A 144,179-nucleotide genomic window follows, 5' to 3' on the forward strand; every position below is an offset into this window, starting at 1 on the left:
TGCACTACAAAGACAAGATATTTGATGTTCAAACTCATACATTTTTTTTGTTTTTTTGTAAATAATAATGAACTTAGAATTTCATGGCTGCAACACGTGCCAAAGTAGTTGGGAAAGGGCATGTTCACCACTGTGTTACATGGCCTTTCCTTTTAACAACGCTCAGTAAACGTTTGGGAACTGAGGAGACACATTTTTTAAGCTTCTCAGGTGGAATTCTTTCCCATTCTTGCTTGATGTGCAGCTTAAGTTGTTCAACAGTCCGGGGGTCTCCGTTGTGGTATTTTAGGCTTCATAATGCGTAAAGTACCTCTAATTTTTGTATTTTTAGGGACCGCAATGTCCCTTTGGGACAGAGGACCCTATTGTATTTTGAGCGTTTTATTATTATTATTATTCCGCCGCCTCTTTGAGCTGTAATTTGACCCCCTTAACATGCTTCAAAATTCACCATCACACATTCACACATCGGGACTGGCGGAAATTGCCATTTAATAAAAAAAATAAATAAATAAACTCAAAATTGCGCTCTAGCGCCCCCTAGGAAAAAACACAGACAAAACTGCTTGCAACTTCCGGTAGAAATGTCATAGAGACATGAATCAAAAACCTCTATGTAGGTCTGACTTAGACCTAGATTTCATACATTGACATCCTTAGGTAAAAATCAACAGAAAGTTGGCAATTCCCCCTTCAAAACAAAAGTTTAGTAAAAGCCATCACTTTTGCCTCTTTGAGCTGTAATTTGACCCCCTGAACATGCTTCAAAACTCACCAAACTGGACACACAAATCAGGATTGGCAAAAATTGCCATTTAATAAAAAAACAACCCAAAACTCAAAATTGCGCTCTAGCGCCCCCTAGGAAAAAACACAGACAAAACTGCTTGCAACTTCCGGTAGAAATGTCGTAGAGACATGAATCAAAAACCTCTATGTAGGTCTGACTTAGACCTCTATGTAGGTCTGACTTAGACCTAGATTTCATACATTGACATCCTTAGGTAAAAATCAACAGAAAGTTGGCAATTCCCCCTTCAAAACAAAAGTTTAGTAAAAACCGTCACTTTTGCCTCTTTGAGCTGTAATTTGACCCCCTTAACATGCTTCAAAACTCACCAAACTGGACACACACATCTGGATTGGCAAAAATTGCCATTTAATAAAAAAACAACAACAACCCAAAACTCAAAATTGCGCTCTAGCGCCCCCTAGGAAAAAACACAGACAAAACTGCTTGCAACTTCCGGTAGAAATGTCATAGAGACATGAATCAAAAACCTCTATGTAGGTCTGACTTAGACCTAGATTTCATACATTGACATCCTTAGGTAAAAATCAACAGAAAGTTGGCAATTCCCCCTTCAAAACAAAAGTTTAGTAAAAGCCATCACTTTTGCCTCTTTGAGCTGTAATTTGACCCCCTGAACATGCTTCAAAACTCACCAAACTGGACACACAAATCAGGATTGGCAAAAATTGCCATTTAATAAAAAAACAACCCAAAACTCAAAATTGCGCTCTAGCGCCCCCTAGGAAAAAACACAGACAAAACTGCTTGCAACTTCCGGTAGAAATGTCGTAGAGACATGAATCAAAAACCTCTATGTAGGTCTGACTTAGACCTCTATGTAGGTCTGACTTAGACCTAGATTTCATACATTGACATCCTTAGGTAAAAATCAACAGAAAGTTGGCAATTCCCCCTTCAAAACAAAAGTTTAGTAAAAACCGTCACGTTTGCCTCTTTGAGCTGTAATTTGACCCCCTGAACATGCTTCAAAACTCACCAAACTGGACACACACATCAGGATTGGCAAAAATTGCCATTTAATAAAAAAACAACCCAAAACTCAAAATTGCGCTCTAGCGCCCCCTAGGAAAAAACACAGACAAAACTGCTTGCAACTTCCGGTAGAAATGTCGTAGAGACATGAATCAAAAACCTCTATGTAGGTCTGACTTAGACCTAGATTTCATACATTGACATCCTTAGGTGAAAATCAACAGAAAGTTGGCAATTCCCCCTTCAAAACAAAAGTTTAGTAAAAACCGTCACTTTTGCCTCTTTGAGCTGTAATTTGACCCCCTTAACATGCTTCAAAACTCACCAAACTGGACACACACATCTGGATTGTCAAAAATTGCGATCTAATAAAAAACCCAACCCCAAAACTCAAATTTGCGCTCTAGCGCCCCCTAGGAAGAAAACACAGACACAACTGCTCCTAGGAAGAAAACTCAGACAAAACTGCCTGTAACTTCCAGTAGGAATGTCTTAGAGACATGAAACAAAAACCTCTATGTAGGTCTCACTTAGACATACATTTCATTTATTGACCCCCAGCAAAAATCAACAGGAAGTTTGCAATTCCCCCTTCAAAACAAAAGTTTTGTAAAAACCGGTCACCTTTATTCAAACATTATCTCCTCTGAGCGCGTTTGTCGTGTCGGCTTCAAACTAGCACAGGAGAGAGATTGAACCCTTCTGATTAAAAGTTGACCAAAGAGTTTTAATTACTGCTCTGGTTTGGATTTTATGTGCGTCAAAGTCGGTCCCGTCCATCGCTGCTTGCAGCTTTAATTGTCCTTGTTTTTGAACACTGACTTTTTGCAGTGTAGTTTTTATTTGTATTTATTTTTTTATTATCTTTTTATTTGTATTTATTTTGTAATACACTGTAGCACTTTGAGGTGGTTTACTCAATGTAAAGTGCTTTTTACAAATAAAATCTATTATTATTGTTATTATAATTATTATTTGTAGCCACATAAAAATACAAATAAACATTGTTTCTTCGATATTTCAGCTGTAATGGCCTGCAGCGTTGCCGCCTGCCAAAGCCAAATCCAATAATGTTCGTATGCGACGAAAATGACAACTTTATCCAGGTCAGATATTACTGCAGGAAGCAAAGACCTGGTGAGCTTTCTATTGAACTTCAACACAAATGTGTTTTGTGTGATTATTTTTTCTCCCCCAAAATTGTAAGATCTGTTGTCACATTCTTCTTCAACAGCTGAGCGCACAGTTGTTGCCTGCGAAGGAAAAACGGCAGCTCTCATATGCGGTAAGGTGACAATTTACGTGGTACTTTTGACAATGCAATGAGTAGTCAAAACACTTAATGGCAATTGTGAGTCGCCCTTAGGCGGTGGTAAATCCATCAGGGTCCTGAAGGCCAGCTATGGACGCTTTGATGAGACATTCTGCAGTAAAACCCCCTCCATCATGACTTTCTGCGCCAGCCCCTCAGCCCATAGGATCGTTGCAGATAAGTAAGTGTTAGTTTGCTCGTCATCTTAATTTAATCCCACTAGCAAATAGGGAAGTGTCTTTGTTTGTTCTTTTTGAAATAGTTTGGAGGGCATGTGAAATTGCCATCTTCCATACCCAAGTCTGTGCTCTACTCAGCGGCATTTTTAGTCATTTGGGAGCGAAAGCAACGTGGTAATTTACTACTTTTACCATACGAGCTGCATCTGAAAGCTTGGCAAACCGCAATGGTCGTGCAAAACGCTTTTACTGTCGTTGATAATAACATTAATCATCATTCAATAGGGATTTTAACGGTATTGTTGTTTCAAAATTCTCGCTATAATTTCCCAACAAGAATTTAGAGAACTCCTTCCAATGTTGTTTTTATTCTGGCACTATTAAATGGGCAAACTACATCTCTAGGGGTGTAACGGTACGTGTATTTGTATTGAACCGTTTCGGTACGGGGGTTTTGGTTCGGTTCGGAGGTGTACCGAACGAGTTTCTACACGGACATATAAAGTAGCCACCTCCGCTTCCTTCTGCCTCTGTTTCTGTCAGTACTCTACACAGAACCCAGCATTGTCCCACCCACACAACCATCTGATTGGTCACAAACAGAGCGGTAACAGCCAATCAGCAGTGCGTATTCAGAGCGCATGTAGTCAGTGCTTAGCGTTTAGCAGGTAATCATCAGGCTGCGGATTCTCCCTAAATTATAATAAACACCTCTCAGTCAACTACTAGTAACATCACTATGAGCCCGTTGACCTTCTAGAAATATAAAAGGCAGCTCAGCCTACTCGCAGTCCTGCCTTGAGGTGAAGGCTAATTCACTTTTAACGTAACGTTAGCTCATTTTGCGGTGTGTGTGTGTTATGGACAGCAAAGCCCTGTCTGTCTGTTATTTCACTTTACATTTTTCTGTGTTGATTGAGCTGTGTTGAAGCAGCAAAAAAAGGACATTATGTTAAATAAAGAGTTTCTGTCTCTGATAGTTGATATAATAATGTAACTGCATCATTAAGCCTACATGAACTCCATGCTGTTCAGGGATGAATAGTCTCTCCTATTGCTATTGTACCATTTTTTCAGCTATAGTTACATTAATCATTAGTAATGCAGCAGCCTAGTTTTGAATGGCAGGGTCCCTGCTACCACATGTTGATAAAAATATAACATTTACATAATAAATCAACTACAGGCTTCCCAAATGCTGTAATAAATTAAGCATGATGAGTTGACTTGAAACCGTTTAATGTTGCACTTTTTATATGTAGAAGAACAGTTTTGTCATTTTATTTAATCTGAGCTGGACATCGGGGGCGGTACCTCTGGATTGGCAGACCGGGGTGGTGGTTCCTCTCTTTAAGAAGGGGAACCGGAGGGTGTGTTCTAACTATCATGGGATCACACTCCTCAGCCTTCCCGGTAAGGTCTATTCGGGTGTACTGGAGAGGAGGCTACGCCGGATAGTCGAACCTCGGATTCAGGAGGAACAGTGTGGTTTTCGTCCTGGTCGTGGAACTGTGGACCAGCTCTATACTCTCGGCAGGGTCCTTGAGGGTGCATGGGAGTTTGCCCAACCAGTCTACATGTGTTTTGTGGACTTGGAGAAGGCATTCGACCGTGTCCCTCGGAAAGTCCTGTGGGGAGTGCTCAGAGAGTATGGGGTATCGGACTGTCTGATTGTGGCAGTCCGCTCCCTGTATGCTCAGTGCCAGAGCTTGGTCCGCATTGCCGGCAGTAAGTCGGACACGTTTCCAGTGAGGGTTGGACTCCACCAAGGCTGCCCTTTGTCACCGATTCTGTTCATAACTTTTATGGACAGAATTTCTAGGCGCAGTCAAGGCGTTGAGGGGATCTGGTTTGGTGGCTGCAGGATTAGGTCTCTGCTTTTTGCAGATGATGTGGTCCTGATGGCTTCATCTGGCCAGGATCTTCAGCTCTCGCTGGATCGGTTGGCAGCCGAGTGTGAAGCGACTGGGATGAGAATCAGCACCTCCAAGTCCGAGTCCATGGTTCTCGCCCGGAAAAGGGTGGAGTGCCATCTCCAGGTTGGGGAGGAGATCTTGCCCCAAGTGGAGGAGTTCAAGTACCTCGGAGTCTTGTTCACGAGTGAGGGAAGAGTGGATCGTGAGATTGACCGGCGGATCGGTGCGGCGTCTTCAGTAATGCGGACGCTGTATCAATCCGTTGTGGTGAAGAAGGAGCTGAGCCGGAAGGCAAAGCTCTCAATTTACCGGTCGATCTACGTTCCCATCCTCACCTATGGTCATGAGCTTTGGGTTATGACCGAAAAGATCAAGATCACGGGTACAAGCAGCCGAAATAAGTTTCCTCCGCCGGGTGGCGGGGCTCTCCCTTAGAGATAGGGTGAGAAGCTCTGCCATCCGGGGGGAGCTCAAAGTAAAGCCGCTGCTCCTCCACATCGAGAGGAGCCAGATGAGGTGGTTCGGGCATCTGGTCAGGATGCCACCCGAGCGCCTCCCTAGGGAGGTGTTTAGGGCACGTCCGACCGGTAGGAGGCCGCGGGGAAGACCTAGGACACGTTGGGAAGACTATGTCTCCCGGCTGGCCTGGGAACGCCTCGGGGTCCCAAAGGAAGAGCTGGACGAAGTGGCTGGGGAGAGGGAAGTCTGGGCTACCCTGCTTAGGCTGCTGCCCCCGCGACCCGACCTCGGATAAGCGGAAGAAGATGGATGGATGGATGGATAATCTGAGCAACAACTTGAGGCAGTTTAATGTTGATTAACGTGGGCAGAATTATTATAGTGTTCCCAATGTTAAAAGGATAAAGCCATTGTTTACAAATTTGGTAAATAAATAACCAAAAAAAATGTATATTTTGTTGTTTTCTTACTGTACCGAAAATGAACCGAACCGTGACCTCTAAACCGAGGTATGTACCGTACTGTTTACTGTCCATGGAACCCTGACTGCAAATCTTTTTACACGAGCCCGTCAAAACCGCGCCGACATCTTCCTGAATCCAGTCTGCCCATGTGCAGTAACATGTAATCGTCCGTCGTGAGACAAGGGGAGGAGAAGCGATCACAACAATCATAGTTGATTAAACATTTTGATGTATTTTTAAGTGCACGACTTGAGACAAAAATGGTTTAAAATGGAAGAAAATTAGGGATGTCCGATAATGGCTTTTTGCCGATATCCGATACTCCGATATTGTCCAACTCTTTAATTACCGATACCGATATCAACCGATATATGCAGTCGTGGAATTAACACATTATTATGCCTAATTGGGACAACCAGGTATGGTGAAGATACGGTCCTTTTTAAAAATAATAATAATAAAATAAGATACATGAATTAAAAACATTTTCTTGAATAAAAAAGAAAGTAAAACAATATAAAAACAGTTACATAGAAACTAGTAATTAATGAAAATGAGTAAAATTAACTGTTAAAGGTTAGTACTATTAGTGGACCAGCAGCACGCACAATCATGTGTGCTTACGGACTGTATCCCTTGCAGACTGTATTGATATATAATGTAGGAACCACAATATTAATAACAGAAAGAAACAACCCTTTGGCATACTTGCCAACCCTCCCGGATTTTCCGGGAGACTCCCGAAATTCAGCGCCTCTCCCGAAAACCTCCCGGGACAAATTTTCTCCCGAAAATCTCCCGAAATTCAGGCGGAGCTGGAGGCCACGCCCCCTCCAGCTCCATGCAGACCTGAGTCCGCTTTCCCACAATATAAAGAACGTCTACAGTAAAGCAGTCCGTCTGCCGTAAACAGCAATGTTGTGACACTCTTAAACAGGACAATACTGCCATCTAGTGCATTTGATGAAAGCACTTTTGTGCGTGCCACACAGCAATGCATCATCAGAGAGGGTGTTCAGCATGGTTGGAAAGATAGTGACAGAGAATAGAACAAGGATGGACAATTCAACCCTTAACTCAACAATGAGTAGATGAGTGTTATGTGTGTGTATATGTGTGTGTATATGTGTAAATAAATGAACACTGAAATTCAAGTATTTCTTTTATTTATATATATATATATATATATATATATATATATATATATATATATATATATATATATACACACACACAGGTAAAAGCCAGTAAATTAGAATATTTTGAAAAACTTGATTTATTTCAGTAATTGCATTCAAAAGGTGTAACTTGTACATTATATTTATTCATTGCACACAGACTGATGCATTCAAATGTTTATTTCATTTAATTTTGATGATTTGAAGTGGCAACAAATGAAAATCCAAAATTCCGTGTGTCACAAAATTAGAATATTACTTAAGGCTAATACAAAAAAGGGATTTTTAGAAATGTTGGCCAACTGAAAAGTATGAAAATGAAAAATATGAGCATGTACAATACTCAATACTTGGTTGGCGCTCCTTTTGCCTCAATTACTGCGTTAATGCGGCGTGGCATGGAGTCGATGAGTTTCTGGCACTGCTCAGGTGTTATGAGAGCCCAGGTTGCTCTGATAGTGGCCTTCAACTCTTCTGCGTTTTTGGGTCTGGCATTCTGCATCTTCCTTTTCACAATACCCCACAGATTTTCTATGGGGCTAAGGTCAGGGGAGTTGGCGGGCCAATTTAGAACAGAAATACCATGGTCCGTAAACCAGGCACGGGTAGATTTTGCGCTGTGTGCAGGCGCCAAGTCCTGTTGGAACTTGAAATCTCCATCTCCATAGAGCAGGTCAGCAGCAGGAAGCATGAAGTGCTCTAAAACTTGCTGGTAGACGGCTGCGTTGACCCTGGATCTCAGGAAACAGAGTGGACCGACACCAGCAGATGACATGGCACCCCAAATCATCACCCAACCATGCAAATTTTGCATTTCCTTTGGAAATCGAGGTCCCAGAGTCTGGAGGAAGACAGGAGAGGCACAGGATCCACGTTGCCTGAAGTCTAGTGTAAAGTTTCCACCATCAGTGATGGTTTGGGGTGCCATGTCATCTGCTGGTGTCGGTCCACTCTGTTTCCTGAGATCCAGGGTCAACGCAGCCGTCTACCAGCAAGTTTTAGAGCACTTCATGCTTCCTGCTGCTGACCTGCTCTATGGAGATGGAGATTTCAAGTTCCAACAGGACTTGGCGCCTGCACACAGCGCAAAATCTACCCGTGCCTGGTTTACGGACCATGGTATTTCTGTTCTAAATTGGCCCGCCAACTCCCCTGACCTTAGCCCCATAGAAAATCTGTGGGGTATTGTGAAAAGGAAGATGCAGAATGCCAGACCCAAAAACGCAGAAGAGTTGAAGGCCACTATCAGAGCAACCTGGGCTCTCATAACACCTGAGCAGTGCCAGAAACTCATCGACTCCATGCCACGCCGCATTAACGCAGTAATTGAGGCAAAAGGAGCTCCAACCAAGTATTGAGTATTGTACATGCTCATATTTTTCATTTTCATACTTTTCAGTTGGCCAACATTTCTAAAAAATCCCTTTTTTGTATTAGCCTTAAGTAATATTCTAATTTTGTGACACACGGAATTTTGGATTTTCATTTGTTGCCACTTCAAATCATCAAAATTAAATGAAATAAACATTTGAATGCATCAGTCTGTGTGCAATGAATAAATATAATGTACAAGTTACACCTTTTGAATGCAATTACTGAAATAAATCAAGTTTTTCAAAATATTCTAATTTACTGGCTTTTACCTGTATATATATATATATATCCATCCATCCATTTTCTACCGCTTATTCCCTTCGGGGTCGCAGGGATATATATATATATATATATATATATATATATATATATATATATATATATATGAAAATACTTGACTTGGTGAATTCTAGCTGTAAATATACTCCTCCCCTCTTAACTACGCCCCCAACCACGCCCCCGCCCCAACCACGCCCCCTGCACCCACCCCCCGAAATTGGAGGTCTCAAGGTTGGCAAGTATGCCCTTTGGTGTGAATGAGTGTAAATGGGGGAGGGAAGTTTTTTGGGTTGGTGCACTAATTGTAAGTGTATCTTGTGTTTTTTATGTTGATTTAATAAAAAAATAAAAAAATAAAAAAAAACTAATAAAAAAAACCCGATACCGATAATAAAAAAAACGATGCCGATAATTTCCAATACTACATTTTAACGCATTTATCTCTAAAGAAAATGTTATTAATCATTTGGTATGAGACCTCTGCAGGCCAATGGAAATCCCAACTGCCTGTGTTCTTTGTTGCGTAACTCTTTTTCCTTGGACTGACCTACAGGTGCCGAAATCAAAAGTCCTGCAAAGTCCTTGTCGGCAAGAACTTGGGGACTGGGTCTAGATGTGATAGAAATCCCAAGTACCTAACTGTGAACTACCTCTGCGTGTGATTGGTGAGTGCCACAAACACGCCTGCAAACAAGCACCCACCTGCACATGCAATTATGTTGTTTTTTTTGCTCCTACGTTCATGTTTTACAGGACTTCTTGTTTGTTTCAACCTGAGACTGCCGGAGGAGAAGCATCTCCACATAGTCCAGTCTCTCGTGTTGACAATCACATTACTCATTAAAAATCTTGCATCGACTTGACTTGCGTAATGTGTCTTCTTTGAGGTATGCCTCACATAGTTTGCGTCTTCACTGAAAAACTGAAATCTAAGTGAGTTTAAATATCTCAAATAAGGCTGATATTTGCTTATTTTCTGTCTGATAAGATAATTCTTCTCACTAAGCAGATTTTATGTTGGAGTGTTTTACTTATTTTAAGTGTTTTGGTCCTAAATGATCTCAGTAAGATATTACAGCTTGTTGCTGAGATTTGATGACCTATATTGAGTAAAACATGCTTGAAACTAGAAAATCAACTGTTGCAAAGCTGTGTCATCAACACTCACAAGTATAAAACTACTTTTTTAAAGTAATCATTTGCATGAAAAAAAAAAAATCATGATCGCATATCATTATGTCAAGATAATGCCACTAGCATTTACTTATTTAAGAATATTTTTCAACATATTGAGCAAAAAGGTCTAATTTCTTTTTCTACTAAGAAAAGTGCACTTGTTATTAGTGAGAATATACTTATTTTAAGGTATTTTTGGGTTAATTGAGGTTAGCTAATTTTACTTGTTTTGGAAAGTCTTGACAAGACAAATTTTCTTGTTCTATCGGCAGATAATTTTGCTTAATTCAAATAAAATACCCCTCGTTTTTGTATGTTTTTTCTTGTTTTTGAACACTGACTTTTTGCAGTGTCGGAACTGAAAGTACTGACAGCCTACAGAACCAGGCCAGACACTACAAAGTTCTACAGGAGCTTAATTTAAGAATATTTTTCAACATATTGAGAAAAAAGATCTAATTTTTTTTTTCTGTTAAGAAAAGTGCACTTGTTATTAGTGAGAATATACTTATTTTAAGGTATTTTTAGGTTCATTGAGGTTAGCTAATTTTACTTGTTTTGGAAAGTCTTGACAAGACACATTTTCTTGTTCTATTGGCAGATAATTTTGCTTAGTTCAAATAAAATACCCCTCATTTTTGTATGTTTTTTCTTGTTTTTGAACACTGACTTTTTGCAGAATATACTTATTTTAAAGGTATTTTTGGGTTCATTGAGGTTAGTTAATTTTACTTGTTTTGGAAAGTCTTGACAAGCTGAATTTTCTTGTTCTATTGGCAGATCATTTTGCTTAGTTCAAGTACAATACCCCTCATTTTTGTATTTTTTGTTTTTGAACACTGACTTTTTGCAGTCTTCTTGGGCTGCATCCCCATAATTTATGGTTTAAGTTTATTTTGAATATGATACAACAAATATGTCCAAGTTTCTCATTACAACGTAAAGGAGTAGGACGAACCAGAACTAATTTAATCCTACCCCTATACCCCATTATTAGCACATTTTCACTTCCTGTTCTCAATTCGTACACAATCTATATCCCCAAATAATAATGAGTTAAGTGCATAATAGTTAAATGAGCTGTTATTCACATAATGAGATGAGTAAGATTAACACATTTTTGAAGGCGCGTCGTCACGTCGTGTCATTGCCGGTTTTGCGAGCGGACGAGCATGTTCGGCAGCGCACAATCACAGAGTACTTACAAGCAGACACAGTGTGTAGACAGAAAAGGGAGAACGGACGCATTTTGGCCTGAAAACTAACGATAAAGATGAAGTTATACCACTGAAACACCCTCAGGAAGAGGTGTTTTAAGACATGGCTAGCTAGCTAGCGGCTAACGTCCGTCCGCCGTCGGCAGTGTTTTAGCTACTTCTAAATCATGGCAACAAAAAAAGTAAGTTTCTTGCGTCCCTGCAGGACGAAGAATATCTAAAAATGCTTCACTACACACCATAGGAGGATACACTAGCTAACCGCTAACAGCAAGCTAGCACCCTGAAGGTAAACAAATGCCATGGGTGGATCTACACCGAACATCCACTGTAATGATACCAAGTACAATAGCGTATTTAGTCGGTACTACTATGATTACATCGGTATTTTTTATCGTCACAAAATCTTTTTTCCCGTTTTTAATTCATATTATGTTTATAAAGTCAGTAAATATGTCCTTGGACACATGACGACTTTGAATATGACCAATGTATGATCATCTAACTACTTGGTATCGGATCGATACCTAAATTTGTAGTATCATCCAAAACTAATGTAAAGTATCAAAGAAGAGAAGAATAAATGATTATTACATTTGAACAGAAGTGTAGATAGAACATGTTAAAAGAGAAAGTAAGCAGATATTAGCAGTAAATGAACAAGCAGATTAATAATCAGTTTTTACAGCCTGTGCCTCATAATTTTGACAAAATATAATGATTAATGACACAATATGTTACTGCATATGTCAGCAGACTAATTAGGAGCCTTTGTTTGTTTACTTACTAATAAAAGACAAGTTGTCTTGTGTGTTCACTATTTTATTTAAGGACAAACTTGTTCTTCGATTGCAATAAGAAACATATGTTTAATATAACGTAAGATTTTTTGTTAAAATAAAGCCAATAATGCCATTTTTTTGTGGTCCCCTTTATTTCGAAAAGTACCGAAAAGTATCGAAATACATTTTGGTACCGGTAGACTGTAAAAAAATAAATCCTACTTTTATGGTCAATTTACTTTAAATTTCTACTGTAATTTTTCTTTTCTTTTTTAAAATAGTTTATAAAACTGTAGAATTGAAAACATTATCTGTAAATAAACAATCCGCCTGTTATTTTAAGTAATATGCCAGTAATGACAAACTATGTATTTTTCTATTATTTTTAAAGAAAAATACCAAATTAATTATACATAGCATTTTCTGTTTTCTTAAATTACTTTCAAATTCATGTAACATTAAAGCTGCAAGCAGCGATGGACGGGATCGACTTTGACGGCACATAAAATCCAAACCGAAACAGTAATTAAAACTCTTTGGTCAACTTTTAATCAGAAGGGTTCAATCTCTCTCCTATGCCAGTTTGAAGCCGACACGACAAACGCGCTCAGAGGAGATAATGTTTGAAAATAGGTGACCGGTTTTTACAAAACTTTTGTTTTGAAGGGGGAATTGCAAACTTCCTGTTGATTTTTGCTGGGGGTTGTCAGTACATGAAATGTAGGTCTAAGTGAGACCTACATAGAGGTTTTTGTTTTATGTCTCTAAGACATTCCTACTGGAAGTTACAGGCTGTTTTGTCTGAGTTTTCCTCCTAGGAGCAGTTGTGTCTGTGTTTTCTTCCTAGGGGGCGCTAGAGCACAATTTTGAGTTTTGGGGTTGGTTTTTTTTATTAGATCGCAATTTTTGCCAGTCCTGATGTGGCAGGCATGCAGGCAAAAGTGACTGTTTTTACTAAAAATTTGTTTTGAAGGGGGAATTGCCAACTTCCTGTTGATTTTTGCTGAAGGATGTCAATGTATGAAATGTAAGTCTAAGTCAGACCTACATAGAGGTTTTTGTTTCATGTTTCTAAGACAGTCCTACTGGAAGTTACAGGCAGTTTTGTCTGAATTTTCCTCCTAGGAGCAGTTGTGTCTGTGTTTTCTTCCTAGGGGGCGCTAGAGGGCAATTTTGAGTTTTGGGTTTTTTTTTTTTTATTAGATCGCAATTTTTGCCAGTCCTGATGTGGCAGGCATGCAGGCAAAAGTGACTGTTTTTACTAAAAATGTGTTTTGAAGGGGGAATTGCCAACTTCCTGTTGATTTTTGCTGAAGGATGTCAATGTATGAAATCTAGGTCTAAGTCAGACCTACATACAGGTTTTTGTTTCATGTCTCTACGACATTCCTACCGGAAGTTACAAGCAGTTTTGTCTGTATTTTTTCCTAAGGGGCGCGAGAGCGTAATTTTGAGTTTTGGGGTTGTTTTTTTTATTAGATGGCAATTTTTGCCAGTCCTGATGTGTGTGTCAAATATGGTGAGTTTTGATGCATGTTAAGGGGGTCAAATTAGAGCTCAGAGGCGGCGGAATAATAATAATAATAATAAAACACACAAAATACAAAAGGGTCCTCTGTCCCAAAGGGACATTGCGGTCCCTAATTACAGTAATTATCTTTTATTAAATATGTAGCATGTTATATAAAAGTCTATGTCCATACTATCAATCAAAGGTATTTTTCTGCAGAACTGTTTGCATCGTCACTTTATTAAAGGGGGTTGATCTTAATAATTTAGTAAAAAACTGTAAAATTACGATATTTTTCCGCAAAACGTTTCATGAAAATTTCTGTAAATATGTTTTTGATCATTATTTGGTTTACAGTGTTTTAATTTAATTTTAGGGTTTTCGTTTGGCAGCCGTAGCTGCCAGTAGATGAACGCTTTTTTTTACAGTGTAGTAAAATATTGGTATCAGGACACTAGTGCAGAGGTGGGTAGAGTAGCCAGAAATTGTACTCAAGTAAGAGTACTGTTACTTTAGAGATTTATTACTCAAGTAAAAGTAATGAGTAGTCACCCAAATATTTACTTGAGTAAAAGTAAAAAGTATGTTGTGAAAAAACTACTCAAGTACTGAGTAACTGATGAGTAACATACACACACATATCTATATATATATATATATATATATATATATATATATATATATATATATATATATGTATGTATTTATATATATATATGTACGTATATATGTATATATATATATATATACACATAAATTGATATATACAGTATATCATTTATATTTATTTAGTTTGCCGTTTTTGTTTACATGTTAAAGGTGTTTTAATGAATATACATGCATGTTTAACATACGGATTCCTTTCTTTCATGAAGACAAGAATATAAGTTGGTGTATTACCTGAATCTGATGACTTGCATTGATTGTAATCAGACAGTAGTGCTGGTAATGTCCACGTTTTCAAATGGAGGAGAAGAAAAGTTCCTCCTTTCTGTCTAATACCCCATGAAAGTGGTTGGTTTTTGGCATTTTATTTGTCCAGCTTCCATATTCGTTTTCACACAGTTTACAAGAAATACATTGGCGGCAAATTCCGTAGCTTGCTAGCTTGTTTGCGCTGGCTTTCGGAGACTCTTATTTTGTAAGTGCAAGCGCGATGGAGCGGCACTTTTATTGTGAAGACAGGAACTGTGCAGTCAGTCTTTAGGCTTTTGACGGGATGTACGGTTAAAATAAAAACGTGTCTTTTTTCCTTCACACTTTTGATTGATTGATTGAAACTTGTATTAGTAGATTGCACAGTACAGTACATATTCCGTACAATTGACCACTAAATGGTAACACCCCAATAAGTTTTTTAACTTGTTTAAGTCAGGTCATGTGACCGCCTGGCTCTGTTTGATTGGTCCAACGTCACCAGTGACTGCATTTGATTGGTGGAACGGAGTCAAACGTCACTAGTGACTGCATTTTATTGGTGGAACGGAGTGAAACGTCACCAGTAAGGCAGGCACTTTGAAGGTCTGTCTGACAGACCAAAACAAACAAAGCGTGCATTAACAGATCAATAAAAATTAGTAGCGAGTAGCGAGCTGAATGTAGATAAAAGTAGCGGAGTAAAAGTAGCGTTTCTTCTCTATAAGTATACTCAAGTAAAAGTAAGTTGCATTAAAACTACTCTTAGAAGTACAATTTATCCCAAAAGTTACTCAAGTAGATGTAACGGAGTAAATGTAGCGCGTTACTACCCACCTCTGCACTAGTGTAGACACAATATTCAAAGTCAGGTGCAATCCAAGCACATCAGTCAGGCTTCTATTGTTTTGGACTATTTCCTCACATGTTATACATGTGAATCCATAATGGTGGATATATACTGTATAAAAAAAACAATGTTTTGTTGGTTTCCCTTCAAAAGACTGCAAAGTATTCTTCTATCACAAAACTATTTCGACGTGAATAGAAAACAAAGTTACCTTTGTTAACCGGTCTGCTGTACTGTAGTCACAATCTGTGCAGAAAGCTGTCAAGGTCAAACAGGAGGCTTCCATGGGGACTTCCAGTGGGAAAATGATTGTTTGGTATGAGAAACAATCTTGCTGTAGTGTTACGTCAGAGTGTGCGATCCAACATTTTGCCTGCAAGTGAGAAACCCACCAGGAGTTGCTTGTTGCCCGTACACTTGAATAGAAGGTTGGATTCTGCTGAAGCCATGTGGTTCTGGCTGGTCGTCGTCTGCTGGGTTCATTGCCGAGGGCAGGAACTTTCCAGAGAAGAAGTTTTATCGTGGTTCCGAGGCCGCGTTCTGGACAGTCTGGGACTGCGGGGGGCACCCCGTGTGGATGGAGGCAAGGTGCAGGCAATACCTCGGAGGGTTCTAGGAATCAGTCAAAGACAGCTGGCGGACGACCGCAGCCAATCGAGCCTGGAGATTATTCTTTTTCCCGTTTCTGGTGAGAAGTTGTACTTTAAATATGTTAAAAATCAACCACATTGCAAAAACTGAAATCCAAGTAAGAATAAATATCTCAAATAAGGGTGATATTAGCTTATTTTCTGTCTGATAAGATAATTCTTCTCACTAAGCAGATTTTATGTTAGAGTGTTTTACTTGTTTTGGTCCTAAATGATCTCAGTAAGATATTACAGCTTGTTGCTGAGATTTGATGACCTATATTGAGTAAAACATGCTTGAAACTAGAATATCAACTGTTGCAAAGCTGTGTCATCAACACTCACAAGTATAAAACTACTTTTTTAAAGTAGTTTTAATTTCTTATTTCAAGCATGAAAAACAAAAATCATGACTTTGACACAATTGTGTCTCATAATTAAAACGGATGACAGCCAAATGGACTTTGCTGTTTTATTTTCAATGAAACAATAGAAAATACGTACTCATATAGTAGTACAGTTGGCACAGTACAGTAAACTGACAGTTAATAGCTAAACATTTAACATTTCAAACAATTTTGAACAGAAATAGTTCATGCACATTCAGATAAATTCTTCAAAATTACAAATACATTTTTTTTGTCCAGGAGCCAGGCTGTATATACAGGTAAAAGCCAGTAAATTAGAATATTTTGAAAAACTTGATTTATTTCAGTAATTGCATTCAAAAGGTGTAACTTGTACATTATATTTATTCATTGCACACAGACTGATGCATTCAAATGTTTATTTCATTTAATTTTGATGATTTGAAGTGGCAACAAATGAAAATCCAAAATTCCGTGTGTCACAAAATTAGAATATTACTTAAGGCTAATACAAAAAAGGGATTTTTAGAAATGTTGGCCAACTGAAAAGTATGAAAATGAAAAATATGAGCATGTACAATACTCAATATTTGGTTGGAGCTCCTTTTGCCTCAATTACTGCGTTAATGCGGCGTGGCATGGCGTCGATGAGTTTCTGGCACTGCTCAGGTGTTATGAAAGCCCAGGTTGCTCTGATAGTGGCCTTCAACTCTTCTGCGTTTTTGGGTCTGGCATTCTGCATCTTCCTTTTAACAATACCCCACAGATTTTCTATGGGGCTAAGGTCAGGGGAGTTGGCGGGCCAATTTAGAACAGAAATACCATGGTCCGTTAACCAGGCACGGGTAGATTTTGCGCTGTGTGCAGGCGCCAAGTCCTGTTGGAACTTGAAATCTCCATCTCCATAGAGCAGGTCAGCAGCAGGAAGCATGAAGTGCTCTAAAACTTGCTGGTAGACGGCTGCGTTGACCCTGGATCTCAGGAAACAGAGTGGACCGACACCAGCAGATGACATGGCACCCCAAACCATCACTGATGGTGGAAACTTTACACTAGACTTCAGGCAACGTGGATCCTGTGCCTCTCCTGTCTTCCTCCAGACTCTGGGACCTCGATTTCCAAAGGAAATGCAAAATTTGCATGGTTGGGTGATGGTTTGGGGTGCCATGTCATCTGCTGGTGTCGGTCCACTCTGTTTCCTGAGATCCAGGGTCAACGCAGCCGTCTACCAGCAAGTTTTAGAGCACTTCATGCTTCCTGCTGCTGACCTGCTCTATGGAGATGGAGATTTCAAGTTCCAACAGGACTTGGCACCTGCACACAGCGCAAAATCTACCCGTGCCTGGTTTACGGACCATGGTATTTCTGTTCTAAATTGGCCCGCCAACTCCCCTGACCTTAGCCCCATAGAAAATCTGTGGGGTATTGTGAAAAGGAAGATGCAGAATGCCAGACCCAAAAACGCAGAAGAGTTGAAGGCCACTATCAGAGCAACCTGGGCTCTCATAACACCTGAGCAGTGCCAGAAACTCATCGACTCCATGCCACGCCGCATTAACGCAGTAATTGAGGCAAAAGGAGCTCCAACCAAGTATTGAGTATTGTACATGCTCATATTTTTCATTTTCATACTTTTCAGTTGGCCAACATTTCTAAAAATCCCTTTTTTGTATTAGCCTTAAGTAATATTCTAATTTTGTGACACACGGAATTTTGGATTTTCATTTGTTGCCACTTCAAATCATCAAAATTAAATGAAATAAACATTTGAATGCATCAGTCTGTGTGCAATGAATAAATATAATGTACAAGTTACACCTTTTGAATGCAATTACTGAAATAAATCAAGTTTTTCAAAATATTCTAATTTATTGGCTTTTACCTGTATGCGCACTAATTGACTGAAAGAGCACGCACTTGGCGCGATGATGTCATGTTATCCATGGAAAATTGCATTTTTAGATAATATGATTTGCCTGAGCGGCTAGTAGACCCCGAGAGTAACAAGCGGTTGCCTTGTTGCCTTTCCATTAAGAACAATAAATTAGTCTTTAGTATGCTGGTTTCAAGAAATGTAATGCCGAGCGCATATCATTATGTCAAGATAATGGCACTAGCATTTACTTCATTTAAGAATATTTTTCAACATATTGAGCAAAAATTTCTCTTTTTTTTTTTTACTACCAAGAAAAGTGCACTTGTTATTAGTGAGAATATTCTTTTTTTAAGGTATGTTTGGGTTAATTGAAGTTAACTAATTGTACTTGTTTTGGAAAGTCTTGACAAGCCAAATGTTCTTGTTCTATTGGCAGATAATTTTGCTTAGTTCAGGGGTCGGCAACCCAAAATGTTGAAAGAGCCATATTGGACCAAAAATACAAACACAAATCTGTCTGGAGCCGCAAAAAATTAAAAGCCATATTACATACAGATAGTGTGTCATGAGATATAAATTGAATTAAGAGGACTTAAAGGAAACTAAATGACCTCGAATATAGCTACAAATGAGGCATAATGATGCAATATGTACATATAGCTAGCCTAAATAGCATGTTAGCATCGATTAGCTTGCAGTCATGCAGTGACCAAATATGTCTGATTAGCACTCCACACAAGTCAATAACATCAACAAAACTCACCTTTCATGCACAACGTTAAAAATGTTGTGGACAAAATGAGACAGAAAAAGAAGTGGCATAAAATACGTCCTAGGAAGTCGGAGAAAGTTATACATGTAAACAAACTAAGGTGAGTTCAAAGACCGCCAAAATTAGTAGGACAAAACGGCGCTCGCCAAATACTCGAATCAGTGAAGCCTGTTTAATATAAACAGTGTGCTTTGTAACAATTAGGGAGGCTTGTGTCATGATTGTCCTCCTACAGAAACCATATTAAAACAAAAAATAGATTTTTTTCCCCCCCTCATCTTTTTCCATTTTTCATACGTTTTAAAAAACTCCAGAGAGCCACTAGGGCGGCGCTAAAGAGCCACGCGTTGCCGACCCCTGGCTTAGTTCAAGTAAAATACCCCTCATTTTTGTATTTATTTTTCTTGTTTTTGAACACTGACTTTTTGCAGTGCATGAATAAACTTGTTTTTTATTCTTACCCCTGGCAGACTCATGTGACCAGAATCACCTCACATATCACTTCCAGCCGTCTGACCGATACCAGCTCGTCTGGTCGGCCCACTTCTGGTTCTATGGAGGCACAGTCAACTCTTCGGCTTCGCTCTTTATCCTCACGTCTGATGGGAAGCTTCTTCAGGGTTTAAATCCTCCGTCAAAAAGCAGCCCAGATGGATGGATGATCTTCGACGTCAATCAGAGCCTGCGGACACCCTTGGTTTCGGGTCCTTTCCTTCTCCGAGTGCTTTGTTCAAATTGTCATTGTCACACCGAGGGGGCTGACAATATGCCCTTTCTCCACCTGCATGCTCGACCAGGTTCGGCCCGTACCCCCAGAAGCGTGCCGGGCCCCATCCCATGGTCCCCCTCAGCCGTTGACCTACTCCAGCGGCCCTCACAGGAGAGGCTGCAGGACTGCGGGCGAGCTGAAGTGCAGATCAGCTTCCAGGAGCTGGGCTGGGATAATTGGATCGTGGACCCCGAGGTGCTGACATTCTACTACTGCCACGGAAACTGTTCTGCCCCCGATCGAACCAGCACTGTTCTTGGGATCAGGCAGTGTTGCGCCCCAGTGCCCGAAACTATGAGGTCCCTGCGCATCATCACGACATCTGATGGTGGCTACTCATACAAGCATGAGACATTGCCGAACATTATCCCTGAAGAATGTACCTGCGTCTGAAGGGCAAGACTCATAACAAAGAAGACCATGTTGGCTATCTCTTGGTATTAAACTGAAACTTTGGTTACAAATGTGAATGGTTGTCTGTCTGTGTTGGCCCCTGTGATGAGGTGGTGACTTGTCCAGGGTGAACCCTGCCTTGTGCCCCAGTGCAGTGGAAATAGGCTCAATAACCTCAGAATTATTGCTTATTAGTAACCCTAACCCTTATATGTTCCCCTGGTGTCCAAATAACACTAAATTAAGTTATTCTAATAAGCAACTAATTAATGGTGAATATGTTCCCCATACTAAAGTGTTTGCGGGCCACCTTGAATGACAAGGCGGGACACATTGGATGAAGGTGTGGTTCACTTTAAATGATGTGGTGTGCTAGATTTGTTGCTATCCAGGTAAAACAAACCATTTCTCATTTTTGATTGGGGGTGTGGGCTGTCTTGATTTGATACAAACAACCTTAATACATTTTCACAGCTATATTAAATTTATATCAACAATTAAGTTTTGTATAACTTTCATTCCAGAAAAAGAAAATATGATTTCAACTTTACACAAACCCTGTGCTTGGCGACCAGGTACAACTCATTCACACTTATCGCCACTAGAGGGCAGTGTAGGGTAATTCATACCTGTTCATTTCAGTCAGCTCTTATAGGGACTAGTTTTTGTGGTAACACTTAAGCATGGGGGAACATATTTTAAGTAACAAAGACTTCATTTAGAGTTATTTGGACACTAGAGGAACATATAAGGGTTAGGGTTACTAATAAGCAATAGTTCTGAGGTTATTGAGGGAAGACGCTTAGTTAATGGCTTACTGGTTGTATAATAAGGCCATGCAGAATAAGGCATTAATAAGTACTTAATGACTACTTAAGAGCCAATGTGTTACTAATTTGCATGTTAAAAAGCAAGTAATTATTGGTGAATATATTCCCCATGCTAAAGTGTTACCATAAGGCATTAACAAGTACTTAATGACTAATTAAGAGCCAAAATGTTACTAATTTGCATGTTAATAAGCAACTAATTAATGGTGAATATATTCCACATACTAAAGTGTTACCATAAGGCATTAATAAGCACTTAATGACTAATTAAGAGCCAATGTTACTAAATTGCATGTTAAAAAGAAAGTAATTATTGGTGAATATATTCCCCATAATAAAGTGTTACCATAAGGCATTAGTACCGGTAAGTACTTAATGACTAAGAGTCAATATGTTATTAATTTGCATGTTAATAAGCAACTAATTAATGGTGAACATGTTACCCATGCTTAAGTGTTACCATAAGACATTAACAAGTACTTAATGACTAATTAAGAGCCAATATGTTACTAATTTGCATGTTAATAAGCAATTAATTAATGGTGAATATATTCCCCATAATAAAGTGTTACCACAAGGCATTAATATGAATTAATGACTAATTAAGAGCCAATATGTTACTCATTTGCATGTTAATAAGAAACTAATTAATGGTGAATATGTTCTCCATACTAAGGTGTTACCATAAGGCATTGATAAGTACTTAATGACTAAGAGCCAATACGTTACTAATTTGCATGTTAATAAACAACTAATTAATGGTTAATATGTTTCCCATACTAAAGTGTTACCATAAGGCATTAGTACCGGTAAGTACTTAATGACTAATTAAGAGCCAATATGTTACTAAATTGCATGTTAATGAGCAACTAATTAATGGTGAATATATTCCCCATACTAAAGTGTTACCATAAGGCATTAATAAGTACTGAATGACTAATTAAGACCCAAAATGTAACTCATTTGCATGTTAATAAGCAACTAATTAATGGTGAATATGTGTTCCCCATTCTCAAGTGTTACCATAAGGCATTAATAAGTACTTAATGACTAATTAAGAGCCAAAATGTTACTCATTTGCATGTTAATAAGCAACTAATTAATGGTGAATATGTTCCCCATAATAAAGTGTTACCATGAGGCATTAATAGGAATTAATGACTAATTAAGAGCCAATGTTACTAATTTGCATTTTAATAAGCAACTAATTAATGGTGAATATTTTCCCCATACTAAAATGTTACCATAAGGCATTAATAAGTACTTAATAATGACTAATTAAGAGTCGATATGTTACTAATTTGCATGTTTATAAGCAACTAATTAATGGTGAATATATTCCCCATACTAAAGTGTTACCATAAGGCATTAATAAGCACTTAATGGCTAAGAGCCAATGTTACTAAATTGCATGTTAAAAAGCAACTAATTAATGGTGAATATGTTCCCCATACTAAAGTGTCACCATAAGGCATTAATAAGTACTTAATAATGACTAAGAGCTAAAATGTTACTAATTTCCATGTTAATAAGCAACTAATTAATGGTGAATATATTCCCCATAATAAAGTGTTACCATAAGGCATTAATAGGAATTAATGACTAAATAAGAGCCAATATGTTACTAATTTTCATGTTCATAAGCAACTAATTAATGGTGAATATGTTCTCCATACTAAGGTGTTAACATAAGGCATTAATAAGTACTTAATGACTAATTAAGAGCCAATATGTTACTAAATTGCATGTTAATAAGCAACTAATTAATGGTGAATATATTCCCCATACTAAAGTGTTACCATAAGGCATTAATAAGTACTGAATGACTAATTAAGAGCCAAAATGTAACTCATTTGCATGTTAATAAGCAACTAATTAATGGTGAATATGTGTTCCCCATTCTCAAGTGTTACCATAAGGCATTAATAAGTACTTAATGACTAATTAAGAGCCAAAATGTTACTCATTTGCATGTTAATAAGCAACTAATTAATGGTGAATATGTTCCCCATAATAAAGTGTTACCATGAGGCATTAATAGGAATTAATGACTAATTAAGAGCCAATATGTTACTAATTTGCATTTTAATAAGAAACTAATTAATGGTGAATATTTCCCCATACTAAAATGTTACCATAAGGCATTAATAAGTACTTAATGACTAATTAAGAGTCGATATGTTACTAATTTGCATGTTTATAAGCAACTAATTAATGGTGAATATATTCCCCATACTAAAGTGTTACCATAAGGCATTAATAAGCACTTAATGACTAAGAGCCAATGTTACTAAATTGCATGTTTATAAGCAACTAATTAATGGTGAATATGTTCCCCATACTAAAGTGTCACCATAAGGCATTAATAAGTACTTAATAATGACTAAGAGCTAAAATGTTACTAATTTCCAAGTTAATAAGCAACTAATTAATGGTGAATATATTCCCCATAATAAAGTGTTACCATAAGGCATTAATAGGAATTAATGACTAATTAAGAGCCAATATGTTACTAATTTTCATGTTCATAAGCAACTAATTAATGGTGAATATGTTCTCCATACTAAGGTGTTAACATAAGGCATTAGTAAGTACTTAATGACTAATTAAGAGCCAATATGTTACTAAATTGCATGTTAATAAGCAACTAATTAATGGTGAATATATTCCCCATACTAAAGTGTTACCATAAGGCATTAATAAGTACTGAATGACTAATTAAGAGCCAAAATGTAACTCATTTGCATGTTAATAAGCAACTAATTAATGGTGAATATGTGTTCCCCATACTCAAGTGTTACCATAAGGCATTAATAAGTACTTAATAATGACTAAGAGCTAATTTGTTACTAATTTCCATGTTAATAAGCAACTAATTAATGGTGGATATATTCCCCATAATAAAGTGTTACCATAAGGCATTAATAGGTATTAATGACTAATTAAGAGCCAATATGTTACTAATTTTCATGTTCATAAGCAACTAATTAATGGTGAATATGTTCCCCATAGTAAAGTGTCACCATAAGGCATTAATAAGTACTTAATAATGACTAAGAGCTAATTTTTTTACTAATTTCCATGTTAATAAGCAACTAATTAATGGTGAATATATTCCCCATAATAAAGTGTTACCATAAGGCATTAATAGGAATTAATGACTAATTAAGAGCCAATGTTACTAATTTTCATGTTCATAAGCAACTAATTAATGGTGAATATGTTCCCCATAGTAAAGTGTCACCATAAGGCATTAATAAGTACTTAATAATGACTAAGAGCTAATTTTCTTACTAATTTCCATGTTAATAAGCAACTAATTAATGGTGAATATATTCCCCATAATAAAGTGTTACCATAAGGCATTAATAGGAATTAATGACTAATTAAGAGCCAATATGTTACTAATTTTCATGTTCATAAGCAACTAATCAATGGTGAACATGTGTTCCCCATAGTAAAGTGTTACCGTTTTTGTTCAAAGCCCACATTATGGAGAGTTTAGTCAAGTGTCGATTCAAGACCACAAACAAAATCTAACTCTTTTCAAATATATTTATTAACTCTCAAGAAAAAAAATAATCTCTACATTTTAACACTACAAAAATTGCCTGTTATTTTTTTTTTCTTTCCAAAACTGAGTTGTATTATAAAACTGAAATACCAAAAAAAAGAGAGAAGTGAGATGATTAACAATGTAGCAGGCTCCGTCTTCCAGTCCAAACATCTATAAAGTGACGGAGAAGGCGGCATAAAGCGTCAGCTCACCTGATCAAACGGTCAGTTCTGTCACTCGGGAGACGAAGCGTCCGTGTTGGAGCATGAAGGCAGACCACGCGTGCCAGTGATGGAAAATGATGTGTCATCAAAGAGGAATGTGTTAGAGCAGGATGCAGTTGTCACCCAGATGAGCAGGATTAGCAGCTGCTTAGAGAAAACCACTTTTCCAGACTGGAGATGATGAATCATTTATAGGAGCGTCCTTCTGGCGGGGGGAAAGCTCCCACTTAAAGCAAAAGGAGAAGTGTTGTAATTGAAAACAACAAAATTGGGGGGAATTTCTGCACCGTAAAAAATTCAAGCATTTCCCAGGTAAACATTGTGGCCTTTTGGGAGAAACATGGAGGAATGAAGAGAGAAACAGCTTGATGAGCCTCAACAAACCTCGTCTGGTAAAAAAAAGGAAGGTGATCAGAGGAGGTGGCAGCTCAGACAACACCACGAGGAATCAACTGGGATGTGTGGGCCAAATAAACAACAACTGGCGAGCGCGACCACGTTCTGCCTTGGGTGCGCTCAGTTAGTTTGGAGTCACCTTTCAAGATGAACCATATTCTTCTCAACAGACATCACAATACTGAAAGGCACATTTCTTTCTCTTTTTTTTTTTGTTTTCCCCTCAGACACGCACTTTGTTTCTCTCTCTGTGGTCAGACTGCATTCCCAGATGTTCCCCAATCTAGTGTGATAAAGGCCAGTGGGAATGGCGGCACAGAAGTTTGGGTCAGGAAGCAGCTTCAGGTATGTGTTTCTGGAAAGAAGACAAAAATCATTTAAAAAACAAAAACAAGGTTGGTTTCTCTAACACACACACACACAAACACACATTTTTTTGGGGTGAATTTTTTGTTTGTAATTGGTTTTTAATCTTCATTATTTACTTCAAGTTATTACAGTATGTCTCTATACACACACACACACACACACACACACACACACACACACACACACACACATATATATATATATATATATATATATATATATATATATATATATATATATATATATATGTGTGTGTGTGTGTATATATTTTTATATATATAGGTGTGTATATAAATATATATATATATATACACACATATATATATATATATACACACACACACACACACACACACACATACATACACACACACACATATATATATATATATATATATTATATACACACACACACACACAAATACATACATATATATGTCTTAATAAGGTTATCCAAAAAATAGTGCTCGATACCGTAGTAGAGCGCAATATATGTATGTGTGGGAAAAAAATCACAAGACTACTTCATCTCTACAGGCCTGTTTCATGAGGGGTTCCCTCAATCAAAATCTCCTGATGATTGAGGGAACCCCTCATGAAACAGGCCTGTAGAGATGAAGTAGTCTTGTGATTTTTTTCCCACACACATATATATATATATATATATATATACATATACACACACACACACACACACACACACACACATATATATATATATATATATAAATATATATATATATATATATATATATATATATAAATAAATATGTATATATATATCTATATATATATATTTTTTATTATTTTTTTATTTTATTTTATTTTTATTTTTTTTATTAATCGTGGCTAAAGGGGGCGCATTTCAATTTTTTTTACACACACTTATTACAGATGTTGACCAGAGGGGGAGCACTTCAAATTTTTACACACACTTGTTATTTCATATGTTGACCAGAGGGGGGAGCACTTTTAAAACACACACACACACACACACACACACACACACACACACACACACACACACGTATTTGTTACCTTCTTGAGACCTCCAAAAAATGCCTTTCTAGACCACCCTTTCTGGATATATAAAGTTTTTTTTAATTTACAACATTATATATATATATACATATATATATATACATATATATATATATATATATATATATATATATATATATATATATATATATATATATATATATAAACAAGGTAAGCTTTTAGTTAATTTTTTGGTGAATTTTTTATTTGTAATTGGTTTTTAATCTTCATTATTTACTTCAAGTTATTACAGCATGTTATAGTTATTTGAATGACTCTTACCATAATATGTTACGTTAACATACCAGGCACGTTCTCAGTTGGTTATTTATGCCTCATATAACGTACACTTATTCAGCCTGATGTTCACTATTCTTTATTTATTTTAAATTGCCTTTCATATGTCTATTCTTGGTGTTGGGTTTTATCAAATGAATTTCCCCAAAAATGCGACTAATATGTTTTCTTCCTTCTTTATTATGCATTTTCGGCCGGAGCGACTTATACTCCGGAGCGACTTATACTCAGAAAAATACGGTATTACCTTCCTTCTTCATTTGTATTACTTTTTACTCTTTCATTAAATGTTTCATATTAAGTCACGTTTATTTTTTTGTCTTGTTCACAATTTCACACATGCAGCAACCATGGAATTTCGCCAATGTGGGATAGATAAAGTCTGTTATCGCGTTCTTATTGCGGGAACCCACTTAAAGGGGAACATTATCACAATTTCAGAAGGGTTAAAACCATTAAAAATCAGTTCCCAGTGGCTTATTATATTTTTCGAAGTTTTTTTCAAAATTTTACCCATCACGCAATATCCCTAAAAAATGCTTCAAAGTGCCTGATTTTAACCATCGTTATATACACCCGTCCATTTTCCTGTGACGTCACATAGTGAAGCCAACACAAACAAACATGGCGGAAAGAACAGCAAGCTATAGCGATATTAGCTCGGATTTAGACTCGGATTTCAGCGGCTTAAGCGATTCAACAGATTACGAATGTATTGAAACGGATGGTTGTAGTGTGGAGGCAGGTAGCGAAAATGAAATTGAAGAAGAAACTGAAGTTATTGAGCCATATCGGTTTGAACCGTATGCAAGCGAAACCGACGAAAACGACACGACAGCCAGCGACACGGGAGAAAGCGAGGACGAATTCGGCGATCGCCTTCTAACCAACGATTGGTATGTGTTTGTTTGGCATTAAAGGAAACTAACAACTATGAACTAGGTTTACAGCATATGAAATACATTTGGCAACAACATGCACTTTGAGAGTGCAGACAGCCCAATTTTCATCAATTAAATTATTCTGTAGACATACCCTCATCCGCGCTCTTTTCCTGAAAGCTGATCTGTCCAGTTTTGGAGTTGATGTCAGCAGGCCAGGGAAGCTAGGGTCGATAGGGGGTTTAGCTCGCTCGTCTGCGGGAACAAACTGCCACCATTGCTTGCCGTGCTACCGAGGTCCTTTGTCCCTGAATTGCTCACACACTCCGGCAGATTCAATGGGGGTCTGGCGGCAGATTTCTTTGACTTTATCGTTGGAAATGCATCTGCTTTGAGTGTCGCAGGATATCCACACATTCTTGCCATCTCTGTCGTAGCATAGCTTTCGTCGGTAAAGTGTGCGGAACAACAAATTTCTTGCCACTTTCGCATCTTTGGGCCACTGGTGCAACTTGAATCCGTCCCTGTTGGTGTTGTTACACCCTCTGACAACACACCGACGAGGCATGATGTCTCCAAGGTACGGAAAACAGTCGAAAAAACGGAAAATAACAGAGCTGATTTGACTCGGTGTTTGAGAAAATGGCGCATTGCTTCCCGATGTGACGTCACGTCATCGCTCCGAGAGCGAATATTAGAAAGGCGTTTAATTCGCCAAAATTCACCCATTTAGAGTTCGGAAATCGGTTAAAAAAATATATGGTCTTTTTTTTCTGCAACATCAAGGTATATATTGACGCTTACATAGGTCTGGTGATAATGTTCCCCTTTAATTTACTGTTGGAGAAAAGGCCTAACAAGTGTTGAAAAGAAGTTTCAGATAGCCAGACAAACCCACTCTTTGGTGTACAGAAGGTGATTACCTTTTTCGCTCGCCTCTTGGTGCTTTTCTTGGGCAAAATTGAGGCGGTTCTGCTCAGCCGGCGTTTGTGCTGCAGTGTGGACCTCCGGACTGCTGCTGCGTGAGGGGTTTCCCTCCTCCGTGTGGTAGGCCTGGTCCAGGTGCTGCTGTGCCAGCTTCAAGTGCCTGCGCAACCGCTCCAGGTCCCGGGATGAGTTGGCCTCGTCACCGAAACTGTCCATACCAGAATCGCCCGCTGGCGAGTTCCTCAGCCCGACTTTTTCTCCCTTTTTCATGGCGGCGTGATATCCGGGCGGCGCTGAGGCTAAGGCATGCGAGGAGGAGAGCGCGACTGACCGGAGGGCGCTGCGCCTGCGGAAGTTGTCGCGGACGCCGCCGATGCCCAAGTGGACGATTTCAAAAACGGTCAGGACCAGGCAGAGGAAGGACACCACGTACATGACCAGCAGGAAGATGGTTTTCTCCGTGGGCCGAGACACGAAGCAGTCCACGGTGTGCGGGCAGGGCGAGCGGGTGCACACATACGAGGGGATCACCTCGAAGCCGTACAGGACGTACTGGCCACAGAGGAAGCTCACTTCGAATATGGAGCGCCACACCAGCTGGCATATGTAGACTTTCATGAGGCCGTCTCGCAAGATGCGACGCCGTCCGTCGTGCTTCTTCTCTCCCGAAGCTTGAAAGTGGAAAGACAAATTGTTGTTTTTAGACTCCAAAATGGAATTTACACACTTGCCAAGGTAAAATACAGACGTTATCATTGCAGTAGAGCCCCGCCTAGTCGCAGTTTTGCATTCCCCCGCATATCAAGACACATTTTTTTCTGCTTCAAAAAGTACATCTTTAGAGATTTTTGTCTCTAACTGCAGGCCAAAGAAGTGCTGCAGCTGTGAATCCAGCAGAATGTACTCTAACAGGTATACTGTAACTTACAAGAATGTGAGTACAATTGCAAAAAGGAAACATGTATCAGCACAAAGTGCTGCCCCCCAGCATACACAAGACATTAAAACAACATTTAAAACTTGTTGTATTAGGTCCTGACGACGAGCGACTCAAACCTAACATTGGAACATTCTTTTTGACGACATTTAATCAATGTTGAGTTCTGACCATTGAATTTTGGTCATTTTCCAACCAATATTCTACAACAAATATGTTAAAACAACATGCTTTTTGACAACGCTTATTCAACGTCAGGTTGTGCACTGCAAAAACTGAAATCTAAGTAAGATTAAATATCTCAAACAAGGGTGATATTTGCTTATTTTCTGTCTGATAAGATCATTCTTCTCACTAAGCAGATTTTATGTTAGAGTGTTTTACTTGTTTTAAGGGTTTTGGTCCTAAATGATCTCAGTAAGATATTACATATTTGATGACCTATATTGAGTAAAACATGCTTGAATCTAGAATATCAACTGTAGCAAAGCTGTGTCATCAACACTCACAAGTATAAAACTACTTTAGTAATCATTTATTACTTCAAGCATGAAAAAAAAATCATGATGCCGAGTCAAGATAATGGCACTAGCATTTACTTATTTAAGAATATTTTTCAACATATTGAGCAAAAAGGTCAATTTTTTTTTTCTACCAAGAAAAGTGCACATGTTATTTTTGAAAATATACTTATTTTAAAGTATTTTTGGGTTCATTGAGGTTAGCTAATTTTACTTGTTTTGGAAAGTCTTGACAAGCCGAATTTTCTTGTTCTATTGGCAGATAATGTTGCTTAGTTCAAGTAAAATAACCCTAATTTTTGTATTATTATTTTTTCTTGTTTTTGAACACTGACTTTTTGCAGTGTGACGTTGATTTGATTATTGAAATTTGGTCATTTCCCAACCAACAACGTGGAACCAATGTTAACGTTATGTGTCAATTTACAAATTAAACTATTTTGCATCGTTGTTTCAAAGTCAGTACATGTACGTATAATCAACATTGTGTCGATGTCTTGTGCACACAAACCCCGAAAGAAAATGTTGAAAATCGAGACTACATTTCCTGCCATTGCATTTATACACTATACTTTAACTTTAGATTTACCGTATTTTTCGGAGTATAAATCGCTTCGGAGTATAAGTCGCACCGGCCAAAAATGCATAATAAAGAAGGGAAAAAAGTATAAGTCGCATTTTTTGGGGAAATGTATTTGATAAAAGCCAACACCAAGAATAGACATTTGAAAGGCAATTTAAAACAAATAAAGAATAGTGAACAACAGGCTGAATAAGTGTACGTTATATGAGGCATAAATAACCAACTGGTATGTTAACGTAACATATTATGGTAAGAGTCATTCAAATAACTATAACATATAGAACAGGGGTCTCAGACACGTGGCCCGCGAGACTTTATTTTGCGGCCCCCACCTTGATATGAAAGTTTGATGTTAGTGCGGCCCGCGAGTTTTAAATGAATGGCGCTTGACAGCGTTGTGTGCAGAGCTGAAGGAATCTACCAATCACGGTGTGGTATATGGCTCTCGACAATATTGAGGGCGTGCCGTGATGGCACTGCCTTTAGCGTCCTCTACAGCCCGTAAGTGACTGCAAGACATACTTGATCAACAGCCATACAGGTCACACTGAGGGTGGCCGTACAAACAACTTTAACACTGTTACAAATATGCGCCACACCGTGAACCCACACCAAACAAGAATGACAAACACATTTCGGGAGAACATCCGCACCGTAACACAACATAAACATAACAGAACAAATACCCAGAATCCTTTGTAGCCCTAACTCTTCCGGGCTACAATATACACCCCCGCTACCTCCAAACCCCGCCTAATTTGCACATTCTAAAACCAGTCTACTGAGGCAACAACATTTCTTCAAGAAAGCAACCGAAAAGAGCGATGCAGCAGTCAAAGCTAGCTACATGGTTGCTAGGGCGGGAAAGCCATTCAAAGAAATGGAATTCATTAAAAAGTGCATGCTAGATTTTTTTAAAGAAATCTTTTCTTGCGGCCGAGCCTCACCCAGTTTCTGCATCCAGTGACCCCCAGGTAAATTGAGTTTGAGACCCCAGATATAGAACATGCTATACGTTTACCAAACAATCGGTCACTCCTAATCGCTAAATCCCATGAAATCTTAAACGTCTAGTCTCTTACGTGAATGAGCTAAAGAATATTATTTGATATTTTACAGTAATGTGTTAATAATTTCACACATAAGACGCTCCTGAGTATAAGTCGCACCCCCGGCCAAACTATGAAAAAAACTACGACTTATAGTCCGAAAAATACGGTATTTTTTATCTACCAACCTCTTTTGCTGTCTTTTAGACACTTACGTGTTCCATGGTCATGCACGACAGAATTAATTTTTTTTGTCGATAATTTACTAACGTTATTAGACTGTTAACGGACAGAGAAGGCTGTACTTCCTGAGGAGGCTGCGCTCCTTCAACATCTGTAAAAAAAACTCTTGTGGATGTACTACCAGTCTGTGGTTGCCAGTGTTCTGTACTACATCTAAGAAGGACAGCTCCAGACTGGAGAAACTGATCAGGCGGGCCGGTTCTACGATGGGAATAAAACTGGACTCACTGGTGACGGTGGCAGAGAAGAGGACTGTGGAAAAACTAGTGAGCATCCTGGATGATGCCAGTCACCCTCTGCATACTGTTATCAGTAGCCAGAGGAGCCTGTTCAGTTCTAGACTGCTTCATCCCAAGTGCAGGACTAATAGACTCAAAAACTCCTTTGTCCCACACGCCATTAGACTGTACAACTCCTCTCTGAGGGGGGAGAGGGGTACTAGGATGACAGGGGATGCAAAACAATAACAGTGCAATACTTTTTCATAACATGGTCACTACTGCCTAGTTTCTCTTGTTATATTCTTATTTTACTGTTATATTTTTATTCTCATTGTTGTTTTTTATTTTTATTGTAATATTTTTCTATTTTGTTTCCATTTATACCCCTATTATTTACTTTTTAAATTTTAAATGCTGCTGGAATTTTAATTTTCCTGAGGGAACTCTCCTGGAGGAATCAATAAAGTACTATCCGTCTATCATTGAAAATGTAATGTCAACTTCTACAACATGCATGCAAAGAACTCAGAAAAACATTTCCCATTTGGCAACGATCTTGTAGCCACGCCCCCTCGGGTAATACACTTCTGGTGTTGTTAACCTTTGTTTACAATATGTCACATCGCTGGCTACGAATAAATACTATAGACCTACAAGTGGTTCAGAACTAAGAGTTTGGATTGTAAATATGATTAGCAACAAAGTAAACAGCCGTCAACGTTGTGGCTCAGAGCGAACGGAGGCGACAAGTAAGCCAGCTCGATGGTTGATTAACGAGCGGTCTCAAGGTTGGCAAGTATGCTCAATCAATCAATCAATCAATCAATCTTTATTTATATAGCCCTAAATCACAAGTGTCTCAAAGGGCTGCACAAGCCACAACGACATCCTCGGTACAAAGCCCACATACGGGCAAGGAAAAACTCACCCCAGTGGGACGTCGATGTGAATGACTATGAGAAACCTTGGAGAGGACCGCATATGTGGGTAACCCCCCCCCCTCTAGGGGAGGGGGGTTACCCACATATGCTCTAGTATACTCTGGACTGAAGCTGTGTGCCTTCATTGTTTTTGTAGCTGTTGTTTTGAAGTATGTTTAAAAAAATAAAATAAAATAATGCACTTTGTGAAAGTCAAAGTATAGTATTTCCCATAGTTGTACTGAGTATCAGGATTATCTCAGGGAAAGCATGTCCCAAATTCCAAGCTGCTGTTTTGAGGCATGTTAAAAAAAATAATGCACTTTGTGACTTCAATAATAAATATGGCAGTGCCATGTTGGCACTTTTTTCCATAACTGGAGTTGAAGTTGTTCTCTTATTTTGGAAAACCTTGTTTTTGATTGACTGATGGAAACTTGTATTAGTAGATTGCACAGTACAGTACATATTCCGTACAATTGACCACTAAATGGTAACACCCGAATGAGTTTTTCAACTTGTTTAAGTCGGGGTCCACGTAAATCAATTCATGGTAAAGTTACATTGTTTAATGCATCCAGCGGGGAATCACAACAAAATTAGGCATAATAATGTGTTAATTCCACGACCGTATATATCGGTATCGGTTGATATCGGAATCGGTAATTAAGAGTTGGACAATATCGGCAAAAAAGCCATTATCGGACATCTCTACTTTTAGGTGATAGGTCCTGGCAGAGAAGCTTTTCTCGTCATGTGTGCGTCAATTATTTTGCAAGGAGGCCTTGGAATGCAAGCCAGGATCTACTACATAATATCACAGCAAATATTCATCTGATGCAATCCTTGTTCATTTGACCAAACACAGTGTAGAAGTGCTTCTCTTCCATAGCTTAAGTTTTTAAACCCTTACCTTTACAATCCAACGTTAAAATGCAATCATTTTATAGAATAAGAATGCTGAAAATGAAAACAATGGCAAACTACTTTTCTCTGCTTTGTCTGGCTTCTCCAATTCGATCTCTTCTGCGACCATGGGGTCTTCCTCGCCATTGTCCTCCGCCTCCTCGTAGTCCCGAACCGCCCCACGGTTGATGATGGGCATTTTCTTCTTGCGGTTACGTAGCGGTCGGTAGTCAGAGTCTTCCATGCGGGCAATCTTGTGCATGGCGAAGCCCAGGTACATGATCGTGGGAGTAGTGATCATGATCACCTGCGGCAGACATGCTTTATTAGTGGCACGCTTCATTTAAGCTCCTAAACATGTCACCCGACGCTCACCTGAAAGATCCAGAATCGGACGTGTGAGAGCGGCGCAAAGGCATCGTAACAAACATTCTCACACCCCGGCTGCTGCGTGTTGCAGACAAACTTGCTCTGCTCGTCGTAGTAGATAGTTTCCCCGCCCACTGCTGTCAGCACGATGCGGAAGATGATGAGCACCGTCAGCCAGATCTTCCCCACAAAGGTAGAGTGGTTGGAGATCTCATCCAGCAGACGAGTCAGAAAGCTCCAACTCATGGTGCCAAGGTGACCGGGGAGCTAAACAGACTTTTGCAGAGAGAAGACGTCAATTAGAACGTTGTGATGCAAAGTGTGACTGAAGTTGCTCTTCTGAAAGGCGCCACCTCATGGTCAGGACATGTTTAAAAAAACAATGTTGACTGTCAACTGTTTAAAGGGGAACATTATCACCAGACCTATGTAAGCGTCAATATATACCTTGATGTTGCAGAAAAAAGACCATATATTTTTTTAACCGATTTCCGAACTCCAAATGGGTGAATTTTGGCGAATTAAACGCCTTTCTAATATTCACTCTCGGAGCGATGACGTCACAACGTGACGTCGCATCGGGAAGCAATCCGCCATTTTCTCAAACACCGAGTCAAATCAGCTCTGTTATTTTCCGTTTTTTCGACTGTTTTCCGTACCTTGGAGACATCATGCCTCGTCGGTGTGTTGTCGGAGGGTGTAACAACACGAACAGGGACGGATTCAAGTTGCACCAGTGGCCCAAAGATGCGAAAGTGGCAAGAAATTGGACGTTTGTTCCGCACACTTTACCGACGAAAGCTATGCTACGACAGAGATGGCAAGAATGTGTGGATATCCTGCGACACTCAAAGCAGATGCATTTCCAACGATAAAGTCAAAGAAATCTGCCGCCAGACCCCCATTGAATCTGCCGGAGTGTGTGAGCAATTCAGGGACAAAGGGCCTCGGTAGCACGGCAAGCAATGGCGGCAGTTTGTTCCCGCAGACGAGCGAGCTAAACCCCCCTGGATGTCTTGGCTCACACCGTCCCGAAGATGATCAAGAGAAGAATATCGACCCTAGCTTCCCTGGCCTGCTGACATGAGGGTATGTCTACAGAATATATTAATTGATGAAAATTGGGCTGTCTGCACTCTCAAAGTGCATGTTGTTGCCAAATGTATTTCATATGCTTTAAACCTAGTTCATAGTTGTTAGTTTCCTTTAATGCCAAACAAACACATACCAATCTTTGGTTAGAAGGCGATCGCCGAATTCGTCCTCACTTTCTCCCGTGTCGCTGGCTGTCGTGTCGTTTTCGTCGGTTTCGCTTGCATACGGTTCAAACCGATATGGCTCAATAGCTTCAGTTTCTTCTTCAATTTCGTTTTCGCTACCTGCCTCCACACTACAACCATCCGTTTCAATACATTCGTAATCTGTTGAATCGCTTAAGCCGCTGAAATCCGAGTCTGAATCCGAGCTAATGTCGCTATAGCTTGCTGTTCTTTCCGCCATGTTTGTTTGTGTTGGCATCACTATGTGACGTCACAGGAAAATGGACGGGTGGTTAAAATCAGGCACTTTGAAGCTTTTTTTAGGGATATTGCGTGATGGGTAAAATTTTGAAAAAAACTTCGAAAAATATAATAAGCCACTGGGAACTGATTTTTAATGGTTTTAACAATTCTGAAATTGTGATAATGTTCCCCTTTAAAGCACTCTAGAATGTTTGTCCTTAAAATAAATTTAAAAAAAAACTTAGGATGTTGAGTATTCCGTTTGAGCATGGCAAGGCAACTTTATTTATATAGCACGGTTACAACAATTTTTAAATTGGACCAAAGTGCTTTACGAGTTAAAAAGCATAGAGCAAAAAAAAACAAAAACAATGAATGAGCTAAACAAGATAGTGCAAAAGCAATACGGTAAAAGGGTTTGAATAAAAAGTAAAAATTGCAAAATAAAAATAAGAAAAAGTGCGACAAATTGAAAAAAAAAAAAAAAAGTAAAACGAAGAGGGTGGGGACTAGAAATGGTGGCCTAGTGGGCGGACTCAGCTCAGGTCAAAGGCCAGCGAGAAGAGGTAGGTTTTAAGAAGGGTTTTGAAGACCCCCAGGCTCTGGGCTGACCTAATGTGGAGGGAAAGGCTGTTCCAGAGCTTAGGGGCGGCAACGGAAAAGGCTCTGTCCCCTCTGGTCTTTAGCTTGGCACTGGGGACCGCCAACAGCGGTTGGTCAGCTGACCTTAGGGCTCTAGACGAGGTATGATGATGCAGAAGCTCGGTCAGGTATTGTGGGGCCAGACCATTTAGGGATTTAAAAACAATTAAAAGTAATTTAAAATCAATGCGGTGACGGACAGGGAGCCAGTAAAGTGAGGCCAGGACTGGGGTGATGTGCTCGCGTTTTTTGGTGCTGGTGAGGAGACGGGCAGCCGCGTTTTGCACAAGCTGCAAACGGCAGAATGATGCCTGATCAATGCCAGCGTACAGTGAGTTGTTGTCTAGCCAGTGTGTGATGAAGGCGTTTCATCAGACAACACATGGACAAAGATACAACCTTCTGGAGGAAAGTTCTGTGGTCAGATGAAACAAAAATTGAGCTGTTCGGCCACAATACCCAGCAAAATATTTGGAGAAGAAAAGGTTAGGCCTTTAATTCCAGGAACACCAGCCTACCGTCAAGCATGGTGGTGGTATTAATATGCTCTGGGCCTGTTTTGCTGCCAATGGAACTGGTGCTTTACAGAGAGTAAATGGGACAATGAAAAAGGAGGATTACCTCCAAATTCTTCAGGACAACCTAAAATCATCAACCCAAAGGTTGGGTGCTGGGCGCAGTTGGGTGTTCCAACAGGACAATGACCCCAAACACACATCAAAAGTGGTAAAGGAATGGCTAAATCAGGCTAGAATTAAGGTTTTAGAATGGCCTTCCCAAAGTCCTGACTTGAACGTGTGGACAATGCTGAAGAAACAAGTCCATGTCAGAAAACCAACTAATTTAGCTGAACTGAACCAATTTTGTCAAGAGGAGTGGTCAAATATTCAACCAGATGCTTGCCAGACGTTTGTGGATGGCTACCAAAAACACCTTATTGCAGTGAAACTTGCCAAGGGACATGTAAGCAAATATTAACATTGCTGTATGTATACTTTTGACCCAGCAGATTTGCTCACATTTTCAGTAGACTCATAATAAATTCATAAAATAACCAAACTTCATGAATGTTTTTTGTAACAAACAAGTATGTGCTCCAATCACTCTATCACAAAAAAATAAAAGTTGTAGAAATTATTGGAAACTCAAGACAGCCATGACATTATGCTCTTTACAAGCGTATGTACACTTTTGATTGCAACTGTATATGTATAGCTAGTTATGTAAAGCTAACAATCTTTATTTTGCTCTTTGAGATGAAAATAATCCTTTTAGAAGGGTGGAACTGGACTCTGAAAGACGTCAAAAAACTTGATTAGTGTCGCTCTCGACAATCTCTGACCAACTAAACGAATGCCCGAGGTGGGCCACTTTTCGCATGATTCAGTTTTTGTCAAATAATTTTGCCAAAATTGTGCCCTCGTTTTTGTATGCTGTTTGTTATCGTGAGGCCAAACAATTCGCTCAACAATCTAATCTATTTACCCGCGTGTCATCTCGTTTTTGCTTATTTTATCAAGTATGCCTGCAAAATATGCCACCATAGAGCAAAATAAAGTTGCACATTATAGAATATGAAAAACGCTTGAATTCAAGAAATATGCCATAGTATTAAAACAAAACTGCCGTCTGTGTGGTTCTCCCCTTCTCTCTCTGCACTCATTGACAACAAGAAGTTTCAATCAAAAGGTAAATGTGATGTTAAATGTTTATTCATCCTTAACATTCAGCACTTATTTATATTTCCAATAATGTTCTGCTTGTGAAACTAATTATTTTCTATACATTTGTGGTAATGTTTAGGATTTAGGCTTTAGATTGTTTCTTATGGGAAACATTGCTTCGGTTTCTGTATGATTTCGTCTGACCGTTTGGAATGTATTACTAACAGAAATCCATGTTCAAAGGATTTTGAGGTTTCCAAAAATCTTCCAGGAGGAGAGACAAAGAAGAAGGTAGGACAAAAATAAATGAAGGAACAGCCATGAGGACCTTAACCACACTGCTATTTCCTGTTTCGGACAGAATTCTTTGTCCCCAGAGTGAGTCTGCTTTTTAAATACAGTGGAACGTAGAACTGCATTTGGTTGTACAATTAGTATGATAACCGCTGACAGTCGTGCCTTTGGGAATACAATTTGGGAGGGGATCAAATTCTAAACAAATCCAGGATTCTGGAGCTCGATGTGTTTTAGACCTATTGCTCCAAATCCTGTAATACATCATGCAGGTTTAACTAATGTACTGCATTTTTGCCAAGAACACTTCTCAGTTGTAAAAAAAAACATGAACCAATCTAATCCGTCCGGTAAATTACTCTGGCTCTCGGAGGTCACTTTCAAAAGTTTTAAATAAAGCATCCTGGTCCTGGTCTTTGGAAAAAACATGTGTTTGGGAAAACATCACTTTGACCATTATAGGAGACAGTAGCAAATACAGCTGCAGAGTGACATCTGTTTTCACCCTACAATTATGCCCTTTAAAAAACCAGCACAGCTGAGATAAAACACTGTCAGCAGTTTTAGAACTTGAACATCTGCAGGGGTCTGTGATCAACATGCTCCAACCAGCATCACATTAGCAGACATGCAACGAGGCGACTACCCCTTTAAACACCACTTGCACCGTTTCATTACTCAACTCTGTTATGGGATTCTCAGGCCGGGCAGGAAGTCAAATTAAAAGGTTGCAGAGGCCGCAGCCTTTGTTTGACCGCTAATTCTCACAAAAATAAGCACTTTTGGAAGTGGAGGGCAAACGTTTCTCCTTGAAAAAGCTACATGGACCAAAGCATCGCGACACGTGGCAGTGGAAATAGAACACAATATGGAGTCTGTGCCCTCTTTGCAGTTAACTCGGCTGTCTCAAGTTGGAAGACTTTTTCCAAGCTTTTGGAGTTTTACAGTGGAAGATTGTTTTCATTCTTCCACAGTAACATTAGTCACCATTAATTGAAAAGTGTAGAAGTGCTTTTCTCAGCTAGAAACTTTGAGTCGACTTCCGTGCAAGCATCACATGTTCCTACTGCCGAGGTGGATTCTTTGCGCTTGGGAGCTTCTCTCTGCAGCCACAAACAAAGCTCACCGAGGTGAAACATTTGCGCCCATCCTTGTTAACAAACTGTTAAATATCTGCTTCCCCCTCAAGTTAACCCCCTGAGACCACCTGGTACATATAATTTGCATTAAGTTCTTATCTTGGGTGAAAGAAAATGGTCAGAATGTGTTTTTTAATGCATCGGCGTCTACAGTACCAATTAAATTATATATAAAATTTGGGATTTTTCCCTGTCAAAAAGTCGGGATTTTTTTTCTGTCAAAAAATCGGGATTTTTTTTCTGTCAAAAAGTCTCGCTTTTTTTGTCAAAAAGTCAAATTTTTTTTTGTCAAAGGCACATTTTTTTTGTCAAAAAGTCACATTTTTTTTGTCAAAAAGTCACGTTTTTTTTGTCAAAAAGTCACGTTTTTTTTGTCAAAAAGTCACGGTTTTTTTGTCAAAAAGTCACGTTTTTTTCTGTCACAAAGTCACGTTTTTTTCTGTCAAAAAGTCACGTTTTTTTCTGTCAAAAAGTCACGTTTTTTTTGTCAAAAAGTCACGTTTTTTTTGTCAAAAAGTCACGTTTTTTTTTGTCAAAAAGTCACGTTTTTTTCCTGTCAAACGGTCGGGATTTTTTCTGTCAAACGGTCAGGATTTTTTCTGTCAAACGGTCAGGATTTTTTCTGTCAAACGGTCAGGATTTTTTCTGTCAAACGGTCAGGATTTTTTCTGTCAAACGGTCAGGATTTTTCTCTTTCATAGGGTCGGGATTTTTTCAGTCAAAACGTCGGGATTTTTTCAGTCAAAACGTCGGGATTTTTTCAGTCAAAACGTCGGGATTTTTCTCTTTCATAGGGTCGGGACTGTTTCTGTCAAAACGTCGGGACTGTTTCTGTCAAAACGTCGGGACTGTTTCTGTCAAAACGTCGGGACTGTTTCTGTCAAAACGTCGGGACTGTTTCTGTCAAAACGTCGGGTCTGTTTCTGTCAAAACGTCGGGTCTGTTTCTGTCAAAACGTCGGGATTGTTTCTGTCAAAACGTCGGGTCTGTTTCTGTCAAAACGTCTGGATTGTTTCTGTCAAAACGTCGGGATTGTTTCTGTCAAAACGTCGGGATTGTTTCTGTCAAAACGTCGGGATTGTTTCTGTCAAAACGTCGGGATTGTTTCTGTCAAAACGTCGGGTCTGTTTCTGTCAAACGTCAGAATTTTTTCTGTCAAAACGTCAGAATTTTTTCTGTCAAAACGTCAGAATTTTTTCTGTCAAAACGTCAGAATTTTTTCTGTCAAAACGTCTGATTTTCTTCTGTCAAAACGTCTGATTATTTTCTGTCAAAACGTCTGAATTTTTTCTGTCAAAACGTCTGAATTTTTTCTGTCAAAACTTCTGAATTTTTTCTGTTTAAGAAAGGAAGTGATCACTGATCAGTGGAAGTGACACGCGAACCGCCAATCAGGTAATAGCATCAACTATCATGTTTGGTTGCGCCATCTTTTCGTCTCACGGTTGATTCTTTGCATGGAGTGGGAAGAGAAACTAAAAATGTTTCTGACGACTACTCATCCCACACTTTTCAACCGTTCCACCGTCAACAATTCTTCTTAATTAGGACAAAAAACTAAGTTGTTTTTTGAACTGGAAAAATTCCTGGTTTTCCCGAAATTCCATAATACAATTTCTCACTTCTGGAATTTTTTTCTGTCAAAAAGTCGGGATATTTTTCTGTCAAAAAAATCGGGATTTTTTTTTCTGTCAAAAGTCAAATTTTTTTCTGTCAAACGGTCGGGATTTTTTCTGTCAAACGGTCGGGATTTTTTCTGTCAAACGGTCGCGATTTTTTCAGTCAAAACGGTCGCGATTTTTTCAGTCGAACCGTCGCGATTTTTTCAGTCGAACCGTCGCGATTTTTTCAGTCGAACCGTCGCGATTTTTTCAGTCAAAATGTCGCGATTTTTTCAGTCAAAACGTCGCGATTTTTTTCAGTCAAAACGTCGCGATTTTTTCAGTCAAAACGTCGCGATTTTTTCAGTCAAAACGTGGAACAATTCCCGGTTTTCCCGAAATTCCGTAATACAATTTCTCAATTCAACATGTTACAACTTCAACATTTCTTGACCGATTTAAACAATTACCGCACCAACCAATTCATCTCATTCAGGACATTCATGCGCCAAAATCATTTTCAAAAAAATCCCGCTTTTCCCAAAATTCTGAAATTTCCAGGAAGTCCCCATTGGGACATTCCAAGTTGCACAATTCCCACATTTTTCAACCTATTCAAAACATTAACACATTCCACTCATCCAGGACATTCAAACTAACACTTTCCCAAGTTCCAAACCAAATTCAGATTTTCCTGGAAATTCAAACTCTTCAACATTCAAACCATTCCAACATTCAAACTATTCTTACATTCATTCTACATTCTGTCAGCATTTCAGTTCAACTTTAGCATTGGAGCATTCACACGCAATTCCTTCAGGAATTGCCTCATCTAGTTACAGGTTAGATCAGTGTTTTGCAACCTTTTTTGAGCCAAGGCACATTTTATTCATTGAAAAAGTCCCGAGGCACACCTCGAGCAGAAAACGTTACAAAATGAAACTCAGCAGCCGATATTGACAGTAAAAAGTTGTTCTCGCAATTGTTGGATATGAATTCAAACCACAACCAACCATGCATCACTATAGCTCTTGTCTCAAAGTAGGTGTACCGTCACGACCTGTCACATCACGCCGTGACTTATTTTGAGGTGTTTGGTGTTTTCCTGTGTGTAGTGTTTTAGTTCTTGACTTGCGCTCCTATTTTGGTGGCTTTTCGTGCATCAGTTCCGTGTCTTCCTTGACCGCTTTTCCTCGCACCTGCTTTGTTTTAGCAATCAAGACTATTTAAGTTGTTTTTATCCTTCTTTGTGTGGACATTGTTAATTGTCATATACGGATGTACTTTGTGGACGTCGTCTGCTCCACATGCTGTAAGTCTTTGCTGTCGTCCAGCATTCTGTTTTTGTTTACTTTGCAGCCAGTTCAATTTTAGTTTCGTTCGGCATAGCCAACCCTAAGCTTCGATGCGTTTTCTTAGGGGCACTCACCTTTTGTTTATTTTTGGTTTAAGCGTTAGATACCTTTTTACCTGCACGCTGCCGTCTGCATATTGTGATCACGACAAACCATGTTCCCGACATCTACAAAGCAATTAGCTACCTGCTGCCACCTACTGATATGGAAGAGTATTACACCATTACTCTGCCTATGGTCTTAAGGATTTTAAATGATAGGCAAACAAAACAAAAAAAGTGCAGTTCCTTTATAACAGGCCTGGGCAATTATTTTGACTCGGGGGCCAAATTTAGAGAAACAAATGTGTCTGGGGGCCGGTATATCTATTTTTAGGAAAACTAATACAAAACCTCACACTAAAGTCTGTTTTATGCTAAAAATATTGTGACAGACCGCCTTAAAAGCGGAATGGAATTTTTAAAAATTCTATGAACGATAAAACCCTGAATATTGAGAACATATGAACGTCACACCCCCTCTCAATCGACATATTTTACAGTCAAGCCAAATGCAACAAAAATGCAACAAACATAGCGAAATATGCACGTGAAGGGTAAAAAAAACAAAAAACCTACAATCTGATACATGTGATATCACTAAGCTTTAGAACTTTCTTGTAAAAATCTCCTTCCACGGCAGAACGGTCCCTGACACCCACATTTCAGGCTGGCTGCTCTGGAAACACTCTGTGGAAACGCTCCCCACCCACACTGCTTGGTGCCTCATTTGACCTGCTGTGACGTAGATTACCATAATAATAACTAGTAGGGTTGTACGGTATACGGGTATTAGTATAGTACCGCGATACTAATTAATCATATTCGGTACCATACCGCCTCTGAAAAGTACCGGTCCGCCACACCCTAAGATTTTTTGTTAAAATAAAGCCAATAATGCAATTTTTTCTGGTCCCCTTTATTTAGAAAAGTATCGAAAAGTATCAAAATAATATTGGTATCAGGACAACACTAGTCACTAAAATATCATGCAAAAGTGCAAATTCCAACCATTGAAATACTTTGTATAGTTCAAGACTTATGGTAATTTGAAAACATGAGTGCACATCATAATGGCAGATACACTTTCCATCTTAAAGATCTAAAAAAAATATTCGGGAATGTCCGGCGGGCCAGATTGAAAAGCTTAACGGGCCGCATGTGGCCCCCGGGCCTTAATTTGCCCAGGTGTGGTTTAAAGTCATATCCAACAATTGCAACAACGACTTTTTACGGTCAACTGGCTTTCGTTTCTTAATGATTTCTGCTAGTGGCGTGCCTCCGGATTTTTTCAATGCAAAAAATGTGCCTTGGCTCAAAAAAAAGGTTGAAAAACACTGATCTAGTTGTGTACAGCTCCACTAATGGACATTGGAGTGTTACTTTCAAAGGCAAAATTAAAATATTGCTAGAAACATAATTTTATATGGGACTTTATTGTATTGTATGTATAATACATGTTCCAAAAAGAAAAAAGCATCAACCACCACTAGAATTAGAGATATTAAAAGTCAAAGTGATGAAGCTTAGTGTTACGCTCATGACTTGGTGTAACTAAACATTACGCTATAAGATGAAAGCAATTGCATTTTATTGATATTTGAAATGTATTCAATGTTTATAAATGAATATTTAAATATACTAAATGTAAAAAACAGAATAAATATTCAAAATAAGATCATCAAATGAAATCTAGTTTGGTTACGCCATCATGAGCGCAACACAAGGTTGTAAAAGTATCAACTACAATTCTAAATTAAAGCTGCAAGCAGCGATAGACGGGACCGACTTTGACGGCACATAAAATCCAAACCGGAGCAGTAATTAAAACTCTTTGGTCAACTTTTAATCAGAAGGGTTCAATCTCTCTCCTGTGCTAGTTTGATGCCGACACGACAAACGCGCTCAGAGGAGATCATGTTTGAAAAAAGGTGACTGGTTTTTACAAAACTTTTGTTTTGAAGGGGGAATTGCAAACTTCCTGTTGATTTTTGCTGGGGGTTGTCAATATATGAAATGTAGGTCTAAGTGAGACCTACATAGAGGTTTTTGTTTCATGTCTCTAAGACATTCCTACTGGAAGTTACATGCAGTTTTGTCTGAGTTTTCTTCCTAGAAGCAGTTGTGTCTGTGTTTTCTTCCTAGGGGGCGCTAGAGCGCAATTTTGAGTTTTGGGGTTGGGTTTTTTATTAGATCGCAATTTTTGCCAGTCCTGATGTGTGTGTCCAGTTTTGAAGCATGTTAGGGGGTCAAATTACAGCTCAAAGAGGCAAAAAAAGACTGTTTTTAGTCAACTTCTGTTTTGAAGGGGGAATTGCCAACTTCCTGTTTATTTTTGCTGAAGGATGTCAATGTATGAAATCTAGGTCTAAATCAGACCTACATAGAGGTTTTTGTTTCATGTCTCTACGACATTCCTACCGGAAGTTACAAGCAGTTTTGTCTGTGTTTTTTCCTAGGGGGCGCTAGAGCGCAATTTTGAGTTTTGGGGTTTGGTTTTTTGATAAGATTGCAATTTTCGCCAGTCCTGATGTGTGTGTCAAATATGGTGAGTTTTGAAGCATGTTAAGGGGGTCAAATTACAGCTCAAAGAGGCGGCGGAATAATAATAATAAAACCTTACAAAAACAATAGGGTCCTCTGTCCCAAAGGGACATTGTGGTCCCTAATAAGATGTCAAAAGCAAACTGAAATCAAATACACACAGCTTGAAGATTTATCAATGCCTATTTAAATTTAGTAATGCATAAATATGATGATTAATCAAAATATAAAAGAAATATACACCAAAAAGTAAGGCTATGAATCGCGTTTTTCCAAGTTTTTGGGGCATTTTTATGCTAATTCCAAGCATCTCCTTGTTATTATCGTTGATTTTAAATGGTCAAACTAATGCATATTATATATGCATGCCCTAGTAAACAAAAAAAAAAGTCATATTTATTTTGATTCTTACATTTTGAAGTACAAACCCCGTTTCCATATGAGTTGGGAAATTGTGTTAGATGTAAATATAAACGGAATACAATGATTTGCAAATTATTTTCAACCCAAATTCAGTTGAATATGCTACAAAGACAACATATTTGATGTGCAAACTGATAAACATTTTTTTTTTCCAAATAATCATTAACTTTAGAATTTTATGCCAGCAACACGTGACAAAAAAGTTGGTAAAGGTGGCAATAAATACTGATAAAGTTGAGGAATGCTCATCAAACACTTATTTGGAACATCCCACAGGTGAACAGGCAAATTGGGAACAGGTGGGTGCCATGATTGGGTATAAAAGTAGATTCCATGAAATGCTTAGTCATTCACAAACAAGGATGGGGCGAGGGTCACCACTTTGTCAACAAATGCGTGAGCAAATTGTTGAACAGTTTAAGAAAAACCTTTCTCAACCAGCTATTACAAGGAATTTAGGGATTTCACCATCTACGGTCCGTAATATCATCAAAGGGTTCAGAGAATCTGGAGAAATCACTGCACGTAAGCAGCTAAGCCCGTGACCTTCGATCCCTCAGGCGGTACTGCAACAACAAGCGACATCAGTGTGTAAAGGATATCACCACATGGGCTCAGGAACACTTCAGAAACTCACTGTCAGTAACTACAGTTGGTCACTACATCTGTAAGTGCAAGTTAAAACTCTATTATACAAAGCCATTTATCAACAACACCCAGAAACGCCGTCGGCTTCGCTGGGCCTGAGCTCATCTAAGATGGACTGATACAAAGTGGAAAAGTGTTCTGTGGTCTGATGAGTCCACATTTCAAATTGTTTTTGGAAACTGTGGACGTCGTGTTCTCCGGACCAAAAAGGAAAAGAACCATCCGGATTGTTATAGGCGCAAAGTGTAAAAGCCAGCATCTGTGATGGTATGGGGGTGTATTAGTGCCCAAGACATGGGTAACTTACACATCTGTGAAGGCGCCATTAATGCTGAAAGGTACATACAGGTTTTGGAGCAACATATGTTGCCATCCAAGCAACGTTACCATGGACGCCCCTGCTTATTTCAGCAAGACAATGCCAAGCCACGTGTTACATCAACGTGGCTTCATAGTAAAAGAGTGTGGGTACTAGACTGGCCTGCCTGTAGTCCAGACCTGTCTCCCATTGAAAATGTGTGGCGCATGATGAAGCCTAAAATACCACAACGGAGACCCCCGGACTGTTGAACAACTTAAGCTGTACATCAAGCAAGAATGGGAAATAATTCCACCTGAGAAGCTTAAAAAATGTGTCTCCTCAGTTCCCAAACGTTTACTGAGTGTTGTTAAAAGGAAAGGCCATGTAACACAGTGGTGAACATGCCCTTTCCCAACTACTTTGGCACGTGTTGCAGCCATGAAATTCTAAGTTCATTATTATTCGCAAAAAAAAAAATAAAGTTTATGAGTTTGAACATCAAATATCTTGTCTTTGTAGTGCATTCAACTGAATATGGGTTGAAAAGGATTTGCAAATCATTGTATTTTGTTTATATTTACATCTAACACAATTTCCCAACTCATATGGAAACGGGGTTTGTACATTTGTGCAGGTGGGTGCGAATGTACCCATTACCAGAGCTGTACACAGTTACAAGTTAGAATGCAAAAAAGAAACAAAAATTGCACGCTGGTCTTAAGGATTTTAAATGATAGGCAAACAAAACAAAAAAGTGCAGTTGCACTAAAAAGGTCTTGCCTAGGGTGCTATTTAAAGCTAGGAATGGCACTACCAAAACCACTCAGACTATTCATGGTCACCTGCCAGCAGTTAACAATAATGCAGATCTGCATCACACTGCAAAAACTGAAATCTAAGTAAGATTAAATATCTCAAATAAGGGTGATATTTGCTTATTTTATGTCTGATAAGATAATTCTTCTCACTAAGCAGATTTTATGTTAGAGTGTTTTACTTGTTTTAAGTGTTTTGGTCCTAAATGATGTCAGTAAGATATTACAGCTTGTTGCTGAGATTTGATGACCTATATTGAGTGAAACATGCTTGAAACTAGAATATCAACTGTTGCAAAGCTGTGTCATCAACACTCACAAGTATAAAACTACTTTTTTAAAGTAATAATTTCTTATTTTAAGCATGAAAAAAAAAAATCATGACTTTGACACAATTGTGTCTCATAATTAAAACAGATGACAGCCAAATGGACTTTGCTGTTTTATTTTCAATGAAACAATAAAACATATGTACTCATATAGTAGTACAGTTGGCACAGTACAGTAAACTGACAGTTAATATTTAAACATTTAACATGTGACATTTCAAACAATTTTGAACAGAAAAATAAATTCTGCAAAATTACAATTAAACATTTTTTGGCCGGGGGCCGTATATATGCGCACTAATTGACTAAAAGAGCACGCACTTGGCGCGATGATGTCATGTTATCCATGGAAAAATGCATTTTAAGACAATATGATTTGCCTGAGCAGCTCGTAGACCCCGAGAGTAACAAGCGGTTGCCTTGTTGCCTTTCCATTAAGATTAATAAACTAGTTTTTAGCATAAATTTGCTGGCTTAAAGAAATGTAATGCCGAGCGCATATCATTATGTTAAGATAATGGCACTAGCATTTACTTCATTTAAGAATATTTTTCAACATATTGAGCAAAAAGGTCTCTTTTTTTTTTTCTACCAAGAAAAGTGCACTTGTTATTAGTGAAAATATACTTATTTTAAGGTATTTTTGGGTTCATTGAGGTTAGATAATTAGGGACCGCAATGTCCCTTTGGGACAGAGGACCCTATTGAAATTGTAAGGTTTTATTATTATTATACCGGCCGCCTATTTGAGCTGTAATTTGACCTCCTTAACATGCTTCAAAACTCACCATATTTGACACACACATCAGGACTAGCGAAAATTGCCATTTAATAATAAAACCAAACCCCAAAACTCAAAATTGCGCTCTAGCGCCCCCTAGGAAAAAACAGACAAAACTGCTTGTAACGTCCGGTAGGAATGTCGTAGAGACATGAAACAAAAACCTCTATGTAGGTCTGACTTAGACCTAGATTTCATTTTTTTGACATCCTTCAGCAAAAATCAACAGGCAGTTGGCAATTCCCCCTTCAGAACAAAAGTTTACAGCTTGAGCTGTAATTTGACCCCCTTAACATGCTTCAAAACTCACCAAACTGAACACACACATCAGGACTGGCAAAAATTGCGATCTAATAAAAAAAAAAACCCCCAAAACTCAAAATTGCGCTCTAGCGCTCCCTAGGAAGAAAACAGACAAAACTGCCTGTAACTTCCAGTAGGAATGTCTTAGAAACATGAAACAAAAACCTCTATGTAGGTCTCACTTAAACCTACATTTCATATATTGACAACCCCCAGCAAAAATCAACAGGAAATTTGCAATTCCCCCTTTAAAACAAAAGTTTTGTAAAAACCGGTCACCTTTTTTCAAACTATCTCCTCTGAGCGCGTTTGTTGTGTCGGCTTCAAATTAGCACAGGAGAGAGATTGAACCCTTCTGATTAAAAGTTGACGAAAGAGTTTTAATTACTGCTCCGGTTTGGATTGTATGTGCCGTCAAAGTCAGTCCCGTCCATCGCTGCTTGCAGCTTTAATTAGGGCCCGCAAGGCCCATTGTAAAAGGACTCCCAACGGGAGTCCTTTTACAATGAGACAGAGGACCCTATTGAATCTGTAATGTTTTATTCTTTATTATTATTATTATTCTTTATTATTCTTCCGCCACCACTTTGAGCTGTAATTTGACCCACTTAACATGCTTCAAAACTCACTATATTTGACCCACACATCAGGACTGGCGAAAATTGCCTTTTAATAAAAAAAACAAATCTCAAAACTCAAAATTGCGCTCTAGCGCCCCCTAGGGAAAAAAAACTTAACTGCCTGTAACTCCCACTAGGAAGGTCGGAGAGACATGAAACAAAAACCTCTATGTAGGTCTGACTTAGACCTAGATTTCATTATTTTGCATCCTCGGGCAAAAATCAACAGGAAGTTGCCAATTCCCCCTTCAAGACAAAAATTTACTAAAAACAGTCACTTTTGCCTTTTTGAGCTGTACAGGCATGTGATTTGACCACAATGAAAAAGACTGAAAAAATTTCCGGGGGTCTGGGGGAGAAGGCCCCCAGCCAGGTCCAGGCAACGCCCCCCGAAGCTCCTGGTTTTTCACCAATTTAACATGCTAAAATTAACAAAGACAGCACCATTTGAAGACAATATTTTAGTGTTTAAAGACATGAAAACATAAATAGAACATACCTTGCTTCAAGTTGTTTCATATGTTTTTGGCGTTTCGCATGTACTTCCAAATCCTTGAAACCTCGTGATCCATAGTCAATATTATCATGACACCACGTGCACAAAACCTTTCCGGGACGATCAATTTTCCGAATAAAATTACCGAACAAAGTCGTAACTTCCTTCTTCTCAACAGTATCAGTGATTTCCCTTTCCATCCAGTCCCATCCATCCATCGATCCATCTTCTTGCACTTATCCGAGGTCGGGTCGCGGGGGCAGCAGCCTAAGCAGGGAAGCCCAGACTTTCCTCTCCCCAGCCACTTTGTCCAGCTCCTCCCGGGGGATCCCGAGGCGTTCCCAGGCCAGCCGGGAGACATAGTCTTCCCAACGTGTCCTGGGTCTTCCCCGTGGCCTCCTACCGGTTGGACGTGCCCTAAACACCTCCCGTGGGAGGCGTTCGGGTGGCATCCTGACCAGATGCCCGAACCCCCTCATCTGGCTCCTCTCGATGTGGAGGAGCAGTGGCTTGACTTTGAGCTCCCCCCGGATGGCAGAGCTTCTCACCCTATCTCTAAGGGAGAGCCCTGCCACCCGGCGGAGGAAACTCATTTCGGCCGCCTGTACCCGTGATCTTGTCCTTTCGGTCATAACCCAAAGCTCATGACCATAAGTAAGTATGGGAACGTAGATCGACCGGTAAATTGAGAGCTTTGCCTTCCGGCTCAGCTCCTTCTTCACCACAACGGAACGATACAGCGTCCGCATTACTGAAGACGCCGCACCGATCCGCCAAGCGATCTCACGATCCACTCTTCCCTCACTCGTGAACAAGACTCCGAGGTACTTGAACTCCTCCACTTGGGGCAGGGTCTCCTCCCCAACCCGGAGATGGCACTCCACCCTTTTCCGGGCGAGAACCATGGACTCGGACTTGGAGGTGCTGATTCTCATCCCAGTCGCTTCACACTCGGCTCCGTCCAGTCCCATCGAAACTTATTTTTGACATGTTTATCAATTTATTTTACTCGTAAAGCGTCCTTTCTGTCGAGAACCGACATCGTTTACATATGGAAAATGGCGGTAATAACCATTATGAATGATGACGTTATTAACGTCATCATTCATAACAGATGTCCTGATTGGTCACAAGGAACATATCGACCAATCGACTACGGCGTAATATAAACTACGTCTCGAATCTTGATTTAGGGTCGGAAAAAAAAAAACGGAAAAACGGGAGATCTTTTTTTTTTCTTCCCCCAAGATTAAAAAAGACGGAATTCCGACTTTGGAAGGAAAAATCACATGCCTGGCTGTAATTTGACCCCCTTAACATGCTTCAAAACCAGAGGTGGGTAGTAACGCGCTACATTTACTCCGTTACATCTACTTGAGTAACTTTTGGGATAAATTGTACTTCTAAGAGTAGTTTTAATGCAACTTACTTTTACTTTTACTTGAGTATATTTATAGGGAAGAAACGCTACTTTTACTCCGCTACTTTTATCTACATTCAGCTCGCTACTCGCTACTAATTTTTATCGATCTGTTAATGCACGCTTTGTTTGTTTTGGTCTGTCAGACAGACCTTCAAAGTGCCTGCCTTACTGGTGACGTTTCACTCCGTTCCACCAATAAAATGCAGTCACTGGTGACGTTTGACTCCGTTCCACCAATCAGATGCAGTCACTGGTGACATTGGACCAATCAAACAGAGCCAGGCGGTCACATGACCTGACTTAAACAAGTTGAAAAACTTATTGGGGTGTTACCATTTAGTGGTCAATTGTACGGAATATGTACTGTACTGTGCAATCTACTAATACAAGTTTCAATCAATCAATCAAAAGTGTGAAGGAAAAAAGACACTTTTTTATTTCAAACGTACATCCCGTCACAAGCCTAAAGACTGACTGCACAGTTCCTGTCTTCACAATAAAAGTGCAGCTCCATCGCGCCTGCGCTTTCAAAATAAGAGTCTCCGAAAGCCAGCGCAAACAAGCTAGCAAGCTACGGAATTTGCCGCTAATGTATTTCTTGTAAAGTGTGTGAAAACGAATATGGAAGCTGGACGAATAAGATACCAAAAACCAACCACTTTCATGTGGTATTAGACAGAAAGGAGGAACTTTTTTTCTCCTGCATTTGAAAACGTGGACGTTACCAGCACTACTGTCTGATTACAATCAATGCAAGTCATCAGAATCAGGTAATACACCAACTTATATTCTTGTCTTCATGAAAGAAAGGAATCTATATGTGTTAAACATGCATGTATATTCATTAAAACACCTTTAACATGTAAACAAAAACGGCAAAATAAATAAATATAAATTATATACTGTATATATCAATGTATGTGTATATATATATATATATATATACCCACCACCACGAAAAGAATACCTACCGGAATCAATAAAAGGCTATCGATGCTGTCATCTAGCAAAGCCGAATTTGACCAAGCAACCCCCCCGTACCAAAAAGCCCTTGATGAAAGCGGATACAATTTCACCCTCACCTATGAACCCACGCCAGGAAACCAGCCAAAAAAGAACAGAAAACGAAACGGCATCATCTGGTACAACCCCCCATACAGCAAAAACGTCTCAACGAACATTGGACACAAATTCCTCAACCTGATTGACAAACACTTTCCCAAAGACAACAACCTAAGAAAAGTATTCAACAAGAACAACATCAAATTGAGCTACAGCTGCATGAACAATATACGACAAATCATCTCAAACCACAACAAAACAATTGCAAATGAGCCGTCGACCCCCAGTCAGAACGACTCCAAAACCAACAAAGCATGTAACTGTCGAAAGAAACCTGATTGCCCCCTCAACGGGGGATGCTTACAAACATCAGTTGTCTACCAATCTAAGGTAATACGCAAGGACATTAACACATCCAACACATATGTAGGATTAACCGAGGGTGAATTCAAAACCAGATGGAACAACCACAAGGCTTCTTTCAGGAACAAAAACCTGCGAAATACCACAGAACTCAGCAAACACATTTGGGACCTCAAAGACAATAATGTTGAATATTCAATAACATGGCAAATTCTTGCATCCAGCACACCTTACAATAGTGGTAATAAAAGATGCAACCTATGCTTGAAAGAGAAACTGTTTATTATCTACCGTCCAGACCTGTCATCCCTCAACAAGCGCAGCGAAATTGTAACAACATGCCGCCATAGACGGAAACACCTCCTAGGTAACACATGAACCAATCACCACGCCCCTAGGCCAGCCTGTACCCACCCACTCTGTGCCCTATATAAACCATGGTATGCGAATGCTCCCATTAAAATCTCCTGACGATTGAGGGTACCCCCCTCATGAAACAGGCCTGTAGAGATGAAATAGTCTTGTGATTTTTTTTCCCCACACATACATATATATATATATATATATATATATATATATATATATATATATATATATATATATATATATATATATATATATATATATATATATATATATATATATATATATATATATATATATATATATATTAGAGACGCGCGGTTTGCGGACACAACCGCGGAGTCCGCGGATTATCCGCGGATCGGGCGGATGAAATTAAAAAAAATAAGATTTTATCCGCTCGCGGGTCGGGTCGGGCGGATTAATTAGATATTTTTTTTTTTTTTTTTTTTTTTTTTGCGGGTGGCAGTTAAACCAATTGGGAAATATATATACATAGTTAAATGTTGTTACCCACATACGAAAAACGAGCAGGCACCTGCTGCATATGCCACAACAGAAGAAAAAAAAAGAAAAGAGATGGACACTTTTACGGAGCGGAGAAGGGACGCCTCGCCGGGGTCCGGGACCGAGGCCCCTTCCCCCGAGAGGGCCCCACCGGGAGCCGTAGCTGAGGCGATCCGCGAGAAGGGCCCGACGCACGTCCAGGGTCACTACCGCGCCCACCGCACCGACACCCCGCCTCGTCCGCTTTCGCCGCGGCCGGCGTCACGCGCAGCAGGTAAGCAGCTTACCTGCCCGCCTCCCCCGTGGCCGGGGGCTCGTAACATGGGTCACTCCGCGCGCGCAGCTTACCTGCTTGCCACCCCTGTTGCCGGGGGCGCGTAAAAGGGGTCACTCCGCGCTCAGTGCGCTCACGAAAGGGGTGGGGCTCACCCTGGTTGATATAGAGAGCAGGACAGTGGCCATGGAATTTCATTTAAGGTTTGTGATAAACCATCAAACTCATTCGTTAAAAGGACTCTATAGTAATATAAAGCGAATTTTTCTCGACATTATCATGCAAGAAAAGTTTATTTTTGGGATCGCGATCACCGCGTAATGATTTTTAAAGGTTGCATTACATTATTAACTGTCCCATGTGATCAGCCAGTGCGATTGGAAGTCCATGCTCAATTATTGCCTCCGTAAATAAAACTTCGGCATTTATCACATCCAAAGAATCTGTTTGGGCGACGAAAAACGTTGAAAGTTTTCCACTTGTATCGCTAGCAACGGCATTAGACTTGTGTTTTTTTGTCCCAACGTGGTCTTTTACATCGCTAATTCCTCCGTGTCCGATCGAAAAATTTTGTCTGCACAAGGTGCAATTCGCGTAGTTTTCACCCTTTTTTTAATTTTTTTATTAATATTAGATATATAACAACGGGCGGATGGCGGGCGGGTGCAGTTCTGATCAAACGTTACATCGGGTGGATGGCGGATGGTTGACGATTTTCTGACGCGGTTGCGGATGAGATAAATTGCCTATCCGCGCATCTCTAATATATATATATATATATATATATATATATATATATATGATATGTGTGTGTATGTTACTCATCAGTTACTCAGTACTTGAGTAGTTTTTTCACAACATACTTTTTACTTTTACTCAAGTAAATATTTGGGTGACTACTCCTTACTTTTACTTGAGTAATAAATCTCTAAAGTAACAGTACTCTTGAGTACAATTTCTGGCTACTCTACCCACCTCTGTTCAAAACTCACCAAACTGAACACACACATCAGGACTGGCAAAAATTGCGATCTAATAAAAAAACCTAACCCCAAATCTCAAAATTGCGCTCTAGTTTTACTTGTTTTGGAAAGTCTTGACAAGCCAAATGTTCTTGTTCTATTGGCAGATAATTTTCCTTAGTTCAAATAAAATACCCCTCATTTTTGTATTTTTTTCCCCCTTGTTTTTGAACACTGACTTTTTGCAGTGCACCCACTGTGGTGAATCAAGTGGAGCAAGCTTTGAGGGGGGGAGTCTGTGCAAAAAAAGCATCCAGACACAGTGGAGTCCTTCTAACATTCTTGGCTAACCCGAAGCAGAAAGTTAGTATTTTAGGGTTCAAGGAGCAGACATGGAGGCCACATTGTGTCCGCGCCGTGCGCCACAACGTCGGCCAAGCCAGCGTCCAGTGGGCACTCTGGAGGAGGCTTGAGCGGAGCGAACTAAACCAAAGACTGATGAGCATTGCCGGGCCAACACTTTGGTGGTTAAACCAAAAAAACAAACAAAAAAAAAACAGGCGCATTCCACAATGAAGTGAAGGCAAAGATGACTTACGAAAGAAACGACTGCTAGCTTGAAACCTCCAACATTGGCCACTTACCAAGCTCCACTCGACACACTCATACCCGACAACTTTCTTCCCCCCCCCGATAAAAAAGCTTCAATACTCAACTAAAAGGCAAAAAAAGTGTACGTCGCGCCACAAAACACCCACCTTGTGCGCTCCCGACCGCGCGCCTCGGCTCCGAACACTTAATTGCTCCACCAGGTTGTCCTAATTAGCGCCGCAGGCTTGCCTTCAGTCCCGAGTCCATGCAGTCCGTCGCGGCCCCCCTTGTGCCGGGCTCTGCTGCTCCAGAGGAGTCCTTGTGGCTCCCGCGGGCTCCTGGCTCAGTCGTGGGTCGTTCGCGAACGACACCACCCTTGAAAACCGCTCTTGAATGTGAACGAGCCGTTTCTTTTCTTTACCGATGTCCCGAGTCGCACTTATTGGTCAACATGTGTGCTGCCTTGGAGAAAATGAAAAGTAGAAAATAAATACCAAAAATATACATTTTACACGTATTTTGGTTGAAATCTGATGAGTCATGAAAGCCGGACTTTTTTTTTCCTGGAGCCGAGTCAAAAGAGCCTACTCCCTTAAAAGAGCCGACATTGCAACCACTACTGTGTAAGCTCACCCTCTCTTGGGTGAAACCTGAGAGCAGCCTCTTTTTTTTTTTTTTTACCCCAACACAAAAGTTGTTTTTAAAAATGACAAAGTTGTGCAAGTGTCCCCAGTTTCCATAAATAGACTTTGGAGGATTTTTTTTTAGGGATGTCCGATAATGGCTTTTTGCCGATATTCCGATATTGTCCAACTATTTAATTACCGATACCGATATCAGCCGATACCGATATCAACCAATATACCGTATTTTCCGCACCATAAGGCGCCCTGGGTTATAAGCCGCGCCTTCAATGAACGGCATATTTCAAAACTTTGTCCACCTATAAGCCGCCCCGTGTTGTAAGCCGCATCTAACTGCGCTAAAGGAATGTCAAAAAAACAGTCAGATAGGTCAGTCAAACTTTAATAATATATTAAAAACCAGCGTGATGTGGGCGCGCATGGAGTCGTATATCAACATGGACGGAGCTGCGTGAAAAAAGCCACCCGGCCTCTTCGCGTAAACTTCCCTTAACCACTCGCTCATCTTTTCTTCATCCATCCATCCCTTCGAGTTAGCTTTTATGATGACGCCGGCTGGAAAGGTCTCTTTTGGCAAGGTCTTCCTTTTGAATATCACCATGGGTGGAAGTTTCTGGCCATTAGCATGGCAAGCTAGAACCACAGTGAAGGATGACTTCTCATTCCCTGTGGTGCGAATATTCACCGTACGTGCTCCCGTTGTATCCACAGTGCGGTTCACAGGAATATCAAAAGTCAGTGGAACCTCGTCCATGTTGATAATGTTCTCTGGCCGGATCTTTTTTTCAGCTATCTTGTTTTTACAATATGCACGGAAAGTAGCCAGCTTTTCTTGAAAGTCTTTAGGCAGTTGCTGTGAAATAGTAGTCCGTGTGCGGATGGAGAGATTGCGTCTTTTCATGAACCGGAAACCTGTCGCCATTTTGTGGTCTTTACAGATGTAAACACACAAAGGAAATGAAACGTAATATCCGCGCCCTTCTTCTTCTTCTACGCGGGCGGGTGGTTGCTTACAGTAGAAGAAGAAGCGCTTCCTGTTCTATGGGGGCGGGTGCTTACCTTGGCGGTTGCTTGCGTAGAAGAAGAAGCACTTCCTCTTCTACGGGGAAAAAAGATGGCGGCTGTTTACCGTAGTTGCGAGACCGAAACTTTATGAAAATGAATCTTAATATTAATCCATATATAAAGCGCATCGGGTTATAAGCCGCACTGTCAGCTTTTGAGTAAATTTGTGGTTTTTAGGTGCGGCTAATAGTGCGGAAAATACGGTATGCAATCGTGGAATTAACACATTATTATGCCTAATTTGGACAACCAGGTATGGTGAAGATAAGGTTATTAAAAGATTACAGTTGGTACAAAATGCGGCTGCCAGACTTTTGACAAGAACAAGAAAGTTTGATCATATTACGCCTATACTGGCTCACCTGCACTGGCTTCCTGTGCACTTAAGATGTGACTTTAAGGTTTTACTACTTACGTATAAAATACTACAATTTCTAGCTCCGTCCTATCTTGTCGATTGCATTGTACCATATGTCCCGGCAAGAAATCTGCGTTCAAAGAACTCCGGCTTATTAGTGATTCCCAGAGCCCAAAAAAAGTCTGCGGGCTATAGAGCGTTTTCTATTGGGGCTCCAGTACTATGGAATGCCCTCCCGGTAACAATTAGAGATGCTACCTCAGTAGAAGCATTTAAGTCCCATCTTAAAACTCATTTGTATACTCTAGCCTTTAAATAGACCCGCCTTTAGACCAGTTGATCTGCCGTTTCTTTTCTTTTCTCCTCTGCTCCCCTCTTCCTTGTGGAGGGCGGGGGGCACAGGTCCGGTGGCCATGGATGAAGGGCTGGCTGTCCAGAGCCGGGACCCGGGGTGGACCGCTCGCCTGTGCATCGGCTGGGAACATCTCTGCGCTGCTGACCCGTCTCCGCTCGGGATGGTGTCCTGCTGGCCCCACTATGGACTGGACTCTTACTATTATGTTGGATCCACTATGGACTAGACTCTCACAATATTATGTCAGACCCACTCGACATTCATTGCATTTGGTCTCCCCTAGGGGCGGGGGAGGGGGTTACACACATATGCGGTCCTCTCCAAGGTTTCTCATAGTCATTCACATCGACGTCCCACTGGGGTGAGTTTTTCCTTGCCCTTATGTGGGCTTTGTACCGAGGATGTCGTTGTGGCTTGTGCAGCCCTTTGAGACACTTGTGATTTAGGGCTATATAAATAAACATTGATTGATTGAGTGAAGGTAATTTAAAAAAAAGTTAATAAAATAAGAAATAAATTAAAACCATTTTCTTGAATAAAAAAGAAAGTAAAACAATATAAAAACAGTTACATAAAAACTAGTAATTAATGAAAGTGAGTAAAATTAACTGTTAAAGGTTAGTACTATTAGTGGACCAGCAGCACGCACAATCATGTGTGCTTACGGACTGTATCCCTTGCAGACTGTATTGATATATATTGATATATAATGTAGGAACCAGAATATTAATAACAGAAAGAAACAACTTTTTTATGCGAATGAGTGTGAATGGGGGAGGAAGGTTTTTTGGGTTGGTGCACTAATTGTAAGTGTATGGCCGAAAGCCTTTTTTTTGGGGGGGCGGGGGTGAGTGGTATGGGTGGGATATAAACAAAAATATGACACTTAGGGCAGACAATAGATATATGATTGATGTGAATATGATGTAATGGATAGGAATGTCTGATGCTGGATGTCAATAAAAATAAAATGAAAAAGAAATAAATAATAATTGTAAGTGTATCTTGTGTTTTTTATGTTGATTACCGTATTTTCCGCACTATAAGGCGCACCTAAAAACCACAAATTTTCTCAAAAGCTGACAGTGCGCCTTATAACCCGGTGCGCTTTATATATGGATTAATATTACGATTCATTTTCATAAAGTTTCGATCTCGCAACTACGGTAAACAGCCGCCATCTTTTTTCCCGGTAGAACAGGAAGCGCTTCTTCTTCTACGCAAGCAACCGCCAAGGTAAGCACCCGCCCCCATAGAACAGGAAGCGCTTCTTCTTCTACTGTAAGCAACCACCCACCCGCGTAGAAGAAGAAAAAGCGCGCGGATATTACCGTACGTTTCATTTCCTTTGTGTGTTTACATCTGTAAAGACCACAAAATGGCTCCTACTAAACGACAGGGATCCGGTTCATGAAAAGACGCAATCTCTCCATCCGCACACGGATTACTATTTCACAGCAACTGATATTCCTGTGAACCGCACTGTGGATACAACGGGAGCACGTACGGTGAATATTCGCACCACAGGGAATGAGAAGTCATCCTTCACTGTGGTTCTAGCTTGCCATGCTAATGGCCAGAAACTTCCACCCATGGTGATATTCAAAAGGAAGACCTTGCCAAAAGAGACCTTTCCAGCCGGCGTCATCATAAAAGCTAACTCGAAGGGATGGATGAAGAAAAGATGAGCGAGTGGTTAAGGTAAGTTTAAGTTTACGCGAAGAGGCCGGGTGGCTTTTTTCACGCAGCTCTGTCCATGTTGATATACGACTCCATGCGCGCCCACATCACGCTGGTTTTAATATATTATTAAAGTTTGACTGACCTATTTGACTGTCTTTTTGACATTCCTTTAGCGCAGTTAGATGCGGCTTACAACACGGCTTATAGGTGGACAAAGTTTTGAAATATGCCGTTCATTGAAGGCGCGGCTTATAACCCAGGGCGCGGAAAATACAGTAAATAAAAAAACAAAAAACAAACGAAAAAAAACAAAACGATATCAATAATAAAAAAACCGATACCGATAATTTCCGATACAACATTTTAACGCATTTATCGGCAGGCCGATATTATCGGACATCTCTATTTTTTTTTGATAGACCCAACCTGTTTTCTTTTGTTGTTTATGCTTGATGCAATCGTATGTGGGCAATTTGATTTATTTATGGTACACTTTGAGTTTTTTAGTTGTGTTTTACTTTTAAAGTTAAAAAGTTAAAAGTCAATCAATCAATCAATGTTTATCTTTATAGCCCTAAATGACAAGTGTCTCAAAGGACTGCACAAGCAACAACGACATCCGCGGCACAGAGCCCACATAAGGGCGAGGAAAAACTCACAACCCCAATGGGACGTCGATGTGAATGACTATGAAACCTTGGAGAGGACCGCAGATGTGGGTGACCCCCCTCCCTCTAGGGGAGACCGGATGCAATGGACGTCGAGTGGGTCTGACATAATATTGTGAAAGTTGAGTCCATAGTAGATCTAACATAATAGTGAGAGTCCAGTCCATAGTGGGGCCAGCAGGGGACCATCTCGAGCGGAGACGGATCAGTCTCAATGATTGACACACACACTAGGTGCGGTGAAATTAACCTCTGCATTTGACCCATGGGAGGTGAGGGGAGCAGTGAGCAGCAGCGGCGGCCGCACCCTGGGAATCATTTTGGTGATTTATCCCCCAATTCCAACTCTTGATGCTGAGTGCCAAGCAGGGAGGTAACGGGCCCCATTTTTATAGTCTTTGGTATGACTCGGCCGGGGTTTGAACTCACCACCTACCGATCTCAGGGCGGACACTCTAACCCAAGCCTGGGCAATTATTTTGACTCGGGGGCCACATTTAGAGAAAAAATGTGTCTGGGGGCCGGTATATCTATTTTTAGAAGCACTAATACAAAACCTCATAATAATGTCTGATTGAATGCTAAAAACGTTATGACAGACCACCTTAAAAAAACCTAATGGAATTTTACATGTTTCTATAAACGATAAAACACTGAATATTGACAAAATACCCCTTTTCGATCGACATATTTTACAATCGACATATTTTACAATCAAAAATGCAACAATGAGTGAAATATGAACGCAAAGGGTACAAAATAAACCCACCTACAATCTGATACATCACTAAGCTTTAGAACTTTGTTGTGAAAATCTCCTTCCGCGTCTGTGGAAACGCTTCCCGCCCACACTGCTTGGTGCCTCATCTGAGCTGCTGTGACGTAGATTACCATAGTAACTCATTAGACAACCGTAGTAACTAATTTGATTACCATATAACTGAGATAGGCTCCAGCGCCCCCCGCGACCCCAAAGGGAATAAGCGGTAGAAAATGGATGGATGGATGGAAGTAACTAATTCGATTACCATAGTAACTGGTATAACATCCAAAAGTGCAGATTCTAACCATTGAAATACTTTGTATAGTTGAAGACTTACGGTCATTAGAAAACATCACCGCACATCATAATGGCAGCTACACTTTACATCTTAAAGGGGAACATTATCACAATTTCAGAATTGTTAAAACCATTAAAAATCAGTTCCCAGTGGCTTATTATATTTTTCAAATTTTTTTTCAAAATTTTACCCATCACGCAATATCCCTAAAAAAAGCTTCAAAGTGCCTGATTTTAACCATCGTTATAAACACCCGTCCATTTTCCTGTGACATCACATAGTGATGCCAACACAAACAAACATGGCGCATAGAACAGCAAGGTATAGCGACATTAGCTCGGATTCAGACTCGGATTTCAGCGGTTTAAGCGATTCAACAGATTACGCATGTATTGAAACGGATGGTTGTAGTGTGGAGGCAGGTAGCGAAAACGAAATTGAAGAAGAAACTGAAGCTATTGAGCCATATCGGTTTGAACCGTATGCAAGCGAAACCGATGAAAACGACACGACAGCCAGCGACACGGGAGAAAGCGAGGACGAATTCGGCGATCGCCTTCTAACCAACGATTGGTATGTGTTTGTTTGGCATTAAAGGAAACTAACAACTATGAACTAGGTTTACAGCATATGAAATACATTTGGCAACAACATGCACTTTGAGAGTGCAGACAGCCCAATTTTCATCAATTAATATATTCTGTAGACATACCCTCATGTCAGCAGACCAGGGAAGCTAGGGTCGATATTCTTCTCTTGATCATCTTCGGGACGGTGTGAGCCAAGACATCCAGGGGGGTTTATCTCGCTCGTCTGCGGGAACAAACTGCCGCCATTGCTTGCCGTGCTGCCGAGGTCCTTTGTCCCTGAATTGCTCACACACTCCGGCAGATTCAATGGGGGTCTGGCGGCAGATTTCTTTGACTTTATCGTTGGAAATGCATCTGCTTTGAGTGTCGCAGGATATCCACACATTCTTGCCATCTCTGTCGTAGCATAGCTTTCGTCGGTAAAGTGTGCGGAACAAACGTCCAATTTCTTGCCACTTTCGCATCTTTGGGCCACTGGTGCAACTTGAATCTGTCCCTGTTCGTGTTGTTACACCCTCCGAAAACACACCGACGAGGCATGATGTCTCCAAGGTACGGAAGACAGTCGAAAGAACGGAAAATAACAGAGCTGATTTGACTCGGTGTTTGAGAAAATGGCGGATTGCTTCCCGATGTGACGCCACGTTGTGACGTCATCGCTCCGAGAGCGAATATTAGAAAGGCGTTTAATTCGCCAAAATTCACCCATTTAGAGTTCGGAAATCGGTTAAAAAAATATATGGTCTTTTTTCTGCCACATCAAGGTATATATTGACGCTTACATAGGTCTGGTGATAATGTTCCCCTTTAAAGATCTCAAAAAATTATTTGGGAATGTCCGGCGGGCCGCGTGTGGCCCCCGGGCCTTAATTTGCCCAGGTCTGCTCTAACCACAAGGCCACTGAGCAGCTAGATATGCAGAAATGACAGCTGATTGCATCAGCTTTTTGCTCCTTTTTAATGTCTTTTATGTTATTTGTGTCCTTTGGTGATGTTGTAACCTTATTTGTGTGGACTCTTTGTATCTGCACTGCAACCACATCACTTCCCCATCGTGGGATTAATAAAGCATATCATGTTGGCCCTGCCTTCCGCCCGAATGCAGCTGAGATAGGCTCGAGCACCCCCCGCGACCCTGAACGGGACAAACGGTAGAAAATGGATGGATATCCTATAAACCATGGTGAAGCAGTGGCCCTTTGATGTTTCTGTCCCTAAGGGGGGAGGCGTGACAGAAACTAGAACTGCTGATAAATGCTAAAGTATCTGAACAAAAAAACGCCAACATCTTAGCTTTGTGTTATATTAGACCAGAGGTTGGCGACCTTTACCAGTCAAAGAGCCATTTTGACCAGTTTCACAAATTAAAGATAACAATGGGAGCCACAAAAAAATTTTGAAATTTAAAATGAAACAACACTGCATAATAAGTTTTTTTTTTTGCTTTGTGCTATGTATAAACCAGGGGTCTCATACACGCTGCCCATATCCTAATATGGAATTTGAATGCTGGTGCGGCACGCGGATTTATGAATGGCGCTTGTCAGCGTCATGCGTGCCGTGATGGTACAGCATATAGCACCCACTACAACCAGCGTGCTTTAACGGTCACACGTTGTATGGGACTTCCACTTCCCCACGTAGGTGACAGCAAGGCATACTTGGTCAACAACCACACAGGTTACACTGACGGTGTCGGTAAAAAAAAACAACCTTAACCTTCTTACTAATAATGCGCCACACTGTGAACCCACACCAAACAAGAATGACAAACACATTTCGGGAGAACATCTGCACCGTAACACAACATAAACACAACAGGACAAATACCCAGAAACCCCGCCCACCTCAACCGACGTAGGGGGGGTTGATGTGTGAGGTAGCAGGGTTCGGGTGGGGGCGGGGTTTGGTGGTAGCAGGGGTGTATAATGTAGCCCAGAAGAGTTAGGGCTGCATGGGATTCTGGGTATTTGTTCTGTTGTGTTTATGTTGTGTTAAGGTGCAGATGTTCTCCCGAAATGTGTTTGTCATTCTTGTTTGGTTTTGGTTCAAAGTGTGGCGCATTATTAGTAAGAGTGTTAAAGTTGTTTTATATGGTCACCGTCAGTGTAACCTGAGTGGCTGTTGACCAAGTATGCCTTGCTGTCACTTGCGTGTGCAAGTAGAAGATGCATATAACAAGAGGCTGGGCTGGCACGCTGTTAATACAAATTGTAGAGGGTGGTAAATGTTGTACCATCATAGTACACCCTTATTATTATTGTAAGGGTGAAAATCGGAGAATATTAATCCCGAGAGTTTTCTGCTAGAGGCACTGAAATCCGGAAGTCTCCCGAGAAAATCGGGGGGTCGGCAAGTAAGCTGCTGAGCCGCAACAGATTGATCAAAGAGCCGCATGCGGCTCCGGAGCCGCGGGTTGCCGACCCCTGTATTAGACAAAGGTAATTAGTGCAACAGGCAATAGTTTAGCTCGTAAATAAGGAATCTTCATACGGGAGCTATTTCTTCAAGAAGCAATGTAAACAACATGCATGCAACAGAGCGTGCTCGCTAGATTTGGAGTAGGCTGCCCGGGTTCAGCGGAAGGTGATCCGGGTCTCCAAAAAAATCATGTGCACAACACATGTTGAGCGCTGGTGGCAAGGAGAAATATTTACACTCTGGAGACGGTTAACGCGGCGTTCACGTGATTCGGACACACGGCTTCACTAAGCTCGTGAGCAAAATAGCAAAACAAGAAGGAGTAAAAGCAGAACACGGAATCTGATTTCTCTCAGTCTTGTATTTGCTTGAATACCCGCGTTAAGAAAGGAAATTGAAAGACGGCCGTCCACTCTACTCTACGATGCTGGAGAATAATTTCGCTGGTTGGAAATAGGGCCGAAAAAGTTGACGATTCCCTTAGCAAAATAAAAGAACATTTGGAATTCCACGAGTACAAGAAAACAAAAACACACTTCATAGTTCCAGCGTCCCAAGCCTCCATCTGGGTGCCAGAATGCCTGAAGGATAGAAGGCCTGCTTCATTTGAACGGATTTTTTTTCTGTGCATAGAGCAAATACAGATGACATTTCCTGCCACTTATTAGGTCTCTTTTTCGTGTTCGCTGGTGAGCAGCCGGACACCAAACATATCCTCCCACTGTGTTCTGACCCATGCCAGCAGAGACTGCAGGAGCTCCAAGCTTCCAGAGCGCACGCGCCAGGTCTTCTCCTCTTTCTGCGTCTTGAAGATGGAAAGCAAGAGCCGTCAATCAAGTGGATTCTCGCTAACATTTACAAACCCTGTTTCCATATGAGTTGGGAAATTGTGTTAGATGTAAATATAAACAAAATACAATGATTTGCAAATCCTTTTGAACCCATATTCAATTGAATATGCTACAAAGACAAGATATTTGATGTTCAAACTCATAAACTTTATTTATTTTTTGCAAATAATAATTAACTTAGAATTTCATGGCTGCAACATGTGCCAAAGTAGTTGGGAAAGGGCATGTTCACCACTGTGTTACATGGCCTTTCCTTTTAACAACACTCAGTAAACATTTGGGAACTGAGGAGACACATTTTTTAAGCTTCTCAGGTGGAATTCTTTCCCATTCTTGCTTGATGTACAGCTTAAGTTGTTCAACAGTCCGGGGGTCTCCGTTGTGGTATTTTAGGCTTCATAATGCGCCACACATTTTCAATGGGAGACAGGTCTGGACTACAGGCAGGCCAGTCTAGTACCCGCACTCTTTTACTATGAAGCCACGTTGATGTAACACGTGGCTTGGCATTGTCTTGCTGAAATAAGCAGGGGCGTCCATGGTAACGTTACTTGGATGGCAACATATGTTGCTCCAAAACCTGTATGTACCTTTCAGCATTAATGGCGCCTTCACAGATGTGTAAGTTACCCATGTCTTGGGCACTAATACACCCCCATACCATCACAGATGCTGGCTTTTACACTTTGCGCCTATAACAATCCGGATGGTTCTTTTCCTTTTTGGACCGGAGGACATGACGTCCACAGTTTTCAAAAACAATTTGAAATGTGGACTCGTCAGACCACAGAACACTTTTCCACTTTGTATCAGTCCATCTTAGATGAGCTCAAGCCCAGCGAAGCCGGCGGCGTTTCTGGGTGTTGTTGATAAACGGTTTTCGCCTTGCATAGGAGAGTTTTAACTTGCACTTACAGATGTAGCGACCAACTGTAGTTACTGACGGTGAGTTTCTGAAGTGTTCCTGAGCCCATGTGGTGATATCCTTTACACACTGATGTCGCTTGTTGATGCAGTACAGCCTGAGGGATCGAAGGTCACGGGCTTAGCTGCTTACGTGCAGTGATTTCTCCAGATTCTCTGAACCCTTTGATGATATTACGGACCGGAGATGGTGAAATCCCTAAATTCCTTGCAATAGCTGGTTGAGAAAGGTTTTTCTTAAACTGTTCAACAATTTGCTCACGCATTTGTTGACAAAGTGGTGACCCTCGCCCCATCCTTGTTTGTGAATGACTGAGCATTTCATGGAATCTACTTTTATACCCAATCATGGCACCCACCTGTTCCCAATTTGCCTGTTCACCTGTGGGATGTTCCAAATAAGTGTTTGATGAGCATTCCTCAACTTTATCAGTATTTATTGCCACCTTTCCCAACTTCTTTGTCACGTGTTGCTGGCATCAAATTCTAAAGTTAATTGATTATTTGGAAAAAAAAAAAGTTTATCAGTTTGAACATCAAATATGTTGTCTTTGTAGCATATTCAACTGAATATGGGTTGAAAATGATTTGCAAATCATTGTATTCCGTTTATATTTACATCTAACACAATTTCCCAACTAATGGAAACAGGGTTTGTATTACAATTTCAAGAATGGCTCACCTCGTCGTACAACTTGACGTCCATCTGACGCTGCTCACTAGGCCACATGTGGACCGAGCTCACACAGCTGATAGGCAGTGTTTCCAGAACGGAGAAGGTCCCGCTGCTCGGCTCCTGCTTGCCGTTGACCGTCGTCGGGTTTGTGCTCTTCCTCCACTGGTGATCCTCCCTCAGCAAGTACAGAGTCTCTCGAGTCGCTAGCACAGTCGTTGGCAACCACATGTCGCCTGGAATAACACATAAAGTCATTTAATTCAATAAGCCATTGTTTAATTAGTGGGGACTTTCGAATTGGGTGATGTTAAAGTAAGAAAAACAAATGTGTTTGACTGTTCCACTTTCTGTTTGCAAACAAGGTGTTGGTGTAGAGTGACATGTCAGATACATTTGGTATCACACAAGCAAAGCAGATCCAGACATGCTCAAATGGCAGAACTCCAAATTCCACCCATGTATGTTTGAAGCTGCTTACAGGGTGCGGTGTTTTGCACTCCCTACACAGGTAAACGACACGCCATTCACATATGACTCAATATTAGTGGTGATACGATTGGGGATTTTTGCTGCAGATTCTGATAATCCATGGGTGAGATTGGCTGATAACTATGCTAATCACAAATTTCAAATTTTTGTAATTATGCTATTGGCAGTTTCACAATTTCAGCCCAATGTGTTAATCAGTTCCTTATATGCTTTTATTACATACAATTGTGGAAGCACGGTGGAACAGGGGTTAGTGCATGTGGCTCACAATTAATCCCCGGGCTTGGGGTCTTTCTGTGTGGAGTTTGCATGTTCTCCCCGTGACTGCCTGGGTTCCCTACGGGGAGTGATGGGTCTGGCAACACCGATGCATCGGCGCATGCGTGGAGCTCAAAGAGCAAAACCCTGTGTCGGTGCACGTACCGCTTTTAGAAAGCCACGTGACCGATCATGAGCTGTTTCGGTCACGTGACCGATACGCGAACTGCGTCGCACTGACGCCTCCTCTGTGCCCTGTGAGCGGGTCTTTTCTACAGCCGGAGAAATAATAACTAAGAAGAGAAATCATCTAAAATGTAATACGTTGGAAAAACTGTTTTTTTTTAAATAAAAATGTGTAAAAAAAATGATTAAAAAAATTCCCAGTCCACAAGCATCCTCATTCACAACACGTTCTCTTAGATTTCCATGTTATGATACCTGTTCACATTATTTATTGACTGTATCTAAAAAAGATAAAAATATATTTTATTTAAATGAGGATATGAAATAATCCTAAATGAAATACAATGACTTGGTTTATATTATTGTATATACTAGGTCATAAAATCAGTGTCAGTTGAGTCGGTCCATAAGTTGCCTGTAGGGATTTTTAATGTCCAGCAGATGTCATTATTTAGTGACACAGTATCGACACAGTATCAATACAGATTTGCAATGAGTCGAAACGCTTCATGACGCCTCATCAACCCATCACTACCTACGGGTACTCCGGCTTCCTCCCACCTCCAAAGACACGCACCTGGGGATAGGCTGATTGGCAACACTAAATTGGCACTAGTGTGTGAGTGTGAATGTTGTCTATCTGTGTTGGCCCTTCTACTCAATACTGAGAAAAGGGTCTTGAACACTTATGAACATGTGATATTTCTGTTTTTCATTTTAATAAATTTGCAAAAATGTCTACATTTTTCTGTCAAGATGGGGTGCTGAGTGTACATTGAGAAATATAATGATTTTTTATTTTACTTTAGCAGTTAAGCTACAATGAATCAAAGAGAAAAAACTTTAAAATACTCAGTATATATTCCGTATATATACACAGTATGACTAACTATATATATACAGTTTATATATATATATATATATATATATATATACATACCCCAAAAAGGATAAGCGGTAGAAAATGGATGGATGGATAAATATACATATATAAAAATATACATTTATATATATATATATATATGTAAAAATATATAAATAAATATATAAAAAAATATATACATAGATATAAATATATATATATATATATACATATATAAATATAGATATAAATATACATATATATGTATATGTATACATACATATATATATATATATATAAATATATATATATATACATATATAAATATAGATATAAATATACATATATATACACACATATGTATACATATATATGTATACATACATATATATATATATATATATATATATATATATATATGTACATATATATATATATATATATATATATATATATATATATATATATATATATATATATATATATATACCCCAAAAAGGATAAGCGGTAGAAAATGGATGGATGGATAAATATACATATATAAAAATATACATTTATATATATATAAATATATATATATATATATAAATATATATATATATATGTAAAAATATATAAATAAATATATAAAAAAATATATACATGGATATAAAAATATACATATACATATATAAATATAGATATAAATATACATATATATGTATACATATATTTATATATATATATAAATATATATACATATATAAATATAGATATAAATATACATATATATACACACATATGTATACATATATATACACATATATATGTATACATATATACATACATATATATACACATACATATACTGTATATACATACATACATATATATATGTGTGTGTGTGTATATATATATATATATGTATATATATGTATACATATATACAGTATATGTATATATATATATATATATATATACACATACACACATTTATATACACATACATATATATATATATATATACACATATATGTATATGCATATGTATATATATATATATACACACACACACACACACTCACACATATATATACATATATAGAGTATATATATATATACACACACATACATGTATGTATGTATGTATGTATGTATGTATGTATGTATGTATGTATGCATATATATATATATATATATATACTGCGATGAGGTGGCGACTTGTCCAGGGTGTACCCCGCCTTCCGCCCGATTGTAGCTGAGATAGGCTCCAGCGCCCCCCGCGACCCCGAAGGGAATAAGCGATAGAAAATGGATGGATGGATATGTATATATATATATATATATATATATATATATATATATATATATATATATATATATATATATATATATATATATATATAACGATGAAGCAATACAGGTGGCTAGCTAACCTTGCAGCAAAAACGCCAGAATGTAGCAAAATTGCAGCTGGCCGTCCTCTACGTCTGCCTGGATGTCTTCACACACGAGAGGCCTGGCAGAGGAAAAGAACACAGGAACATGAGTGACGCACATGCGATGTTGGCTGCTGCTTGGGTAAATAACCAGAGATGTTACATGATGGTGCCTTAGGCAATACAGGAGTTGGGATTCTACCTATGCTATCGCGTTATCATATCTTGTTACATTTCCATTTTCTTATTTCATTTAATTCATTAAAATACAAAAGTCATCAACATAACATTCAACTAAATTATGAATGAAAAGTAGCAGAAAGAAGTATAAACTGATCACATCTGCCCCCTATTCACACAACTACAGCATTTGTTGTTCAACCTACGAAATTACAAGGCAATGTTTCATACAATCTTTTACAATTGTTAGGCTATTGTATTTAAAGGGGAACATTATCACAATTTCAGAAGGGTTTAAACCATTAAAAATCAGTTTCCAGTGGCTTATTTTATTTTTCTAAGTTTTTTTCAAAATTTTACCCATCACGCAATATCCCTAAAAAAAGCTTCAAAGTGCCTGATTTTAACCATCGTTATATACACCCGTCCATTTTCCTGTGACGTCACATAGTGATGCCCATACAAACAAACATGGCGGAAATAACAGCAAGCTATAGCGACATTAGCTCGGATTCAGACTCGGATTTCAGCGGTTTAAGCGATTCAACAGATTACACATGTATTGAAACGGATGGTTGTAGTGTGGAGGCAGGTAGCAAAAACAAAATTGAAGAAGAAACTGAAGCTATTGAGCCATATCGGTTTGAACCGTATGCAAGCGAAACCGACGAAAACGACACGACAGCCAGCGACACGGGAGAAAGCGAGGACGAATTTGGCGATCGCCTTCTAACCAACGATTGGTATGTGTTTGTTTGGCATTAAAGGAAACTAACAACTATGAACTAGGTTTACAGCATATGAAATACATTTGGCAACAACATGCACTTTGAGAGTGCAGACAGCCCAGTTTTCATCAATTAATATATTCTGTAGACATACCCTCATCCGCTCTCTTTTCCTGGGGATCTGGCGGCAGATTTCTTTGACTTTATCGTTGGAAATGCATCTACTTTGAGTGTCGCAGGATATCCACACATTCTTGCCATCTCTGTCGTAGCATAGCTTTCGTCGGTAAAGTGTGCGGAACAAACGTCCAATTTCTTGCCACTTTCGCATCTTTGGGCCACTGGTGCAACTTGAATCCGTCCCTGTTCGTGTTGTTACACCCTCCGACAACACACCGACGAGGCATGATGTCTCCAAGGTACGGAAAACAGTCGAAAAAACGGAAAATAACAGAGCTGATTTGACTCGGTGTTTGAGAAAATGGCGGATTGCTTCCCGATGTGACGTCACAACGTGACGTCATCGCTCCGAGAGCGAATAATAGAAAGGCGTTTAATTCGTCAAAATTCACCCATTTAGAGTTCGGAAATCGGTTAAAAAAATATATGGTCTTTTTTCTGCAACATCAAGGTATATATTGACGCTTACATAGGTCTGGTGATAATGTTCCCCTTTAAAGAGGTTTAGCTTTTTGAATATTGGGTTTGTAGGTTCCATGTATGCATTTGTATTCATGACTCTTACAGCTCTCTTCTGTAAAAATAAGATTATATTTAAGTATGTTTTACAGGCATTACCCAGCACTTCAATAAAGTATGTCAAATATACAGTAAAACAATCAGTGAATTATAAAAAATATACAATGCTTTTTTTTTTTTTTTAATTTGAGCAATTCCTTCACCTTGTGTAAAATATAAATAGTTTGAGATATTTTAACCTTTGTATAATTTATATGATTTCCATGACACATTTTTGTCACTCGTAACACCCAAAAACTAATCTTTTTTATTCTTTTATTCCCAAGTCTTTTGACATAAAATGAGGCATCCACACTTTTCCTACTTCAACAACAAATCATAAACGTTGTATTACCAGTATTAAATGATAGCCTAATAATATCAAATCATTTTGATAAATTTCAACTACCTTTATCATATCTTCAATATTTTGTCCTGAATTAAACAAGGTTGTGTCGTCTCCACATAAAATACACTTAAACAGTTTGGAAACCATAGTAAATCATTAACATACATAACAAACGGTATAGGTTGTATACACCTGATGTCACGTCCGGCTCTTTAACTATCAAGGCTTGAAGTAGTGGGGAAGTGTCATAGCGTTCTGGGTGGCATTATGCCTTTCTTGACGAAAAATGCCCTATGCTTGTTGTGCTTTAGGCTGTTAGAACTGTTCAAATCGCGGAAAGGATACAGGTTTCTTCACAGTTCTTCTGGAGGTAATCAAGAAGGACGAAAGATGTCAAGAGTTTACGAGAGATGACGAGAAAAGTGGCACCCCAGCCAAAAAAGGCAGAGTCAAAGAACGCACAAGTTTGCAGCGATCACTTCGTAAAGGTCTGTCTGATATACCATATTTTTCGGACTATAAGTCGCAGTTTTTTTCATAGTTTGGCCGGGGGTGCGACTTATACTCAGGAGCGACTTATGTGTGAAATTATTAACACATTACCGTAAAATATCAAATAATATTATTTAGCTCATTCACGTAAGAGACTAGACGTATAAGATTTCATGGGGTTTAACAATTAGGAGGGACAGATTGTTTGGTAAACGTATAGCATGTTCTATATGTTATAGTTATTTGAATGACTCTTACCATAATATGTTACGTTAACATACCAGGCACGTTCTCAGTTGGTTATTTATGCCTCATATAATGTACACTTATTCAGCCTGTTGTTCACTATTCTTTATTTATTTTAAATTGCCTTTGAAATGTCTATTCTTGGTGTTGGCTTTTATCAAATACATTTCCCCAAAAAATGCGACTTATACTCCAGTGCGACTTATATATGTTTTTTTCCTTCTTTATTATGCATTTTCGGCCGGTGCGACTTATACTACGAAAAATACATTAATCTCTAGCTGGGTATTTTTCCGCGAATGTTGTGCGTTTGTTCTGGAAATGTCTTTCAACATTTGATTTTTTGTTGTTTGCTATTTACTCCCCAATATATTAAGCACACAGGTAAACCAACCTCACTAACAGTGAAAGCAAATTATTTCTGTCCATGATGCGTTAAATGTTACTTTTTTTTAATTTGTCTATTGCTATCTTTCCCGGGGGGTTGACCAAAAATAATACAATTGCTAGTCAGCAAAAGATGAAGTAGAGGGGTGTGATGTACATTTTGTTCGAAAAAATACTCCCCAACATAACAACTGGTACAATAAAATCAACTAAATAAATACAATAAAATACATTAAAATTAAAAAGCCACTATGTATTGATATGTAACGTCAAGGCCAATGGGAGTTAAGACAAAGGCATGAAAGAGCCGCGGGTTGCAGACCCTTGGTTAAGCTAAAGTAGGGCTGATCATAGGGCTCATCCATTGTCTAGACGTGTCCCTCTCGGGGTCGCAGGGGTGGCTGGAGCCTATCCCAGTGGCATTCGGGCAGAAGGCGGGGTACACCCTGGACAAGTCGTCATCGCAGGGCCAACACAGATAGACAGACAACATTCACACTCACATTCACACACTAGGGCCAATTTAGTGTTGCCAATCAACCTATCCCCAGGTGCATGTCTCTGGAGGTGAGAGGAAGCCCGAGTACGAGGAGGGAACCCAGGCAGTCACGGGGAGAACATGCAAACTTCACACAGAAAGACCCCGAGCCTACACTGCAAAAACTGAAATCTAAATAAGATTAAATATCTCAAATAAGGATGATATTTGCTTATTTTCTGTCTGATAAGATAATTATTCTCACTAAGCAGATCTTATGTTAGAGTGTTTTACTTGTTTTAAGGGTTTTGGTCCCAAATGATCTCAGTAAGATATTACAGCTTGTTGATGAGATTTGATGACCTATATTGAGTAAAACATCCTTGAAACTAGAATATCAACTGTTGCAAAGCTGTGTCATCAACACTCACAAGTATAAAACTACTTTTTCAAAGTAATAATTTCTTACTTCAAGCATGAAAAAAAAAATCATGATGCCGAGCGCATATCATTATGTCAAGATAATGGTACTAGCATTTACTTAATTTAAGAATATTTTTCAACATATTGAGCAAAAAGGTCTCTTTTTTTTCTACCAAGAAAAGTGCACTTGTTATTAGTGAGAATATACCGTATTTTTCGGACTATAAGTCGCAGTTTTTTTCATAGTTTGGCCAGGCTACAGTGCAACTCATATATGTTTTTTTTCCTTATTATGCATTTTCGGCAGGTGCGACTTATACTCCGGTGCGACTTATACTCCGAAAAATACGGTACTTATTTTAAGGTATTTTTGGGTTAATTGAGGTTAGCTAATTTTACTTGTTTTGGAAAGTCTTGACAAGCCAAATTTTCTTGTTCTTTTGGCAGATAATTTTGCTTAGTTCAAATAAAATACCCCTAATTTAAAAAAAAAAAATTCTTGTTTTTGAACACTGACTTTTTGCAGTGTGGGTATTGTAATTTCTCAGTTTTGTCGCAAACATCTTTATTATCTTTGTTGAAATAGCCTGGAAGTTTAGGTTGTGCTTTGAATTTTTTTGGAACCCTGTTAGTTATTGCCCAAGTATCTTTTGTATTATCTTTATTTCTGTCAAATGACTATAGTATGACTTTTTTTGTTTTCTAAGCGCAAATTATTATGGATAGTTATGAATATTCTTTGTGTTGCAAACAAGAGTCTGTGTGAAATGTTAATAATCTTTTTGTAAGAACAACCGTTCATGTTCCTCTCCAGCGGAGAGAAAGGACTGCTGATGCATGTTTGAACCGACGAAAACATCCAATAAAAGGTGGCTAACAACAAACAGCACAACAGCACACGCAGGTCTAGCTGCGCAACACATGGTTCAAATTAAACTGTGGTTTACCAGCTAATTTAGCAGGGTTATGCTACAAGATGAAGTCTAAAAAAGCTGCATGTAATGGAGAAAAGATGTGTTCTTGCATGTGCATACAAATTAGCTCATTAGCACATGGGGGAACGGAAGTTACCAGAGATGGTGCTGAGGGTTGAGCCTGGTGGTCGAGATGGACTTCAGTTTGCTGTTGGACTTGTGTGCCATCTCACGCACGATTCCTATCAGGAAATACCACATTTGGAGTAAGTGTCAGAAAAAGTACAAACAAAACTGGAGGTTGCAGTACAAGAGAAGAACTTCACTTGAGCAGGACCCAAACTCACTTGACCTCACGTAACAAATCTATTCATCTCAAAGAATAAAAGCAAATACACAAAACCATGATAATAAGTCTGTACACACCCAAACCTTCAAGAAAAAGAGGTGAGAAGACTATTGTTGCTACTGTGTGTCTCTGGTTGCAGGTGTACTATTGCAGCACAATAGAGGCAACAGGTGAGAAAATGTCCACAGCACAATACGGAGTCATGCTCACTTTCAAGAACAGTAGGGTGTCATCGGATTTGACAACTACAACAAGGTGGGGTGGATTTCTGCAGCAAAGTTTCACAGTACAATTTGAATGCATACACCTCACAAAAGGATTTTTAAAAAGGTCATTATGCTGAAGAAAGAAAAAAAAATACAGGTTTTCAGATTATCTCGGTTAAAGTAATAGAACCTCAACACACCTTTTTTGTAATAGATCACACAGTCTTGAAAGATTTTTTTTTATAGTTACAGTTGGAAAGTATTTGATTTGTAAGTGTTTGTAGGTTTATTGCTTCAGAGACAGAATGTAAAACTCAAACAAAAGGTTATTAATACATATGCATGTGATTAAGTGAAATCATGTTTTGATCCTCTACCATCAACCAGCAAGCATTTTATCATGACCATACCAATGCTCTGTTTATTAAATTAAAAACATTAAAACTGCATGATCTTGTTGACCTCAACACTGCTATTGTGATGTACAAAGCTCATGACCACATGCTGCCTCGGTGTCTACAGGAGAGGTTCAAACCCAGAGAGAATCCCTATGACCTCAGAGGTTCAGCTGTCTTCCAGAAAGCTAAGATAAGAACAAGCTTAAAAAGTAGATGTGTTTCTGTCAGGGGGGTTCAACTGTGGAACAGCTTGGATGATTCCTTAAAATGTTCCAGGTCCATTCACACATTTAAAAAACACTTTAAGACCAATGTCTTGGAAAAATATATCACTCTTGAATCAACACAGTAGTTAATACTATGATCAATGTTAATTCCATCCATTTTCTACCGCTTATTCCCTTTGGGGTCGCGGGGGCGCTGGAGCCTATCTCAGCTACAATCGGGCGGAAGACGGGGTACACCCTGGACAAGTTAAAATACTAAATGTGGGATATAAATAATAATGGAAGTATAATTGTTTGTATATAGTATATAAATTGGTACAAATGTTTAACACGCGTATAAGGATATTTCACATGCCTTTACTGTGTATATAATTGAACAGTGTTCTTATTGTGTATAATGTGTATTTATAATATGTTGTACAAAAGACATTTCATACTTTTCGGAAGTTCATCTTGTACTTGACATTGTTTATAGGGTTAGGCGCTATAAGTGTTCAACTTCAGCCTAAACCCTTTCGGTCTGCAACATTTTCATTTTCAATCTATGAATGTACAACTGTTTGTTTATTTTGTTGACCATTGACCGAAGAATAATAAACTTCACTTCAAACTTCAATTTTGAACCCCATAGACATGTTATGTGCACATGAAGCACACAAACCTTTAGGAAAGAACCCATCATGTGTTTTTCTGGGTAGTATCACAGCAATCACTAATAGATACATGTTCAATTCCTTTGTTCAGTATACATTATTCGGAAAATATGAAAGCGAAACACCAGGACCAAGCTAAAACACACCTCCACAGGAGAACCCTAATCGACCCTCTCCAAGTTCTAAGCTGCCCAATTGACCAATGCCCAAGGAGCCCCCACACAACCCACTGTCCTCCCACAAGGAGCCGAACGGCAAAACTCACAAGGATGTGTGAGCCACGAATGGGCCAACAATCTAATGGTACTCTTAATCAATCCATCCATCCATCCATCTTCTTCCACTTATCCAAGGTCAGGTCACAGGGGCAGCAGCCTAAGCAGGGAAGCCCAGACTTCCCTCTCCTCAGCCACTTCGTCCAGCTCCTCCCGGAGGATCCCGAGGCGTTCACAGGCCAGCCAGGAGACACAGTCTTCCGAACGTGTCCTGGGTGTTCCCCGTGGCCTCCTACCGGTCGGACGTGCCCGAAACACCTCCCTAGGGAGGCGTTCGGGTGGCATCCTGACCAGATGCCCGAACCACCTCATCTGGCTCCTCTCCATGTGGAGGCTTTACTTTTGAGCTCCTCCCGGATGACAGAGCTTCTCACCCTATCTCTAAGAGAGAGCCCCGCCACCCGGCGGAGGAAATTCATTTCGGCCGTTTGTACCCTTGATCTTGTCCTTTCGGTCATAACCCAAAGCTCATGACCATAGGTGAGGATGGAAACGTAGATCGACCGGTAAATTGAGAGCTTTACCTTCCAGCTCAGTTCCTTCTTCACCACAACGGATCGATACAGCGTCCACATTACTGAAGACGCCGCACCGATCCGCCTGTCGATCTCACGATACACTCTTCCCTCACTCGTAAACAAGACTCCGAGGTACTTGAACTCTTCCACTTGGGGCAAGATCTCCTCCCCCACCCGGAGATGGCACTCCACCCTTTTCCGGGCGATAACCATGGACTCTAACTAGAGGTGCTGATTCCAATCCCAGTCGCTTCACACTCGGCTGCGAACCGATCCAGTGAGAGCTGAAGATCCTGGCCAGATGAAGCCATCAGAACCACATCATCTGCAAAAAGCAGACACCTAATCCTGTAGCCACCAAACCGGATCCCCTCAACGCCTTGACTGCGCCTAGAAATTCTTTATCATGCGGCCCATTTCTTGACACCATGAGACCAAGTCAACACCCAAAAATGTTCCATCAGTACCCAGATAGCCACCTGTAGGCTATTGTAGTCCCCACTCTGAAGCCTCCTGCCGTAGAACAGCTAGTCACGTAAAAAGCACCAAAACGCAGAACACACGCACCAAAAAGCCCATAGAAGGCCACGCCAAGTCCACCCGCGTGTGGATAAAAGACACATATCATACACACAACCTCTTCCATTCAAATTAGGGCTGCAACTATCGATAATTTTAGTAAAGTATTAATTAGTTTTTTTGATTAACTGAGTAATAAAATATACCACACTTTATAGCAGGCCTGGGCAATTACTTTGACTCGGGGGCCAAATTTAGAGAAAAAAATTTGTCTGGGGGCCGGTACATCTGATTTTTAGGAACACTAATACAAAACCTCACAATAATGTTTGAATGCTAAAAAAGTTATGACAGACCACCTTAAAAACGGAATGGAATTTTATCTTTTTTTACTGAATGAGACACCCAGAATGTACATGAAAATAAAGAATGTGGGATCTACAATATTAACTATGAACGATAAAACACTGAATATTGACAACATATGAACGTCACACAGGCCCCTCTCCATCGACATATTTTACAATCAAGCGAAACACAAAAAAATGCAACAAACAGCGAAATATGAAATCGAAGGGTAAAAAAAAAAAACCACACACACCAATCTGACATCTGATACATCACTAAGCTTTAGAACTTTGTTGTAAAAATCTCCTTCCGCATTTCAGGCTGACCGCTCTTGAAACACTCTGTGGAAACGCTTCCCACCCACCCTGCTTGGTGCCTCGTCTGAGCTGCTGTGATTTCGATGACCATAGTAACTAATTAGATTACCATAGTAACGAGTATATCATGCAAAAGCTCAGATTCCAACCATTGAAATACTTCGTATAGTTCAAGACTTACGGTCATTAGAAAACATCACTGCACATCATAATGGCAGCTACAGTTTCCATCTTGAAGATCTAAAAAAATTATTTGGGAATGTCCAGCGGGCCGGATTGAAAAACTTATCGGGCTGCATGTGGCCCCCGGGCCTTAATTTGCCCAGGGCTGCTTTATAGCCTCAATGCGTATTTTAGGGAAAATAGTTCAAATTAACTACGTTTTTTTTCTGCTTGCCATAACAATCATTCTTTTTTTTTTTGTTATCGATAGAGCCCAATTGTGTGGGCTCTATCACAATATAAACGGAATACAATGATCTGCAAATCATTTTCAACCCATATTCAGTTGAATATGCTACAAAGACAACATATTTGATGTTCAAACTGATTAACATTCTTTTTTTTGCAAATAATCATTAACTTTACAATTTGAGGCCAGCAACACGTGACAAAGAAGTTGGGAAAGGTGGCAATAAATACTGATAAAGTTGAGGAATGCTCATCAAACACTTATTTGGAACATCCCACAGGTGAACAGGCACATTGGGAACAGGTGGGTGCCATGATTGGGTATAAAAGTAGATTCCATGAAATGCTCAGTCATTCACAAACAAGGATGGGGCGAGGGTCACCACTTTGTCAACAAATGTGTGAGCAAATTGTTGAACAGTTTAAGAAAAACATTTCTCAACCAGCTATTGCAAGGAATTTAGGGATTTCACCATCTACGGTCCGTAATATCATCAAAGGGTTCAGAAAATCTGGAGAAATCACTGCACGTAAGCAGCTAAGCCCGTGACCTTCGATCCCTCAGGCTGTACTGCATCAACAAGCGACATCAGTGTGTAAAGGATATCACCACATGGGCTCAGGAACACTTCAGAAACCCACTGTCAGTAACTACAGTTGGTCGCTATATCTGTAAGTGCAGGTTAAAACTCTCCTATGCAAGGCGAAAACCATTTATCAACAACACCTAGAGCTCATCTAAGATGGACTGATACAAAAACGAAAAGTGTTCTGTGGTCTGACGAGTCCACATTTCAAATTGTTTTTGGAAACTGTGGACGTCGTGTCCTCCGGACCAAAGAGAAAAAGAACCATCCAGATTGTTATAGGCACAAAGTTGAAAAGCCAGCATGTGTGATGGTATGGGGGTGTATTAGTGCCCAAGACATGGGTAACTTACACATCTGTGAAGGCGCCATTAATGCTGAAAGGTACATACAGGTTTTGGAGCAACATATGTTGCCATCCAAGCAACGTTACCATGGACGCCCCTGCTTATTTCAGCAAGACAATGCCAAGCCACGTGTTACATCAACGTGGCTTCATAGTAAAAGAGTGCGGGTACTAGACTGGCCTGCCTGTAGTCCAGACCTGTCTCCCATTGAAAATGTGTGGCGCATTATGAAGCCTAAAATACCACAACAGAGACCCCCGGACTGTTGAACAACTTAAGCTGTACATCAAGCAAGAATGGGAAAGAATTCCACCTGAGAAGCTTAAAAAATGTGTCTCCTCAGTTCCCAAATGTTTACTGAGTGTTGTTAAAAGGAAAGGCCATGTCACACAGTGGTGAACATGCCCTTTCCCAACTACTTTGGCACGTGTTGCAGCCATGAAATTCTAAGTTAATTATTATTTGCAAAAAAAAAAATTAAGTTTATGAGTTTGAACATCAAATATCTTGTATTTGTAGTGCATTCAATTGAATATGGGTTGAAAAGGATTTGCAAATCATTGTATTCCGTTTATATTTACATCTGACACAATTTCCCAACTCATATGGAAACAGGGTTTGTAGATTGGCAGCCCTTTGAGACATTTGTGATTAAGGGCAATGTAAGTATACTTTGATTGTGGCTTGTGTGGTAAGGATGAGTGTAGTAAGATTAGTTACACACTTCACTGTAATTTTGCTCAAGAAGGCACATGTACACGCCCGTCAAAAGTTGGCCTACCAACACCTGAATAGCTCTGACAAGGCTTGGGAGAATAGAATGTTGTCAGATCATCAACTCGACTCAACGTGTCTGGAGGCAGAGAAATCCTTACTATGACCCCAACATCATCCCTACTGTCAACATGGAGGTGAAACCATTTTGCTTTGGGGCTGTTTTTCTTCTAAAGGGCCCTCCTGAGATGTTTGCAACCTTGGTGACCAACTATAAGAACCATCATACATTTGTGCTTGCCAACAAAGGATCAAACACTGCACTTATTTTCAATTAAATACAAAGGTCCTCATAGATTATAGTATTTGTTATTGTTATTGTTATTTTTTTTTCACATGTGGTCTCCCTTGATTACAATAAACCAACCATAAACATTCTGGACCATATCTTTGTAAGGGGGGTAAACCTACAAAATCAGCAGGGGATGAAATACTTATTTCCCCGCCTCATACCTGGTCCACCTTAAGTAGTACACTGGCAATGTAATTGTGTGCAGATGTCCTACTTCGGTGGTGCTCACTGTACACGTGCCAATCAAACAAGTCAAAATGTTTTTCAGCAAACTCAAAGAGAGGAGGTTGTAAATCATCATGTGCCGTATTATTGCATACATTCCTGCGCTTAGCAAGAGCCTAATAAAAGGTTTTCCTCTCGGCTGCTGGTCCTCGCACGCAGACGAGTGGGTCTAGGACAGATCTATGCATCACACATGTAGCATTGGATTAGGAAATTTGTGTTTTCTGAAGGTAGAGGAATATGACTGGTATTAAATATCAGAAATGAACGGTTAGTCCACGCCTAATTTTGCATGAAATTCCCAAGAGCACCGTGCTGAGATCAGTCTAACCAGCAAGTGGGGCAGAAAATGTCAATGAGTTTATTTCACACAATGTAAGTCATCCTTTTATGGGTTTTTCCACATTTTCAACAGGAAGTGTTTTCTGCTTGCGTTTGGCCCACCTTCCTTCTTACCTGTCAACTGGCCAAAGAAGCGTTTGCAGCGTATGCTGTCCCGAACCAGGAGGGTGTAGGCCACGCCCCCGACTTCTCCAACGTCAAATGCCATGTGGATGCTCTGAGAGCCAAGCCCCACCTCCAGGTAGCTGAGCTCTATGATTGGGTGGCAGTCACGCTTCTGGAGCCAATCAGAAAGCTGCTCTTTGCTGGGAGGGAATTCACACAACTCCAAAATGACTCAACTTTAAAAAATATATCAAATTAAATAAAGGGCTCTTATTTTACTTAATACACATGTCATTTAAATCAGTGGTCCCCAACCACCGGTCCGAGGACCGGTAACGCATTTTCTACCGGGCAGTGGAGAAACATTCAATATTTTATAAACGACTGCATTTTCTCCGACTTAACTTTTGCCTTTCCCACTAGACACACCAATAAGCTTGTTTATAGATGCACAATACAACTCCTCATAGGAAATTGCCATTTTTTATAACTTTGTGACATGATACAATGCACATTAAAGAACATCCATCCATCCATATTCTACCGCTTATTCCCTTCGGGGTCACGGGGAGCCTATCTCAGCTACAATCGGGCGGAAGGCGGGGTACACCCTGGACAAGTCGCCACCTCATCGCAGGGCCAACACAGACAGACAGACAAAATAAACTAAAAAAACTAAATGAATAATGAATATATTTTAACTAAACAAAGCGAATAAAACACAGCTTCACCACTTAAGTCATAATTTTTGCGCTTCATTTTAGCTCCAGACTTCTTTTGTTGGCTTGGTATTGTCATTACTGCCCCGAGTGGTGGAAAAGTGTATTACAATCGAGCGCCGCTACGGTCTGGGAAGACAACAGCTTGGAAACAGATATTTTTTGGTGAGCCTCTAGGGGGCGCTCGCACTCAAGAAACAAAGTGCGCACCCGGACGCAGATTTACTCCTCCATCATGGCCCACGCCTCCTCGGCTTTCATGTAGTACATATGAAATAAAAATGTGACAGATTGTAGCCAAAGTTTGATTTCCATCTGCAGTCCCCAACAGGTTGATGGTATTTAGTACCATCAACCTGCTGGAGATCTCATTGCAAAGGAACAAGCCCAGGGCTCCCACTAATTCAGCATTATAGGGAGGTTGTATTTTTCATGCACTTATTTTTGCTGTATTCGTCTGGCACAAGTGGAAAGCCGGTCCCTGAAAATATTGCCTACATTCAACTAAAGATGTCAGATAATATCGGCCTGTTGATATTATTGGCTGATAAATGCTTTAAAATGTAATATCGGAAATTATCGGTATCGTTTTTTTTTTTATTATTGGTATCGTTTTTTTTTATTATTTTTTTATTTTTTATTAAATCAACATAAAAAACACAAGATACACTTACAATTAGCGCACCAACCCAAAAAAACCTCCATCCGCCATTCACACTCATTCACACAAAAGGGTTATTAATATTCTGGTTCCTACATTATATATCAATATATATCAATACAGTCTGCAAGGGATACAGTCCGTAAGCACACATGATTGTGCGTGCTGCTGGTCCACTAATAGTACTAACCTTTAACAGTTAATTTTACTCATTTTCATTCATTACTAGTTTCTATGTAACTGTTTTTATATTGTTTTACTTTCTTTTTTATTCAAGAAAATGTTTTTAATTTATTCATCTTATTTTATTTTATAATTTTTTGTAAAAAGGACCTTATCTTCACCATACCTGGTTGTCCAAATTAGGCATACCGTATTTTTCGGACTATAAATCGCAGTTTTTTTTCATAGTTTGGCCGGGGGTGCGACTTATACTCAGGAGCGACTTATGTGTGAAATTATTAACACATTACCATAAAATATTAAATAATAATATTTAGCTCATTCACGTAAGAGACTAGACGTATAAGATTTCATGGGATTTAGCGATTAGGAGTGACAGATTGTTTGGTAAACGTATAGCATGTTCTATATGTTATAGTTATTTGAATGACTCTTACCATAATATGTTACGTTAACATACCAGGCACGTTCTCAGTTGGTTATTTATGCCTCATATAACGTACAGTACATTTATTCAGCCTGTTGTTCACTATTCTTTATTTATTTTAAATTGCCTTTCAAATGTCTATTCTTGGTGTTGGGTTTTATCAAATAAATTTCCCCAAAAAATGCGACTTATACTCCAGTGCGACTTATATATGTTTTTTTCCTTCTTTATTATGCATTTTCGGCCGGAGCGACTTATACTTCGGAGCGACTTATACTCCGGAGCGACTTTTACTCCGAAAAACACGACTGTATATATCGGTATCGGTTGATATCGGTATCGGTAATTAAGAGTTGGAAAATATCGGAATATCGGATATCGGCAAAAAAGCCATTATCGGACATCCTTACATTCAACCGGTCTGTGGTGCAAAAAAGGTTGGTGACCACTGATTTAAATGACACAAAAAAATGACAGCACCCTAGCATTCCTACTACAACTTAATCTTCCTCCGACACTCACCTTGTCCCTAATGTCACTTCAAGAACATAGATTCTCTTGTCGGACACCACTACCAGGGAAGAAAACTCCTCTGGCTCCCCGAATTTCACAAGGGATGTCTGACGGAAAAACATAAAACAAATGAACATTCATCTTGTAAGAATGTCACTGCTAGGTGAACACAAAAGATGCTCACCTTTAGCAGGCAACTTAGCTCCTCCTCCTCTTCGAAGATGTCCACATCTAAGAAAAGCTTTAGCCTATGGTCGACTGCCTCAAACGCCTCAGTCAGCAGATCCAAGTCATCTGGGTGGGGCGATGTTCAAGGTAGAGGCATCTTAACATGTTTGAATGCTGAGAAAACCATCTCAAAAAGGTACAGGACATTTTAAGCACTCTCAGGAGTTTTGGCCAACCATGTGGTCGAAATTACGCTTTTAACAGCAGTAATTTGACATAGGAAAGTTTGTAGGATTTCACAAAATGACCAATTACGATTTTGTACCGTGGAGGTTCAAAGGAGAACCGATTGTATTTTGGAGAGTGAGTATATAGCAGTGACGTGCAGTCACTAGAGGCAGGTGAGGCATGGAAAGAAAAAAAATGTAAAAAGAAAAAAATAATAATTAATTGTTAAATGTATCCAGTGATTATACTATAATGTTATTTTCCATTTAACTTCACCAGTTTTAGATTATGTTTATTCAAAATCGCTGAATTTTCACATTTGCCGTTCAAATACTGAGAAGAGACGGTGCGGTGATCAGCAGCCAGTTGAGGCACGTCACTCAGTTGTGCCTCAACATGGATTGCGGACTCGGCTAACTGCTGGCCTGCTGTGCAGTGAGACCGTATTGCTATATGAATTATATTATACATTTCCATAGTTTAGTTAGCTGAAGTATATAATGTACAGTGTATTTTGTCAACAACTGTATGTGTGTAACGTATTTCTTGTGCGGAGCAATCATAAAACGGCTGCGAAGACGCACTGGCTGAGGCTCGCGTAATCCCGCCTCCTGGTGCTGGTTAATGCACCCCCCGACGGGAGCGCCACACCAACCAAAGCCCACACCCAAACCCTCCACGTGCAAGACCGAATCCACCCAAAGAAGTCACTTAACAAGAAGCCAAAAAGTGCAAAAACAACAATGCTCGCGCCGTAGGAGCCGTGAACAACTGCAGGGACACAACATTAGGTACACCTGCAGACTGCAGCACGGATTTCATATTTCATTCATTCACAACTCCTCCAACACGAACATTATTGTTTTTGCACTTTTTGGCTTCTTGTTATTGAGCCGCTGCATTTTTTGGTTGGGTTGTTTATTTCTTTTGAGTAACTTACTTCTACATTTCTAAAAGGGGAGGAATGTAATGGAGTGATCTATGTTTGTCTGTTGCCATCTCCTGGTTAATGTTGGCTATAGCGTACTGTGGTTACTTTTTGGTTGGCCAACGATTTACGTGGTGTTGCGCACCTGACGTCACGTGTGTTGAGTCTGTTCTGAAGTCTACAGTAAAGAGACATACTTCATCACCTCGCCTGGTTATTGCCTCCAACTCAATATATTACATAAAGGTAAGACCATAATAACATTTTTTTGTATTAAATGTGCTTTTTTGTGTGCTACAGTTTGTATGTGTAAAGTTAAAGTTAAGTTAAAGTACCAATGATTGTCACACACACTAGGTGTGGTGAAATTTGTCCTCTGCATTTGACCCATCCCTTGTTCACCCCCTGGGATGTGAGGGGAGCAGTGGGCAGCAGCGGCACCGCGCTCGGGAATAATTTTTGGTGATTTAACCCCCAATTCCAACCCTTGATGCTGAGTGCCAAGCAGGGAAGAATGCTGGTATGAGCTTTTAAACATAACCCGTTAACTTCTGCCAATCAAATGGTGAATAAGATACTCTTTAGGGTTCATATGTTTGTAAATCTGACTACTGTGATGAAGTCAGTGCCTCACCAGCCATCAACCTCACCGCACGTCACTGGTATATAGTAACATGTGTTGATAATGACATTGAATTGAAATGTTAGTGTTTGTCATGTTTGCCATCCTCCATGGACCAGGAAGTACGTAGAAAACTTCAAAAGCAAACCATCAACAAACACAAACACCAAACAAATACAAATTGTACTTTGCTTGAATCACATACTGGTTATATACGGACATTACATCCTTAGAAACACATACATTGTAACGTGTTGGCCTAAGATTTTTTCATTGTACAGTACACAAAACACACCAGTTGAGTTGGATCTTCCTTCAGGGTGGATGCCAGGTGGCGTGGAAGAGAGGGCAGCATAGCAGTAGCTCCCAGCCAGATCCTCCTTGCTTTGACTGTCAGCATTGTAGGAGAAGCAGCAGGGGTCAGCGCCGACTTCTCCGGCGAAGAAAGAGCTCCCCTGTGCGGTGAAAAAAGTGGGGTCCTCTGTGGTGGCAGTTTCTTCCAGAACAGGACTGTTGCTAATACTAGCATCTACCTGTCGGATAGAACACAATTGCAGTCGATTACTTTAGAAAGTACAAACCCCGTTTCCATATGAGTTGGGAAATTGTGTTAGATGTAAATATAAACGGAATACAATGATTTGCAAATTATTTTCAACCCAAATTCAGTTGAATATGCTACAAAGACAACATATTGATGTTGAAACTGATAAACATTTTTTTTTGTTGCAAATAATCATTTACTTTAGATTTTGATGCCAACAACACGGGACAAAGAAGTTGGGAAAGGTGGCAATAAATACTGATAAAGTTGAGGAATGCTCATCAAACACTTATTTGGAACATCCCACAGGTGTGTGCCATGATTGGGTATAAAAGTAGATTCCATGAAACGCTCAGTCTTTCGCAAACAAGGATGGGGCGAGGGTCACTCACTTTGTTAACAAATGCGTGAGCAAATTGTTGAACAGTTTAAGAAAAACATTTCTCAACCAGCTATTGGAAGGAATTTAGGAATTTCACCATCTACGGTCCGTAATATCATCAAAGGGTTCAGAGAATCTAGAGAAATCACTGCACGTAAGCAGCTAAGCCTGTGACCTTCGATCCCTCAGGATGTACTGCATCAACAAGCAACATCAGTGTGTAAAGGATATCACCACATGGGCTCAGGAACACTTCAGAAACCCACTGTCAATAACTACAGTTGGCCGCTACATCTGTAAGTGCAAGTTAAAACTCTCCTATGTAAGGCGAAAACTGTTTATCAACAACACCCAGAAACGCCGTCGGCTTCGCTGGGCCTGAGCTCATCTAAGATGGACTGATACAAAGTGGAAAAGTGTTCTTTGGTCTGACGAGTCCACATTTCAAATTGTTTTTGGAAACTGTGGACGTTGTGTCCTCCGGACCAAAGAGGAAAAGAACCATCCGGATTGTTATAGATGCAAAGTTGAAAAGCCAGCATCTGTGATGGTATGGGGGTGTATTAGTGCCCAAGACATGGGTAACTTACACATCTGTGAAGGCACCATTAATGCTGAAAGGTACATACAGGTTTTGGAGCAACATATGTTGCCATCCAAGCAACATTACCATGGACGCCCCTGCTTATTTCAGCAAGACAATGCCAAGCCACGTGTTACATCAACGTGGCTTCATAGTAAAAAAGGGCGGGTACTAGACTGGCCTGCCTGTAGTCCAGATCTGTCTCCCATTGAATTGAAAATGTGTGGCCCATTATGAAGCCTAAAATACCACAACGGAGACCCCCGGACTGTTGAACAACTTAAGCTGTACATCAAGCAAGAATGGGAAAGAATTCCACGTGAGAAGCTTAGAAAATGTGTCTCCTCAGTTCCCGAATGTTTACTGAGTGCTGTTAAAAGGAAAGGCCATGTAACACAGTGGTGAACATGCCCTTTCCCAACTACTTTGGCACGTGTTGCAGCAATGAAATTCTAAGTTAATGATTATTTGCAAAAAAAAATAAAGTTTATGAGTTTGAACATCAAATATCTTGTCTTTGTAATGCATTTATTTGAATATGGGTTGAAAATGATTTGCAAATCATTGTAATCCGTTTATATTTACATCTAACACAATTTCCCAACTCATATGGAAACGGGGTTTGTATATTTAACGGGAAAAAAAGTCTTCCAGAAATTAACAAAACCTTATGGTCTTCTTCGCTTCCGGCCCTTAATTGATGTTGGATAGGTGTACTGCTGTAAGGAAAAGGCTGGCCCACCAGTTGGACTATGTGATCACTTCCACATTCCAGACACCTATCAGGGTTTCCTAAAAAATAAATACATTCAAAACCATTCAGGCCTACAGGTAATTTAAAGATTTCAATTAACTGAACTTTTTTTTTTTTTTAGGGAAAAACCATGAGTACCTGAAGAGAACACACCCGTGTTTGTTTAACAAACCTTCAAGCAATGCACTGCGCTTTTAAGTGAACTAATCACAGCTGGTACCACGCAATCTTAAAAACATCTGGACAACAAAGTAAGTCTCTCCGTGTGCATGCCTGAGCACGTCCTTAAAGTCAGCTTTTGCCAAATCACTGAAAGGTGGCTCCTGACAGACTTGTTATCTGTCTGCTGTTGATTATGAAGGTAAGAATGTATTGACAGAGAGCGCTAAAATCTGGGATGCTTTCCTCACATCCTGCTAAAAGAAAGCCTTGATAAAAAACACATGATAGTGTTTTTGTTCACAAACAAGCCAAGTGATGAGTTTTCCATCTTCGACTTTAACCAAACTGGAGACAGCATATATTAGAACAACTATTTTGAAAGAAATGTAGTGTGTTTTCAATAGCTGACTCTCTGCTTTTGCATACCCAGACTTGCTCCTTGATCACACTTACCTTCGCCACCCACATCACATTCCATCAACTCATTGACCTCCTGCACATCCACACCATCTGGCAGCATCATAAGCCCTTTCCTCCTCCTCGCTCTAGCAGCAGGCTCTGTGAACTCTGACCCACAACGAAGGCACTGCAGGAGAAGAGCGCTGGGGACGATCTCTATGCCACGGCGGCAATTGGCTTCCGCCACAAGTGACAGGACGTCGCTTAGATCCTGGTCAAGAAAGTTTTATGAAAGCACAAATTAGACAAGGTCCTGAAACAACAAAACAAACATATTGCATGGTGATGTATGAGTCAGTGTTTTTTTTTTTCTCTTTTGTGTGTTGCAAAAGAGTTGAAATGTTGCGTGCATGTGTTAACAACCTGAAGTGCCTGTTGTGGGTTGTCATCCAGAAGCACATAATGTCTCCGCCTCTTCTCCTTCTTGATGGAGTCGAACTGCACCTCCACTGCTGGAAACACAGCTTCCGTCTCCTGAGGCAAAGATGTATTTTTCAATGAATTTATGCATGTTTCTTCACAAAGCTGCTCTGCATTATGGCTCTACAGGCCACAAACGCGCCCTCACCCCGTGGGTCCAAGTTGCTGTTGTGGCTTCAACACGGGTCAGACAGTCAAGTTCCAACCGACATCTCTCCTGGCCAGACTGCACATCCACTTCCAGCAAATGACCCTGTTTGACACGCAGAAAGACCTCCCTCTTCCTGTCCTCCTGGCTTTCATCTTCCTCTTCATTGGCAGATATGACACCCACAAGAAGTGGCAGACACTGGTCCACTGTGGAACAAAGACAGTGCTAAAACAAATAAGTTAAAGTTAAAGTACCAATGATTGTCACACACACACACTAGGTGTGGTGAAATTAGTCCTCTGCATTTGATCCATCCCCTTGTTCACCCCCTGGGAGGTGAGGGGACCACTGGGCAGCAGCGGTGCCGCGCCCGGGAATAATTTTTGGTGATTTAACCCCCAATTCCAACACTTGATGCTGAGTGTCAAGCAGGGAGGTAATGGGCCCCATTTTTATAGTCTTTGGTATGACTCGGCCGGGGTTTGAACTCACGACCTACCGATCTCAGGGCGGACACTCAAACCACTAGGCCACTGAGTAGGCTCATGTTTGCTAACATAAAGAATATATTTTTTATAATTACCTCCCAAATCTTCATCTTCTTCCTCCTTGGTATCCTTACTCTCCTCTGTCGCTGTGTCCAAACTCGGTCTAGGTGAGCGGACCTGGTCTGCTACCTGACCATCTATTTCTGTCTCTTCTAACGTGGACTCAGTGTGCCGAGCATTCTGACTGGGCCACTGCAGCGTGGAGTCCGTCTCTTGTTCTGTGTCCATCTCAAGCGCTGGCAGACTTGGCTCTGATGAGAGAAGTGGCGGAGGAAGGACATCCAGGTTTGCGTACAGAGGCGTCACAAGGCTGTCAGTGACTGTGGTTTGTAGGTCATCCGCAGCAGTGGCATTGGGCGGTGCCGCGTCTAGGTGGTGCTGGTACTGGAGCCAGTCCTCTCCCAGCTGATCTCTGAAGCTGGACATGCGCTCGATCTCCTCCTGGTGTGGAAGGCCAATGGCTAGAGAAGAAAAATAAATGGGCACTCATTGAAGCGCAGACTTCCACCAAAGATTAAAATAAAAAATTGCGATATTAGATATTAGAGCCTTGAGTTTTGCCCGATACCGATATACAGTCGTGGTCAAAAGAACAATGTTTGTTTCATCTGACCACAGAACTTTCCTCCAGAAGGTCTTATCTTTGTCCATGTCATGTCAGATGAAACAAAATTTGAGCTGTTTGGCCACAATACCCAGCAAAATGTTTGGAGGAGGAAAGGTGAGGCCTTTAATCCCAGGAACACCATCCTACCGTCAAGCATGGTGGTGGTAGTATAATGCTCTGGGCCTGTTTTGCTGCCAATGGAACTGGTGCTTTACAGAGAGTAAATGAGACAATGAAAAAGGAGGATTACCTCCAAATTCTTCAGGACAACCTAAAATCATCAGCCCGGATGTTGGGTCTTGGGCGAAGTTGGGTGTTCCAACAGGACAATGACCCCAAACACACGTTAAAAGTGGTAAAGGAATGACTAAATCTGGCTAGAATTAAGGTTTTAGTATGGCCTTCCCAAAGTCCTGACTTAAACGTGTGGACAATGCTGAAGAAACAAGTCCATGTCAGAAAACCAACACATTTAGCTGAACCGCACCAATTTTATCAAGAGGAGTGGTCACAAATTCAACCAGAAGCTTGTGGATGGCTACCAAAAGCGCCTTATTGCAGTGAAACTTGCCAAGGGAGTTGTAGAAATGATTGGAAACTCAAGACAGCCATGACATTCTGTTCTTTACAAGTGTATGTAAACTTTGGACCACGACTGTAGATATGATATGAGCGCAAATACAGACTTGTACCATTTTGTAGTGTTGAATGTTAGAAAATGAAATGTGCCACTATAAATATTCTCTAACTTAAGAACTCTAACTTATAATAAATGTGAACTCTAACTTATAATAAATAATTCACCCCTATACAATATCCTACCTTAATACCATACTGTGCAATATTACTCTTCGAGTGCAATACATCCGACACTGATTGTTATTTATTACTCCGGTACTCTTGTCTTGTTCTGTATATTGTACAGTATTTTGTATAGTGTTTTGTATATTGTACAGGATTGCTTATTATTTTTATTGGATAGTAGTCTGTTTATTTAAATTCTTAGTTTTATCTTTATTACCTCTTGTGTAATACCTACTACCGCACCTTAAATTAGAGTCCTTAATCTCATTATATGCAAATATAATGACAATAATGTCCATTCTATTCTATTCTATACTTGTTCATATTGATAATTTGTGTGTTTTAGACAGCAATATTGTTCAATTGAGGACACTTATGACATATGTCTAGCTTGTGAGCTGTTGTGTGCTTAGCTGCTAGATCCTCGTAGCCTTTAGTCTTATTATGTTTTTCTTTTGGTAAATTAAGCTCTCTTTTCCCTGAAGTCGCTAATACATATATTGCATGCTATGATTCTCTCCTACATGAGATACTTAAGCCATTCTGGACTCAAACAAACCAATAAGATCGCTGTATGGACAAGCATTGAAAATACTGGATAATAAACCAAGACACTACCACCAACATTCTCTATATATTTAACATACTCAATTGCGATAATTTTAATTGTTATCTCATATGTGACTGGTGTACAAAGAAAGTAATCCACAATACTGCTCCCCTCCATTGAAAAAATATGTGATGCTCTGCTTTGAGTCCAAAACTAGGGCCATAAAGTCTGCATCCAGATGGGACTGTAAGACCCCACACAGGAAAACTGCTTTTGCCCAATCTTGCTTTCTCTACTAAAGCAACAAAAGACTGGAATACATTTTCCACATACCTGAAAAATCTAACAAATGACAATCATTTTTTGCAAAAGATTGGTTGTTGAGCAACTCGGTTGCCAACATTGACTGAATTAGTATTTTATCACAACATACAGTGTATAGTATTGTTGGTTTGGCAATGGAAGACTGTAGTATTTTACCTCTGTATCATCGTAGTGTTTTTAGAATATATTTTAAATGTATGCATTATTAATGCACTGTATAAATTACAGGTTTTGTTTTATTATAAATTGTGCATGATTGCAAATTGTAAAGTAGGTGTTTTTTAATTTGAGGGTTTGTTTTATAAATAGTACATTATTGCAAATTTTAAAGTAGTTCTTTTTTAAAGGGGAACTGCACTTTTTTAAAATTTTGTGTATTGTTCACAATCATTATGAAAGACATGATGGACGGATTTTTTTTAATGCATTCTAAAAATTAAATAAACGTAAATAAAGGTCCGCTTACAGCGGCGCCAATGGGAGCTCCTCTATTCCGCCCATAAAATCCCCAAAATAACCATTTAAAAAGCGGCAACAATACTCAATTTCCATTTCATGACTTTAATATTAACTCAAGTATTAGTGATATTGTTATTATAAGCGCTAACACAGACAAACTATTTATAGCAGCGACGTGATCACTTCTGTTTGTGCCTATGTTTACATCATTGTGCTGTTTCCTCGCTTCCCTGCTCCCTGTAAGTTTATTGGAGACCATAAATCATGCCTCTCACCTGAAAAGTATGACAGCGATTTAGGACATGGAACTGTTGAGAATGACACGATAAGCGCTCGTTACCCCCCCCGTTTCTTTATGAGACATTTTTCATCTAAATGGGAATATATGAACATCCAGGCAGTCAGCATCCTAATGATAGCAGACCTTGTACAGTAAGTGATGTTTTATTATTATTTATCATAAAGTCTGCAGTTAGCAGAAATCAGTGATGAAGAGAAAAAAAAAGAAGCAAACATCGTAATGCGTTTTTTAAATTAATGCGATGCGCATGCTTAAAATGATAAAAATACGTAAATATTAAAGGTGATTTTACTAATGTGCTTGTTAATGCATTACAAATATACTTCTATCATGTATATGGGCCATTCTACCGAATTGGCTCAAAGTGAGGTTGGAAATCGTAAAAAAATGCATAAGTTGTATTCTCAAATCTTTGTCCCTATATATATATATATATTCTACAATATTTGAAGTACACATTCCTATAAAAAAAACAGTCAACTTGTATTTTCAGAATATTTGGGAATGTTTGTCCTCTGCCCAAATTTGTCACTACCGATTCAGAGCCTTCAAATATAAAGGCATGTTAATATCATGCTTACTTACCTTCTGTAAAGATTTGAAAAAAAAAAAAATAATTATAGAGGTTTTTCACAAAAAAATCCATTAACATGTTTTTTTTTTTACTAATGTTCTTAATTCAATATATGAAATTATACAAAATCAACATGCAATCTTTCTTTTTAAAATGCATATCACTGATCAGATTGATTTCCCAGTTAATGATTTATGAAATTGAACAAACATTCAACCAATCCGTATCCTAATATTTTAGTTGATAACTCAATATACTTTATTTTCTTTGTAAACACAGAGTGTTTTCATAGTGACTGCACATTATTTAAAAACTGTAGGATTAAGTTGCTTACCATACAGCCATGAGGGGCAGTAATGCAAAGTCACATCCTGGTCAAAAATGCAGGGGTGTGGCCTAAATTTAGAATCAGCCAGGTCTTTAAAACTCTTGAGTTTCGGTAAAAACTAGGGACATGATTGTTTGAGAGCAGTTTTTTATTGAAAAATTAAACCTACAATAATAAATGTAGCTTTGATTGATTGATTGAAACTTTTATTAGTAGATTGCACAGTTCAGTACATATACCGTACAATTGACCACTAAATGGTAACACCCGAATAAGTTTTTCAACTTGTTAAATCAAATTCATGGTACAAATATATACTATCATCATAATACAGTCATCACACAAGTTAATCATCAGAGTATATACTGTACATTGAATTATTTACATTATTTACAATCAAGCTGAGATAGGCTCCAGCGACCCCCCGCGACCCGAAAAGGACAAGCGGTAGAAAATGGATGGCTGGATAAATCTATCTCTTTCAACCTCTGTTTAAACTTAATCATAAAGATCTTTTAATTGCACCATTGAAAATCTAAAAAAAACGTTTTAAGCGGTATTTTCATATATTGGAATTTAGGGGTGCCCTGCGATGAGGTGGGGACTTGTCCAGGGTGTACCCCGCCTACCCCCGTGAACCCGAAAAGGACAAGCGGTAGAAAATGGATGGATGGATGGAAATTTAGGGGTCACGAATGGAGACAGCTACTTCTCAATAGAAAGTACCCTATAAAAGATGATTTTGTATTTATTTAGCTTATCACTATAGAAATGAATGCCCTGGTTTTAAACAAATCATACCCCAAAAGGGACAAGCGGTAGAAAATGTATGGATGGATAATACAAAGTAAGTAAAAAGGCATGTTTGAATACTTGAGTGTTTTATTAAACCCTTGTTTTGGTTAAGGGACAGCACTTCGCTTTAAATCGGTAGTATCCATCCATCCATTTTCTACCGATAGTCCCTTTTGGGGTCGCGAGTGGTGCTGGAGCCTATGTCAGCTGCATTCGGGCGGTAGGCTGAATCGGTAGTAACGGTATGCCCCTTATAAAATCTTAATAGAGGTGTTAGGGGCTCAATAGGCAGAATTAAACGGCTCCCAGTGGCTACATAGTAAGCGGATATTTAACCGCATTTATTTAATATTGAGAATACCATCATGTCTTTCATTATGATTGCGAAAGATAGGGAAAAAAAAAAAGCGCAGTTCCCCTTTAATTTATGCATTGTATCTTTGGGCATGTTATGAATCGTAAAGCTCTTTGAACAGTCACTTAATGACTTATACTTTCCAGCATAAAAATGAACGGTTGTATTTTGAATACAGGGGGATTGTGAGAGGTGTGTAGATGTTAGGGCTCACATGCGATGTGCTTTTTTGTATGTGTTGTCCTTTTATATTGTACTCTTTTCTTTTTGAGTAAATGTAGTTTTATAAGTCATCCTTTTGTTGTTTTTGATGGTTGTATCATTTGTTTTCTCCTATGTGTATTGTTTGTTAGATGGTGTCCAGTTAAGCACCACATATGGAAATGAGCTTTTAACTAAATCTGGTGCACCCATTGATTCCTTGTGAATAGTGTATCATGCACACTGTCCAAAAACAAAAACAAAAAACACAATTATTAAATAAAAGACCAACATTGTGTGCTTATTGGAGGATATTTAGCGGTTAACTTGCTGTCAAGCTTTGTAAAAATAATCTACCTGCAGGACTTTTTGTATCAGAGCTTCTGTCAGAGATTTTAGGTGAAAACCAATATAATCCGATACTTGTGTTTTTGCTAATATCGTGCCGATATTGGATCCGGACACCCCTAGTAAATTTGCAGTACAAAAAAATGTATCTACACATCTGGATTTGGGGTTGAGGTGAGCGGAGTTTGGTGGTAGCGGGGGTGTATATTGTAGCATCCCGGAAGAGTTAGTACTGCAAGGGATTCTGGGTATTTGTTCTGTTGTGTTTATGTTGTGTTACGGTGCGGATGTTCTCCCGAAATGTGTTTGTCATTCTTGTTTGGTGTGGGTTCACAGCGTGGCGCATATTTGTAACAGTGTTAAAGTTGTTTATACGGCCACCCTCAGTGTGACCTGTATGGCTGTTGAGCAAGTATCCAGACAGTCAATTACGTGTGTCTGTTGAAGCCGCATACAACATGTGACTGGGTCGAGACGCTGTTTGTATGGAGAAAAAGCAGACGCCAAAGGCAGTGCCATCACGGCACGCCCCTCAATATTGTTGTCCGGGTAAAAATCGGGAGAAATTCGGGGGAACGGTTTCCCCGGGAGAATTTCGGGAGGGGCACTGAAATTCGGGAGTCTCCCGGAAAAATCGGGAGGGTTGGCAAGTATGGATTGAAGCACCAACTCTTCACAAAGATTTGTGGGAATGGACAACCTTTTAACAAATGTGGATGTAAATATTACCTCTGATGGAGTTAATGAACAACAAATTATTGCTATTGCAAGATTTTAAAACACACAGGCACTAATAATCTACCTTGTGAGGAAGACACTGTCCTGGCTTGGTTGTCCTTTTAACAAATGTTGATGTAAATATGACCTCTGATGGAGTTAATGAACAACAAATTATTGCTATTGCAAGATTTTAAAACACACAGGCACCAATGTTCCCTCTAAGGTGCGCGCCTGTGCAATTGCGCACTGCTCAAGCGTCCTCTGCGCACGGCAAATCTATGCCACGCACAAAATCAAATAAAAAAATAAGTGCATAACAATTTTCGACACGACACAGACACAACAGAGAAAACCGTTTTCGTCATCATTGTTCAAATATTGTAACGTCTGTCAAGACGCTTTGAGGACATGAATTCCATCGATCACTTTACTGAGCAAAACTCTTTATTGTCGGCCATAAACACATCACCAAAACATTAGTAAAAAAAATTATATCAAGCAAAACTGGTCATTTCAAACCAGACCAAAACCAACTTTGTTATATCAACAGCAGCCGCTCGCTCTTTCTCACTTGCGCCAACACACGCACATATGGCACTCAGCCAGAGATGCGTTTACAGCCACACAAAAAGTCGGACACCTCCAACACTACACATAAAGTGTCATTCCAGGTCGTTACACTATGATGTACCAATCAAATGTGTGCTTATTCTTGTGTCATTTATTAGGAATCTTAATTTATAAATATTAATCATGAAATGCTGTTAGTATATTAAATAAATACTAATAAAAATATATTTTTTACAAACAGGAAGTTGCAGGAATGTACACATGATACCCTGCTTACATCTCATTGTGCAACATGTGAATGTTTTAATGGGAACTAAATGCAATGTCTGAAAGGGGTACAAATTATTTCCAAAGCAGGACCTCCACCCAGACAAACAATACAAGTACACAGTTCATGGAAAAACAATATTTTTTGTTATTGTCATTGTAAGTGGGCCTAAACACTCATGGAAATGACTGCTGTCATTTGATTATAATAATAAGAGAATGTTGTCTGTCTATCTGTGTTGGCCCTGCGGTGAGGTGGGGACTTGTCCAGGGTGTACCCCGCTTTCCGCCCGAATGCAGCTGAGATAGGCTCTAGCACACCCCGAAAGGGACAAGCGGTAGTAAATGGATGGATGGATGGAGATTTAACTTGTTATTTAGTCAGTTTTGGGACAGGTGTGCTGCTGGTGTAGCCACAGTGTGTACGTCTGATGTTGCTCACATGGGCTCCACTGAATGCTCAGGGAGTTTTTGCGTTTGCTCACACACATGAAAAATTTGAGGGAACATTGACAGGCACTAATAATATACCTTGTGAGGAAGACACTGTCCTGGCTTGGTTGTCCGTGTCACTGGGCTCAGAAATACTCGCTCGCCGCACTCTCACCTTGGTCTGTACTCAGAATGCATTCAAGTAAATGTACAACACCAAAGAATCCAACTCCGCCACCTTGGATCGACATTGTCCTTCATACCCTGGACTTCTTTTTGCGACTGCGAGACACTCCCACCTCTCCGACGGATACGCTGTCACTAAGCTCCCCAGCTCCACTTGACACATCTGGGTAACTCCGTTCTGACTGCGACAACGTAGGAGGAGACGACTGCCCCTGGACAACGAGTCCCGCTTTCGGCAGAACCTGTGGAAATAAAGTGGTTTTGTTTCAGCCTTTGCTTCTGTGGATCCTGGTAAACATTTTCTCAAAAGAAAACTTACGGCTAACTCTGAGGAGGAGAGCAGGATGCCATCAAGTTTAAGCTGTTAGAAGCCAAAAAGTATATTTTTCACCAGTTCATTTCAGTAACAACATAATCATCTTTTTTTTTTTACCCACTCTGAGACTGACAGCCTTTGGGGAAAGGTGGCGGACAGTACTTTTGCGGTGGGTCTTCTGGAAGTACAGCGGGTTGCCCACCAAGTTCAGCTTTATGAAAGGACATTGGAGCAGTTAAATACTAATCTTAATCTCTTAACAGCATGACCGGTGTGGGTGGATGCATGTGTGTGTTCTTACTGTTTTAAGACAGTGAAGCAAGGAGAGAGGCGCCAGCTGTGAATGCTCCAGCAGAAGATTGTAGGCAAGGTCTAAGTGCTGGAGTGATGCCAACTGTTCCACACCTATTGATGGGAGATATCTACAGTTATAGGGCACACATGATCATGTGCCTAAGTAAAATAGTGTCCACTTTATACCATTAATAGTTTCTAGTTCATTGTTCCTGAGGATGAGCGTAATCAGTTTGACTCTGGCGCTTAGGCTTAGTGTTGGCGTCCTCTGCAGGCAGTTGTAGCCCAGATTCAAGTGCTCCAGTTCACTTAAGGGCTACAGTACCGACAGAAAGAGAAGTAAAAAAAAAAGAGGAACAAACAATGCTGTTCAAAAGCAGAAGAAGAAAAGATGCCCAACCTTTAGAAATTCAGCGCACTCCTGAATCTTGTTGTGGCTTAAATCCAAAGACTTGAGGACGTTTAAGAGACTCTAAGACAAAAAAGTAGCGTGAGCTGTCATGTATCAGTAAAAAAACTAAATGGAATTACCGTATTTTTCGTATTATAAATCACAGTTTTTTTCATGCGACTTATACTCTGGAGCGACTTACGTGTGAAGTTATTAACACATTACCGTAAAAAATCAAATAATAATATATTCAGTGACAACCAAAAAAAGACTGGAATAATTGGAACTGAGTTGCAGTTCCAATTCCTCTGACGCAGTGGTTCTTAACCTTGTTGGAGGTACTGAACCCCACCAGTTTCATATGCGCATTCACCGAACTCGAACCGTAATCATAAAATGATGTTATTATATTAAAGAAATACTAATAAAGGTATATTTTACAAACAGAAAGTTACAAGAATGTACACATGATCCCATGTTTACATCTCATTGTGCAACATGCGAATGTTTTAGTGGGAACTAAATGCGATATCTGAAAGGAGTACACATTATTTCCAAAGCAGGACCCCCCCACCCAGACATATAATACTAGTACACAGCTCATGAAAAACAATATGTTATAGTCATTGTAAGTGGGCCAAAACACTTATATTAGAAAATAATCTCATGGAAATGACTGCTGTCATTTGATTACAATAATAAAACATTGAACTTGTTATTTAGTCAGGTTTGGGACAGGTGTGCTGCAGGTCTAACGTCGCTCACATGTGCTCCACTGAATGCTCAAGGAGTTTTTGCGTTTGCTCACACATATGGAAAATCAGAGGGAACATTGTTTGGGGGTATCCATAATACGCCGACAGGCATAAGTTTTTATTTACACGATGAGTCGGGCGTGTCTTGACCTCCGCGGCGGAGGCTCTGCCGAACCCCTGAGGCCGACTCACCGAACCCCTAGGGTTCGATGGAACCCAGGTTAAGAACCACTGCTCTGACGTAAGCGACGTACCGATAGAAGAGGAAGCGGCGCATTGTGTACCTTTGGAGTTGGCAGAGTTCTTTAGAAGCGACACAGAGGAAGAAGATTTCATGGGATTTAGCAATTAGGAGTGACAGATTGTTTGGTAAACGTATAGCATGTTCTATATGTTATAGTTATTTGAATGACTCTTACCATAATATGTTACGTTAACATACCAGGCATGTTCTCAGTTGGTTATTTATGCGTCATATAACGTACACTTATTCAGCCTGTTGTTCACTATTGCCTTTCAAATGTCTATTCTTGGTGTTGGATTTTTTCAAATAAATTTCCCCAAAAAATGCGACTTATACTCTAGTGCAGGGGTGTCAAACTCAAATACAGAGTGGGCCAAAATTTAAAACTGAACAAAGCCGCGGGCCAAGGTTGAACAAATTAACCATTTTAATAGGGACCCAAACAAGTCTTGCATTGAATATTGAACAAGCAAGGCTTATATAACTTTATAGTGACATGCAAAATCCAGTTTCAAATAATAATAATAATAATAATTAAAAAATATCAATGGCATATCAAATACAATTAAAAAAAAAATGGAATGCCTCTTTTCTATTTGCAGCCTTCTGAGGTAAATATCAACATTAACTTTTTCCACAGGCTAATAAATTAGAAAATAAAACAACAATGAATAAACCAACCATTCTGGACTTTAAACTGCTCAGTTTGCAACACACTGATCTAATCTGATGTGCCCAAGCCAGATACCTGCCATCTTTTCTTGGATGCTAGTTCATTAATGTCGGGGCTCAGCCTTTGAGCTGAGGCAACCTTCATTATTGAACGAAGGTGTTCATCAGTCATTATATCTCGTCCACCCGGACCACAGTCTTGGGGGCGTGCTTTAAAGGCACTGCGTTTATCGTCCTCTACGAGCTGTTGTCACGTCTGCTTTTCATCCATTCCAACATCGTGCCGGCTGGATTGGGTGAAAAGCGGACGTGCCGATTTTTGGGAGGGGCACTGAAATTTGAAAGTCTCCCCGGAGGGTTGGCAAGTATGAGAATTAGCGGTGAATGCGGTGTTACCGCGGCACCGCCGCAGAATATGATCGGTGGGCCAGCTCTAGTGTTAATTTGATATCGCCTCAAGGGCCAAGTGAAATTACACGGCGGGCCAAATTTAGCCCGCGGGCCAGAGTTTGACGCCCATGCTCTAGTGCGACTTGTATATGTTTTTTTCCTTCTTTATTATGCATTTTCGGCCGGTGCGACTTATACTCCGGAGCGACTTATACTCCGAAAAATACGGTAGTCAAGACTTTTTTTTGTATCTCACTAAAGACTGGTCAAGGCAAATGATGAAATTGTAGCTGAAGTTTAGGGTGTGCAGTTCCAGCCATGGGAGCGCAGAGCTGAGGTCACCTCCGCACAGGGAAAGCAGCTCCTGCAGGGATAGGACCTGTCACTGTCACTGTCACTGGGTCTCTTATAGTCGGACACAGTAGCAAACACACTGGTTGTACCTCCAGGGAGCTCAGGCTCTTTGAGCAGATGAAGACCTCCAATTGGGAGTAAACTCCTCTGAGCCCCTCAACACAGTGCGGGGGAATGTGCTTCAGCTGCAGAGAAACAGGAAACAAGGGCAGACTTCTTGTATTGAATTATTTTTTTTAAAAAGATGTCGAAAGGAATTCAAAGGCACAAAGTGCAGCTATACAGAGTAGCACACAAAAACAGCAAAAGTGGTAAATGAAGATTAAATGAGAATTGAAATAAAAATAAGAGTAAAACTGTTCTTATTACTGATAATTGTATAATGTTCAAATTGGCTTGAGGCACGTGCACACACTGCAAAAAGTCAGTGTTCAAAAACAAGAAAAAAATAAAAATAAATTAGGGGTATTTTACTTGAACTAAGCAAAATTATCTGCCAATAGAACAAGAAAATTCGGCTTGTCAAGACTTTCCAAAACAAGTACAATTAGCTAACCTCAATGAACCCAAAAATACCTTAAAATAAGTATATTCTCACTTATAACAAGTGCACTTTTCTTGGTAGAAAAAAAATAGACCTTTTTGCTCAATATGTTGAAAAATATTCTTAAATTAAGTAAATACTAGTGCCATTATCTTGACATAATTATATGCGCTTGGCATCATAGTTTTTTTGTTCATGCTGGAAGTAAGAAATTATTACTTTAAAAACTTAGTTTTATACTTGTGAGTGTTGATGACACAGCTTTGCATCAGTTGATATTCTAGTTTCAAGCATGTTTTACTCAATATAGGTCATCAAATCTCAGCAACGAGCTGTAATATCTTACTGAGTTAATTTAGGACCAAAACCCTTAAAACACTCTAACATAAAATCTGCTTAGTGAGAAGAATTATCTTATCAGACAGAAAATAAGCAAATATCACCCTTATTTGAGATATTTAATCTTACTTAGATTTCAGTTTTTGCAGTGCAGGATGTATAATAAATGCAATCCACTTATCTCTCAGGGAAAAAAATGAATAGCAAATGAAAGAAAATATCATCAAAAAAATAAAAAAAAGTTATTAAATAGTAAATATTACCTCCAAACTCTTTAAAGACTTGAAAGGGGAAAGTTTCACCACAGACTCTAGTCTCGTGCTGGGTGAGTTGACGAGCTGCAAAAAATGCACACATTTTAAAAAATAAATATGAAAAAAAAACATTGATCAGTGTTTTCCCACAGGACTGCAATCTATTACGGTGGTAGGTAGCGAGAGCAAGGGTGTGGTGGGTGTGATATCATCTAACTAAGTATGTGCATGCAATTTTGTGAGAAAAGTGAGCAGGAATTTTTTGTCGCTACTTTTGTTTTTGTTTTTTTAAAAGTCACTCTCAATAAGGAGCCTGTAACTGCTTTTATATGGCAGGATGCTAGGGGTGTAACGGTACACACAAATTTCGGTTCGGTACGTACCTCGGTTTAGAGGTCACAATTCGGTTCATTTTCGGGTTAGGGTTACAACAAAATATACATTTTTGGGTTATTTATTTACCAAATTTGCAAAATCTTCCACCAAAAATATTTTTCTTAGTGGAATATTTGATGTGAAGTAATCGGAACCTTGGGTAGGTCAATAATTCATAATAACATTGATTTTGATTCAATATTATGTTTTGAGCAATGAGTTTGAAAGAAAAAAAACCAGCTTTGTTTTATTAGTCAACATTGCAACTTTTTCTAAATTACAAATAACCTTTAAACTTTTTTGTTTCACTTTTGTTATGTTTTTGTTTATTTTAATAGTATTTTTAGAATGTGCCGTGGGCCTTTAAAACATTAGCTGTGGGCCGCAAATGTGTGCCCCGGAGGGCACACTTTTGACACCCCTGCTATAGATAATAAAAAATTAAATCTGATAAATCTATGGATAAAAAGCAGAGCCTGGCGACGCATGCGCGTTTATAACTCTCTTGCTCTCTCTGTCTCTGCCCCTCCCTCAAGAATGCTGCTGCGCGCACAATTAGTTTTGTTTTTAACCCCTTCTTAACCCTGAACGTACATTGAAAATACACGCAACCCTAACTCAAAATGCCGGACATTTGAGGCATTTAAGAAACCCCGCCCTGACAGCTCTGCAAAAGAGGACATGTCCGGTGAAAAGAGGACGTATGGTCAGTCTATCGTAGCCCGTTAGCTGCTAGCATGCCGTGTGTTGTGCCTCGGTGTGCATTGTTTACACAACGTGCGGTACGCTACTTAATATGTCCGTGTGGAAACTCGTTCGGTACACCTCCGAACCGAACCGGAACCCCCGTACCGAAACGGTTCAATACAAATACACGTAGTGTTACACCCCTACAGGATTCACAAAAGCTCTGGCTGCTTTTTAAAAAAGAGTGATACATGCTTTCATAAATGAGGGTCCAGATGTGTATGAGGTGTGTTAGGAAGCAGTGTTACGATGCCATACACTTTACAGACTTGGAAGGGCAACCTACATTCCAAGACAGTCCCATTATAATGTGTTTATGAGCGATGGCCGACAGATCTATTTGGGAGTCGATGACCGCCCAAATTTCTTCGTGGCAGGCCGGGAAATGAATGCATGGGAAACACTGACTATATTTACTTTGCAGTTTGAAATCACCTTAAATGAGACTGTCTTCTGCAGGATGTCAAAGAGGAACTGCAGCTGCAGCAGGGATGCAGTGTCAGCTGGGTGGGATGGCAGCGCCATGAAGCTATGCTGCTGATTCCTGGACAGCAAGTGTTGCTCAAACAGCTGGTTCAGCTGCTGCAAGCATGTCGCCGGTAGAGTCAGTGTGCTGCTGCCATCAAGCACTAAGTCACCTGGGGATGGATGACAGTACTTATCTCAGCATTGATGATGTAAACAAAGCAAGTAAAATACATTACTAGAGATGTCCAATAATGGCTTTTTTGCCGATATCCCGATATTGTCCAACTCTTAATTACCGATTCCGATATCAACCGATACCGATATATACAGTTGTGGGAATTAACACATTATTATGCCTAATTTTGTTGTGATGCCCCGCTGGATGCATTAAACAATGTAACAAGGTTTTCCAAAATAAATCAACTCAAGTCATGGTAAAAAAATGCCAACATGGCACTGCCATATTTATTATTGAAGTCACAAAGTGCATTTTTTTTTTTTAACATGCCTCAAAACAGCAGCTTGGAATTTGGGACATGCTCTCCCTGAGAGAGCATGAGGAGGTTGAGGTGGGCGGGGTTAGGGGAAGGGGGTTGAGTTGGGGGAAGGGGGTTGAGTTTTGGGGTAGCGGTGTGTATATTGTAGCGTCCCGGAAGAGTGTTTTTTATATATTTATTTTTTTTTAAATTTTTTTTTTAATTAAATCAACATAAAAAAACACAAGATACACTTTCAATTAGTGCATCAACCCAAAAAACCTCCCTCCCCCATTCACACTCATCCACACCCACTCACACAAAAGGGGTTGTTTCTTTCACACATGATTGTATGTGCTGCTGGTCCACTAACATTTTCAATAATTACTATTTTGTATGTAATTGTTTTTTATATTGTTTTACTTTTTTTTTTTACCCAACAAATTTTTTTTAATTTATTTATCTTATTTTATTTTATTTTTTAAAAAAGGACCTTATCTTCACCAGACCAGGTTGTCAATGAAAGTAGATTTGTTTAAAGGGTTTTTAAAACCAGGTCCAGTCCAGATAATGTCCAAGTCGGGCTCAGCAACACACACCGTCCCGGAAGAGTTAGTGCTGCAAGGGGTTCTGGGTATTTGTTCTGTTGTGTTTATGTTGTGTTACGGTGCGGATGTTCTCCCGAAATGGGTTTGTCATTCTTGTTTGGTGTGGGTTCACAGTGTGGCGCGTATTTGTAACAGTGTTAAAGTTGTTTATACGGCCACCCTCAGTGTGACCTGTATGGCTGTTGACCAAGTATGCATTGCATTCACTTGTGTGTGTGAAAAGCTATAGATATTATGTGATTGGGCCGGCACGCAAAGGCAGTGCCTTTAAGGTTTATTGGCGCTCTGTACTTCTCCCTACGTCCGTGTACCACACCGTACAGCGGTGTCTTAAAAAGTCATACATTTTACTTTTTGAAACCGATACCGATGATTTACGGTATTACATTTTAAGGCATTTATCGGCCGATAATATCAGCAGTCCGACATTATCGGAGATCTCTATACATTACACATGGAGAAGATAGAATGGTGTAGAACTAAACACGTCACTGGCTGCCAAAGACATGCCAGTCTCCACTTTAGTGCATTTGAGCAAGACACACAAACTCAAACTGCCGGCCGGGCGCAGTCTGTACAAGCACTATAGACACCTTGTAATAAATTCCAACAGTATTGGAATTTCCCCTCGGGGATGAATCATGTACACCCAACAATTAATGTAATAAAACAGATTAGGGCTGGGCATTAAAACGGTATCAATATTTATCGCGGTAGACAAGTTATCCATATCAATAAAGAATGTGTTTGATAAAACTTTTGATCTTTTTTTTTTTTCTTCTATGTGGGAAGAAAGCGAAAGTTGTGAAACGAGATTGGTTGCATGAACAAAGGCCCTCTCTTTTTCATCACCGAGCAACACAAGAAGTGATCACTGATCAGTGGGAGGGAAACTTTAACAATCAATCAGGTAACAGTATCAACGTTTAAGTTTAGTTGCGCCATCTTGTTGTCTCACGATTGATTCTTTGCAAGGAGTGAGAAGAGAAACTAAAAATGAGTGCAAAGAAATTGTGGATAAAACAGGAAAAGTCACCTTTTTTTTTTTTTTGGCTGTAACTGACGCAAGGCACTCGCACTCGTCCTTACCAAGACTAACAATACCACTCCACCTCAGCCGTGCTCACTCTTTAGAGCACAGCTGTAACTTCCTGGCACTAAACCTGTAGATCAGGGGTGTCAAGCGTACGGCCCGAGGGCCGGATCAGGCCTGCAAATAGGTTTTATCCGGCCCGCGGGATGAGTTTGCTAAGTATAAAAATGAACTGGAAATTTTTGAAAGAAAGAAACAGCTGTTCTAAATGTGTCCACAGGATGTTGCAGTAGCAATTCTTTATATCTTTGTAGATGATAAAATAAATAAAAATAAACTACATGATGTTAGTGCATCAGTCAAGGGAAATTGATCAAACTACATAAACAACATCCTGTAGTTTGATGTTGATATAATTTTTTTATCTTGATAGATTGAAAATTAACACCAATGAGTTGACTGATGAACATTATCACATAATTTATTCAAATAATATAAATAACGATAAATAAAGTACCGTATTTTTCGGACTATAAGTCGCAGTTTTTTTCATAGTTTGCGACTTATACTCAGGAGGAACTTATGTGTGAAATTATTAACACATTACCGTAAAATATCAAATAATATTATTTAGCTCATTCACGTATGTATAAGATTTCATGGGATTTAGCGATTAGGAGTGACAGATTGTTTGGTAAACGTATAGCATGTTCTATATGTTATAGTTATTTGAATGACTCTTACCATAATATGTTACGTTAACATACCAGTTGGTTATTTATGCCTCATATAACGTACACTTATTCAGCCTGTTGTTCACTATTCTTTATTTATTTTAAATTGCCTGTCAAATTTCTATTCTTGGTGTTGGGTTTTATCAAATAAATTTCCCCAAAAAATGCGACTTATACTCCAGTGCAACTTTGTATTTTTCCTTCTTTATTATGCATTTTCGGCCAGTGCGACTTATACTCCGAAAAATACGGTATATATACTATTAACCACAACAGGTAATTGTAAAAAAAAAAAAACAACATTATGATTTGCACAATTTCAGAATGTGCTTGTTCTATTTTTAAACAAAGAAAACAATCTGAAGTTGTCTTTCTTATTAAGTTATCGTGCCGTGATTTTACCTGTCCAACCCACTTGGGAGTAGATTTTTCTCAAATAAATCTAAATAAATCTAAAATTAGTTTGACAGCCCTGCTGTAGATGTTAATTCTTCACAGGTAGTTCTCTATGTTTAAATTGTGTACACTTTGCACTACTCTGTGCCACTTTATTAATTACATATTCCTTATGTTTACACCTTCAATTGAAGAGGTTATAGTTCAATGTACTTTTAGAATTGTGTTTACATTGATTGTTTGAGGGTTTTCCATGGTTGTGGTGACATTTCCTTTCCTTTCTGCCTTAATAACTGAGGGGATTACAATCACAGGAAGGCTACATTTTAAATACAAATGTTTACATTTAATATACAGTCGGGATCAAAAGTTTACATACACTTGTAAAGAACATAATGTCATGGCTGTCTTGAGTTTCCAATCATTTCTACAACTCTATTTTTTTTGTGATAGAGTGATTGCAGCACATACTTGTTGGTCACAAAAAACATTCATGATGTTTTGGTTCTTTTATGAATTTATTATGGGTCTACTGATCATAGAACTTTCCTCCAGAAGGTCTTATCTTTGTCCATGTGATGTCAGATGAAACAAAAATTGAGCCGTTTGGCCACAATATCCAGCAATATGTTTGGAGGAGAAAAGGTGAGACCTTTAATCCCAAGAACACCAAACCTACCATCAAGCATGGTGGTGGTAGTATTATGCTCTGTGTCTGTTTTGCTGCCAATAGAACTGGTGCTTTACAGAGAGTAAATGGGACAATGAAAAAGGAGGATTACCTCCAAATTCTTCAGGACAACCTAAAATCATCAGCCCGGAGGTTGGGTCTTGGGCGCAGTTGGGTGTTCCAACAGGACAATGACCCCAAACTAGGGATGTCCAATAATATCGGACTGCCGATATTATCGGAAGATAAATGCTTTAAAATGTAATATCGGAAATTATCGGTATCAAAATTATCGGTATCGGTTTCAAAAAGTAAAATGTATGACTTTTTAAAATGCTGCTGTGTACACGGACGTAGGGAGAAGTACAGAGTGCCAATAAACCTTAAAGGCACAGCCTTTGCGTGCCGGCCCAGTCACATAATATCTACGCCTTTTCACACACACAAGTGAATGCATAGCATACTTGGTCAACAGCCATACAGGTCACACTGAGGGTGGCCGTATAAACAACTTTAACACTGTTACAAATATGCGCCACACTGTGAACCCACACCAAACAAGAATGACAAACACATTTCGGGAGAACATCCGCACCGTAGCACAACATAAACACAACAGAACAAATACCCAGAACCCCTTGGAGCACTAACTCTTCCGGGACGCTACAATATACACCCCCCCGCCCCCCCAACCCCGCCCACCTCAACCTCCTCATGCTCTCTCAGGGAGAGCATGTCCCAAATTCCAAACTGCTGTTTTGAGGCATGTTAAAAAAAAATAATGCACTTTGTGACTTCAATAATAAATATGGCAGTGCCATGTTGGCATTTTTTTCCATGACTTGAGTTGATTTATTTTGGAAAACCTTGTTACATTGTTTAATGCATCCAGCGGGGCATCACAACAAAATTAGGCATAATAATGTGTTAATTCCACGACTGTATATATCAGTATCGGTTGATATCGGAATCGGTAATTAAGAGTTGGACAATATCGGAATATCGGATATCGGCAAAAAAGCCATTATCGGACATCTCTACTCCAAACACACGTCAAAAGTGGTAAAGGAATGGCTAAATCAGCCTAGAATTAAGGTTTTAGAATGGCCTTCCCAAAGTCCTGACTTAAACGTGTGGACAATGCTGAAGAAACAAGTCCATGTCAGAAAACCAACAAATGTAGCTGAACTGCACCAATTTTGTCAAGAGGAGTGGTCAAAAACTCAAGCAGAAGCTTGTGGATGGCTACCAAAAGCAACTTATTGCAGGTAAACTTGCCAAGGGACATGTAAGCAAATATTAACATTGCTGTATGTATACCTTATGTAACCTTGAGACCTCCGAATTCGGGAGATGGGGGGAGGAGGTGGGAGGGTGGGGGTTGAGGTGGGCGGGGGTAGCGGGGGGGGGGGGGGGGGGGGTATATTGTAGCGTCCCGGAAGAGTTAGTGCTGCAAGGGGTTCTGGGTATTTGTGCTGTTGTGTTTATGTTGTGTTATGTTATGTTGCGGATGTTCTCCCGATATGTGTTTGTCATTCTTGTTTGGTGTGGGTTCACAGTGTGGCGCATATTTGTAACAGTGTTAAAGTTGTTTATACGGCCACCCTCAGTGTGACCTGTATGGCTGTTGATCAAGTATGCGTTGCATTCACTTATGTGTGTGTAAAAGCCGCATATGTTATGTGACTGGGCCGGCACGCTGTCTGTAAGGAGGAAAAGTGGACGTGACGACAGGTTGTAGAGGACGCTAAAGGCAGTGCCTGTAAGGCACGCCCCCAATATTGTTGTCCGGGTGGGAATCGGGAGAAATTTGGGAGAATGGTTGCCCCGGGAGATTTTCGGGAGGGGCACTGAAATTCGGGAGTCTCCCTACAAAATCGGGAGGGTTGGCAAGTATGGTCACATTTTCAGTAGACCCATAATAGATTCATAAAATAACCAAACTTAATGAATGTTTTTTGTGACCAACAAGTATGTGCTCCAATCACTCTATCACAAAAAAATAAGAGTTGTAGAATTGATTGGAAACTCAAGACAGCCATGACATTATGTTCTTTATAAGTGTATGTAAAATTTTGATCGCGACTGTTACTCTCTAGTCTTTGTTTTTTTGATTGATTGATTGAAATTTTTATTAGTAGGTTGCACAGTACAGTACATATTCCGTACAATTGACCACTAAATGGTAACACCCGAATACGTTTTTCAACTTGTTTAAGTCGGGGTCCACTTAAATCGATTCAGATACATGCAGATACAGTGGGGCAAAAAAGTATTTAGTCAGCCACCAATTGTGCAAGTTCTCCCACTTAAAATGATGACAGAGGTCTGTAATTTTCATCATAGGTACACTTCAACTGTGAGAGACAGAATTTGAAAAAAAAAATCCAGGAATTCACATTGTAGGATTTTTAAAGAATTTATTTGTAAATTATGGTGGAAAATAAGTATTTGGTCAATAACAAAAATTGAACTCAATACTTTGTTATTGCCAACAAAGGTTATATTACAGAGGTCAAACGATTACTATAGGTCTTTATCAGGTTTGCACACACAGTAGCTGGTATTTTGGCCCATTCCTCCATGCAGATCTTCTCGAGAGCAGTGATGTTTTGGGGCTGTCGCCGAGCAACACGGACTTTCAACTCCCTCCACAGATTTTCTATGGGGTTGAGGTCTGGAGACTGGCTAGGCCAGGACTTTCAAAATGCTTCTTACGGAGCCACTCCTTCGTTGCCCGGGCGGTGTGTTTGGGATCATTGTCATGCTGGAAGACCCAGCCACGTTTCATCTTCAAAGCTCTCACTGATGGAAGGAGGTTTTGGCTCAAAATCTCACGATACATGGCCCCGTTCATTCTTTCCTTAACACGGATCAGTCGGCCTGTCCCCTTAGCAGAAAAACAGCCCCAAAGCATGATGTTTCCACCCCCATGCTTCACAGTAGGTATGGTGTTCTTGGGATGCAACTCAGTATTCTTCTTCCTCCAAACACGACGAGTTGAGTTTATACCAAAAAGTTCTATTTTGGTTTCATCTGACCACATGACATTCTCCCAATCCTCTGCTGTATCATCCATGTGCTCTCTGGCAAACTTCAGACGGGCCTGGACATGCACTGGCTTAAGCAGGGGGACACGTCTGGCACTGCAGGATTTGATTCCCTGTCGGCGTAGTGTGTTATTGATGGTAACCTTTGTTACTTTGGTCCCAGCTCTCTGCAGGTCATTCACCAGGTCCCCCCGTGTGGTTCTGGGATTTTTGTTCACCGTTCTCATGATCATTTTGAACCCACGGGATGAGATCTTGCGTGGAGCCCCAGATCAAGGGAGATTATCAGTGGTCTTGTATGTCTTCCATTTTTTGATAATTGCTCCCACAGTTGATTTTTTCACACCGAGCTGCTTGCCTATTGTAGATTCACTCTTCAGTCTGGTGCAGGTCTACAATTCTTTTCCTAGTGTCCTTTGACAGCTCTTTGGTCTTGGCCATAGTGGAGTTTGGAGTCTGACTGTTTGAGGCTGTGGACAGGTGTCTTTTATACAGATAACAAGTTCAAACAGGTGCCATTAATACAGGTAACAAGTGGAGGACAGAAGAGCTTCTTAAAGAAGAAGTTACAGGTCTGTGAGAGCCAGAGATCTTCCTTGTTTGAAGTGACCAAATACTTATTTTCCACCATGATTTACAAATAAATTCTTTAAAATTCCTACAATGTGAATTCCTGGATTTTTTTTTCACATTCTGTCTCTCACAGTTGAAGTGTACCTATGATGAAAATTACAGACCTCTGTCATCATTTTAAGTGGGAGAAATTGTACAATCGGTGGCTGACTAAATACTTTTTTGCCCCACTGTATATACTATCAGCATAATACAGTCATCACACAAGTTAATCATCAGAGTATATACATTGAATTATTTACAATCTGGGATGTGGGATGTGGAGGGGGGTGTGGGCGGTTAGGTTTGGTTGATATCAGCACTTTAGTCATCAACAATTGCATCATCAGAGAAATGGACATTGAAACAGTGTAGGTCTGACGTGTACAGCAAGTAGTGGACATAGAGAGAGAGATCAGAAAGCATAAGAACAAGTATCTACATTTGATTATTTACAATCCGGGGAGGTGGGATGTGGAAGGGAGGGTGTTAGTTTAGGGTTGAAGTTGTTTGGAGGTGTTCTTTTAGTGCGGTTTTCGACAGGTCATTAAAAAATTCAATAATTATCAATATCGGCCGATATTAAAACGCTTGAATACATACTGTTTACCTTCTGCGATATATTAAAATTTAATTTAGAAGAAAAAAAACAACTCACCATCATTTCGTAGAAGTGTTGCCAGGCTGTTGACAAGCGATGACTGACCACTGCAAGCATGAGCCATCCTTGGCAAGAATTAGCAACGAGCAGCAGAGAATCCTCCTGTGGCACAAGGTATTGCTTTTAAAAAGGACAAGCGGTAGAAAATGGATGGGTGGAAACAATATACCTAACTTAGCTTCAGTTAGTCAGCTAGCTGTAAAGTTAGCTCGCTCAACCCTTCCCGCCGCCGGTCAAAAGCCAAAACGAGACTTTACATACCTGGGCTACGGCATCCAGGCCAGACGACTGCCATGTGGTGTAAAACGTCATTAAATAGCTACGTTCTCATTACAAAAACAGAATAATATGTCGATGCTGTAAAGTGGGTGTATCATGGCGAGAGTTGTCAACATTCGTGTCATGTGACAAGGAAGCTTCTACGGTGGCCGTGACGTAATTTGAATTGGGAAATGCAAGGCAAAGTGTACTATATATATGAGTCTACATTTACAGCTCAACACAATAATGTTTTATTACAAGATATACACAAATAAAATAAAATAAACTTTGTTACCTCAAATCGAAACATGTCCGTTAGTTATTATGTTAGCTATTATGTGGATGCTGTAAAGTGGGTATATCTTTTTTTTATTTTTTTTTTTATTTAGTAAATCTTTATTTATAAATTGCAACATTTACAAACAATTGAAAAATAATAATGTAGCCTATTTTTATGGGCTTTCCTCTTTGTGGTGTTATATATACAGTATATGCCTTGAGCTCTTATTTTGAAGGCGCTAAGAGCGAAAGTGATGACACGTTATAATGTATCTGAGGGTTTATAAATGTTGCCTATACTGTACAAAACTACAAAATAATAAACCCAGAGGCTCAAGTTTTACACGAGGACCACTTTATTTTCTTTCTTTCAAAAACCTCCGCTCCACTATAACGTGTCATCACTTCCGCTTTTAGCGCTTTCAAAAAAAGAGCTCAGGGCATATACTGTATAACAGCGCATAACATGAACTTAACATCACAAAGAGGAAAGCCCATAAAAATAAGTTACAATAATAATCAAAATGAGCACAAAAACAAAATAATTGCAACAATTGTTTTTCAAGAAAAAGAAGAAGAATTGTATTTTGAAATATAAGAAAATTAAGCTGAAAAAAAAATAAAAAATTCAGTGTCGAAAAACAATAACTACATCCAAAACACCGTTTAATTTGTATTATATTCGACAAAAAACTAAAATAAGTAGTCAGCAAAAACAAAAACAATAAATATTGACCTCAGATTCTCGTGTCAGAAATCCGTTTTTGGTCAGATTACTGACACGAGAACCGGAAGTCAACATTTAGGCCATGAAGGCCAGTATTTTTTAAATTTTTTTTTTAACCTTTATCAATAAATTTCAACGTTTGCAAACAGTTTAGCAATAATAATCAAAGTAAGTACAAAAACATTACAAAACAGTATTAAAACAGTACAAAACAGCGCCGGGGTAATTACAACAAACTTTTTTAATTTAATTTTTTTTTTTTAAACCTTTATTTATAAATTTCAACATTAAATAAAGTGGGTGTGCAGTCATAGTTGTCAACATGTGTGTCACGTGACAAGGACGCTTCTACGGTGGCCGTGACGTATTATGAATCGGGAAATGCAAGGCAATATTTCGGAAATGTACTATATATAAGTCTAAATTTACGGTTAAACACAATCATGTATTATTACAAGATATACACCTTTTTTTTTTAAATAAAATTTTTACGTCAAACCGAAACATTTCCGTTAGTCTTTAATACAGTCTATGACCGCTGAGTGGCGCACTTGAACAGGTAACAATAAATGTGATTCCACTTGAAGCCGATACATTTTATTTGATATCCTTCATGATCAATGAATTACTTACTAGTTTGGCTAACATTTTTAATGATTACAACCAGAATAAAACACAGGAGAAACAAACCAAAAAAAGATCAACACACTTTCTCGTGAATAATGTAATACAATGAAGATAATGTAACAACATCAACAAATTAATAAAACCATTATCTCATTTCCTATTATTATTAACAATTGTTCATGCAAAATAACAAAACAAAAGCAAAAACTGCGATTGGCTCCTGCACCCAAAATCTTCCTGTGTGCAAGAACATATTCCCCGATTTCGGAAACAATACATGAATTCAACAATAAACGCAATGTACAAAACCCAAAACCAGTGAAGTTGGCACGTTGTGTAAATGGTAAATAAAAACAGAATACGATGATTTGCAAATCCTTTTCAACTTATATTCAATTGAATAGCCTGCAAAGACAGGATATTCAATGTTGGAACTAAGAAACTATGTTTGCAAATATTAGCTCATTTGGAATTTGATGCCTGCAATATGTTTAAAAAAAAGCTGGCACAATTGGCAAAAAAGACTGAGAAAGTTGAGGAATGTTCATCAAACACTTATTCGGAACATCCCGCAGGTGAACAGGCTAATTGGGAACAGGTGGGTGCCATGATTGGGTATAAAAGCAGCTTCCATGGAATGCTCAGTCATTCACAAACAAGGATGGGGCGAGGGTCACCACTTTGTGAACAAATGCGTGAGCAAATTGTTTAAGAACAACATTTCTCAACGAGCTATCGCAACGAATTTAGGGATTTCACCATCGACGGTCCGTAATATCATCGAAAGGCTCAGAGAATTTGGAGAAATTACTGCAAGTAAGCGATTATATTACCGACCTTCAAACCCTCAGGCGGTAGTGCATCAAAATCCGACATCGGTGTATAAAGGATATCACCACATGGGCTCAGGAACAGCCAGAAACTACAGTTGGTCGCTACATCTGTAAGTGCAAGTTAAAACTCTACTCTAAAACGAAAGCCATTTATCAACAACACCCAGAAACTCCGCCGGTTTCGCTCGGGCCTGAGCTCGTCTCGTGGACCAAAATAATAAAAATATCTTTCTGTATTTAAAACAAATGTAAAAAAAATATATATATGATGATGATGATGATGAAAAGATATGACTTTGAGTAAGCTGAATTTTTTATTATTATTTGTCTTGTTTTTGTTGTTGTTGTTTTTTTGTCTAATGTTGTATTTGTGTGAATGGGGCAGATAATATGTTTATTTCTGCTCTTTTTCTTTGATGGTTTATTGTAATGTTGTATCAGTTATCTATATTCATTATTGAGTGAATGAAATGAAAATAAAAATGTATTTGGAAATCTTTTGATACACCATTGGTATCAATACCGTCGATACTTGGATGCCCACCCCTACCATGAATCAAAGGTGTACCCTTATTTTCCCTACTTAACAGCATTCTGGAAATTGAATGAATGTGGTCATCTTGTGCTCGGGTGTCCAAGGTTTGATTTGTAATGGCAATATTCGGCCTGCAGCTATTTTATTTATTTTTAAATCATACAGCAACAATTAAATGCATGCAATTTTGTTTGAATAAATCACGACACAAATGTTTTCTGTATTGGTGGAAAAGGTTTGCACACCTGACGACTCACTAATCAGTTGATAGTTTGTATTTCCAACACTCACACTCATGGCCTTTATTTATCCAATCAGCGGTCCATGCACTGAGTCTTAATTAGGTGAAGTTAAAGCCAAACTCTAAACAGGTTAGTCATTCATGGTCAAATATGGAGGGGGGAAAAAAGCAAAAATCCTTTACAGCACATTTTTATACTGTTTAAAACAAATACAATATAATATTTTTTGTTTAGTAATCCCATGCTAAATTTATTTATATTGTTTACATAGATATTAATGCTGTGATATATTGTTGTGTTAGTATTTTGTGCAACATGTTCCTATTATGGACAGAAGTAGCCAGAAATTGTACTCAAGTAAGAGTACTGTTACTTTAGAGATTTATTACTCAAGTAAAAGTAAGGAGTAGTCACCCAAATATTTAATTGAGTAAAAGTAAAAAGTATGTTGTGAAAAAGCTACTCAAGTACTGAGTAACTGATGAGTAACCTGTTTGTTTAAGGATGACGGCAACAAATAATGCACAAAAACATAAAAATAGCAATGAGCAAATTCAGAGCCAGGGATATCTCTTAAGCAACTAAAACAATAATATATATTAAATAATAATACATTAACATTATAAAAATGAAGGCAAATTAAGCCACAATAACTTAACAGCACCATAGGCTCAGTAGGCGGAGATTACAAAGGAAAATAACAAGTTAGCCTTTACGCAAACCATAAACTGATAAGTGTGGGCTGCACCTGGGAACACACTGATTGGTGTTTCTATGCATGCGTGTGTGCGACTGTGCATGTGTGTGTGTGTGTGTGTGTGTCTGTCTATGAGGCTGCAGTGCGTTAATAAATGTCCCCACACGATGTACATTTGACAGTGATTCATAGCAGGGAAGCTAACATCAGCCTACGGTGACAGCCAAAATATCTACTAACGTTACTTACCGCGATGTGCTTCCTCAAATTTGACGTTGAGTTCATGTAAGCTTAAGCTTGTTGTTTGCAGCTGAAACTTTATGTGCAGTTAATCCTGTGTCCGCCTGGCTCTGTTTGATTGGTGAAACGGAGTCAAACGTCACCAGTGACTGTATTTGATTGGTGAAACGGAGTCAAACGTCACCAGTGACTGTATTTGATTGGTGAAACGCAGGCATGCGATAGATCCTACTTTGAAGGTCTGTCTGACAAACCAAAACAAACAACAGATTAACAGATCGATAAAAATCAGTAGCGAGCTGAATGTAGATAAATGGAGCGGAGTAAAAGTAGCGTTTATTCTCTATAAATATACTCAAGTAAAAGTAAAAGTATGTTGCATTAAAACTACTCTTAGAAGTACAATTTATCCCAAAAGTTACTCAAGTAGATGTAACGGAGTAAATGTAGCGCGTTACTACCCACCTCTGATTATGGAACTACACTCAAACATGTACTATAGTTTTAGTTTTAGTCTGCTGCAGCTTGCTATCAATGCAATACAAATTGTGCAACCAAACGTAAACTTACCTCGACACACCATACCCTATTCAGAAAGTGAACCAGTTCTGAATACGGCCAAATAAATCAGAAGGGAGGCCCAGGAAATATAGTTTACATTCGTGTCTGCTATTCCATCCAACTTACAGATGCCTCATGCATTTTAGACCCTTGATGGATAAACACAGTCTGGACAAGCTTAATAGAAGCTTGTTCGCCTGCAAGCTTGGCCATACTGATCGATTGGAAACTTACAGTAGCATACAGTAAGGTTACTGTAGTCACTTGTGACTTTTCATTTAGCTGATGTGCTTCAGGCAGAGGTGTCCAAACCTTACAGAAGAAAGTTCATACATAAAAATAATCTGGGGTCGGGGGTTTATATGTTTTATCATTTTGTTGGTCAAAATACACAAAAAAGTCGTTAAAGAAATCCTTAAAGTAAAATACCATGAACAAAAAAACTATACTTAGTCGGTTTGTGTTATTTAAATGAGTGTGATGTTGTCTCAAAACTATTCTAGATTTTTAAGTGTACTATCAGTCCGCCAATATTAGGAGATTTAGTGCCATAAAAATTAGATACCGTATCCTTTTTTTCTACCAGCAAGAAATCTGCGTTCAAAGAACTCCGGCTTATTAGCATACTTGCCAACCTTGAGACCTCTGATTTCGGGAGGTGGAGGTGGGGGGTGGAGGGCGTGGTCGGAGGTGGGGCGGGGGGCGTGGTTGGGGGCGTGGTTAAGATATATATATAAGAAATACTTGACTTTCAGTGAATTCTAGCTATATATATATATATATATGTATTTTTTTTTATTACATATATATATATATATATATATATATATATATATATATATATATATATATATATATATATATATGTATATATATATATATAAATAAATAAAAGAAATACTTGAATTTCAGTGTTCATTTATTTACGCATATACACACACATAACACTCATCTACTCATTGTTGAGTTAAGGGTTGAATTGTCCATCCTTGTTCTATTCTCTGTCACTATTTCAGAACACACACATTATACAAATATACATTATAAAATCAATAAGAAAATGGGAGCTCTAATTTGGGAATCTGAATTAATATCAGAAGTTCCTATATAAACATTGCGCACTCACGTCGCCTTTTTGTATTGATTACTGCAGCTGTGCACTGGATTCATTCACAAATACAAACTACAACTCACAAACACTTTAGAGTTAGGCTCCACCATCAGAATGTGTACTTAAACTTATAAAGATCACATGGATATTATTCAGTGAGTTGATTCACCAAAACTAACCTGTTATACAGGAGGAAAAAGCACACAGGACGTTTCAATTGTTCACAGACTGGTCGCGCTCATCAGAATGACAAGACACTTACGGTCTGCAGGTGATAGCATTCAATTGGGAAGAAACGCCCTACTTCCCCCTACTGACCAATGTGAATACTGATAAATGTGTAATGACAGCTCCAAAAACGAATTCAAACCACAAAATAAAATAAATAAATCAACACAAAAATGTGACACATTATGGGTGGGTCACATATGCATGTACAGTAGATGGCAGTATTGTCCTGTTTAAAAGTGTCACAACATTGCTGTTTACGGCAGACAAACTGCTTTACGGTAGATGAAAACTTGACTGCTGTTGTTGTGTGTTGTTACCGCGCTGGGAGGACGTTAATGAAACTGCCTAACAATAAACCCACATAAGAAACCAAGAACTCGCCCTCGATCATCAGCTGTTTATATTGTGGGAAAGCGGACATGTGAACAGGCTGTCAACACGTCACTCAGGTCCGCATGGAGCTGGAGGGGGCGTGGCCTCCCGGGAGGTTTTCGGGAGAGGCGCTGAATTTCGGGAGTCTCCCGGAAAATCCGGGAGGGTTGGCAAGTATGCTTATTAGTGATTCCCAGAGCCCCAAAAAAGTCTACTGGCTATAGAGCGTTTTCTATTGGGGCTCCAGTACTATGGAATGCCCTCCCGGTAACAGTTAGAGATGCTACCTCAGTAGAAGCATTTAAGTCCCATCTTAAAACTCATTTGTATACTCTAGCCTTTAAATAGACTCTCCTCTGCCCCCCTCTTTTATGTGGAGGGAGAGACACACAGATCCGGTGGCCATGGATGAAGTGCTGGCTGTCCAGAGTCGGGACCCGGGGTTGACCGCTCGCCTGTGCATCGGTTGGGGACATCTCTGCGCTGCTGACCCGTCTCCGCTCGGGATGGTCTCCTGCTGGCCCCACTATGGACTGGACTCTCTCTATTATGTTAGATCAGTGGTTCTTAACCTGGGTTCAATCGAACCCTAAGGGTTCGGTGAGTCGGGCTCAGGGGTTCGGCGGAGGTCAAGACACACCCGACTCATCGTGTAAATAAAAACTTCTCCCTATCGGCGTATTACGGATACGGCAACAGCAGAAGTCAGACTGATTTGCAGGTGTGTAATTTGTTGTGATTATGCACTGTGTTGGTTTTGTTCTTTGAACAAGGTGATGTTTAAGTACGGTCCATTTTGTGCACCAGTAAAAAAACATGGTAACACTTTAGTATGGGGAACATATTCACCATTAATTAATTGCTTATTAACATGCAAATTAGTAACATATTGGCTCTTAACTAGTCATTATTAAGTACTTATTAATGCTTTATTTGGCATGGCCTTATTACATACTTGCCAACCCTCCCGGATTTTCCGGGAGACTCCCGAAATTCAGCGCCTCTCCTGAAAACCTCCCGGAAGAAAATTTCTCCCGAAAATCTCCCGGAATTCAGCTGGAGCTAGAGGCCACGCCCCCTCCAGCTCCATGCGGACCTGAGTCCAGTGTGCGCACACAAGGAGACGAAGCAGAAGAACGAGACCGTAGTCTGTGGATCTCCACAGCGGACGACTTTAGGGTGAATGATGAGTCCAGCGATTAGCTGCAAATCTTGCTTTATTGATTGCTTGCACACAGCCAATCCAACACAAAACCAACTAGTCCCTCCCCGCACTCACGCGACCGCTCCCTCTCTTCTCTCGCCCACACACTCACTGACGTCACTCACCTCACATGCTGTCACCTATTAGAGGGCCACACACACACATACTCTACTCTCATAACACACAGTACAGTTAGTAGTACAACTGTGTTTTCATTACTGTGTATTTGATAGGTGCCATTGCCCCGGAATTGTATTGCATTGTACTTTCAAGTACAACAATGAGTAGATGAGTGTTATGTGTGTGTATATGTGTAAATAAATGAACACTGACATTCAAATATTTCTTTTATTTATATATATAATAAAATAAATAAATATATATATAGCTTGAATTCACTGAAAGTCAAGCATTTCATACATATATATATATATATATATCTATCTATCTATATATATATATATCTATCTATCTATATATATATATATATATATATATATATATATATATATATATATGAAATACTCGAGTTGGTGAATTCTAGCTGTAAATATACTCCTCCCCTCTTAACCACGCTCCAAACCACGCCCCCCGCCCAAACCATGCCCCGCCCCACGCCCGACCACGCCCCCCACCCCCCACCTCCCGAAATCGGAGGTCTCAAGTTTGGCAAGTATGCCTTATTATAACTCTAACCCTCTAACCCTAACCCTAACCCTAACCAAATAACTCTAAATTAAGTTAGTGTTCCCCTAGTGTCCAAAAAACTCTAAATTAAGTCTTTGTTACTTAGAATATCTTCCCCATACTAAAGTGTTACCAAAAACATATAACTTTGTCTTGAATTTGAAAAAAACCCATCATTTTATTTTTCACTAAAGAAGGGTTTGGTGAATGCGCATATGAAACTGGTGGGGTTCGGTACCTCCAACAAGGTCAAGAACCACTGTGTTAGCTCCACTATGGACTGGACTTTCACTAATATGTTAGATCCATTATGGACTGGATTTTCACAATATTATGTCAGACCCACTCGACGTCCTTTGCTTTCGGTCTCCCCTAGAGGGGGGGGGGTCACCCACATATGCGGTCCTCTCCAAGGTTTCTCATAGTCATTCACATTGACGTCCCATTGGGGTTGTGAGTTTTCCCTTGCCCTTATGTGGGCTCTGTACCGAGGATGTCGTTGTGGCTTGTGCAGCCCTTTGAGACACTTGTGATTTGGGGCTATATAAATAAACATTGATTGATTGATGATACAGATAGCAATAACGGATAAAAATTGCCTGGATTTCGGTGCATGAGTGATGAGCTCATCTAACTGAGCTCATCCTGTCAAGGGATGGGTACCGTTTACATTTGAATCGACATGGTACCGATATTGGTATTCAACGGTGCCAATTATTGGTGCTTTTGTGTGTGTTAAAATATGTTGATGCATGTTAATTTCTTTGAAAAATATATTTGTTTTCAATTTTGTTTTCTTACGCTTCTGTGTCTCATTAGCAAGTACTGTATGTTACTATATTATATAGTAGCTTTTGCATGAAGTTGCCCTTTCAAGACGTTAGATCAGGGGTCCCCAAACTACGGCCTGCGGACCAGATCCGGCCCATCGGTGTCCAAAATCCGGCCCGCGGGAAGTCCCAAGTTAAAGAAAAAAAAAAAGTATAAATATATATGTATATATATATTTTTTTTATTATAATCTTTTAAAATCTGTCCTTTCTAATCCATGTTTTTATACTTTTTTTCTATGTTCCGACATTGTTTCAGTTCCTCACTTCTATTTTTTTTTTTTTTCTATAACATTCTTAAAATACAACAATCCTCATAAATCCTATTTCCCCTCTCTCTGGCTAAACATGCCCAGAATAGTTCCTGGTTGTTTATTATGTCTTGCTTTGAATGTGATCTGTGCTCTTTGGTGTTCTATTCAGTTGGTGAACTTTAGCAGTTTTGTAGATGCGTGTGATCTTTGTAACCAACTCTATTAATGATCCTGACTGCTCTTTTTTTGAAGAAGGATAAGAGTTTGCAGAGAACTCTTGAAGGTGTTGAACCAAACCTAAAGATGGTGAAACAACAAAGTTGTATCACTGCATTAAAAACTGAGGCTTTTAACTGTAAATGTTTTAAGTGAACGTTCCCAAGTGTGATTTTCATCAACTATTACGCCAAGAAATGTGGTTTCTGGTACCCTTTCAATATTGACATACATGACATAGGCCAACGTATATGACTCAGAGTCATATAACTTGGTTTCTTGCGCAACAGCTATAAGGTATGATGCAATCGCCGCTCATGTTAATTACCAAACCGTATCTTGGAATGGTAGGCTGAACAGCTATAAGGTATGATGCAATCGATGCTCACGTTAATTACCAAATCATAACTTAAAATGTTTGCTGAAAATCTACAAGGTATGATGCAATCGCTGCTCATGTTAATTACCAAACCGTAACTTAGAATGTTTGCTGGACAATTATAGGGTATGATGCAATCGCCACTTATTAAGGAAGGATGTGGCATCACAGATGGAAAAATTCAATATACTACACATATTGCAGCGTTCAGCCCAAAAACAAATGGAGTTTTCTTTTTATAGTTTGACAGACAATTTAAAGCCATTTTTTTAAACATCCACTATGTCCACATTTTTCAACCTACTCCAACTATTCCACCTTCAATATATTTCACCATCCTGGACATTCAAACTTCCCGTTTTCCAAGTTCAAAAAAATTCCAGGATTTTCCAGAATTCCTGGTTTTCCAAAGCCCTATTTCCACCCTTTTTTTCTGGCGACTACTCCTCCCACATTTTTCAACGCATTTCAACCGCTCCATCGTCAAAACAGTCCTCTTAATTAGGACAAAAAACTAAATAGTTTTTTGAACTGGAAAAATTCCCCGTTTTCCCGAATTTCTAGAAATTCCGTTATACGATTTCTCAATTCAACATGTTACTACTTCGACATTTTTCGACCAATTTGAAAAATTTCAACACCAACCATTTCAACTCATTCAGACTATTCAAGTTTTTTTTTTTTTACCATTTTCAAAAAAATTTCAGCTTTTCCCTTTTCTAGTTTATTGATTGATTCATGATTGAAAAACAAATGAAGTAGTACTCACATGTAAAATATTTCATAAAAAATGCATTTCAGTTCAGTTTAATTGGTGTTTGGCCCTTTAAGAGCTAATCCAGGCTCTGTAGGACCCAGCAGACTTCTCCACCCCACCATTTCTCCTACTTTTTTTTTTAACTTTGGAATGCTTTCCACCGGTCCGTGATGATGACCCAAAACCTTACAGCAATGCTGTTCAGCCTATTCGGGAATCGCGGGCTTTCCCTTGACAAATTCCAAAAATTCCCAGATTTCCCAGAATTCCAGGTTTTCCGGGACATTTTTCCCATTCACAATGAATAGGCCATTTTTCAAACTTCCACCATTTCCAAATTGTTCAACCAAACTATTCCACTTTCAACACATTCCACCAACCTGGAAATTCAAACTTCCCTTTTTTCTAAGTTAAAAAAAAATCCAGGATTTTCCAGAATTCCTGCTTTTCCAAAGCCCTATTTCCACCCTTTTTTCTGGCGACTACTCTTTCCACATAATCAGGACAAAAAACAAAGTTGTTTTTTGAACTGGAAAAATTCCCGTTTTTTCCCGAAATTCCAAGAATTCCGTAATACCATTTCTCAATTCAACATGTTATTACTTCAACATTTCTCAACCGATTTAAAAAAAATTCAACACGAACCATTTCAACTCATTCAAACCATTCAAGTTTTTTTTTTTTTTTTTAATAATTTTCAAAATTTTCCGCTTTTCCTGAAATTCCCAATTTTTCCTTAAATTCCCATTGAAATCAGTGGGACATTCTTCAACGTTCCACATTTTTCATATAATTCAAACTGTTCCAACTTCAAAATATTCAGTCTGTTCAGGAATTGTGTGCTATACTTCAATAATTAAAAAAAGAAAATTCCCGGATTTCCCATAATTCCTTTTTTTTTTTTTTTTTTTTGCATTTCCCCATTAAAAATGAATTGGCCATTTTTCAAACTTCCACAATTCCCACATTCTTCAACCTATTCAACCATTTAAAACACATCGGGCGGAAGGCGGGATACACCCTGGACAAGTCGCCACCTCACCGCAGGGCCAACACAGTTTTTTGAACTGGAAAAATTCCCCGTTTTCCCGAATTTCCAGGAATTCCGTAATACGATTTTTCAATTCAACTTGTTACTACTTCGACATTTTTCGACCGATTTGAAAAATGTCAACACCAACCATTTCAACTCATTCAGGCCATTCAAGTTTCATCATTCATCACAAGTTTTTTTTTACCATTTTCAAAAAAATTCCAGCTTTTCCTTCTTCTAGTTTATTGATTGATTCATGATTGAAAAAAAAATGAAGTAGTACTGACATGTAAAATATTTAATAAAAAATGCATTTTCAATTGATGTTTGGCCCTTCAAGGTGTTTCCACCTTCAACATATTTCACCATCCTGGACATTCAAACTTCCCTTTTTCCAAGTTCAAAAAAATTCCAGGATTTTCCAGAATTCCTGGTTTTCCAAAGCCCTATTTCCACCCTTTTTTCTGGCGACTACTCCTTCCACATTTTTCAGCGCATTTCAACCGTTCCACCATCAAAACATTCCTCTTAATTAGAACAAATACAAGAACACACACACACACACACACACACACACACACACACACACACACACAAATACAAGAACACACACACACACACACACACACACACACACACACACACACACACACACACACACACACACACACACACACACACACACACAATCAATGTTATTTATATAGCCCTAAATCACAAGTGTCTCAAAGGGCTGCACAAGCCACAACGACATCCGTGGTACAGAGCCCACATAAGGGCAAGGAAAAACTCACAACCCCAATGGGACGTGATTCCGTAATATGATTTCTCAATTCAACATGTTACTATTTCAACATTTTTCGACCGATTTGAAAAATTCCAACACCAACCATTTCAACTCATTCAGACCATTCGTTTTTTTTGTTTTTTTTTTACCAATTTAAAAAAAAATTCCAGCTTTTCCCTCTTCTAGTTTATTGATTGATTCATGATTGAAAAAAAAAAAAAATTCATAAAAATGCATTTCAGTTCAGTTTAATTGGAGTTATAAGAGCAAATCCAGGCTCTGTAGGACCCAGCAGACTTCTCCACCCCACCTGTTGTACTTTTTTTTTTTTTTTTTTAAACTTTGGAATGCTTTCCACCGGTCCGTGATGATGACCCAAAACCTTACAGCAATGCTGGAGCTCCAATACCTGCTGGTCCTCACCGCGTCCGTCGCCGGCGCCTCGCTGGCCGAGATGGTGTTCCGGTGCCCGGTGTGCACCATGGATCGCCTGGAGCTCTGCCCGGTGCTCAGCGAGCCTTGTGCGGAGATCGTGCGAGAGCCCGGCTGCGGGTGCTGCCCGGTGTGTGCCCGGCAGGAGAGCGAGGCGTGCGGCGTGTACACCCCGAGGTGCGCCGCTGGCTTGCGGTGCTACCCGACGCCGGACTCGGACCTTCCCCTGGAGCAACTGGTGCAGGGCCAGGGCCAGTGCCGGCGCATCGTGGACACCGACACTGTGAGCCAGGAGCACCCGGAACAGACCAGCGGTCAGTCCGTCCTTTGTTTTATTAGTTTGTATTAAATCATATTATATATAATAAATTGTAATATAAACACCACATATTGGGTTACATATGCTATATGCACTTTTTTAAATTTTCATATACATTTTCATATATATTTGAATATTTAATATATTACAATTGCAACTTTCATGCAATGATGTAGAAATTGGGATTTTTGACTCTTTAGAGCAGGGGTGTCAAACGTACGGCCCGAGGGCCTGATCAGGGCCGGCCCGTGGCATAGGCCGTATAGGCAAATGCTAAGGGCGCCGTCCATCAGGGGGCGCCATGCCAGTGCCACAAATGTTGGAGAAAAAAAAAAAAAAGAAAAAAAAAAGTTGTTACTATTTTTTCTAAATACAAAAAAATAATCTCACGTTAATTAAAATGCAAAGTAAAGCCTATTTAATAGAAATATTATTTGTTACAACATTGCGCCCCCCCCCCCCCCCCCCCCCTCCTCCCCCCGCACGGTGCGCCCCCTCCCTTCCCGTATCATGACTCTTTTTGGACGTCACCACATCAAAAAATCAACACAAGATGTCAAAACGGCCAAAACTGTCAGGTGCCCAGGGAAGAAAAAAGAGAAAAGAAGAGGAGGAGAAACGAGAAAAAGACAGAGGTAGCAGGTAGGTAACGTTAGCCTACATGAAATTATTTGTCTGTTACAGAATGTTTTTTTTTATTTTTTATTTTTTTATTTTTTTTATTTTTTTATTTCAAACCTGCACAATACAACAACACACATTTTTTTTTTTTTTACATTTTGGCAGAGACATTTATGCATGGCTTGAAAAGGGGTTGGATGAAGCAATTGCTTATAATATCCCAACCCCTCTCACTCACTCCCTATTTAACATAAACAATATAATACAAGAACAATACTATACAAACAAAAACAAGAAAAACTCCTATACACTAACAATACAATAGTACCACTGTTACTATGGGACAAGACAAGACGAGACAAAACACACACACACACACACACACACACACACACACACACACACACACACACACACACACACACACACACACACACACACACACACACACACACACACACACACACACAGGCCCATGTGATAGTAACCTGGCTTTTTAGCATTAAGCTAATGTTACATGATTCGGCAATTGCTAATCAATAAATAGCTAGTTCTGTTTTAACGTCGGGTTAATATTGTGGAGGGGGCTAAATTGTTATGGAAAATAATAATGTAATGTTAGGTAATTACAGTACTCCCACCTTACATTCCTCAGGGACATTTGTATTAGATCTTTTAAGCAGGTGTTTTTTGTTTACATTATTGCCTTCTGGTTAGCTAATGTTTGCCCTGCAGGTAATAGTCACTTTTCCACCCCTTTATATATTAGGTATAGTTGTAAGTAAAAAAAAAAGGTCAAAGACAAAGCTATTCGGGTTCTTGTGAGTATATACACTTCACTGCCAATGTGGGGGGGCGCCACCTAAAATCTTGCCTAGGGCGCCAGATTGATTAGGGCCGGGCCTGGGCCTGATGGCCCGCGAACAGGTTTTATCCGGCCCGCGGGATGAGTTGGCTAAGTATAAAAATGTACCTGAAATTTTTGAATGAAAGAAACTGCTGTTCTAAATGTGTCCACCGGATGTCGCAATAGCAATTCTTTGTATCTTTGTAGATCAGACCTGGGCAAATTAAGGCCCGGGGGCCACACGCGGCCCGTTAACCTTTTCAATCTGGCCCGCCGGACATTCTCAAATATTTTTTTTTAGATGTTTAAGATGGAAAGTGTAGCTGCCATTATGATGTGCAGTCATGTTTTCTAATGACCCTAAGAATTGAACTATACAAAGTATTTCAAGTAGAGATGTCCGATAATATCGGCCTGTCGATATTATCGGCCGATAAATGCGTTAAAATGTAATGTCGGAAATTTTTCGGTATGGTTTTTTTTTTGTATTATCGGTATCGTTTTTTTTTTTTTTTTTTTTTTTTTTTTAATTAAATCAACATAAAAAACACAAGATACACTTACAAATAGTGCACCAACCCCCAAAAAACTCCCTCCCCCATTTACACTCATTCACACTCATTCGCACAAAAGGGTTGTTTCTTTCTGTTATTAATATTCTGGTTCCTACATTATATATCAATATATATCAATACAGTCTGCAAGGGATACAGTCCGTAAGCACACATGATTGTGCGTGCTGCTGGTCCACTAATAGTACTAACCTTTAACAGTTAATTTTACTCATTTTTATTAATTACTAGTTTCTATGTAACTGTTTTTATATTGTTTTACTTTCTTTTTTATTCAAGAAAATGTTTTTAATTTATTTATCTTATTTTTTTTTTTTCTTTTTTTTTTTTTAAGTACCTTATCTGCACCATACCTGGTTGTCCAAATTAGGCATAATAATGTGTTAATTCCACAACAGTATATATCGGTATCGGTTGATATCAGTATCGGTAATTAAAGAGTTGGACAATATCGGAATATCGGCAAAACGCCATTATCGGACATCCCTAATTTCAATGGTTGGAATCTGTGCTTTTGCATGACATACTAGTTACTATAGTAATCTAATTAGTTTTTACGGTAATCTTATTGTAATCTATTGAGTTACTATGGTAATCTAATTAGTTACTATGGTAATCCATTTGAAATGCGGGTGTCAGGGACAGACGCGGAAGGAGATTTTTACAACAAAGTTCTAAAACTTAATGATTTATCACATATATCAGATTGTAAGTGGGTTTTTGTAGGTTTTTTTTGCGTTCATATTTTGCTGTTTGTTGCATTTTTGTTGCGTTTCGCTTAATTGTAAAATATGTCAATCGAGAGGGGGTGCGACGTTCTTTGCCATGATTGTGTCCCATAGTAGCTCATTTTGTCTCGGACACATTTCTTGAAAATTCCGCCTCTAAAGTCATGGCGCACCTACTAACGAGATGGAGGTGTTTTGGTCGACCAGGAAAAAAACCCGACAAAATCGAAAGAGGGTAAAAAGTAGGCAAGAAGTTTTTGTACTTAAAAAAAAAATCTCAGAAAAAGGCTGGGATTTTTTCTAAGTACAGTTTCATGTTTTTAGTATTCAGTGTTTTATTGTTCATAGTTAATATTGTTTTTTTTTTTTTTTTTTTTTTTTAGTTAATATTGTAAATCCCACATTCTTTATTTTCATGTACATTCTAGGTGTCTCATTCAGTAAAAAAATGTAAAGTTCCATTCCGTTTTTTAAGGTGGCCTATCATAAAGTGTTTAGCATTTAGACATTATTGTGAGGTTTTGTATTAGTGTTCCTAAAAATAGATATACCGGAATCCCCAGACACATTTTTTTCTCAAAATTTGGCCCCCGAGTCAAAATAATTGCCAGGCCTGTTGTAGATGATGCTACATATGTACAAAATAAACCACGTGGTGTTAGTGCACCAGTCGAGGAAAATGAGCAAACTACATGAATGTAGTTTGATTTTGATATAATTTTATATAATAAAATAATAATGTCCTGTAGTTTGATTTTGATATAATTTTCTTATCTTGATAGATTGAAAATTAACACCAACGAGTTGACTGACGAACATTATCACATAATTTATTCAGAGAATATAAATAACAACAAATAAAGATAGAATAATAAAAATAATAATAATTATAATACATTTTATTTGTAAAAAGCACTTTACATTGAGTAAACAACCTCAAAGTGCTACAGTGTATTAAAAATAAAATAAAATAAAAAGATAATAAAAAATAAATACAAATAAAAACTAGAACAGCCAAATAGCTAAAACTAGTATGCATATATCTAAAAAAAATTGGTTTTTAAAAAATAAGGGTTTTTAAGCCTTTTTTAAAAGCATCCACAGTCTGTGGTGCCCTCAGGTGGTCAGGGAGAGCGTTCCCCAGACTGGGAGCGGCGGAGCAGAAAGCCTGGTCTCTATACTATCTATCTATCTAGAATACTATTAACCGCAACATGTAAGTGTAAAAAAAACCCAACAACATTATGATTTGTACATTTTCAGAGTGAGCTTGTTCTATTCTTAAACAAAGAAAACAACCTGAAGTTTTCTTAATTTTTAAGTTATCGTGCCGTGATTTTACCAGTCCGGCCCACTAGGGAGTAGATTTTTTCTCCATGTGGCCCCCCCATCTTAAATGAGTTTGACACCTCTGCTTTAAAGAGAGCCGGATTTGAAAGAGCAGTTACTTTCAAAGAGCCGTTCAAAAGAGTGGCTCGTTAATATGTTTCTTATTTTATTAAAAGTAACCTTTTTTCCCCCAAATAAACTATTACTGACAGCAGTTATAAGATACAATTTGTATCAGACAAATTCAAATTACACAAGAAGAAGTTGAAGTTGAACTTTTGGGAAAAGTGGGAATTTTTTTGAAAATGGTAAAAAACTTGAATGGTCTGAATGAGTTGAAATGGTTGACGTCAGAATTCCTGGCATTTCGGGAAAACCGGGAATTTTTCCAGTTCAAAAAACAAAAAACTTTGTTTTTTGTCCTGATTAAGAGGAATGCTTTGACGTTGGAATGGTTGAAATGTGAAGGAGTAGTCGCCAGAAAAAAAAGTGGAAATAGGGCTTTGGAAAACCAGGAATTCTGGAAAATCCTGCAATTTTTTTTAACTTAGAAAAAAGGTAGTTTAAATTTCCAGGATGGTGGAATGTGTTGAAAGTGGAATGGTTGGAATAAGTTGAAAAATGTGAATATGGTGGAAGTTTGAAAAATGGCCATCTCATTTTGAATGGGAAAAATGTCCCGGAAAACCTGGAATTCTGGGAAATCTGGGAATTTTTAGAATTTGTCAAGGGAAAGCTCGCGATTCCCGATTGGAACGGTTTGAATCGGGTAAAAAATGTGGAAGGTAGAGCGCGCCAAAATCTGGAGAAGATGAAGAAGTTGAAGTTGAACTAGATGAGTATGCTTCAATGCTGAAGTTTAACTGAAATCCTGGAATGTTTTCAGAATTGTTGAATTAGAGCACACAATTCTCAAACAGGCTGAATATTTTGAAGTTGGAACAGTTTGAATCAGATGAAAAATGTGGGAATTGTGGAACTCTGAATTGATTGATTTCAATGGGAACTTCCCCAAAAATTTGGGAATTTTGGGAAAAGTGGGAATTTTTTTTGAACATTGTAAAAAACTTGAATGGTGTAAATGAGTTGAAATGGTTGGTGTTGGAATTTTTCAAATCGGTCAAGAAATGTTGAAATAGTAACATTTTTAATTGAGAAATGGTATTACGGAATTCCTGTAATTTCGGGAAAACCGGGAATTTTTCCAGTTCAAAAACAACTTTGTTTTTTCCTAATTAAGAAGAATGTTTTGACGGTGGGACGATTGAAATGGGTTTAAAAATGTGGGAGGAGTAGTCGTCAGAAAAAAAGGGTGGAAACAGGGCTTTGGAAAACTGGAATCCTGGAAAATCCTGAAATTTTTTTGAACTTAGAAAAAAGGGAAGTTTAAATTTCCAGGATGGTGGAATGTGTTGAAAGTGGAATGGTTTGAATAAGTTGAAAAATGTGAATATGGTGAAAGTTTGAAAAATGGCCAATTAATTTTGAATGGGAAATATGTCCCGGAAAACCTGGAATCCTGGGAAATCTGGGAATTTTTGGAATTTGTCAAGGGAAAGCTGAACAGTTGGAAGTTGGAACGGTTTGAATCGGGTAAACAATGTGGAAGGTAGAGCGCGCCAAAATCTGGAGAAGAAGAAGAAGTTGAAGTTGAACTAGATGAGTATGCTTCAATGCTGAAGTTTAACTGAAATCCTGGAATCTTTTCAGTATTGTTGAATTAGAGCACACAATTTTCAAACAGGCTGAATATTTTGAAGTTATAGCCGTTTGAATCAGATGAAAAATATGGGAATTGTGGAATTTGAATTGATTGATGTCAATGGGAATTTCCCCAAAATTTGGGAATTTTGGGAAAAGTGGGAATTTTTTTGAAAATTGTAAACAACTTGAATGGTCTAAATGAGTTGAAATGGTTGGTGTTGGAATTTTTCAAAATCGGTCAAGAAATGTTGAAGTAGTAACATTTTTAATTGAGAAATTGTATTACGGAATTCCTGTAATTTCGGGAAAACCGAGAATTTTTCCAGTTAAAAAAACAACTTCGTTTTTTTTTCCTAATTAAGAGAAATGTGTTGACGGTGGAACGATTGAAATGGGTTGAAAAATGTGGGCGGAGTAGTCGCCAGAAAAAAGGGTGGCAATAGGGCTTTGGAAACCTGGAATTCTGGAAAATTCTGGAATTGTTATGAACTTAGAAAAAGGGTAGTTTAAATTTCCAGGATGGTGGAATGTGTTGAAGGCAGAATGGTTTGAATAGGTTGAAAAATGTGGAAATGATGGAAGTTTGAAAAATGGCCAATTAATATTAAATGGGAAAAATGTCCCGGAAAACCTGGAATTCTGGGAAATCTGGTAATTTTCTGAATTTGTCAAGGGAAAGCCTGCGATTCCCGAATAGGCTGAACATTTGGAAGTTGGAACGGTTTGAATCAGGTGAAAAATGTGGAAAGTAGAGCACGCCAAAATCTGGAGAAGAAGAAGAAGTTGAAGATGAACTAGATGAGTATGCTTCAATGCTGAAGTTTAACTGAAATCCTGGAATGTTTTCAGAATTGTTGAAGTAGAGCACACAATCCTCAAACAGGCTGAATATTTAGAAGTTGGAACCGTTTGAATCAGATGAAAAATGTGGAAATTGTGGAACTTTGAATTGATTGATGTCAATGGGAATTTCCCCAAAATTTGGGAATTTTGGGAAAAGTGGGAATTTTTTTTGAACATTGTAAAAAACTTGAATGGTGTAAATGAGTTGAAATGGTTGGTGTTGGAATTTTTCAAATCGGTCAAGAAATGTTGAAATAGTAACATTTTTAATTGAGAAATGGTATTACGGAATTCCTGTAATTTCGGGAAAACCGGGAATTTTTCCAGTTCAAAAACAACTTTGTTTTTTCCTAATTAAGAAGAATGTTTTGACGGTGGGACGATTGAAATGGGTTTAAAAATGTGGGAGGAGTAGTCGTCTGAAAAAAAGGGTGGAAACAGGGCTTTGGAAAACTGGAATCCTGGAAAATCCTGAAATTTTTTTGAACTTAGAAAAAAGGGAAGTTTAAATTTCCAGGATGGTGGAATGTGTTGAAAGTGGAATGGTTTGAATAAGTTGAAAAATGTGAATATGGTGAAAGTTTGAAAAATGGCCAATTAATTTTGAATGGGAAATATGTCCCGGAAAACCTGGAATCCTGGGAAATCTGGGAATTTTTGGAATTTGTCAAGGGAAAGCTGAACAGTTGGAAGTTGGAACGGTTTGAATCGGGTAAACAATGTGGAAGGTAGAGCGCGCCAAAATCTGGAGAAGAAGAAGAAGTTGAAGTTGAACTAGATGAGTATGCTTCAATGCTGAAGTTTAACTGAAATCCTGGAATCTTTTCAGTATTGTTGAATTAGAGCACACAATTTTCAAACAGGCTGAATATTTTGAAGTTATAGCCGTTTGAATCAGATGAAAAATATGGGAATTGTGGAATTTGAATTGATTGATGTCAATGGGAATTTCCCCAAAATTTGGGAATTTTGGGAAAAGTGGGAATTTTTTTGAAAATTGTAAACAACTTGAATGGTCTAAATGAGTTGAAATGGTTGGTGTTGGAATTTTTCAAAATCGGTCAAGAAATGTTGAAGTAGTAACATTTTTAATTGAGAAATTGTATTACGGAATTCCTGTAATTTCGGGAAAACCGAGAATTTTTCCAGTTAAAAAAACAACTTCGTTTTTTTTTCCTAATTAAGAGAAATGTTTTGACGGTGGAACGATTGAAATGGGTTGAAAAATGTGGGCGGAGTAGTCGCCAGAAAAAAGGGTGGCAATAGGGCTTTGGAAACCTGGAATTCTGGAAAATTCTGGAATTGTTATGAACTTAGAAAAAGGGTAGTTTAAATTTCCAGGATGGTGGAATGTGTTGAAGGCAGAATGGTTTGAATAGGTTGAAAAATGTGGAAATGATGGAAGTTTGAAAAATGGCCAATTAATATTAAATGGGAAAAATGTCCCGGAAAACCTGGAATTCTGGGAAATCTGGTAATTTTCTGAATTTGTCAAGGGAAAGCCTGCGATTCCCGAATAGGCTGAACATTTGGAAGTTGGAACGGTTTGAATCGGGTGAAAAATGTGGAAAGTAGAGCACGCCAAAATCTGGAGAAGAAGAAGAAGTTGAAGTTGAACTAGATGAGTATGCTTCAATGCTGAAGTTTAACTGAAATCCTGCAATGTTTTTAGAATTGTTGAAGTAGAGCACACAATCCTCAAACAGGCTGAATATTTAGAAGTTGGAACCGTTTGAATCAGATGAAAAATGTGGGAATTGTGGAACTTTGAATTGATTGATGTCAATGGGAATTTCCCCAAAATTTGGGAATTTTGGTAAAAGTGGGAATTTTTTTGAAAATTGTAAAAAACTTGAATGGTCTAAATGAGTTGAAATGGTTGGTGTTGGAATTTTTCAAAATCGGTCAAGAAATGTTGAAGCAGTAACATTTTTAATTGAGAAATTGTATTACGGAATTCCTGTAATTTCGGGAAAACCGGGAATTTTTCCAGTTCAAAAAACAACTTTGTTTTTTCCTAATTAAGAAGAATGTTTTGACGGTGGGACGATTGAAATGGGTTTAAAAATGTGGGAGGAGTAGTCGTCAGAAAAAAAGGGTGGAAACAGGGCTTTGGAAAACTGGAATCCTGGAAAATCCTGAAATTTTTTTGAACTTAGAAAAAAGGGAAGTTTAAATTTCCAGGATGGTGGAATGTGTTGAAAGTGGAATGGTTTGAATAAGTTGAAAAATGTGAATATGGTGAAAGTTTGAAAAATGGCCAATTAATTTTGAATGGGAAATATGTCCCGGAAAACCTGGAATCCTGGGAAATCTGGGAATTTTTGGAATTTGTCAAGGGAAAGCTGAACAGTTGGAAGTTGGAACGGTTTGAATCGGGTAAACAATGTGGAAGGTAGAGCGCGCCAAAATCTGGAGAAGAAGAAGAAGTTGAAGTTGAACTAGATGAGTATGCTTCAATGCTGAAGTTTAACTGAAATCCTGGAATCTTTTCAGTATTGTTGAATTAGAGCACACAATTCTCAAACAGGCTGAATATTTTGAAGTTATAGCCGTTTGAATCAGATGAAAAATATGGGAATTGTGGAATTTGAATTGATTGATGTCAATGGGAATTTCCCCAAAATTTGGGAATTTTGGGAAAAGTGGGAATTTTTTTGAAAATTGTAAACAACTTGAATGGTCTAAATGAGTTGAAATGGTTGGTGTTGGAATTTTTCAAAATCGGTCAAGAAATGTTGAAGTAGTAACATTTTTAATTGAGAAATTGTATTACGGAATTCCTGTAATTTCGGGAAAACCGAGAATTTTTCCAGTTAAAAAAACAACTTCGTTTTTTTTCCTAATTAAGAGAAATGTTTTGACGGTGGAACGATTGAAATGGGTTGAAAAATGTGGGCGGAGTAGTCGCCAGAAAAAAGGGTGGCAATAGGGCTTTGGAAACCTGGAATTCTGGAAAATTCTGGAATTGTTATGAACTTAGAAAAAGGGTAGTTTAAATTTCCAGGATGGTGTAATGTGTTGAAGGCAGAATGGTTTGAATAGGTTGAAAAATGTGGAAATGATGGAAGTTTGAAAAATGGCCAATTAATATTAAATGGGAAAAATGTCCCGGAAAACCTGGAATTCTGGGAAATCTGGTAATTTTCTGAATTTGTCAAGGGAAAGCCTGCGATTCCCGAATAGGCTGAACATTTGGAAGTTGGAACGGTTTGAATCGGGTGAAAAATGTGGAAAGTAGAGCACGCCAAAATCTGGAGAAGAAGAAGAAGTTGAAGTTGAACTAGATGAGTATGCTTCAATGCTGAAGTTTAACTGAAATCCTGCAATGTTTTCAGAATTGTTGAAGTAGAGCACACAATCCTCAAACAGGCTGAATATTTAGAAGTTGGAACCGTTTGAATCAGATGAAAAATGTGGAAATTGTGGAACTTTGAATTGATTGATGTCAATGGGAATTTCCCCAAAATTTGGGAATTTTGGTAAAAGTGGGAATTTTTTTGAAAATTGTAAAAAACTTGAATGGTCTAAATGAGTTGAAATGGTTGGTGTTGGAATTTTTCAAAATCGGTCAAGAAATGTTGAAGCAGTAACATTTTTAATTGAGAAATTGTATTACGGAATTCCTGTAATTTCGGGAAAACCGAGAATTTTTCCATTTCAAAAAACAACTTCGGTTTTTTTTCCTAATTAAGAGAAATGTTTTGACAGTGGAACGATTGAAATGGGTTGAAAAATGTGGGCGGAGTAGTCGCCAGAAAAAAGGGTGGCAATAGGGCTTTGGATACCTGGAATTCTGGAAAATTCTGGAATTTTTTTTAACTTAAAAAAAAAGGTCGTTTAAATTTCCAGGATGGTGTAATGTGTTGAAGGCAGAATGGTTTGAATAGGTTGAAAAATGTGGAAATGATGGAAGTTTGAAAAATGGCCAATTCATTTTGAATGGGAAAAATGTCCCGGAAAACCTGGAATTCTGGGAAATCTGGGAATTTTTGGAATTTGTCAAGTGAAAGCCCACGATTCCCGAATAGGCTGAACAGTTGGAAGTTGGAACGGTTTGAATCGGGTGAAAAATGTGGAAAGTAGAGCGCGCCAAAATCTGAAGAAGAAGAAGTTGAAGTTGAACTAGATGAGTATGCTTCAATGCTGAAGTTTAACTGAAATCCTGGAATGTTTTTAGAATTGTTGAAGTAGAGCACACAATTCTCAAACAGGCTGAATATTTTGAAGTTGGAACCGTTTGAATCAGATGAAAAATGTGGGAATTGTGGAGCTTTGAATTGATTGATTTCAATGGGAATTTCCCAAAAATTTGGGAATTTTTGGGAAAAGTGGGAATTTCTTTGAAAATTGTAAAAAACTTGAATGGTCTAAATTAGTTGAAATGGTTGGTGTTGGAATTTTTCAAAATCGGTCAAGAAATGTTGAAGTAGTAACATTTTTAATTGAGAAATTGTATTACGGAATTCCTGTAATTTCGGGAAAACTGAGAATTTTTCCATTTCAAAAAACAACTTCGTTTTTTTTTCCTAATTAAGAGAAATGTTTTGACAGTGGAATGATTGAAATGGGTTGAAAAATGTGGGCGGAGTAGTCGCCAGAAAAAAGGGTGGCAATAGGGCTTTGGATACCTGGAATTCTGGAAAATTCTGGAATTTTTTTTAACTTAAAAAAAAGGTTGTTTAAATTTCCAGGATGGTGTAATGTGTTGAAGGCAGAATGGTTTGAATAGGTTGAAAAATGTGGAAATGATGGAAGTTTGAAAAATGGCCAATTAATTTTGAATGGGAAAAATGTCCCGGAAAACCTGGAATTCTGGGAAATCTGGGAATTTTTGGAATTTGTCAAGTGAAAGCCCACGATTCCCGAATAGGCTGAACAGTTGGAAGTTGGAACGGTTTGAATCGGGTGAAAAATGTGGAAAGTAGAGCACGCCAAAATCTGAAGAAGAAGAAGTTGAAGTTGAACTAGATGAGTATGCTTCAATGCTGAAGTTTAACTGAAATCCTGGAATGTTTTTAGAATTGTTGAAGTAGAGCACACAATTCTCAAACAGGCTGAATATTTTGAAGTTGGAACCGTTTGAATCAGATGAAAAATGTGGGAATTGTGGAGCTTTGAATTGATTGATGTCAATGGGAATTTCCCAAAAATTTGGGAATTTTTGGGAAAAGTGGGAATTTCTTTGAAAATTGTAAAAAACTTGAATGGTCTAAATTAGTTGAAATGGTTGGTGTTGGAATTTTTCAAAATCGGTCAAGAAATGTTGAAGTAGTAACATTTTTAATTGAGAAATGGTATTACGGAATTCCTGTAATTTCGGGAAAACCGAGAATTTTTCCAGTTCAAAAAACAACTTCGTTTTTTTTTCCTAATTAAGAGAAATGTTTTGACCGTGGAACGATTGAAATGGGTTGAAAAATGAGGGGAGGAGGAGTCACCAGAAAAAAGGATGGAAATAGGGCTTTGGAAAGTAGGAATTCTGGAAAATCCTGGAATTTTTTTTAACTTGAAAAAAGGTTTGTTTGAATTTCCAGAATGGTGGAATATGTTGAAGGTGGAACGGTTTGAATACGTTGAAAAATGTGAATATGGTGAAAGTTTGAAAGATAGCCCGGAAATCTGGGATTTTTCGGAATTTGTCAACGGAAAGCCCTCGATTTCCGAATAGGCTCAACAGTTGGAAGTTGGAACGGTTTGAATCGGGTGAAAAATGTGCGCCTGGAGAAGAAGAATTTGAAGTTGAATATTAAATACCGTATTTTCCGCACTATAAGGCGCACCTAAAAAACCTCAAATGTTCTCAAAAGCTGACAGTGCGCCTTATAATCCAGTGCGCCTTATATATGGACTAATATTGAGCCACAACAGGTCTCACAACTACGGGATGCATAAAGTAACCCCAGCCTCTACTGTAGCGTCTATTCTATGCGCCTTATAATGCGGTGCGCCTTATATATGAACACAGTTTTAAAATAGGCCATTCATTGAAGGTGCACCTTATAATCCGGTGCGCCTTATAGTGCGAAAAATACAGGTATATGCATTTTGGTGTAGAAAACCAATTACATATCAATAAAAATGCAATACAAATTAGGACAAGGTGAACATGTAAATGCAAACATGAACTACCCTACCTGGTGTGTGTACACCTGAACTACTTGACAAATCCACAGCAGAACATTGAACCAAAGCAGTTGAAAAAGGTTGGACTTGTGTGCAAACGTCACATGTCTAGAATGATCACTCCTTGCACAGACCTGTGTGTAGTGTAGTGCATGGGGTGGAGAAGTCAAAAGTAGGGTCCACCATCTACATCAGGGGGGCTCACACTTTTTCTGCAGGCGAGCTACTTTTCAATTGATCAAGTCGTGGGGATCTACCTCATTCATATATATAATTTATATGTACTTATTTATGAAATATATGTTTTTGTTAACAAGTTAAAGGTGTTTAATGATAATACAAGCATGTTTAACACATATAGTTAATATTGTTAACAAGTTAAAGGTGATTAATGATAATACAAGCATGTTTAACACATATAGTTAATATTGTTAACAAGTTAAAGGTGTTTAATGATAATACAAGCATGTTTAACACATATAGTTAATATTGTTAACAAGTTAAAGGTGATTAATGATAATACAAGCATGTTTAACACATATAGTTAATATTGTTAAGTTAAAGGTGTTTAAAGATAATGCAAACATGTTTAACACATATAGTTAATATTGTTAACAAGTTAAAGATGTTTAGTGATAATGCAAGCATGTTTAACACATATAGTTAATATTGTTAATAAATTAAAGGTGTTTAATGATAATACAAGCATGTTTAACACATAGTTAATATTGTTAACAAGTTAAAGGTGTTTAAAGATAATACAAGCATGTTTAACACTTATAGTTAATATTGGTAATAAGTTAAAGGTGTTTAAAGATAATACAAGCATGTTTAACACATATAGTTAATATTGTTAACAAGTTAAAGATGTTTAGTGATAATGCAAGCATGTTTAACACATATAGTTAATATTGTTAATAAATTAAAGGTGTTTAATGATAATACAAGAATGTTTAACACATAGTTAATATTGTTAACAAGTTAAAGGTGTTTAAAGATAATACAAGCATGTTTAACACTTATAGTTAATATTGGTAATAAGTTAAAGGTGTTTAAAGATAATACAAGCATGTTTAACACATATAGTTAATATTGTTAATAAGTTAAAGGTGTTTAAAGATAATACAAGCATGTTTAACACATAAAGTTAATATTGTTAATAAGTTAAAAGTGTTTAGAGATAATACAAGCATGTTTAACACATATAGTTAATATTGTTAATAAGTTAAAGGTGTTTAAAGATAATACAAGCATGTTTAACACATAAAGTTAATATTGTTAATAAGTTAAAAGTGTTTAGAGATAATACAAGCATTTTTAACACATATAGATTCCTTTCTTTCATGAAGACAAGAATATAAATTGGTGTATTACCTGATTGTGATGACTTGCATTGATTGGAATCAGACAGTAGTGCTGATAAGGTCCGCATTTTCGAATGGAGGAGAATACAAGTCCTCCTTTCTGTCCAATACCACATGAATGTTGTTCATGATGTTTTGGGCATTTTATTTGTCCAGCTTCCGTACTTCTTTGTATACACTTTACAAGAAATACATTGTCGGCAAACTCCGTAGCTTGCTAGCTTGTGCACGCCAGCTTTCTGAGACTCTTGTTTTGGTAGCGCAGGCAGGATGAAGTAGCGCTTTTATTGTGCAACTGTGCAGTCGGTCTTTGGAGTTTTGACGACAGGTACGGCGCCAGAGTCTGTTGAAATAAAGTGTTTCTCGCCTTCCAGTCGGTAATTTTAATGAGCTGGCAGCAGCCAGCGTCATCTCAGAAGACCCTCGGGTGCCGTGAATGTCAATCAAGTGACGAAAGTGACGTCATAGTGAAGATTTATGATCGCTCATTTTTAGGACTATTTTTTTTAATGGCTGGCTGGTGATCGACTGACACACCCTCCGAGATCGACCGGTAGCTCGCGATCGACGTAATGAGCACCCCTGATCTACATGAATCTGCCTTTCATTCAGCATGCAAGGTAGTGGGCCAGAATTCCCATAATCTGCAGTCCTTGGATGGGCGAAAACATCCAAATGTTGATGTTGACCTTTCTTTGAGGGTGCGGAGAGAGCCGAGAGACAGCAGGAGGAATGTTGCATTGTTTGGAAACGCTGGACTTTAGGCTTTGACCTGCGGTAATCACACACTGCGGCCTACCTAGAAAATGGGCCGGCTGTGTGTGCAGGAAGACACCAGTGAGCCTCATGTGCTTTTGTGTTTGCACAAGGACAGGTCACCGCGAAGAGGAAAAGTAAACAGCCTCATTATTTGGCTGATTCTGAGGCGCTCAGTCAATGAGTGTGCAGTGAAGCCAGCCGGGGTTGTGATTTCTACTCATTTTAGAGTATGTCCCCTTGTCAGATTTATTGTGGCGCCGGACTCGTGGAGCGGAACGAAACCACTGGACATGGCATTCGGAGCAACCTCTCGACCGGTGGTTCTCTATTCATTTCTGTCATGCTCCGAAGACATTTTTTATGCCCTCCTCAAACTGACAAACCATTGAAAACCTGATCATATTTACAGTACCGTATTTTTCGGACTATAAAACGCAGTTTTTTTCATAGTTTGCATAGTTTGAATCAGATGAAAAATGTGGGAATTGTGGAACTTTGAATTGATTGATTTTAATGGGAATTTCCCAAAAATTGGGGAATTTTGGGAAAAGTGGGATTTTTTTGGGAAAATTTAAAAAAACTTGAATGGTCTAAATCAGGGGTGCTCAAACTTTTTCTGCAGGCGAGCTACTTTTGAATTGATCAAGTCGTGGGGATCTACCTCATTCATATATATATAATTTATATTTACTTATTTATGAAATATATGTTTTTGTTAACAAGTTAAAGGTCTTTAATGATAATGCAAGCATGTTTAACACAAATAGTTAATATTGTTAAAAAATTAAAGGTGTTTAATGAAAATACAAGCATGTTTAACACATATAGTTAATATTGTTAACAAGTTAAAGGTGTTTAAAGATAATACAAGCATGTTTAACACATATAGTAAAATATTGTTAACAAGTTAAAGGTGTTTAATGAAAATACAAGCATGTTTAACACATATAGTAAATATTGTTAACAAGTTAAAGATGTTTAATGATAATGCAAGCATGTTTAACACATATAGTTAATATTGTTAATAAATTAAAGGTGTTTAATGATAATACAAGAATGTTTAACACATATAGTTAATATTGTTAATAAATTAAAGGTGTTTAATGATAATACAAGAATGTTTAACACATATAGTTAATATTGTTAACAAGTTAAAGGTGTTTAAAGATAATACAAGCATGTTCAACACTTATAGTTAATATTGTTAAGTTAAAGGTGTTTAAAGATAATACAAGCATGTTTAACACATATAGTTAATATTGTTAACAAGTTAAAGGTGTTTAATGATAATACAAGCATGTTTAACACATATAATTAATATTGTTAATAAGTTAAAGGTGTTTAAAGATAATACAAGCATGTTTAACACATATAGTTAATATTGTTAACAAGTTAAAGGTGTTTAAAGATAATACAAGCATGTTTAACACATATAGTTAATATTGTTAACAAGTTAAAGGTGTTTAAAGATAATACAAGCATGTTTAACACATATAGATTCCTTTCTTTCATGAAGACAAGAATATAAGTTGGTGTATTACCTGATTGTGATGACTTGCATTGATAGGAATCAGACAGTGGTGATGATAATGTCCGCATTTTCGAATGGAGGAGAAAAAAAGTGTGTCCAATACCACATGAAAGTGGTTGGTTTTTGGCATCTTATTTATCCAGCTTCCGTACTCCTTTGTATACACTTTACAAGAAATACATTGTCTCCAAACTCCGTAGCTTGCTAGCTTGTGCACGCCAGCTTTCTGAGACTCTTATTTTGGTAGCGCAGGCAGGATGAAGCAGCGCTTTTATTGTGCAACTGTGCAGTCGGTCTTTGGAGTTTTGACGACAGGTACGGCGCCAGAGTCTGTTGAAATAGAGTGTTTCTCGCCTTCCTGTCGGTAATTTTAATGAGCTGGCAGCAGCCAGTGTCATCTCAGAAGACCCTCGGGTGCCGTGAATGTCAATCAAGTGACGAAAGTGACGTCATAGTGAAGATTTATGATCGCTCATTTTTAGGACTATTTTTTTAATGCCTGGCTGGTGATCGACTGACACACCCTCCAAGATCGACCGGTAGCTCGCGATCGACGTAATGATCACCCCTGATCTACATGAATCTGCCTTTCATTCAGCATGCAAGGTAGTGGGCTGAATGAGTTGAAATTGTTGGTGTTGTAATTTTTTAAAATCGGTCAAGAAATGTTGAAGTAGTAACATTTTTAATTGAGAAATGGTATTACGGAATTCCTCTAATCTCGGGAAAACCGGGAATTTTTCCAGTTCAAAAAACAACTTTGTTTTTTTTCACAATAAAGAGAAATGTTTTGACCGTGGAACGATTGAAATGGGTTGAAAAATGTGGGAGGAGTAGTCGCCAGAAAAAAGGATGGAAATAGGGCTTTGGAAAAGCAGGAATTCTGGAAAATCCTGGAATTGTTTTTGAACTTGAAAAAAGGATAGTTTGAATTTCCAGAAAGGTGGAATATGTTGAAGGTGGAACGGTTTGAATACGTTGAAAAATGTGTATATGGTGAAAGTTTGATTGGGAAAAATGTCCCGGAAAACCTGGAATTCTGGGAAATCTGGGAATTTTCGGAATTTGTCAAGGGAAAGCCCGCGATTCCCGAGTAGGCTGAACAGTTGGAAGTTGGAACGGTTTGAATCGGGTGAAAAATGTGCGCCTGGAGATGAAGAAATTGAAGTTGAATATTAAATACCGTATTTTCCGCACTATAAGGCGCACCTAAAAACCTCCAATTTTCTCAAAAGCTGACAGTGCGCCTTATAATCCGGTGCGCCTTATATATGGACCAATATTGAGCCACAACAGGTCTCACAACTACGGGATGCATAAAGTAACCCCAGCCTCTACTGTAGCGTCTATTCTATACCCTTATAATGCGGTGCGCCTTATATATGAACAAAGTTTTACAATAGGCCATTCATTGAACGTGCGCCTTATAATCCGGTGTGCCTTATAGTGCGGAAAATACAGGTAGATGCATTTTGGTGTAGAAAACCAATTACATATCAATAAAAATGCAATACAAATTAGGGTGCGACTTATACTCAGGAGCGACTTATGTGTGAAATTATTAACACATTACCGTAAAATATCAAATAATATTATTTAGCTCATTCACGTAAGAGACTAGACCAGTGGTTCCT

The 144,179-nt window shown here is 39.0% G+C and overlaps 5 protein-coding genes across 6 annotated transcripts in view; 3 read left to right on the forward strand and 2 right to left on the reverse strand.

Moving 5' to 3' along the window:
- LOC133622608 (L-rhamnose-binding lectin CSL1-like) overlaps window positions 1-9,609 on the forward strand; it is a 16,105-nt gene extending 6,496 nt beyond the window's left edge. Inside the window, exons 5-8 of the mRNA XM_061985435.1 lie at window positions 2,811-2,923; window positions 3,021-3,071; window positions 3,153-3,279; window positions 9,501-9,609. Coding sequence (XP_061841419.1) covers window positions 2,811-2,923; window positions 3,021-3,071; window positions 3,153-3,279; window positions 9,501-9,609 — 400 coding nt within the window. The remainder of the gene's footprint in view (window positions 1-2,810; window positions 2,924-3,020; window positions 3,072-3,152; window positions 3,280-9,500) is intronic.
- Window positions 9,610-15,786: 6,177 nt separating this feature from the next.
- On the forward strand, window positions 15,787-20,233 carry inha (inhibin subunit alpha). Its single transcript, XM_061985436.1, has 2 exons — window positions 15,787-16,085; window positions 19,513-20,233. The coding sequence occupies exons 1-2, from the start codon at window positions 15,845-15,847 to the stop codon at window positions 20,202-20,204; spliced, it is 933 nt and encodes a 310-aa protein (XP_061841420.1). The 5' UTR covers window positions 15,787-15,844; the 3' UTR covers window positions 20,205-20,233.
- Window positions 20,234-24,586: 4,353 nt separating this feature from the next.
- LOC133622511 (gap junction gamma-1 protein-like) lies at window positions 24,587-55,882 on the reverse strand. Its single transcript, XM_061985328.2, has 5 exons — window positions 55,682-55,882; window positions 34,481-34,750; window positions 34,187-34,412; window positions 28,722-29,396; window positions 24,587-25,565 (listed from the first exon to the last, which is right to left on the reverse strand). Exons 2-5 carry the CDS (start codon window positions 34,718-34,720, stop codon window positions 25,552-25,554), a joined length of 1,155 nt encoding a protein of 384 aa, XP_061841312.1. The 5' UTR covers window positions 34,721-34,750; window positions 55,682-55,882; the 3' UTR covers window positions 24,587-25,551.
- An 8,818-nt stretch (window positions 55,883-64,700) lies between these two features.
- stk11ip (serine/threonine kinase 11 interacting protein) lies at window positions 64,701-112,924 on the reverse strand. 2 transcript variants are annotated; one of them, XM_061985327.1, is made up of 26 exons: window positions 112,769-112,924; window positions 112,505-112,609; window positions 104,235-104,437; window positions 102,687-102,761; window positions 101,630-101,725; window positions 101,443-101,550; window positions 99,135-99,206; window positions 98,921-99,050; window positions 98,742-98,845; window positions 98,562-98,651; window positions 98,444-98,485; window positions 98,202-98,366; window positions 98,038-98,119; window positions 90,339-90,764; window positions 89,753-89,961; window positions 89,548-89,658; window positions 89,179-89,395; window positions 88,477-88,601; window positions 86,596-86,755; window positions 84,539-84,648; window positions 84,364-84,461; window positions 81,861-82,051; window positions 75,116-75,200; window positions 70,021-70,103; window positions 66,817-67,043; window positions 64,701-65,164 (listed from the first exon to the last, which is right to left on the reverse strand). In XM_061985327.1, exons 2-26 carry the CDS (start codon window positions 112,569-112,571, stop codon window positions 65,024-65,026), a joined length of 3,417 nt encoding a protein of 1,138 aa, XP_061841311.1. In that variant the 5' UTR covers window positions 112,572-112,609; window positions 112,769-112,924; the 3' UTR covers window positions 64,701-65,023. The 2 variants fall into 2 exon arrangements, with proteins under 2 accessions (XP_061841311.1, XP_061841310.1); XM_061985326.1 differs by having other exon boundaries at window positions 86,596-86,833.
- Window positions 112,925-125,722: 12,798 nt separating this feature from the next.
- igfbp2a (insulin-like growth factor binding protein 2a) overlaps window positions 125,723-144,179 on the forward strand; it is a 53,583-nt gene continuing 35,126 nt past the window's right edge. The window contains exon 1 of the mRNA XM_061985325.1: window positions 125,723-126,116. Coding sequence (XP_061841309.1) covers window positions 125,738-126,116 — 379 coding nt within the window. The 5' untranslated portion in view covers window positions 125,723-125,737. The remainder of the gene's footprint in view (window positions 126,117-144,179) is intronic.

The sequence above is a fragment of the Nerophis lumbriciformis genome, linkage group LG23, assembly GCF_033978685.3.
Source record: "Nerophis lumbriciformis linkage group LG23, RoL_Nlum_v2.1, whole genome shotgun sequence".
In the NCBI taxonomy this organism is placed as follows: domain Eukaryota; kingdom Metazoa; phylum Chordata; class Actinopteri; order Syngnathiformes; family Syngnathidae; genus Nerophis; species Nerophis lumbriciformis.

Excerpts from the sequence above, each read along its gene's own strand:
- inha (XM_061985436.1), top strand. The coding sequence starts at position 15,845 with ATGTGGTTCTGGCTGGTCGTCGTCTGCTGGGTTCATTGCCGAGGGCAG. Across the intron at positions 16,086-19,512 it reads TATTCTTTTTCCCGTTTCTG|ACTCATGTGACCAGAATCAC; the intron begins GTGAGAAGTTGT and ends TACCCCTGGCAG.
- LOC133622511 (XM_061985328.2), bottom strand. The coding sequence starts at position 34,720 with ATGAGTTGGAGCTTTCTGACTCGTCTGCTGGATGAGATCTCCAACCAC. Across the intron at positions 34,413-34,480 it reads TCCGATTCTGGATCTTTCAG|GTGATCATGATCACTACTCC; the intron begins GTGAGCGTCGGG and ends TGTCTGCCGCAG. Across the intron at positions 29,397-34,186 it reads GCCAGACAAAGCAGAGAAAA|CTTCGGGAGAGAAGAAGCAC; the intron begins GTAGTTTGCCAT and ends TCCACTTTCAAG.
- stk11ip (XM_061985326.1), bottom strand. The coding sequence starts at position 112,571 with ATGGCTCATGCTTGCAGTGGTCAGTCATCGCTTGTCAACAGCCTGGCA. Across the intron at positions 84,649-86,595 it reads AGGAAGATCCAACTCAACTG|ATGACTTGGATCTGCTGACT; the intron begins GTGTGTTTTGTG and ends CGCCCCACCCAG. Across the intron at positions 67,044-70,020 it reads TCTGGCGTTTTTGCTGCAAG|GCGACATGTGGTTGCCAACG; the intron begins GTTAGCTAGCCA and ends GTGTTATTCCAG.